Below are 144,179 nucleotides of genomic sequence, written 5' to 3' on the forward strand. Positions count from 1 at the left end.
ATCTATCATTTTTGGGCATTATTATCTCTGTAAGAAACATGTGATTAAGTCGTATTATGCCCACCAAATTATGTAAATAGTTAGTCTAAAATAAAATTATTTTAAATTAGATTAGACGCAAAGTGATTGATGGATAAACTTGACTTGATAATTCAGGTTGAGCTTAAGTTGAGGGAGAAATCAGAAGCATTACTTAAGGGATCTTTCATGAACATATATAGATTCGAGAGATGAGGGGTCCAATTGATACTTTAAAATGTTTTATCATCTTGGATAATTTTTAGAAGAGACTTTTGGATAATTTTCAATTGCACTTTAAACATTTTTACCTTTTCAAACTACCCTTATCTTTGCGGTTGAAATTCAAACATAACCTTTGATCACAACGGATTCTTACATAGTATAACGATAAGGATGTTTCATTGCACATTATTTTATTGGCTCACTATGTAACTTATGTTTTTTCTATTAAAATCACATGATAAAATCATCATACTTCAGTTCCTATACTACAAAATATTAAACAATAATTATTAATTATCTTGAATTACAACCACTAAATTCCTGCGCGTCGCGCGGGCTGTTCCGCCCTAGTGGTTTCTTGATAAAATCCGGCTGCGGATAGTGAATCGGATTGGGTCCGTCCACGGATCATTGGTGGTGGCTAGTCCTAAGTTATTGGTTTTAGTATAGGCCTTTTTAACCTATAAATTTTTCTTGTGTTTTTGTTTCCTTTTCAGTATAGGCCTTTTTAACCTATATATAGGTGTATTTAGAGTCTTTTGTAATCAATCTTTATCAATTATTATATCAAATTTAGTTGGTTTTACTAATTGTTGACAGTTTTCTCTCACTTTTATGAATTGCTTATTCATGGTTCGGTTTCGTTTGTGTAACAATTCTGTTTTGGATGGTATTTGTGTAACCCATTGCCTCTCACACTTTCATTACCACAACATTGTAAGTGCTATAATAGTAATCTCATCCCTTCCCTATTGAAAACAATAAAAAAATATGAAAAAACAACACTGTAATAGTATATATTGTTTAAAGATAAATCATAAAATGGTATGCGTATGCACAACATGTATATACTCCATATTTACACTAAGATTTGTCGATCTAGTAAAGATATTAGATGCACGACATACTTTTGTAGCACTGAATTAGATCCAATTCGCCAAAAATCTACTTTATCATTACGAGAGAGAAGGGAATGCAAGGAAAAAGGTTCAGCTTGGCGGACCTAAGCACTCTGACTCCTAATCAGTTGAAAGCTGTTTATATTAGATAACACAGTCACCTTTAGCAAAAAAACATAAAACTCCAATGTGGAGACACATTAGATAACACACTCACCTTCAACAAAAAAATGTAAAACTCCAATGTGGAGACACACTCATAGACCTTTTTTTTTTTTTGTTAAGTGCGGGATTTTGAATTCAAGACCTCCAACTTATAATCCCTCCCATTTTATAATCCAACTCAACCCTCCTCCCACTCTTATGATCTTTTGTTTATTCTAACCAATAAAATTAGTTGTTTATTTTATTTAATAGGGAGAATTGTAATTTTGGTCTCCAAAGTTTTAAATGCTGTACCAAAGTGGTCCATAAAGTCTGAACAAAACAAATCTAGATTCTAATGTTTCTAATTATGACCAAATGACTACCACTAACAATATGTAATTCCTATTGTTTTCAATTTTGGACTAGAAAAATGATAATTTACTTAAAAGGAGAAATGCATTTTTGGTCCTCAAAATTTAGCACATAAGCAATACAAGTCCCTAAAGTTTAGGTAAAACAAAGAAAAAATGTAGTTTTAGTCCCCAATTTTAAATACTTATTATTTTGTTTTTATTTGTTTAAATTTTGATAAACTTCTTTGGCTTTTGTGTCAAACTAGTCCTCAATGTTTTAGCTAAAATAAATCTAGTCCCCGAAGTTTCTAATATTAGACATATTTAGGATAATTGATAGAAATTCAACATTAATTAATGGTTAAAATATAATTGCCATTAGTCAACATATTTGACTTTACACTTTTGGGCCCAATGTTTGGAATTTGAATCACTATAGGCTCATAAAATTTAGAAAGTGGCCTTGAGACTTTTAGAATGAAGTGAGATGCAAATTAGAATAAAATTATATAAAACAGGCAATAGGTATTCCAATTGAACTTTTTTCTTCTTTTTTTATTTTTATTGCATTTATTTATGCTACTAATGTCTCATATACTTCTTCTTTTTAGCATAGCCAGTCTTAAAATTGTTATCATATAGGTATTTATTGTTTTGTGCTATTATATAGTTAGTTGATAATAATTCTTATCATTTTTTCACTTTTAGTGATAATTAAATAACTTAATTAAATATCCCTTTAGAATATGAAGAATAAATACTGTAAGTATATTAAGTTGATCCACTCTTATTTTTATATTTGTAAAGGTTCGAAGCAACTTAAGAGGGGGGTGAACTAAGTTGATTAATAACTTAATTTGGTTAATGACAAAGAAGACACAATTTGAATTTACCAAAATTTTCTAAGTGATCCATCACTTGTGTGAATGATAATCAATAAGAAGTAAATAAGATATAGCAATAAGGGTTCAAGTAAATAGGTAAGAGTGAATAAGTAAATCGAATGGACTACCAAGTTGCACCCAATTTGAAGTCCAATTCTTCAAATAAAATGCTTCTTCAATTTGATGAAATTACACCAAGATTATACAAGGAGGGATCACCTTTTGCTTAACCCAAGCACATCTTGATCAAGTCAAAAGGTTCTACTACAAGTTTTGTAAACCCACACTAAACTACTCACTTGAGAACTCACTCACAATTGAAAAGCTATAACAATCACCTTACACTAAACTACAAAATGCATGAAGAAAACGCCAATTTTTGCTATAAATTGCTCTAGAAAGCTTGAATTAAGTGTAGGCAAACGTTATTTTTCTCCTCCAGCCATTGTAGCATTTATAGGGTTCAAAAAATACTGTCTAACCATCTCTAATGGTTATGTATTAAATGCAAGAGAAACTAGTCGTTAGACGGTTTGGACGTCCGAAGCTAGTTAAGTGTCCGAAGCGAGCGTGTGATAGCTAGATGAAATGCTTTTCTCAATTTCTATCAGATGGCCGAAATGTTTCATTTGTGTCTTGTGACGGCCCCACCTCCCCTAATGCGGAGGGGCTCAAGGCTGCTCAAACTTCTAGTGCTCAAGTCATGCAAATACCCAGTGGTCCAATTACAAGAGCGCGTGCTAGGAGAATTCAAGAATCACTTCAAGCTCTTGTTTGCACGATTCAAGAACGAGTTGGTGATGACTTGAGGTCCATTGAAGGGTTACATAATGGAGAAGCTACTCTATACACTTTCCTTCAAACGGAAGACCCAAGTGAAGACTAGTCCACAAAGTTCTAGCTTGCTAAGTGCTAGATTGCTAATTAGGGTTTTCGTTACCATTATTAGTTTTTGTTAGCATTAATAATTTCGGTCAATTTCCACTTCACTTTGGCCGAATTTTAGAATGTTATTTTAGCCAATTAGTTGTTAGATATTTTACCCTTAATGAAGGGCGAGGTCGTCCATTGGACCTTCTAGGGTTTGAGTCATGTAAGGCTATATATAGCCTAGGTTTTCATTCATTAGGGACAGAATTTAGATTTTATAAAATATATGTGAGTTATTTCACTCTCTCTTGCCTCAAGAGAATTTCCTTTGAATACTTGAGAATTAATCTCAAGTTGTTCATCGAACTTATCAATCAAGTAGTCTCCTTGATTGTGGCGTTCTGCTATCTATACTTTTGGTTCACTAAATTTGCTAGTCGTGGGTTAAGGAATCTCCTTAGTTCGTGGCTCGTGATTCTAGAAGGGTCAAAGTTCCGCCAATCATCCCAACTTGGTGTTCGTCTAGATCCGTCTCACATCAGTTGGTATCCAGAGCTAGTCGACGACATCAAGTATATCCCGTAGAGGTTCTTTGTTTTTCTCCTTTTCTTTTTCTTCGTAAGTTTTCTAGTATTTGTCTTCAATTCTGGTCGTGTCTTTCTTTGTGTCAAGTCCGATTGTTATTACAAAAAAAAAAAAAAAAAAAATTCTGTCCGCCTTTGTTTGTTCTTGTTGCGTCGTTCTTTGATTTCTTTTGCTTCGCATACACTTCGTGCATTACCTGGTTGTGTGATTCTGTCTTGAAGCCTGCTTTCAAGTGTAACCGAGCTGTGTTTGAATATTGAAAAAAAAAAAAAACAAAACAAAACAATTTCTGCGACGGCTAGGGTTTCACTTGCAACTAGGGTTTTCCTTGGGCGCAAGTTTCGTGTCAAATCTGTTCCAGCTTTTAGTTGTTACCCAAGTTGTTTTCATTAATCTCCTAAACTGATTTTTGTGGTTAAACTTGTTTGGGGGTTGGAATCTTGAGGAAGGACTACAATAATCTAGGGATTCTTGAGTTTCGTGAACTAATCTTGAAGTCTCAAATTTTTTTGATAGTTATTGGGGGATTGAAGGAGAACTTTGGTTCAGCATTACATTCTGGAATTTAACCCATGAACAGCCGAGTAATTGTGTGTTCTTAGAGTCAAAAAAAAAAAGGAAAACAAAGCAAGAGGAATTGCGCGGGTGACAAAAAAAAAAGAAAAGGGAAATTGTGTTCTTTATTGCCAAGACCTGAATTGCTACACTTTGTTTCTTGAATTTAAGCCGCAAAAAAACAGAAATCTAAGGCAAAGGAAGGGTTTAAAAATTCTGACCAACTTCTTCTTGAAAATCTTCAGCGCTTTGAGTCTTGATTATTTGTGTCACCTTTTGAGTTTTTTGATCATCTTGACTCTTGAAGACCTGTACCTCTCTTCGCACAAACAGCTTCTTGTACGCTCTTGCATCCATACAGGGCCTCCTTGGTTTAGGAGTAAATTTCTGGGGAGTTTCTTGGGCAAACCGCTTGGGAAATTCTTGTGTAACATCACTTGCATTACCTTGTGACGCCATTGCCTAAGACCAATCTGTATAATCTGTCCGTGTGTGGTGCACAGGGGAGGGGCCGAATTGCTTGTTCTTTGAGGGGGAATAAGGAACGAAAATTTGGAAGCAAGGAGAGGGGAGTATAGCCGAATTTTATGAAGAGTTTTTAGAAGCAAATTCTGGAATTTTGAGAGGATAGTTTCGGGAAGAATAGGAAGCTACCAAATTCTGTTTTGCAGCCGACTTTGGAAGGTTTCAAAGGAGCAGAAATCTGGAAATTTTTTAGCTACCAAATTCTGTTTTGCACTTGGTTGACCAGCCGACTTTAGGAAAGGAACAAGGAGAAGGAAATCTGGAAAATTTTAGGAAACAATTCTGTTTTGGTATAGCTGATTTTGAGGAAGGTTAAGGGGTACAAATCTGGAATTTTGGGAACCAATCCTGTTTCCATTTTTTTTTTTTAGCCGACCTTAAGGAACTTTCCAAAAAGTACAACACCTAATTTGTTTCCAGAAAAATCAATTAGGAAAATTAAGGAAACACTTGGGAAACTCCATCATTGTATTTTCCTCGTTTCATTCCTTATCAAAGTCATTCCTCATTTCATTCCTCATTTCAGTCCGTTTCTACTTTTGTTCTTGTTCCTTTGATACAATTGGGAGCTATTTTGATTAAAGTGTGATTGAACTTCCTTGAGAAAATTTCTGATTTCTTCAAAGGAAACAAACAAGTGGTTTGAGAAGTGAATTGGTGAGATCATTAGAGTGACATAAACACTTGAGTGAAAACACGAGAGGAGTGAAACACTTCAGGGAGCAAGTGAGGCATTTTCTACTAACAATTTGTCAAGTTTTGCAGGTTTCACCATGTCTCAGGAACATGAAATTACCATTGCTCAGTTATCACTTAAAATGGATAATATGTGGAAGGAAATGCAGAGGAGATTTGACCAAAGGTTGGAAACAATCCATGAGCAAATTGATCAACTAAGTTCGTCTAGGGCTTCTTCTAGGAAATCTAGGGGAAAATCCACCCTGGGGGAATCTAGTGACTCCAATGCTGATTCGGAACATGAGGCATACGAGCAAAGAAGACCAAAGCGAAACCCAAGAGCAAACGGTGATGCCATCAAGGGGATTAAGATGCAGATTCCTCCTTTCCAAGGCAAATCTGATCCGGATACGTACCTTGAATGGGAGAGTCGAGTGGAGCTAGTATTCGGTTGTAATGACTACACCGATGCACAAAAGTTGAGACTTGCCGTAGTAGAATTCACCGACTATGCCATAGTTTGGTGGGAACAAGTGGTTACAAGCAGGAGAAGGTGTGGAGACCCACCTATAACCACTTGGACTGAGCTCAAGAGACTGATGAAGAAGCGATTTGTACCAAGTCACTACCATAGAGACTTGTACCAAAAACTTCAAACCTTGACACAAGGTCAACGCTCAGTTGAGGACTACTACAAGGACATGGAAATCTCCATGTTAAGAGCTGATATTCAAGAAGATAGAGAGGCTACAATGGCAAGATTTCTCAATGGTCTGAGGGTTGAAATAGCCGATCAACTGGAGCTTCAATACTATGTGGAGATTGAAGATATGGTGGAGAAGGCTATCAAGATTGAGCAAAGGCTCAAGAGGAGGGGTACAACCAGAAATTATAACTCTCATCCTCAACCATTTACTCGACCATTCCAGCCTAGAAGGGAAGAGAGAGGTTCGAATACTTGGACCACTCCAAAGCCGAAGCAAGATCAAGGGTCAAGCTCGCGGCCACCTTTTACTAAAACCGACTCCAAGGTTGTTTCAAAACCAACAATTGAAACTTCAAAACCTAGGAATCGTGACACCAAATGTTGGAGGTGTCAAGGAGTTGGGCATATTGCAAGTCAATGTCCAAACCCAAGGACCATGCTTGTCCTACCAAATGGAGACATTGTCACTGATGATGAAGAGGAGGATTACAAGGACATGCCTCCCTTGGTTGAAGAGGAAGATGAGATAGAGGAAGTTCCAACTCAAGACAAAGTTGGATTGGTAGCAAGAAGGGCCCTAGCTACGCAAGCTAGTAAGGATGAGCTTCAACGTGACAACATCTTTTACACTAGGTGCCATGTGACCAACAAGGTATGCAGCTTGGTGATTGACCCCGGAAGTTGCACTAATGTTGCTAGTGCATTGATGGTGGAGAAACTAAGCTTGCCAACTAGTGAGCACCCCCGTCCCTACAAGCTTCAGTGGTTAAACAACAGTGGAGAGGTACGTGTTCTTAAACAAGTTCTGGTTACTTTTCGCATTGGTAGGTATGCAGATGATGTTATGTGTGATGTAGTACCAATGCAAGCTGCACATATACTCTTAGGGCGTCCTTGGCAATTTGACAAAAGAGTCACTTTTGATGGTTTCTTGAACAAGTACTCTTTCATGCATAATTGTAAAAAGATTACACTTGCACCTCTTACACCTCAACAAGTGCATGAGGATCAAGTTAGTCTCCAAAAAGAGTATGACTTACATACTACCGCCAAGAAGGACAACACCAAAGCCAAGAAATTGGCATTGGCCGACCCTTCTTCAAGCAAATTGGATCCCTCTCATTCGGCCTTTGAGCCCACACGGGAGAGAAAATCCAGCATGCTTGCCAAGGTAAAAGATGTGAGAAAGGCCTTGCACTCTAACCAGGTTTTATTTATTTTATTTTGTAAGGGGTCTTTATTCACTAATGCTCCTGATGCTTCTTTGCCTAGTAGTATTACTAACCTTTTACAGGAGTATCAAGACGTCTTTCCTGAGGATATACCTACTGGTTTGCCTCCATTAAGGGGAATTGAACATCAAATTGATTTCATTCCTGGATCTTCCCTTCCAAACAAGGCACCATATAGAACCAATCCTGAGGAAACCAAGGAGCAACAACGACAAGTGGAGGAATTGCTTAGTAAGGGTTGGATTCAAGAGAGTCTAAGCCCTTGTGCTGTACCAGTTCTACTTGTTCCAAAGAAAGATGGAGGATGGAGAATGTGCACTGATTGTAGGGCAATTAATGCCATCACGGTAAAGTACCGCCATCCCATACCTCGTTTGGATGACATGCTTGATGAATTACATGGGGCTATCATTTTTACTAAGATTGATTTGAAAAGTGGTTACCATCAAATTCGCATGAAAGAAGGAGATGAATGGAAAACTGCATTTAAAACAAAACATGGACTTTTTGAGTGGTTGGTCATGCCTTTTGGGCTAACCAATGCACCAAGTACTTTTATGAGACTCATGAATCATGTTTTACGATCTTTCATTGGTAAATTTGTGGTTGTTTACTTTGATGACATTTTGATCTATAGTAAGACTCTAGATGAGCATGTTGTGCATTTGCAAATGGTCCTCGATGCACTTCGCAAGGCAAGCCTCTACGCTAACCTTAAGAAGTGTACATTTTGCACAAACCAATTGGTTTTTCTAGGCTATGTTGTTAGTGAGCAGGGAATTCATGTTGATCAAGAAAAGGTGAAGGCTATTAATGAATGGCCAACCCCTACCAATGTAAGTGAGGTGAGAAGTTTTTATGGCTTGGCAAGCTTCTATAGGCGTTTTGTCAAGGATTTTAGCACAATTGCTGCACCACTTACATCAATTATCAAGAAAGATGTGCAATTTCATTGGGGAGAGGAACAAGCTAAGTCTTTCCAATTACTTAAACACAAGCTCACACATGCACCTGTTCTTAGTTTACCTAATTTTGACAAAGCTTTTGAAGTAGAGTGTGATGCTTCTGGTATAGGTATTGGAGCTGTTCTACTCCAAGAGGGTCGCCCGGTTGCCTACTTTAGCGAAAAATTGAATGGAGCTGCTCTCAACTACTCCACCTATGATAAGGAGCTAATGGCCTTGGTACGGGCTCTCCAAACATGGCAACATTACCTACGCCCTCGTGAGTTTGTCTTGCACACCGACCATGAGTCGCTCAAGCATATCAAATCCCAAGACAAGTTGAGTAAGCGACATGCACGATGGATTACATTCATTGACAGTTTTACCTTTGTGATCAAATACAAGGCAGGTAAGACGAATGTAGTGGCTGATGCACTCTCGAGAAGGCATACCCTTATCATTACATTAGATGCTAAGTTGCTTGGGTTTGAATTCCTTAAAGAATTTTATGCAACTGACTCGGATTTTGGTGAGATTTTTAACTCTTTGCCACGACACTCTCGTGAGCATTATTTCATCTTTCAGGGGTTCTTATACTACAAAGACAAGCTTTGCATTCCCAGGAGCTCCATGCGCACGCTTCTAGTCAGGGAAGCTCATGGAGGTGGTTTAATGGGGCATTTTGGCATTGCCAAGACCTTGATGATTCTCCAAGAGCATTTCTTCTGGCCCCGCATGAGGAGTGACGTGGAAAGGCACATTGAAAGGTGTGTGACTTGTCACCAGGCAAAATCAAAGACGATGAGTTTGATTTGAGGACAAATCGCCTTCAAGAGGAGGGGACTAATGCGGAGGGGCTCAAGGCTGCTCAAACTTCTAGTGCTCAAGTCATGCAAATACCCAGTGGTCCAATTACAAGAGCGCGTGCTAGGAGAATTCAAGAATCACTTCAAGCTCTTGTTTGCACGATTCAAGAACGAGTTGGTGATGACTTGAGGTCCATTGAAGGGTTACATAATGGAGAAGCTACTCTATACACTTTCCTTCAAACGGAAGACCCAAGTGAAGACTAGTCCACAAAGTTCTAGCTTGCTAAGTGCTAGATTGCTAATTAGGGTTTTCGTTACCATTATTAGTTTTTGTTAGCATTAATAATTTCGGTCAATTTCCACTTCACTTTGGCCGAATTTTAGAATGTTATTTTAGCCAATTAGTTGTTAGATATTTTACCCTTAATGAAGGGCGAGGTCGTCCATTGGACCTTCTAGGGTTTGAGTCATGTAAGGCTATATATAGCCTAGGTTTTCATTCATTAGGGACAGAATTCAGATTTTATAAAATATATGTGAGTTATTTCACTCTCTCTTGCCTCAAGAGAATTTCCTTTGAATACTTGAGAATTAATCTCAAGTTGTTCATCGAACTTATCAATCAAGTAGTCTCCTTGATTGTGGCGTTCTGCTATCTATACTTTTGGTTCACTAAATTTGCTAGTCGTGGGTTAAGGAATCTCCTTAGTTCGTGGCTCGTGATTCTAGAAGGGTCAAAGTTCCGCCAATCATCCCAACTTGGTGTTCGTCTAGATCCGTCTCACATCATCCCCCTAGGGCGTACCCCAAGGTTCGGCGGGTCGCCTGCCCAGCTCTCGCCAGGACTCAGTCGATCACTTCAGTTCTCAATTAAAATCGGAATAAAACCACAAGAATAAATAGGCAACTATCCAAAACTTAAAGCGGAACTTATATACATTGCCATCCCAAAAGAGAGTGTAAACATCGAATATACAAAGGTTCTCAATCCTTCATACGTCCAGCCCGTGCCAAGCACTAGGGCGAGAACCATTACAACAGAACTAAACTGGCTAGTCTATGCTCTCATCCTGCTCGCCGTCCCCTGTTAAGGAAAACAAAACTAAAGGGATGAGCTTGAAAGCTCAGTGAGGTTCCGAACACATATACAAGTAATAAACCCAATACATTAACCCATAATTCAAGAAAACATTTACAATACAAAGCGATAAACACATTCATTAAAAGGATACGTTCGTTCATTCGTTCGTTCGTTCGTTCTCCTGTCATTCCCCTTTCCTTCATTCATTTGAAAATGCATTTTTCGTTTATACATAAAACCCTCGTTCGTTCGTTCGTTCGTTCATTTCATTCACCCACTCCTGGACATTGGCCAGGCTCCACCAACCTCCACCAACCTACAAGGTAATACTCGAGTATACCAAAACGTTCACCCAGTTCACCAAATCGCCCGATCGAGTCCGCTTCTGGCTCGAGTCGACCGGTAACAAGGGGCAGTGGCCAGTTCAGCCCAAAAGGCTTACATTCATGCACAAGTAACGTTTCAATCATTAAATCATTGAAAATTTCACGTTTCATTTAGGTCGAGCGCGATAAAGTACACGCTCGCCTAGAAAATTCGTTTTGGAACTCATTGGAAACACTTAACACATTATCAAATAATAACAACAAGTCATGAAGTCAAGGAGAATATAACAAACAAGGAACACTCACCTATACAAGCAAAATAACGTTCAATTCCTCAATCACCAATGAAACCTAAAATTAAGCAAGAGAACATCTTACAAGTTATCTAGTAAATCAACTAGGTAAAAGTAAAGGAAGTCCGACTAATTACTAGTAGGACGTATAAAGATGATTCTTAAGTGAAAAGAGGGTATTTGAATCTGTGGTCGGAAATAATTAGGGTTTCGTAATCCAAGCGAGAAACCAAATTCAAAAGAGTTATAAAATTTTCCAATGGAAATCCTTGAACTAACGACAAGTCGGAATCCAACTAGATAGGCTAAGAAATACTGTTTTCGGAATCGTTTATATGGTTCAAAATCATCTCATATTCAAGTAGATATTATAGACTAAATACCTTAATGAAATTCATGTAAAAGGGAGGACAAAATACCCAAGAAAAACCCTAAACCACTCCTCTTTATTTGGGTAAGAGTAAGTAAATATTTGGAGTTTCCAATTGAAGAAGGGTCATGTTTTAAGATGGAAAAACAGTCATAGGATTTGCCTGTAGACACCAAATTTTTGAATTAATGTTGTATGTGTGGTTTTAGTGATAATCGGTTGATTTTTGTTTAGACGGTTTTTTGCATTTTAGCTCATTTTCGTTTGTCTAGCTTTTTTAGGTTTTATTTTATTTCCCTTTTTTAGTTTTTAGTTGTTTTTGTAGTTTTTAATTTATAAGTTTTAGCGTAGATTTATTTTAGAGGTAAAAAAAAAAGAGAAAAGTGAAAATAAAAAAAGGGGGAAAAGAAATGGGAAAAATGGTTTAATGCATACTGGCCTGTTTTGAAAAAAGTGAAAAGTTTGAAATTTGAAGGAAAAGTTTTTAGTGTAATAGGCATTATTTACTTTTTGATACATTTTAATTGTTTTTCAAAGAAAAAGAAAAAGATATTATTGTTTCAGATTACAAGCATTTGTGTTTTTGGTGGCATTTTATTGTTATTTCTTTTATTGTTATGTTTATTTAAGTAAAGAAAAGAAAGAAAAGAAAAAAGAAAATGGATGAAAAATGGAAGTTGTAATTTGCTGTTCAATTTCTGTTATCATAAACTTTGTTATTATCATTTATTTCATTTTTATTGTTATTAATTTCTGTTTAAGTAGCTAGAAAAAAAAAAAAAAAAAAAAAAAGGAAAATTGTTGCCGCAGCATGAAAGCTGCGGACTTACGCAGCTTGCAAAAGAAATCTGGGACGGCTCCTTGGCTGCAATTACTGGAGAAAGGACAATGGTTTTAGGGCTCCCAATTGACCATATAAAAGGAAAAAGCCAGCCGCAAGGGGGGGGATTTTTTGAGAAGAGATTGACGAAAAAAAACCACGGCAAAAGAAAGAGGAGAACGGGGCAAAAGAGAGAGGAAAAATCTGAACCAGAGTTCAACGGAGAGGCTCACGTTTGACTGCAGAGTGTTTGAGAGAAGAACAGAGAGCGAGAGAGTAAGAATTTTGGGGAGATTAAGGGGGATACTAACTGATAAAGGTTGGAACTGCTAGGATATTGAGAGGCGAAGTCGACGGAAAACGGGAAAAACCAGCAAAGGGAATTAAGGAGACAGACGGCGGAAGAAGCTATCGAAGCAGGAAGAAAGACCAAAGCTTTCACTTTCTTTCCATCGATCAAAAACTTCAGGTATCTTCCTACAACTGATTTCTTTAGCCTCCCCAGTTTTAGCTTCTCCGATTTCCTTCGTGACTGAGTTGGACTTTTGCTTTTAGTTCTCTGTTTCGATGGTTTGTTGTTGTTGTCTCTATCTGCTTCAATCTGGCATACGGAGTGTATATCTCCAAGCTTTGTTAGGCCGTGAGTTAGAACTCTAGAGTTTTGTAGTTTTGTTGATTCATTAGGCTTATTACATCGGATAAAAACTGCTGAAAATGTCAAAAATTGGAGTCTTTTGTTTCGGATTCTCAGGGGGGGGGGGAAAGGCAGCAACTGTAGTTATGGTTTCATATCATGATTTGGTTGTTTTGATTCAAAGTGATTTGAGTGGGGTTTTATGGAACCAGTAGACAGGCTTACACGTTTTGAGTTCATGCCCATGGTAGATTTCCTGCGCATATGAAAGCTAAAACCTTTGCAGAAATGAACCCATGAATGAGTCTAAACTTGCTAGTTATCATAATTTTCTTTGCTTGCATGATAGTGTCGCGTGAGACTGCTAAATGGTAAAGTTTCAGAATTTTTTGCTAAGGCCGCATGGTTTTTCTTCTGATCTGTGCGTCAACATCTGAAGTTTTATGGGAAAGGTAGAAAAATTGTCTGCATGAGTGTTATTTTTCCTCTGCTGCAACTTCACATTTAGTCACCTTATAAACCCACTGGTGCTTGTAGTTTTTTCTGATGCATATAAAGGCCTGCACTTTTCTTTCATTTCGTTGGTTGATTGAGCAACTCAGGTTTCCAGCCTTAGTTTGCAAGCATGATAAGCTTAATAGGAATTTGAGTTTGGGTTTGTGGTTTGAGATGTTTGAGTGCATCTTGTCATGCAAAATGCTGAAGTTCAAGAACACTGCTTGTTGAAGTTTAAAAGTTTCCTGTATGCCTGAATAAAGTTGTCAAGTCTTTCTGTTTGTTTGGTCTGAATGAAGTTTATTGGAGTTGAAAACATCTAATCAAAGCTGTTTTTGAATCGAAAATCTAAGTTGAAAGCAAAGTGCAGCAGTTTTTATTTTCGGTTGTTGAAGCTTAATTAAATCAGTCGCATAAGCTGCTTGTTTTCGTTCATTGCATGAAACTTAGCATGAAAATCCTCCAAGAGTCCCATTGTTCATAGGTGTTTAGCCATGTTGGATTGGAGTAATTTCAAGGCTGTTGTACGCATTTGCTTTGCTGAAATGCAGAACTTTGCACATGAAAATTTGCAGCAGAACCAAAAAAAAGTTGTCGCATTCTCTTTGCTGTTTCCTTACCTGCATTGGCTCCCTAAAGTGTCGGCCATTCAGTTTGTTAGTTAACCTTGTTTGCAAAAAGAAGATTTGGAAGATTGGTTTGGGTTTACATGTTTGGGTTTTGGAGCATTTGAACCATGACCAGACAATTGCTAAAAAGGAATGAACTAGAATTCTGCCAAGCCATCTTCTAACATCTTGAACAATTTCCCTGCTATGTTTTTGCTTTGCTTGGATGTTGAAATCATGTTGCATGTTGCTGGGATAAGGGTTTTGGACGTCTTGGTTGAAATGTTTTGATCAAACTTGTGCTGAAGTTGGAGTTTGCTTGCAAAAAGTGTAACCTGCGGTAATATTTCTTGATTGCAGAAACACTTCTTCATTGCAGAACCTGTTTCACGTTCTTGCATGTTTTGCATGAAAAAAGCTTTTCAAAATTTGCATTTTGACCCCCCAAGTTTCCCCTAGACTCACTACGGCCCAAATAATTAGAAAATTAGTCAATTGGGTCCCTGTATTTTTTTTTCAGCAATGCTATAAAGACCCAATTAGGTTCCATTTCTTGCAATTAGGCCCTAAAATGTTTTTGAACCATTCCTCCACCTTTTCTTTGCCTTCGAACCTTTGAAGTTCTTAAAAGTGCTTGATTGAGTTTGAATGCTTGGGTAGTGTTCACAATTGAGTCTTTGGTAGCTTCAACTTCGCAACTCGATTGTTCATTTGCTTTCATTTGTTTGGGTGATACTTAGAGCATGAATTTGTGAAACTTATGTTTAAATGAGCTTATGTTTGCCCGTTTTCCTTAACTTTCCTAAGTAAATTTGCTGCTTAACTTTTTTTTTTTTCTTGCTTTTGGACCTTTAAAGTTCTTAAAACGTTTTAATTGGTTTTGGTTTGATTGTTTGATGGTTGTTTTTGGATCCTAAAATGCAAGTGAAACCACTCATTGATCCGTATTTGATCTTAGGCATTTAAGTGCTTCTAATTGTTCAATTCCATGTTTATGTGTTGGATTGTTTGACCCTTGTTTTGTTTTGGACTTTTAAAGTTCTTAAATGTTCGATTGACTCGAGTGTTTGGGTAAGGGATATGTTTGAGTCCTTAATAGATGCTTCACTTGGAAATCGAATAGGCCATGCCTTCTCCTTGATCTTTAAAGTACCATTGACTACATTTAAGTTGTGATGGAGGAAATTTTTTATGATTTGATGAATGCCATTTGGATTATTTATATTATATCATTAAAGTGGTGCCTTAACCTTTTGTTTTGATGGTCTTAGCTTAAGCCGTCTTTTTGTTATATTCTACTATTTGAGGTACCTTGACCTTTTTTTATTATTTTGGAGGGTAAGTTAGTAATTTCACTACGTTAGGGCGTCACTTCAAGGGAGGTACACTCTATCCCCCATTTTGCACTTCATTTGACTCTATGTGCTCCTACGTGTTATGTGAAATTGCATGCCTACTCCGCTTTCCTTATCTCCTTGCATGCATTTACTGGCTTTTACTTTTATTTAAGATAGGGCTCGGAGAGCCTCTGGTCCATTTTCCCTTCCCCTTTATGTTTTTATGGGGTATGTGTACACCTCTTGGCTTGTAATAGATAGGGCTCGGAGAGCCTCTGGTCCACTTTCCCTTCCCCTTTATGCTTTTATGGGGTATGTGTACACCTCTTGGCTTGTAATAGATAGTGCTCGTAGAGCATCTGGTCCATTTTCCCCTTCCCCTTGGTTGCTTGCTTTTGTTGTTACATGTTAAATTGCTTTAGTAGGCTCTTGCATCTAGTCAAGCATGCTAAGTGCTACGTGCTACGTGTTTACAAGCGTTTTGGCATGTCTACTTGCTTTCATAACCATGAATGAATGGAATGGATGAATGAACGTCACCACACTAGCCTAATGCTAGTTGTGGCTCATTTTTATTAGGAATTCATAGAAAGGGCTAGTCCAACGCTAGACCCGATAGGATTTTTCCTTTGGTTTTTCATTAATGCATTATTTGCCTGTTCACTACATATCACGCATTTTCCTTAGTTTTATCATTTGGCATGATCCTCGACCCCCTTTTCCCCTCATTTTGGGTTTTTGCATCCCATACTAGCTATAGGGTTCATTTTGCTTGAGTGTCCCCTTCCGATAAGGGAAACGAGCGAGTGTGGCTACTCGATAGCCTTAGCACGCTAGTTTCGCCTTCTAATCAAAGGGAAAATCAAGTCACGATTTAGGTCTCCCCGTACCCGTCTTGCTTGCATTCCCTAGGCTCATGCATTCTCAATCCACTCTATCATTACACTTTCACTTTTGTCTCATTTGCACACATGCACCTTTTTATCACTTTCACTTGCACACGAACACTTTTTTGTCTCCACTTGCACACGAACCCTTTTATCTTCACTTGCACACGAGTATTTTTATCTTCACTCGCACACGAGTACTTTCATCTACATTTGCACACCTTCACTCTTATCTTATTACTTTTATCATTTTTCTCACTTCACACAAACTCACACTTTCACATGGCATGCATTCCACTCATTTTTCACGTCATTTAGGTTTAGGTGTGACCTCTCCAAAAGGATCATTATTGGGCTTCACAATTAATGTGATTGGCACCACTCAACCTTTGAAGAGAAATTTCCCCCAATCCCCCTAGGTCTAGGTTTTTGCATTCATATAGACATATCCAATACGCGATACATACCTTGGGTAGAAAAATTAGGAAAAATTGGTTTGAGTCGCGCAACTAGCCTTGGCTAGGTCAAAGGGGTGCCTTGGATTCTATCCTTGCCTTCCCCTTTGTCAAACGTGACCCCCGAACCTTTTTCTTTGGCTTACGTGGACTAGGAGTCGTTTTAAAAAGGGTTTTACTACTTTGTCTTAAAAAATACTTTTTGGGTGACTTGGTACACCCCAAATCTATACCAAGTGGCGACTCCGTTTTCATATTTAAAAAACCCTTTTTAAAATCTCATTTGGCCAAATCGTCGCTTTCCAAAGTCCCATGGCCTTTTACTTTTCATTTTGCACACGTTCACACCACACTTCACACACACATCACTCACACACCACACCATACACAATTCAACTCGAATCGAAAAGTGGGGCGCGACAGTTGGCGACTCCACTGGGGATTTCCTAAGTGGGTCCAAGCATTTGATTTGGCCATTCTTTTCCCTTTTCTACCCTTTTTATGCATAGCATTTGGATATTAGGGTTGCATTTTTCCTTTTTAGGACTTTTTGCCTCTCGCACGTACCAAACTACTCCCCACTCACGTATGTATGATTGGTTGTTTGGATGTATATTTTACTTGTTTTATCTCGCGCTTTGCATTGCATTTGGGTGGGGGGATATACCCTAGAGCCTCGCGTGGGTTCTTGATCCCTCCCCTCCGAACGAGCACTAGCATACGTGCATACGCTTTAATTTTTCGTCCCTCATTTATTTTTCTTTTAGTGGCTTGTCACGCCACTCCACCCTGTTAGGATTTTTAGGCGACCCACTTGGACGTGTGATCGTGACACGACGTGTGCGTAGCACGATCCGAGGGGTCACTTAATCTTCCGCTTTAAGCTTTGGATTAATAGCCTATAGCTTTTAGTCGAAGATTGAGGATTTTTGATAGATTCACTCAGACATGTGGCCGTGACACGACGTGTGCGTAGCAATGTCTGGGGAATCGCTCGAGCCACCGACAAAGAACCTTGGGATTGATGACCCTTGGTTTCCAAGTCTGAAGGCTCGGGGACCTAAAGCCTATCGAGTCTAGCTGCATTAGTGAGCCAATACCTCATGCATCCATGATAGTTTACCTAGGGTAGAGTCTGCCTTACCCTGTTAGGGACACGATTCACGAGGGGAGGGGTCCAACCCCTTTCTCCCTTTTATTGCTTTATTTCTTTGTATTGATTTTGTTGCTACAATGTGTTATGTGTATTTATCTGCTTGAACTAACATTTCTTGGTTTTGTGTCCCCATTGCATTCACAAACCCTAACAAATAAGAGGTCTGGCATGACCTTCTTTTAGGGCCTACCCGTGTAGATAGGATATCGCACGTTTAAAAGTTTTGGTATATTTCATTCATAAGTTAATAATGTCATATCATTTTAGGCTTACCCTGGCAAATAAAGGGTCCCTTAGGTCATGTTTCATTTCGATTGCATATTTTACTGCTTTAATAAACTGGCATCGTGCATAAACCATAGAAAGGGAATGCCATTTAGGGAATCCCGCACTAGGGATAAGCCAACCCTATATTCCCGTGGGTACTTAACCCCATCTTGGGAATTGCACGTTTAAATTCATGTTTAACCAGAGAAATGGGACCCGTGGGTAAGGTATTTGACACCGGTTTTTGTTCTTAGATGGAAAGCCCTCGCCGAGTCCAACAGATGTTGGTAGTACCGTCGGAGGTACAAAGGTGGCCCACATTCCTTTCACATAGTGAAATCAACCAAGTAGCCGCTCGATTAGGACCCGTTGGGGATTTTAAAGACATTAAATCCGATGGCTACTTGGTGGAAGCCTTGGTGCATTTGTGGGATTCCACTTGTTCCGCATTTAGACTTGGGGAAAAGGAAATGACCATAACAATTGAAGAGGTTGCCGGATTTCTTAATTTGCCAATTCAGGGAGCTGCCGTGATATTTCCACTAGTATCTAACAAGGCCGAATTTTGTCGTTTCACTGGATTAAAGGAATCAGTAATTCAAGGGTCGGACCAAAATATAGAGGCAAAGTTCTTATTTGATCGATTCGCATTAAGGGATGGTTTTGAAAGGCACCGGGGAGATTTCTCGTTTACTTCCAAGGAAATATGGGAACGAAAGAGAGTTTGGGTATATGGATTGGTCATGGCTGGAACCTACTTTTTCCCTAGGAAAGACAAAAAGATAGCCTTCAAGCTCACTAAAATCTTGTATGACTTGTTTCTAGGAATAAAAGATAAACAGTGTTCTATTGTTCCAACTATTTTGGCCGACATTTTCGTAGCTTGCACTACCTGTCAGAGAGGGGAAAAGTTCTTTTGTGGTTCAAATTTGATTTTACATGTGTGGGGGATGGAGCACTTCATGAGACAACCGTCTATTCCCGGGAGTCTACCAATGGCCGGATATAACTGGGTAATCACACATCACAAGAGGATCAATAGCAGTAGTTTGCCGTGTAACGCATCCGAGTTTGTGAACTTTTTGACGAATGTGACCAATCAAAATGTGAGATGGGTATTGGATTGGACCAATTGTGTCAAGCCTGTTCTTCGCACCAAGGCATCCGAGCTTGTTCCTTTATTGGGTACTCAGGGTATCATGGCATACAATCCAAGAAGGTTCCTCCGACAATTAGGGCGAGTTCAAGATGTGCCGTCTGCAGTTGATCTGACTACATTTACCATCATCTTTGATAAAGGGATATGTCCGAGAGAAATTCCGATGAAGATCCTTCTTAATGAGGCCTGGGAGACGTTGTCCGACGACGAACGCGTCAAGTACGTTCCGGAACTCAAACAAAGGGGATTGACCACTCCGCAATACGAAGACTGGGTGAGAAGGTCCGCCACACAAGAAACACAAGATGAGCCAGCTGAGGAGGTGAAAAGGTTAAAGGCCATTGTCGAAGCAAAAGATAGGGAAATTCTGCAGTTAAGTAAGTCTGTCGAAGCATACAAAGGGATGGCCGAGCAAAGCAAGCAATTGTATGAAAATGAACGAGGAAGGCGTCAAGAGCTGAAAAGAAAATGTGCAGAATTATATGACCAAACTGAACGTGTTAGAATTCCATATGCTAGGGAAACAAAGGACTCTGTATTAGATAGGTTCAGAAGTTTTGGTAATCTTGTACGGAATCGTCTTCGTGACATGATGTAAATATTGGCAAGTTTATCAATGAAAATGATTTTTCTTTTGCTCTCATTTTGGATTATTGTCAAAAACAGGTTTGTATTACGGGTCCCATTTCGAAGGTGTTGCATCATGCTAGGCCTACCCTTGGCACAAAAAGGGTCCCCCCGTAGGACATGCATCTGAGTTGTTTGAATAATTACTAACTCATGCCTTTTTCTTTTTTCCCTTTTGAATAAATTGCAGAAAATCTAATAACGATTGGCTTATCTAAAGAAGTCTTTTGCATTCTCAGGTAAAATTTTAAACATAGCTTCTCGACGAAGCCCCATTATAACGCGATCCCGAAGTAAGGCCCAAAGGAATCGTGTAGACATGAGTACCCAACAAGAGTCATCGGAAAAGACCGTTGCAACGACCCAGCCGGAGATTGCAAGTCCCGGGGTTCAGTTGACCGAATTGCTCACTAAATTTGGGGAGATGGCATCTGAAATGGCCGCCCAAAAGAAACTGATCGATGAGCTCGTTAGTAGCGGAGTGCAACCCGAGTCTCCGCCCATCAAACAAACACAGTCCGAATCATTTGTTATTCCGCCAATTCAAACCACGTTACCATTTGTTATTCCTCCAATTCAAACCACGTTTGAGGGAACTTTTAACCCGCAATATGCTTTTACTCAAAATCCTCCTTTCTACCCTTCCTATAGTCAAGGATTTCAGCCTCAAAGTGACCCAAACATGCATCTGAACCCACCAGTTTTCTATCAAACCACCGCAGAACCCGTGATACCGGAGCACACTTTCCAAAATAAGCCTGAAATGGGTGAATCTTCTGCTCCAATCGATATGAAGTTGCTCAGACGTCTAGATCGTTTCGATGAATTTATAAGGAAGAGCCAGGGGCTGAACAAGCAGGGAGTCCTGGATTATGATGACTTGTGCCTTTTTCCGAGCGTGCAGTTGCCTGAGGGGTTCAAAACCCCTAAATTTAACAAATATGATGGGACGGGTAATCCCAAGACACATCTCCGACTATTTGCCAACAAATTGGGAAAGCCTGTGGACGATGAGAATTTGCCTTTAAGGTTGTTCCCCGAGAGTCTGGAAGGGGATGCGCTTGACTGGTATTCCAACCTGAAACTTGAAGACGTGAAAACCTGGATTGATTTGTCTAATGCATTTGTGAGACAGTACGAGTACAACTGCGAGTTGGCTCCCACCCGGACTACTCTGGAAGGAACGAAAAGGAAGCCTTCTGAGGACCACAAAACCTATGCTAAGAGATGGAGAAAAGTAGCTGCGAAGGTCGAGCCGCCCATGACCGAGGATGAAATCATACGTACTTTCATAAAAGCTCATGATCCGCCGTACTTCGAAGAGATCTTTCGTATGACCGGATGTTCGTTTGCTGCAATTGTAAACAAACTTGAGGAGTTTGATGACTTTGTGAGAGTTGGAAAGATTGTCAATGTCTCCGCCCTCAAATCTCAGTTGGATGCTTTACAAGGTCAAGGAAGCAACGTGAAAAAGCCACCGTTCAAGAAAAAGGAGGGGGATGCAACCTTTATTTGGAACCAAGACCCTTCACCCAGACCCCGATATCAACACAATCCAACTTACCAACCACCTTATCATTACTATCCGAATCCGTACCCTGTATATACTACCAACATCCACCATCCTCGACCTCGCCCAAGCTATCCCAACCCACCTGTAGCTCCTTTTCAAATTTCTCAACCAAATCCACCCCAAAACCGACCACGCCCACCATATAATCCAAGATTTCCACCACCAAATAGACCTGCTTACAACCATCCTCAACCTCCTGAACCTTACAACCGACCACCTAGCCGTACCTTCACCAATTTAGGCAGGCCTCTGGACCAATTGTACGACCAGTTGAAGGCCGCCGGGAAAATTGGTACGGTACCCCCTCCTACCTACCCATATGGCATGCCCGCGTGGTATAACCCACAAGCCGTTTGTGCTTATCATTCTGGGGCCCCCGGACATGCCACCTTTGATTGCAAGGCGCTTAAACATAAAATTCAAGATATGGTTGAAGCTGGGGAAATTGTAGTTAGGAGAAGGGAGGCACAAGGACCGAACGTAAATAGAAACCCTTTACCGGAACATGCCAATATCATTGGGGTTATTCTGGATGATACGGAGTATGTGGAACCAGTCAGAGAATTGGCAAGGGAAGCTGAAGTGTTTGGGGTCACAGACCAACCCTTTGTCATAGAGTTGCCATTTGAAGAGGATGAAAAGCCCTTTATTTTGGATCTCACGCCAGCTGAGAGGGAGGCTTTGGAGCCCGTAGTCATTGAATTCCCGAAGCAAGAGCCTGTTTTAAGTTTGCAACAAGTACCCTGGAATTATGATGAACCTGACGTACAGATTGGGGAGAAGTCAATTGCAAAGAAGGAAGTGTCAGTGGTTACCAGATCGGGGAAGATTGCAAGTCCATTTGAAGCTGCCATTCCGATTCGAGCAAATAACTCCGAGCCGCCCGTTAAACCAACAATCACTGAGAAAGAAGCCTTGGATTTCCTTAAGAGGCTTCAGAGAAGTGAGTACAATGTAGTTGAGAAGCTGAGCAAGTCACCTGCTCAGATATCCATGTTGGACCTGCTCTTTTCATCAGATATGCATAGGGACGCGTTGATCGAAGTGTTGACTAAAGCTCAAATCCCTAGGGATATTTCTGTTGATAATTTCTCGCATGTGGTTGGAAGTGTGTTATTTACCAAACAGATTACTTTTTCTGACGATGAATTGCCGACGGAGGGCATCGGACATAATAGGGCGTTGTACATAACAGTGAGGTGCAACGGAAAAATGCTGCCTAAGGTGTTAATCGATAATGGATCCGCACTGAATATTTGTCCTTGGAGTACCTTAGAGAAACTAGGATTGCAAGACGTCAAGCTGAGGCCTTCAGGGACTATCGTTCGAGGGTTTGATGGAGCTCAAAGGGAGCCGATAGGAGAGGCAGATTTAGTAATCGAGATGGGGCCCGCCCAGTTTCAAATAACTTGCCAAGTCATGAACTTCCCGAGCATTTACAATATCTTACTTGGAAGGCCATGGATTCACAAGTCGGGGGCTGTGCCGTCTTCGTTGCATCAGTTGCTCAAGTTCGTGGTAAATGACAAACTAATCACTATCTTTGCTGAAGAGGACTGCCTGGTGATCACCGATTCTGGAGTTAAAGAGGAGGGTAGTCAAAGTGTTACCATGTCCCCTCACAGCACATCCGATATAGTCTCCGTAAGTTGGATAACCACGGAGGAACAAACTCCCTCAAAAGCCAGTGTAATGATGGCCAGAGAAATGATTCGTGGAGGATACAAATTCGACAAGGGGTTGGGGCGTGAACTGCAAGGGATCCTGAAGCCAGTGAAGATAGTAGAAAAGAGAGATACCTTCGGTTTGGGTTTCAGACCAACCGCCAAGGATTTCAAGGAGATGAAAGAGCGTAAAAGAGCAGAAAAGGAGGGCCGACAAAGGGTTTTCGATATTCCACCACTGTGGTATACTTTCCCCCGGCCAACTGAAATAATCACATCAGAGGGTAATTCAACTGAAGAAATCGAGAATAGTTTGTCCCAGTTGTTCGTTGGGGCAATATTTGAAGACAATTTCCTGAGCGAGGCCGAATTTCCTGACATCCCTGAGGGGTCTATTTCTAATTGGACTGCCGAGTTCCTGCCTATTCAGAAGGAGTTTCGGTAAATCTAGGGGGTTTGTCATTCATATGGATTCATGGAAAAGTACTTTTGCATCTGTAAATAGTTAATGAAAGCATCTTTACTTTCGGCTAAAATTTGCATATGTAAATATTGTTTCCGTTTGCTTTCTTTTGTTTTGCTTTCAATCAAAGGTTTTATGAAAATGCACAAGTTGTTCTTGACATGTTGTTGTTTATTCGTTTGTTTATATTCATATTGCTTGTTTCATTTGTTTGTTGTATGTTTATTTGCTTATTATCCCACATTCGTTAATTCTTTCAGATGGCCAAAAATAAAATTATTTGATCCTTTGGATATCACAATTCTGGAATTCGATAATGGCAATCTCTATATCACTCATGACTTGGAGGTTTGTGAATCCGAACTCCAAAGCGAGAGTGATAATGAGGAAGTATCCGATTCGTTTGCAAAGGATCTTGAACAATATGAGGAAAAACCGAAACCGAACCTGGAAGAAACAGAAAAGGTTAACATTGGAACTGAGGATGAAGTTAAGGAGGTGCAGATTAGTATTCATTTGAATAAGAGCCAGAAAAAGGAGATGCTTGAGTTCTTGACTATGTTCCAGGATGTATTTGCGTGGTCCTATGATGATATGACTGGTATTTCAACTGACGTGGTAGTGCACAGGTTACCCACAGACCCTTCTTTTCCACCCGTAAAGCAAAAACCCAGAAAATTCAAACCAGATATGAGCCTCAAAATAAAAGAGCAAATTGAAAAACAACTCAAAACCAACATTATCATTGTTTCCCATTACCCAATTTGGCTTTCAAACCCAGTCCCTGTTCCAAAAAAGAGTGGAGAGGTGAGAGTTTGTGTTGACTATAGAGACCTTAATAAAGCCAGTCCTAAAGATGATTTCCCTCTACCAAATATTCACATTCTTTTAGACAATACTGCCGGACATGAGATTGAATCCTTTTGCGATTGTTTTGCTGGTTACCACCAAATTTTGATGGCAGAAGAGGATAGGGAGAAGACTGCTTTCATTACCCCTTGGGGTACCTTTTGCTACCGAGTCATGCCCTTCGGTTTAAAGAATGCTGGAGCGACGTATCAGAGGACCATGACAACCCTATTTCATGATATGATCCACCGGGAGATGGAGGTCTACGTGGATGACATCATAATCAAGTCTAAAAGGACGGAGGACCACTTGGATGATTTGAGGAAGTTATTTGAAAGGCTGCGAAAATACAATTTGAAGTTAAATCCTGCGAAATGCGCCTTTGGGGCACCAGCTGGTAAATTGTTGGGTTTCATCGTGAGCAAGAGAGGCATAGAGATAGATCCAGCAAAAATCAAAGCGATTCGAGATATGCCAGTGCCAAAGACTCAGAAAGACGTGAAAAGCTTCTTAGGAAAGATCAACTTTATTGGGAGGTTCATTGCCCAATTAACGGCCACATGTGAGCCGTTGTTCAAATTATTAAGAAAGAATGTGCCGTTGTACTGGAATGAGGAGTGTCAACAGGCTTTCGACAAGATTAAAGATTATTTGCTGCAGCCTCCGGTCCTGGTGCCACCCAAACCGGGCCGACCGCTGATCATGTACTTATCTGTGCTCGACGGAGCCGTAGGTTGCGTTCTCGGGCAACACGATGACTCTGGAAGGAAAGAACAGGCCATTTACTATCTAAGCAAGAAGTTCACGCAGTACGAGGCTAATTATTTATTCATTGAGAAAAGCTGCTGTGCATTGGCCTGGGCAGCCCAGAAGTTGAGACACTATCTGTTAAGCCATACTACTTATCTTATTTCCCGATCTGATCCTTTGAAGTATCTCCTAGAAAAGCCGATGCTAACTGGACGTCTAGCTAAGTGGCAGATAGTTCTCTCAGAGTTCGATATTGTTTTCACTTCTCAGAAGGCCGTCAAGGGGCAAGCTATAGCTGATCATTTGGCAGAAAATCCGAGGGATGATGACTATCAACCACTTCACACCTATTTCCCTGATGAAAAGATTTTATTTGTAGGCGCCACGGACGATATAAGTGAACAAAGTCCTGAATGGAGGCTTTTCTTCGACGGAGCTTCAAATTCGCTCGGAGCTGGAATTGGAGCTGTTCTGGTTTCGCCCGAAGGAAAGCACTACCCTGCCGCTGCCAAATTGCAATTTGCTTGTACCAACAACATGGCTGAATATGAAGCCTGCATTTTTGGTCTCAAAATGGCTTTAGAAATGGAGATCAAGGAGTTGGTAGTTTTCAGTGACTCAGACTTACTCGTGCACCAAACCTTGAAGCAGTGGATAACCAAAGATTCAAAAATTCTGCCCTACCATTGTAGTTTGCTCACTCTGGCCAAGCAATTTCAAAATTTGGAGTTCAGACATCTCCCGCGAGCCCGAAACGCATTTGCCGATGCTTTGGCCACTTTAGCTTCTATGATTCAGTATCCAGATGAGTTGAAGATCGAACCGATCCAGATTCAATTTCAAGACAAACCTGCCCACTGTTGGGCTGTAGACAAGTCTTCTGACAGTGTTCCTTGGTTCAATGATATTAAAGAGTTTCTCAAAACTGGGTCCTACCCTCAGCATGCTGGTACAAAAAACAAGAGTTTTCTGCGTAGAATGGCTTCAAAATTTTTCTTGAGTGGAGAAGTGTTGTACAAAAGAGCCTCGGATTTGAACCTTTTAAGGTGCGTTGATGAAGATGAAGCTCAATATATGATGAAAGAAGTGCATAGTGGCGTTTGTGGACCTCACATGAATGGCCATTTGCTAGCGAAGAAAATCATGAGAACCGGATACTTCTGGCTTACTATGGAGCATGATTGTATAGACTTTGTCCGGAGATGTATAAAATGCCAAATGCACGGTGACATTATACGCGCTCCACCCACTGAGTTGCAGAGCATGACCGCCCCGTGGCCCTGTTCAATGTGGGGTATGGACGTGATTGGTACAATCGATCCTCCTGCTTCAAATGGACATCGATTTATATTGGTGGCGATTGAGTATTTTACCAAGTGGGTTGAAGCGGAATCATTCAAACATGTGACGAAGAAGGTAGTTGCCAATTTCTTGAGAGATCACATCATCTGTCGATTTGGGGTGCCTGAAACGCTTATCACTGACAATGCAAAAAATCTGAACAATGACATGGTGGATGGACTATGTGAGCAATTCAAGATCAGACACCGCAACTCCGCCATTTATAGGCCTCAGATGAATGGAGCCGTAGAAGCCGCGAACAAGAATTTGAAAAAGATTATCCGCAAAATGACTGAAAGGCATCGCGATTGGCATGAAAAGTTGCCTTATGCACTGATGGCGTACCGGACTTCTATTCGGACATCAACTGGGGCAACACCTTATTCACTAATGTATGGAATGGAAGCTGTATTACCAGCCGAAGTTGAAATTCCTTCGTTGCGAATCCTTATGGAGGCTAAATTGGAGGAGGCTGACTGGATAAAGCAGCGCCATGAACAATTGACGTCGATCGATGAAAGGCGATTCAATGCTATTTGTCATGGTCAGTGTTATCAGAAACGGGTGGCCCGAGCTTACAACAAAAAGGTCCATCGGCGGGCATTTGAAGAAGGTGATAAGGTACTGAAGCGAATTTTGTCGATGCAAGATGAAGCTAAAGGCAAATTTGCTCCGAATTGGCAAGGGCCGTTCATTGTCCAAAAGGTATTACCTGGCGGAGCCCTTATTCTAGCAGAAATGGATGGACGGGCATTCCCTCAACCCATCAACTCAGATATGTGCAAAAAGTTTTTCATTTGATCGTGCAAATTTTCTTTAGAAATTCATGCAAAATGGCGAAATGCAAGTCAGGCCATCTTCTTTTACACTTAAAATATTTTATCCCTACTTGTCCCCTTTGAGCCAATTGACAAAATTTTTGTTTGATAACCCCTGAGGATTGCAAACCCCACACTGGGGCAAAATTTTATTTTTGAAAGAAAGATGAGCAAAAGAAAGGGAAAAGAACCCCACACTGGGGCAAATTTTTAAAGAAAAATGCAAAAGTGAGGAAAATGCAATGAAGAAAATGCAAAGAGTGAAAATCCGATTAAACTGGGGCAAATTTTCCCCGGTTTCATTCAAAATCGGAAATGATGCAATCTCAGTTTATTTTACCCCTGGCATCGAACTTGCTTTCAAGCCTTAACTTTTCTTGAGAAACACCCTACCTGACCTCATTACAAAGCCCAAAGTCCTGGCTTCCGTCATTTGTTGCATTTCTATTAGCAAAATTTGATAATCAACTGGCAAATGATGTCTGTAATGCCTTCGCCTAATCTACAAGGGAAGTGCATTCTACTGATGCCTGAAACCTTTAACTCATGTTTCTGAGTCGATCATGGTCGAGATGTGTCTTTATTCTTCAGGCGAAAACCCGAAAGGGCGCCTCGTAAAAAAAAAAAAAAAAAAAAAAAAAAAAAAGAGAAGAGACAAAAAGCAAAGAAAAACAAAAACAAAAAGAAAAGAAGAAAAGAAAAACAAAAACAAAAAACAAACAGGGTGGGGGCAACTTTGGTGAAAACCCGAAAGGGCGCCAAGGTAGGTTTTCACAACAGACGAGCGCGAGAAGGAACAGCTGGTGACCTGGTTCGTTTGGAGTTTTTCCTCATGTTTGTAATACTTTTGCCAGTATCGGATTCCGAAGCAAAATATCCAAAGTCTTGAATATGATTTTCGTTGGCTAAATTTGTATTGTTCTTTACAAATATTCTTTTGCAAAATGTATCTTTGTGAATCTTTTGGTTGTTCTCAATTATTTGTGTATGACTGCTTATGATTGTCTACATTCTTTTGCATGCTCATCTTTGCCTGACATAGGAAATAATCTTGCATATACATTGATCGTTATATGACAAATTTTCACGCATCATTCTTTTACCATTGAATTCAAATGAGTGATAAACCCAAAGGTTTGAGCAAAAATAGGGGATTCAATCATCAGATACAGGGAGTAACATGCAACAAAGCTACCACCCGGATTGGGTGACGTGGTCAATCCGTATTTTATCAGTCTTAGAATTTGCAAAGTCACAAGTTCGACCAAGACGGATGCCGCAGAACAGAGGCAAAAATAGTACAAGACTCATGTTTACACGATTCACAAGGCAAACCGGATCAAATAATGGTGGCAAATCCATTATTATTTATTATTTTCTTGCAGGAACACTGCGGTCACAAAATGAAAGCGATCATTCTTTTTTTTCAAACCTAAAGCAATGTTATTTGCAAAGTTGGATTATAAGGACCAACATCAGCCATCGCTTCAACTACAGAGATCCAATCTCCCTCTAGGTACAAAAATTTGAACTACTCTCAGGTAAAAATTCAATTCTTTGTCTCAAACTTCCCCAGTGAAGTCCGTTTAAATTTCCGTTCGGGTCAGTCCCGTTTAAATTCCTGTTCGAGGCCAGTCCCGTTTTAATTCTTGTTCGGGTCAGTCCCGTTTAAATTCCTGTTCGGGTCAGTCCCGTTTAATTTCCGTTCGGGTCAGTCCCGTTTAAATTCCTGTTCGGGTCAGTCCCGTTTAAATTCTTGTTCGGGTCAGTCCCGTTTAAATTTCTGTTCGGGTCAGTCCTGTTTAAATTCCTGTTCGGGTCAGTCCCGTTTTAAATTCTGTTCGGGTCAGTCCCGTTTAAATTTCTGTTCGGGTCAGTCCCGTTTTAAATTCTGTTCGGGTCAGTCCCGTTTAAATTTCTGTTCGGGTCAGTCCTGTTTTAAATTCTGTTCGGGTCAGTCCCGTTTAAATTTCTGTTCGGGTCAGTCCCGTTTTAAATTCTGTTCGGGTCAGTCCCGTTTAAATTTCTGTTCGGGTCAGTCCCGTTTAAATTCTGTGCGGGTCAGTCCCGTTTAAATTCATGTTCGGGTCAGTCCCGTTTAAATTCCTGTTCGGGTCAGTCCCGTTTAAATTTCTGTTCGGGTCAGTCCCGTTTAAATTCTGTTCGGGTCAGTCCCGTTTTCAATTCTGTTCGGGTCAGTCCCGTTTTTATTTTTCATGTTCGGGTCAGTCCCGTATTAGAATTCTTGTTCATCGGAATCCTTTTTGCAGCCAAATAACACAGGTAAGTATTTGGTGTCCACTTCTTTGTCCCAAGTTTTTTCAAAACTCGGACAAAGAGGGGCAAACTGTAGACACCAAATTTTTGAATTAATGTTGTATGTGTGGTTTTAGTGATAATCGGTTGATTTTTGTTTAGACGGTTTTTTGCATTTTAGCTCATTTTCGTTTGTCTAGCTTTTTTAGGTTTTATTTTATTTCCCTTTTTTAGTTTTTAGTTGTTTTTGTAGTTTTTAATTTATAAGTTTTAGCGTAGATTTATTTTAGAGGTAAAAAAAAAAGAGAAAAGTGAAAATAAAAAAAGGGGGAAAAGAAATGGGAAAAATGGTTTAATGCATACTGGCCTGTTTTGAAAAAAGTGAAAAGTTTGAAATTTGAAGGAAAAGTTTTTAGTGTAATAGGCATTATTTACTTTTTGATACATTTTAATTGTTTTTCAAAGAAAAAGAAAAATATATTATTGTTTCAGATTACAAGCATTTGTGTTTTTGGTGGCATTTTATTGTTATTTCTTTTATTGTTATGTTTATTTAAGTAAAGAAAAGAAAGAAAAGAAAAAAGAAAATGGATGAAAAATGGAAGTTGTAATTTGCTGTTCAATTTCTGTTATCATAAACTTTGTTATTATCATTTATTTCATTTTTATTGTTATTAATTTCTGTTTAAGTAGCTAGAAAAAAAAAAAAAAAAAAAAAAAAAAAGGAAAATTGTTGCCGCAGCATGAAAGCTGCGGACTTACGCAGCTTGCAAAAGAAATCTGGGACGGCTCCTTGGCTGCAATTACTGGAGAAAGGACAATGGTTTTAGGGCTCCCAATTGACCATATAAAAGGAAAAAGCCAGCCGCAAGGGGGGGGATTTTTTGAGAAGAGATTGACGAAAAAAAACCACGGCAAAAGAAAGAGGAGAACGGGGCAAAAGAGAGAGGAAAAATCTGAACCAGAGTTCAACGGAGAGGCTCACGTTTGACTGCAGAGTGTTTGAGAGAAGAACAGAGAGCGAGAGAGTAAGAATTTTGGGGAGATTAAGGGGGATACTAACTGATAAAGGTTGGAACTGCTAGGATATTGAGAGGCGAAGTCGACGGAAAACGGGAAAAACCAGCAAAGGGAATTAAGGAGACAGACGGCGGAAGAAGCTATCGAAGCAGGAAGAAAGACCAAAGCTTTCACTTTCTTTCCATCGATCAAAAACTTCAGGTATCTTCCTACAACTGATTTCTTTAGCCTCCCCAGTTTTAGCTTCTCCGATTTCCTTCGTGACTGAGTTGGACTTTTGCTTTTAGTTCTCTGTTTCGATGGTTTGTTGTTGTTGTCTCTATCTGCTTCAATCTGGCATACGGAGTGTATATCTCCAAGCTTTGTTAGGCCGTGAGTTAGAACTCTAGAGTTTTGTAGTTTTGTTGATTCATTAGGCTTATTACATCGGATAAAAACTGCTGAAAATGTCAAAAATTGGAGTCTTTTGTTTCGGATTCTCAGGGGGGGGGGGAAAGGCAGCAACTGTAGTTATGGTTTCATATCATGATTTGGTTGTTTTGATTCAAAGTGATTTGAGTGGGGTTTTATGGAACCAGTAGACAGGCTTACACGTTTTGAGTTCATGCCCATGGTAGATTTCCTGCGCATATGAAAGCTAAAACCTTTGCAGAAATGAACCCATGAATGAGTCTAAACTTGCTAGTTATCATAATTTTCTTTGCTTGCATGATAGTGTCGCGTGAGACTGCTAAATGGTAAAGTTTCAGAATTTTTTGCTAAGGCCGCATGGTTTTTCTTCTGATCTGTGCGTCAACATCTGAAGTTTTATGGGAAAGGTAGAAAAATTGTCTGCATGAGTGTTATTTTTCCTCTGCTGCAACTTCACATTTAGTCACCTTATAAACCCACTGGTGCTTGTAGTTTTTTCTGATGCATATAAAGGCCTGCACTTTTCTTTCATTTCGTTGGTTGATTGAGCAACTCAGGTTTCCAGCCTTAGTTTGCAAGCATGATAAGCTTAATAGGAATTTGAGTTTGGGTTTGTGGTTTGAGATGTTTGAGTGCATCTTGTCATGCAAAATGCTGAAGTTCAAGAACACTGCTTGTTGAAGTTTAAAAGTTTCCTGTATGCCTGAATAAAGTTGTCAAGTCTTTCTGTTTGTTTGGTCTGAATGAAGTTTATTGGAGTTGAAAACATCTAATCAAAGCTGTTTTTGAATCGAAAATCTAAGTTGAAAGCAAAGTGCAGCAGTTTTTATTTTCGGTTGTTGAAGCTTAATTAAATCAGTCGCATAAGCTGCTTGTTTTCGTTCATTGCATGAAACTTAGCATGAAAATCCTCCAAGAGTCCCATTGTTCATAGGTGTTTAGCCATGTTGGATTGGAGTAATTTCAAGGCTGTTGTACGCATTTGCTTTGCTGAAATGCAGAACTTTGCACATGAAAATTTGCAGCAGAACCAAAAAAAAGTTGTCGCATTCTCTTTGCTGTTTCCTTACCTGCATTGGCTCCCTAAAGTGTCGGCCATTCAGTTTGTTAGTTAACCTTGTTTGCAAAAAGAAGATTTGGAAGATTGGTTTGGGTTTACATGTTTGGGTTTTGGAGCATTTGAACCATGACCAGACAATTGCTAAAAAGGAATGAACTAGAATTCTGCCAAGCCATCTTCTAACATCTTGAACAATTTCCCTGCTATGTTTTTGCTTTGCTTGGATGTTGAAATCATGTTGCATGTTGCTGGGATAAGGGTTTTGGACGTCTTGGTTGAAATGTTTTGATCAAACTTGTGCTGAAGTTGGAGTTTGCTTGCAAAAAGTGTAACCTGCGGTAATATTTCTTGATTGCAGAAACACTTCTTCATTGCAGAACCTGTTTCACGTTCTTGCATGTTTTGCATGAAAAAAGCTTTTCAAAATTTGCATTTTGACCCCCCAAGTTTCCCCTAGACTCACTACGGCCCAAATAATTAGAAAATTAGTCAATTGGGTCCCTGTATTTTTTTTTCAGCAATGCTATAAAGACCCAATTAGGTTCCATTTCTTGCAATTAGGCCCTAAAATGTTTTTGAACCATTCCTCCACCTTTTCTTTGCCTTCGAACCTTTGAAGTTCTTAAAAGTGCTTGATTGAGTTTGAATGCTTGGGTAGTGTTCACAATTGAGTCTTTGGTAGCTTCAACTTCGCAACTCGATTGTTCATTTGCTTTCATTTGTTTGGGTGATACTTAGAGCATGAATTTGTGAAACTTATGTTTAAATGAGCTTATGTTTGCCCGTTTTCCTTAACTTTCCTAAGTAAATTTGCTGCTTAACTTTTTTTTTTTCTTGCTTTTGGACCTTTAAAGTTCTTAAAACGTTTTAATTGGTTTTGGTTTGATTGTTTGATGGTTGTTTTTGGATCCTAAAATGCAAGTGAAACCACTCATTGATCCGTATTTGATCTTAGGCATTTAAGTGCTTCTAATTGTTCAATTCCATGTTTATGTGTTGGATTGTTTGACCCTTGTTTTGTTTTGGACTTTTAAAGTTCTTAAATGTTCGATTGACTCGAGTGTTTGGGTAAGGGATATGTTTGAGTCCTTAATAGATGCTTCACTTGGAAATCGAATAGGCCATGCCTTCTCCTTGATCTTTAAAGTACCATTGACTACATTTAAGTTGTGATGGAGGAAATTTTTTATGATTTGATGAATGCCATTTGGATTATTTATATTATATCATTAAAGTGGTGCCTTAACCTTTTGTTTTGATGGTCTTAGCTTAAGCCGTCTTTTTGTTATATTCTACTATTTGAGGTACCTTGACCTTTTTTTATTATTTTGGAGGGTAAGTTAGTAATTTCACTACGTTAGGGCGTCACTTCAAGGGAGGTACACTCTATCCCCCATTTTGCACTTCATTTGACTCTATGTGCTCCTACGTGTTATGTGAAATTGCATGCCTACTCCGCTTTCCTTATCTCCTTGCATGCATTTACTGGCTTTTACTTTTATTTAAGATAGGGCTCGGAGAGCCTCTGGTCCATTTTCCCTTCCCCTTTATGTTTTTATGGGGTATGTGTACACCTCTTGGCTTGTAATAGATAGGGCTCGGAGAGCCTCTGGTCCACTTTCCCTTCCCCTTTATGCTTTTATGGGGTATGTGTACACCTCTTGGCTTGTAATAGATAGGGCTCGGAGAGCCTCTGGTCCACTTTCCCTTCCCCTTTATGCTTTTATGGGGTATGTGTACACCTCTTGGCTTGTAATAGATGGTGCTCGTAGAGCATCTGGTCCATTTTCCCCTTCCCCTTGGTTGCTTGCTTTTGTTGTTACATGTTAAATTGCTTTAGTAGGCTCTTGCATCTAGTCAAGCATGCTAAGTGCTACGTGCTACGTGTTTACAAGCGTTTTGGCATGTCTACTTGCTTTCATAACCATGAATGAATGGAATGGATGAATGAACGTCACCACACTAGCCTAATGCTAGTTGTGGCTCATTTTTATTAGGAATTCATAGAAAGGGCTAGTCCAACGCTAGACCCGATAGGATTTTTCCTTTGGTTTTTCATTAATGCATTATTTGCCTGTTCACTACATATCACGCATTTTCCTTAGTTTTATCATTTGGCATGATCCTCGACCCCCTTTTCCCCTCATTTTGGGTTTTTGCATCCCATACTAGCTATAGGGTTCATTTTGCTTGAGTGTCCCCTTCCGATAAGGGAAACGAGCGAGTGTGGCTACTCGATAGCCTTAGCACGCTAGTTTCGCCTTCTAATCAAAGGGAAAATCAAGTCACGATTTAGGTCTCCCCGTACCCGTCTTGCTTGCATTCCCTAGGCTCATGCATTCTCAATCCACTCTATCATTACACTTTCACTTTTGTCTCATTTGCACACATGCACCTTTTTATCACTTTCACTTGCACACGAACACTTTTTTGTCTCCACTTGCACACGAACCCTTTTATCTTCACTTGCACACGAGCATTTTTATCTTCACTCGCACACGAGTACTTTCATCTACATTTGCACACCTTCACTCTTATCTTATTACTTTTATCATTTTTCTCACTTCACACAAACTCACACTTTCACATGGCATGCATTCCACTCATTTTTCACGTCATTTAGGTTTAGGTGTGACCTCTCCAAAAGGATCATTATTGGGCTTCACAATTAATGTGATTGGCACCACTCAACCTTTGAAGAGAAATTTCCCCCAATCCCCCTAGGTCTAGGTTTTTGTATTCATATAGACATATCCAATACGCGATACATACCTTGGGTAGAAAAATTAGGAAAAATTGGTTTGAGTCGCGCAACTAGCCTTGGCTAGGTCAAAGGGGTGCCTTGGATTCTATCCTTGCCTTCCCCTTTGTCAAACGTGACCCCCGAACCTTTTTCTTTGGCTTACGTGGACTAGGAGTCGTTTTAAAAAGGGTTTTACTACTTTGTCTTAAAAAATACTTTTTGGGTGACTTGGTACACCCCAAATCTATACCAAGTGGCGACTCCGTTTTCATATTTAAAAAACCCTTTTTAAAATCTCATTTGGCCAAATCGTCGCTTTCCAAAGTCCCATGGCCTTTTACTTTTCATTTTGCACACGTTCACACCACACTTCACACACACATCACTCACACACCACACCATACACAATTCAACTCGAATCGAAAAGTGGGGCGCGACATTGCCAATCAAAAATATATAAGTTCAAATAGAAACTTAGCTCTTAAGCGAAAATTTGGGCAGCACGCCCTTTGTGTTTACCCATTTTCCAGCCATTTATGTCTTCATTATTTTTCCTCAACCAATCCCAAAGTGATACATATCATAGATTCAAGTCAATAGCCGTTCCATAGGCTCAAAACAATATAAGAACAAGAATTAAACTAATAACAAGTGCGGAAATGCAATCTAGCAAAAGACAGATTTGACGTGTGGTTGCGGAAAGAATACATCCGAGGCTACGCTTATCGGATTGGAATGAATATTATGCCGTTTCGAAGCTAAGACATAGGGCTAAAATTTTCATGAAGATCACTTAGTCCAGTTTCCAATTAAACCTAGTCAAATTTCCAATTTACAGAACCAAAATCCAACTAGTCGGCTAATTAACCGCACTACCTTTAAATGGCTATATCTCAGGTTACCAAGGTCCGATTAATGTGTTCTTGGAGGCGTTTAAAATCTAAGACAGAACACTAAAACTTTCATGTTTTGTCCATTGGCTAAATCAGTACGGATCATAGTGAACAAACATGATTAACTGGATGAATTGTCGAACACGGGTCACTGGAATGCATCCTAGGGCAGCGAGAGTATTTTGCCCTTTTCTCAGTCTACGTTATTCCGATTGGGCTGAAATTTTGTAGGCACATATAAAATACCATTATCTACAACTTTCATGTTTTAGGACAAGTCTAATTCGGCCTCTAACTATGAGTATTAAAATCGGGCAGAACTGCACTGAAATTTTCCAGAAATCTGGGATTCTTGCAATCAATTGCTAATTTCCTTATTTTTGGCTTGCTTCACTACCTTACCTTCCCATATCAGATTATAAACATCAAAGCCCCAATTTTTAAGCACTAGAAAAATTATAGGAAAGCTGTAAAAATTCCAATAAAAATGGAAAATCATGATCCAAGCCTCTATTTCACCACATACATCAATAATTCAACCATATGTGACATATTTAGCAACTAATCGCGAATTTAATCGGAGAGGCAAGGTTCTACCATGTATACCTTTCCAAGGAGACTAGAAACAATTGTTTAAGGCCTTTGTTCCTCAAGCAAATTACACCGGTAGGTAGCCCTTGTGCTAGATAACAACTTAATCGGAGTAGATTTGCACGAATAGAAGAAACTTTTCAAGATTTGGAGAAGAACAAGATGAACTCTCTTTGTCTTTCTCTCTCTCTCTTGTCTCGGCTATGGAGCAGAAAAAATGAAGAAGAAAGGCTGTTCTTAGGGAGTTAAGAAGACAAGAGATTAGGATTAATCTAAGCCACAAGTTTGGCCAACACTTGGCTTAATTACAACCACAAAAATTTCTCTTTCTTCTCCTTGCATTTTGGCCACATATTTTGGTCAAGAGATAACCATGAGAGGGAAGATATTTTGCTCAATTAGTGATAAGCTTGTATGGTAAGAAAGTGGTGGTCAAGTGGTGGTTAAATTGGTAGTACACGGTACGCGTCGGTTCGAGCCGTTTTTCCTTAAATCACACGTACTAGGGTTTTTTTTTCTTTTCACTAACTCTTTATCATTGCTTCTAATCACATATTATTTCTCACTTAAAAGTCACTCTTAAACACCAAATTTGATCGGTACTCTGTACCGGATAATTACACTGCGGATACACGAAAATTCTTATTTCACCTTGAATTGAAAACGAATAGGAAAACCCTAATTTCCTATACCTTTTGGCACTTTTCTAGGGTGATTTAACCGTAGGATGGTATGAATAATAATTACCAAATAATTTTCAAATAAAAAGAAATTTGAGAAAATATAAGAAATTTGCAGGTCCTCACAATCTTTCCCCATTAAGAAATTTCGTCCTCGAAATTTTTACCTTCAGATGGCTCAGGAGTTGGTTGGCTGTCTACAGCATATACCTTTGCCGGTACTTCTGTTTGGTTCCCTCTTTCATTCGCTTGTTTTGATTTAGTGCCCCCCAGTTACTGAGTACTACTTTCACGTGACTGTTTCCTCGGACAGTTGCTAACCTGGTGGTCACCACTTCCGCAAATCAAACACTTCCGTCCTTTCCTCCAACAATCACTCTCAGTGTGATTGGCCTTTCCACAGTAGTCACAAGTCAAGGAAGAAGCCACTTGTTGGCTTTTTTGAAAAATCTCCCCATGGCCTACTTGACTTCTTTTTGTAGATCGTTCATCTAACGCCCTTATTGTCCATGGGGGATAGGACAAAAAGTTCACTTTCTGCACTTTAGAAGGGACTATCGATTCACTTGGTTCCTCAGGCACACTACCAGGTGTACCTCTTTTTCGATTTTGGGAGGCTTTTATCTGTGCTTTTGCATTCTCGATTCGTTGGGCTTTCTCAAGGGCCTCCGTAAATGTATTCACTTGAACCGCTGCTAGTGCTTCTTGAATTTCCAGATTCAATCCCTGTATAAATTGTCTTATCCTTTTCGGTTCCGTGACCACTAATTCGAAAGCAAACTTGGATAGTTTGGTGAACTTCGTTTCATATTCGGCCACACTTAAGGTTCCCTGGCGTAGTCCAATAAACTCATCATCCCTCCTTTCTTGGACTAAAGGCGGGAGATACTTTTCATTAAATTCCCTAAGGAAGTTAACCCATGTCCATACGGTTTGTTCCCTTTCCCACTTTGCCTTAATCACGTTCCACCATGCTCGGGCCGGTCCTTCAAATTGAAATACCGCGAAGTTCACTTGCCTTTGTTCGGTATAGTTCAAAGTTGCAAAGATGTTGATCATGGCCTCCAGCCACTGTTCGGCTACATCCGGGTCAGACCCTCCAAGGAATTTCGGAGGAGCAAATTTCTGAAACCTCTCAAGAGCCCGATCTTCTCCTATTTCAGGGTTCGGAGGTTGATTCACAAGTATTTGACCTTGTTGGTCCACCAACCTTGCTAAGATGTTTGTCATTTGTTGCATTGCCGTAGCCATTTGGTCCCCGGCTTCAACCCTCGGTCCTTGGTCTTGTGCAGCTGTAGTTTCCCTTTCCTCTCTTGGCTCTTGAGCTCGTTTATTTGCACGGCCACGTCCACGTCCACGACTACGTCTCCCGTCCATATATATGTTTTTCCCTCTCTCTTTTCTTTTCTTTTCCCCCAAAAAGGTAATTTAGTAAATAAACACAGTAAATTGACCAAAGTAACAAATTCTAGCATTCCAAATACACAAATAAACATATACGCACATAACACGCCATATCAATGAGGCAGATAATCAATTACACAAATACACATCAAATTGGACAGATAACCATGTACACACACGTATACCAACGTCATGTAGTAACAATATACAGGTAAATCAAAAAGAAAAGGTGAAGTCGTCCCAGCCTCAATTAAATAACCCCGTCCGGTTTCTCACGTCACTTACTATCCAAACGAGATGTCCATTAACTTCTTATACTCATTACAGTCGGACAAAACCTGTTCATGTTCCCAAAATAAAAGTCTTAAGCACTTACCATCACCTCAACTTTGGAGTACACAGGTATGAGAATTCGAAATAAGACAATTCACATCTCGAGCTGGCCAGTCCCAAGAGTAAACCATCTACAAATCGAAATTCCTACCCGACATACCTATCTATGATCCTTGATACCATGAGAAAGATTTAAGACCTATAACACTTCAGGGTTCATAGCTTATACTCGAACGAGCACTTAGTCCTTCTTACTTATTCACCACTTAGCCCAAACTCACTCCGCGTAGAGACCCCGCGAAGCAGCTATAGATTTTATCCCTCAATTGCTTAACTTTCAAATCAAATCAAATCGCACAGTCCGGTATCCTAAACTTTAGCCTAGGATACACTACAGAGATCTGAAGCCTAAGCTCTGATACCACGTGTGACGGCCCCACCTCCCCCTAGGGCGTACCCCAAGGTTCGGCGGGTTGCCTGCCCAACTCTCGCCAGGACTCAGTCGATCACTTCTGTTCTCAATTAAAATTGGAATAAAATCACAAGAATAAATAGGCAACTATCCAAAACTTAAAGCGGAACTTATATACATTGCCATCCCAAAAGAGAGTATAAACATCGAATATACAAAGGTTCTCAATCCTTCATACGTCCAGCCCGTGCCAAGCACTAGGGCGAGAACCATTACAACAGAACTAAACTGGCTAGTCTATGCTCTCATCCTGCTCGCCGTCCCCTGTTAAGGAAAACAAAACTAAAGGGATGAGCTTAAAAGCTCAGTGAGGTTCCGAACACATATACAAGTAATAAACCCAATACATTAACCCATAATTCAAGAAAACATTTACAATACAAAGCGATAAACACATTCATTAAAAGGATACGTTCGTTCATTCGTTCGTTCGTTCGTTCTCCTGTCATTCCCCTTTCCTTCATTCATTTGAATATGCATTTTTCGTTTATACATAAAACCCTCGTTCGTTCGTTCATTTCATTCACCCACTCCTGGACATTGGCCAGGCTCCACCAACCTCCACCAACCTACAAGGTAATACTCGAGTATACCAAAACGTTCACCCAGTTCACCAAATCGCCCGATCGAGTCCGCTTCTGGCTCGAGTCGACCGGTAACAAGGGGCAGTGGCCAGTTCAGCCCAAAAGGCTTACATTCATGCACAAGTAACGTTTCAATCATTAAATCATTGAAAATTTCACGTTTCATTTAGGTCGAGCGCGATAAAGTACACGCTCGCCTAGAAAATTCGTTTTGGAACTCATTGGAAACACTTAACACATTATCAAATAATAACAACAAGTCATGAAGTCAAGGAGAATATAACAAACAAGGAACACTCACCTATACAAGCAAAATAACGTCCAATTCCTCAATCACCAATGAAACCTAAAATTAAGCAAGAGAACATCTTACAAGTTATCTAGTAAATCAACTAGGTAAAAGTAAAGGAAGTCCGACTAATTACTAGTAGGACGTATAAAGATGATTCTTAAGTGAAAAGAGGGTATTTGAATCTGTGGTCGGAAATAATTAGGGTTTCGTAATCCAAGCGAGAAACCAAATTCAAAAGAGTTATAAAATTTTCCAATGGAAATCCTTGAACTAACGACAAGTCGGAATCCAACTAGATAGGCTAAGAAATACTGTTTTCGGAATCGTTTATATGGTTCAAAATCATCTCATATTCAAGTAGATATTATAGACTAAATGCCTTAATGAAATTCATGTAAAAGGGAGGACAAAATACCCAAGAAAAACCCTAAACCACTCCTCTTTATTTGGGTAAGAGTAAGTAAATATTTGGAGTTTCCAATTGAAGAAGGGTCATGTTTTAAGATGGAAAAACAGTCATAGGATTTGCCAATCGAAAATATATAAGTTCAAATAGAAACTTAGCTCTTAAGCGAAAATTTGGGCAGCACGCCCTTTGTGTTACCTATTTTCCAGCCATTTATGGCTTCATTATTTTTCCTCAACCAATCCCAAAGTCATACATATCATAGATTCAAGTCAATAGCAGTTCCATAGGCTCAAAACAATATAAGAACAAGAATTAAACTAATAACAAGTGCGGAAATGCAATCTAGCAAAAGACAGATTTGACGTGTGGTTGCGGAAAGAACACATCCGAGGCTACGCTTATCGGATTGGAATGAATCTTATGCCGTTTCGAAGCTAAGACACAGGGATAAAATTTTCATGAAGATCACTTAGTCCAGTTTCCAATGCAACCTAGTCAAATTCCCAATTTACAGAACCAAAATCCAACTAGTCGGCTAATTAACCGCACTACCTTTAAATGGCTATATCTCAGGTTACCAAGGTCCGATTAAGGTGTTCTTGGAGGCGTTTAAAATCTAAGACAGAACACTAAAACTTTCATGTTTTTTCCATTGGCTAAATCAGTACGGATCATAGTGAACAAACACGATTAACTGGATGAATTGTCGAACACGGGTCACTGGAATGCATCCTAGGGCAGCGAGAGTATTTTGCCCTTTTCTCGGTCTACGTTATTCCGATTGGGCTGATATTTTGTAGTCTCCTATAAAATACCATTATCTACAACTTTTATGTTTTAGGATAAGTCTAATTCGGCCTCTACCTATGAGTACTAAAACCGGGCAGAACTGAACTGAAATTTTCCAGAAATCTGGGATTCTTGCAATCAATTGCTAATTTCCTTATTTTTGGCTTGCTTCACTACCTTAACTTCCCATATTAGATTATAAACATCAAAGCCCCAATTTTTAAGCACTAGAAAAATTATAGGAAAGCTGTAAAAATTCCAATAAAAATGGAAAATCATGATCCAAGCCTCTATTTCACCACATACATCAATAATTCAACCATATGTGACATATTTAGCAACTAATCGCGAATTTAAACGGAGAGTCAAGGTTCTAGCATGTATACCTTTCCAAGGAGACTAGAAACAAGTGTTTAAGGCCTTTGTTTCTCAAGAAAATTACACCGGTAGGTAGCCCTTGTGCTAGATAACAACTTAATCGGAGTAGATTTGCGCGAATAGAAGAAACTTTTCAAGATTTGGAGAAGAACAAGATGAACTCTCTTTGTCTTTCTCTCTCTCTCTTGTCTCGGCTATGGAGCAGAAAAAATGAAGAAGAAAGGCTGTTCTTAGGGAGTTAAGAAGACAAGAGATTAGGATTAATCTAAGCCACAAGTTTGGCCAACACTTGGCTTAATTACAACCACAAAAATTTCTCTTTCTTCTCCTTGCATTTTGGCCACATATTTTGGTCAAGAGATAACCATGAGAGGGAAGATATTTTGCTCAATTAGTGATAAGCTTGTATGGCAAGAAAGTGGTGGTTAAATCGGTAGTACACGGTACGCGTCGGTTCGAGCCGTTTTTCCTTAAATTACACGTATTAGGGTTTTTTTTTTTCTTTTCACTAACTCTTTATCATTGCTTCTAATCACATATTATTTCTCACTTAAAAGTCACTCTTAAACACCAAATTTGATCAGTACTCTGTACCGGATAATTACACTGCGGATACACGAAAATTCTTATTTCACCTTGAATTGAAAACGAATAGGAAAACCCTAATTTCCTATACCTTTTGGCACTTTTCTAGGGTGATTTAACCGTAGGATGGTATGAATAATAATTACCAAATAATTTTTAAATAAAAGGAAATTTGAGAAAATATAAGAAATTTGCAGGTCCTCACAATCTTTCCCCATTAAGAAATTTCGTTCTCGAAATTTTTACCTTCAGATGGCTCAGGAGTTGGTTGGCTGTCTACAGCATATACCTTTGCCGGTACTTTTGTTTGGTTCCCTCTTTCATTCGCTTGTTTTGATTTAGTGCCCCCAGTTACTGAGTACTACTTTCACGTGACTGTTTCCTCGGACAGTTGCTAACCTGGTGGTCACCACTTCCGCAAATCAAACACTTCCGTCCTTTCCTCCAACAATCACTCTCAGTGTGATTGGCCTTTCCACAGTAGTCACAAGTCAAGGAAGAAGCCACTTGTTGGCTTTTTTGAAAAATCTCCCCATGGCCTACTTGACTTCTTTTTGTAGATCGTTCATCTAACGCCCTTATTGTCCATGGTGGATAGGACAAAAAGTTCACTTTCTGCACTTTAGAAGGGACTATCGATTCACTTGGTTCCTCAGGCACACTACCAGGTGTACCTCTTTTTCGATTTTGGGAGGCTTTTATCTGTGCTTTTGCATTCTCGATTCGTTGGGCTTTCTCAAGGGCCTCCGTAAATGTATTCACTTGAACCGCTGCTAGTGCTTCTTGAATTTCCAGATTCAATCCCTGTATAAATTGTCTTATCCTTTTCGGTTCCGTGACCACTAATTCGAAAGCAAACTTTGATAGTTTGGTGAATTTCGTTTCATATTCGGCCACACTTAAGGTTCCCTGGCGTAGTCCAATAAACTCATCATCCCTCCTTTCTTGGACTAAAGGTGGGAGATACTTTTCATTAAATTCCCTTAGGAAGTTAACCCATGTCCATACGGTTTGTTCCCTTTCCCACTTTGCCTTAATCACGTTCCACCATGCTCGGGCCGGTCCTTCAAATTGAAATACCGCGAAGTTCACTTGCCTTTGTTCGGTATAGTTCAAAGTTGCAAAGATGTTGATCATGGCCTCCAGCCACTGTTCGGCTACATCCGGGTCAGACCCTCCAAGGAATTTCGGAGGAGCAAATTTCTGAAACCTCTCAAGAGCCCGATCTTCTCCTATTTCAGGGTTCGGAGGTTGATTCACAAGTATTTGACCTTGTTGGTCCACCAACCTTGCTAAGATGTTTGTCATTTGTTGCATTGCCGTCGCCATTTGGTCCCCGGCTTCAACCCTCGGTCCTTGCTCTTGTGCAGCTGTAGTTTCCCTTTCCTCTCTTGGCTCTTGAGCTCGTTTATTTCCACGGCCACGTCCACGTCCACGACTACGTCTCCCGTCCATATATATGTTTTTCCCTCTCTCTTTTCTTTTCTTTTCCCCCAAAAAGGTAATTTAGTAAATAAACACAATAAATTGACCAAAGTAACAAATTCTAGTATTCCAAATACACAAATAAACATATACGCACATAACACGCCATATCAATGAGGCAGATAATCAATTACACAAATACACATCAAATTGGACAGATAACCATGTACACACACGTATACTAACGTCATGTAGTAACAATATACGGGTAAATCAATAAGAAAAGGTGAAGTCGTCCCAGTCTCAATTAAATAACCCCGTCCGGTTTCTCACGTCACTTACTATCCAAACGAGATGTCCATTAACTTCTTATACTCCTTACAGTCGGACAAAACCTGTTCATGTTCCCAAAATACAAGTCTTAAGCACTTACCATCACCTCAACTTTGGAGTACACGGGCATGAGAATTCGAAATAAGACAATTCACATCTCGAGCTGGCCAGTCCCAAGAGTAAACCATCTACAAATCGAAATTCCTACCCGACATACCTATCTATGATCCTTAGATACCATGAGAAAGATTTAAGACCTATAACACTTCAGGGTTCATAGCTTATACTCGAACGAGCACTTAGTCCTTCTTACTTATTCACCATTTAACCCAAACTCACTCCGCGTAGAGACCCCGCGAAGCAGCTATAGATTTTATCTCTCAATTGCTTAACTTTCAAATCAAATCAAATCGCACAGTCCGGTATCCTAAACTTTAGCCTAGGATACACTACAGAGATCTGAAGCCTAAGCTCTGATACCACCTGTGACGGCCCCACCTCCCCCTGAGGCGTACCCCAAGGTTCGGCGGGTCGCCTGCCCAACTCTCGCCAGTACTCAGTCGATCACTTCAGTTCTCAATTAAAATCGGAATAAAACCACAAGAATAAATAGGCAACTATCCAAAACTTAAAGCGGAACTTATATACATTGCCATCCCAAAAGAGAGTATAAACATCGAATATACAAAGGTTCTCAATCCTTCATATGTCCAGCCCGTGCCAAGCACTAGGGCGAGAACCATTACAACAGAACTAAACTGGCTAGTCAATGCTCTCATCCTGCTCGCCGTCCCCTGTTAAGGAAAACAAAACTAAAGGGATGAGCTTGAAAGCTCAGTGAGGTTCCGAACACATATACAAGTAATAAACCCAATACATTAACCCATAATTCAAGAAAACATTTACAATACAAAGCGATAAACACATTCATTAAAAGGATACGTTCGTTCATTCGTTCGTTCGTTCGTTCTCCTGTCATTCCCCTTTCCTTCATTCATTTGAAAATGCATTTTTCGTTTATACATAAAACCCTCGTTCGTTCGTTCGTTCGTTCGTTCATTTCATTCACCCACTCCTGGACATTGGCCAGGCTCCACCAACCTCCACCAACCTACAAGGTAATACTCGAGTATACCAAAACGTTCACCCAGTTCACCAAATCGCCCGATCGAGTCCGCTTCTGGCTCGAGTCGACCGGTAACAAGGGGCAGTGGCCAGTTCAGCCCAAAAGGCTTACATTCATGCACAAGTAACGTTTCAATCATTAAATCATTGAAAATTTCACGTTTCATTTAGGTCGAGCGCGATAAAGTACACGCTCGCCTAGAAAATTCGTTTTGGAACTCATTGGAAACACTTAACACATTATCAAATAATAACAACAAGTCATGAAGTCAAGGAGAATATAACAAACAAGGAACACTCACATATACAAGCAAAATAACGTTCAATTCCTCAATCACCAATAAAACCTAAAATTAAGCAAGAGAACATCTTACAAGTTATCTAGTAAATCAACTAGGTAAAAGTAAAGGAAGTCCGACTAATTACTAGTAGGACGTATAAAGATGATTCTTAAGTGAAAAGAGGGCATTTGAATCTGTGGTCGGAAATAATTAGGGTTTCGTAATCCAAGCGAGAAACCAAATTCAAAAGAGTTATAAAATTTTTCAATGGAAATCCTTGAACTAATGACAAGTCGGAATCCAACTAGATAGGCTAAGAAATACTGTTTTCGGAATCGTTTATATGGTTCAAAATCATCTCATATTCAAGTAGATATTATAGACTAAATGCCTTAATGAAATTCATGTAAAAGGGAGGACAAAATACCCAAGAAAAACCCTAAACCACTCCTCTTTATTTGGGTAAGAGTAAGTAAATATTTGGAGTTTCCAATTGAAGAAGGGTCATGTTTTAAGATGGAAAAACAGTCATAGGATTTGCCAATCGAAAATATATAAGTTCAAATAGAAACTTAGCTCTTAAGCGAAAATTTGGGCAGCACGCCCTTTGTGTTTACCTATTTTCCAGCCATTTATGGCTTCGTTATTTTTCCTCAACCAATCCCAAAGTCATACATATCATAGATTCAAGTCAATAGCCATTCCATAGGCTCAAAACAATATAAGAACAAGAATTAAACTAATAACAAGTGCGGAAATGCAATCTAGCAAAAGACAGATTTGACGTGTGGTTGCGGAAAGAACCCATCCGAGGCTACGCTTATCGGATTGGAATGAATCTTATGCCGTTTCGAAGCTATGACATAGAGCTAAAATTTTCATGAAGATCACTTAGTCCAGTTTCCAATGCAACCTAGTCAAATTCCCAATTTACAGAACCAAAATCCAACTAGTCGGCTAATTAACCGCACTACCTTTAAATGGCTATATCTCAGGTTACCAAGGTCCGATTAAGGTGTTCTTGGAGGCGTTTAAAATCTAAGACAGAACACTAAAACTTTCATGTTTTGGCCATTGGCTAAATCAGTACGGATCATAGTGAAAAAACATGATTAACTGGATGAATTGTCGAACACGGGTCACTGGAATGCATCCTAGGGCAGCGAGAGTATTTTGCCCTTTTCTCAGTCTACGTTATTCGAATTAGGCTAAAATTTTGTAGGCTCCTATAAAATACCATTATCTACAACTTTCATGTTTTAGGCCACGCCTAATTCGGCCTCTAACTATGAGTACTAAAACCGGGCAGAACTGAACTGAAATTTTCCAGAAATCTGGGATTCTTGCAATCAATTGCTAATTTCCTTATTTTTGGCTTGCTTCACTACCTTAACTTCCCATATCAGATTATAAACATCAAAGGCCCAATTTTTAAGCACTAGAAAAATTATAGGAAAGCTGTAAAAATTCCAATAAAAATGGAAAATCATGATCCAAGCCTCTATTTCACCACATACATCAATAATTCAACCATATGTGACATATTTAGCAACTAATCGCGAATTTAGTCGGAGAGTCAAGGTTCTAGCATGTGTACCTTTCCAAGGAGACTAGAAACAAGTGTTTAAGGCCTTTGTTCCTCAAGAAAATTACACCGGTATGTAGCCCTTGTGCTAGATAACAACTTAATCGGAGTAGATTTGCGCGAATAGTAGAAACTTTTCAAGATTTGGAGAAGAACAAGATGAACTCTCTTTGTCTTTCTCTCTCTCTCTTGTCTCGGCTATGGAGCAGAAAAAATGAAGAAGAAAGGCTGTTCTTAGGGAGTTAAGAAGACGAGATTAGGATTAATCTAAGCCACAAGTTTGGCCAACACTTGGCTTAATTACAACCACAAAAATTTCTCTTTCTTCTCCTTGCATTTTGGCCACATATTTTGGTCAAGAGATAACCATGAGAGGGAAGATATTTTGCTCAATTAGTGATAAGCTTGTATGGTAAGAAAGTGGTGGTCAAGTGGTGGTTAAATTGGTAGTACACGGTACGCGTCGGTTCGAGCCGTTTTTACTTAAATCACATGTATTAGGGTTTTTTTTTTCTTTTCACTAACTCTTTATCATTGCTTTTAATCACATATTATTTCTCACTTAAAAGTCACTCTTAAACACCAAATTTGATCGGTACTCTGTACCGGATAATTACACTGCGGATACACGAAAATTCTTATTTCACCTTGAATTGAAAACGAATAGGAAAACCCTAATTTCCTATAACTTTTGGCACTTTTCTAGGGTGATTTAACCGTAGGATGGTATGAATAATAATTACCAAATAATTTTCAAATAAAAGGGAATTTGAGAAAATATAAGGAATTTGCAAGTCCTCACATGTCTGACTTTCTGCATCCAATAGCAAATAGAATATTGGCAACTTCATTTTGAATTTTTCGGATAGCCGATACTGCTGTTGTGTATTCGATCGATGCGTCCGATAGAAGCGGACGTCCGAGTGTGCAACTATCTCCTATCCAACATTTGAAGCATTCTTTTGGAAAGTGATGTCACTGTTTGTCGGATGTCCAAAGGAACAAACAGCGTCCGAAGGAGGCATCCAATCCTGTAAATCACTTTTTGGTGCACTTGATTGCATTCAAACCTTGATTGATTTGATAAAACCTATTTCCTAACAAAGCACTTGAAAAGATATTGGTAAGAATCATCACTATGGTTTTTTATGATAAAAAATAAAAGATAAAAAATCAACAATCTCCTCCTTTTTGATGATGACAAATCACGTGATGATTTTGACAAAAAAAAAAAGCATAGTTATGGGAAGTTTGAACGTAATTGAAATGAGTGAAATCCCCCTCACATAGAGCATAAGAAATCTAACTCCCCTTCAAACTAAACATAAAAGAACACAATCAACAGCATCATAAATACTCCCCCTTTGTCATCAATAAAAAAGATTTAAAAAAATTGGGTTGAATCTCCCCTTAAAAAGCATGATAATCTTCCTGCCAGCAACACAAGATAAGCGAAATATAACAGTTATAACCCAAGATAAATATCCAAAATACATCACAAGGTTCATAAGTATGACAATCAAGCATATAGAATTAAAGGTTCATCAAAAACATTAAAAATGAAAGATCTTATGAGTATGAACCTAAGGGATGCCTATATGTCCTAAAACTCTATATGAGAGGATGGCCTTTGTCTCCGCACAAAAAAATTGCTCTTCCTCCTTTTCTTTCATCCGAGTTGATGTTTTATCCTTCGTCGGATTCCTTCTCTTTTAAAGACTTGTCACCTTGATCCTTAGAGGGAGATTTAGAAGTGCTGACAACTTTCTCATGGCTGGCTTCATGAGCTACATGACCTAGTTCTTACTGATTATGAGATTGTCCGTGTTCTTCATTGCCATGGCCATGCTCTTGACTTAGTTCTTGTTGATCATGAGCTTGTCCGAGTGCTTCAGTTCCATTGCTATGCTCTTGACCCGCTTGATTCTCTTGAGCTTGTTCTTATTCTTCATTTCTAACGCCATGCTTTCGTCCCTCTTAATCCTCATTGTTCCTTTGATCCACGTCTTGTGATGGAGGAGACAAGAGAGTAGTTTTTAGTTGGTGAAATTCAGCTTGTTGCTCTGGAATCATTAACATTTGGAGGCCATGATCAAGGAGAAGGTTTCTTTGTTTAAGTTCAAGAAGAAGGGCCATAATGTAGGAAGAGAAGAAGATGAAGTTTTAATCCAATGATATTTGGGCTGAGGTTGAAGAGAAGAAGTGGAGGTAGAGGGGTCATGAACACGTTTGGTACGTGTTTCAGAAGCAGTGTCTTTGTATACCCATTCTCCTTTAACAAATTTGATGTTTTTTCTTTTAAAATAATCTTTAGTAAAAAAACAAGTTGAGTTTTCTCGAGTAGGTTGACCAACAAGAGAGATGTTGAAGTGATTGAAAATTGAAGTTAGAAATTTGGCATAAGAGAGTTTCCTACAAGTATCGGTATCAATTTTGTTCATAAAATGACATAAAATAAAACCAAATCAACTCTTATTCTTTCTATAAAATAGTAAAACAAATACAGCTCCATTTTATTGGCATCGGTTCGATGACCTGATCGAAAAATTAAAAGGTTGCCAATCATAAGAAAAAGAATTTGTTGAATAGGAATAAAATCATTCCAATCAGCTTCATTTGGAGATGTAAAGTTTGTTTTGAAATACTTCATCAATTTTGAAGGATCAAAGTGATTAATTGAAGATGGAAGTTCTTCATATGAAAAGAAATTGGCAAATTTGCTTTTACAATTTCCCTCAATTTGAGTATTAAAAATCTGGTTCACAATGTATGGATCAAATTTGAAATCAACTCCATTGACATGAGAAACAATATCAGACAGAATTTCACGTTGCCTAATATTAGTATAAAATTGTCTAACTATATCAAGATAGAAAATGTGAGAAAAGTGTAATAAGTGCTCCCATTTTTGAAACTTGAATTGGTCAATCACCCATTGAAGTTTAAAATGATGAAAATCAGAAATAGAAATAGGTGATGAAACCGTTTTGAGTAACGAGGTGATATTTTTGTTCGGCAATCTAGTCAATAAACATTGGCAGCCTTTCTTGTACTTCTCCATGATGATCATGATGTTGTTCTTGCTATTGTTGTTACTGATAAGCACGTCCACGAGCACGTGATGTTCGTCTTCCAGCAACTTGTCCAATATTTGTTCTTCTTCCAGTCCCATGAGCAGTAGTTGTTGAATTTCCTTGAGTTTTCGCCATAATGGGTGTAATGAATGCAGAAAATGATGCGGTTGAGATAGTGAAAAGTGTGTGATATTTCCAAGATGCACAAATTGTGTCGAAATTGGCTTAGAGATAGAAATTTGAAAAGTTAGGGTTTCAGGAAGAATTAGGAATTTGCAGGAAAGAGAAGTTTTTGGGAAGATTTTTATAAAAAAAAAAAAAGAAGCTTCAGAGGATGAGAAAGAGTTTGTTCGGATCAATTTTGATACGAACACAACTGAAGGTCACGAATTTGATAGAGAAAAATGAGAGAGTTTTAAGAGAAAGTGCATCCGAAAGAAGAAAATAAATAAGCAAATGACTGTCTGGCCTTCTTTAAAACTGTTATTTTATGAGTGTCGGATGACCCAACCATGGAGAGCGTCCGACACAAGCATCCCAATCAAAATGGATAAAATATTTGAAGCATTCAGATATCCGTCCTTATACATAGGACGTCCGATACTAGTTGACACAGAAAATTTCAGAAGTATACTTTCGGATGTCCGAAAAGAAAGATAGGATGTCTGATCCCTTGTTTTTCAAAAATTCTTTTTGAAAATGCCTAATTTGTTTCTCAAGTACACAAACTGATCCAAGGGCATGGCTTTTGTGAAAATGTCAGCAATTTGATCTTTTGAACAAACCTAATTAACAGAAATTTCTCCTCTTTGGATCAAATCACAAATGAAATGATGCTTTATGTCTATATGCTTAGTCTTAGAATGTTGAATAGGATATTTAGTTAAATTGATTGCATCGGTGTTGTCACAAAACATAGGTATACAATCAAATTTCAAACAAAAATCATGCAATGTATGTTTCATCTATAATAATTGAGCACATCAAGCACCTACGACAATATACTCCACTTTTGCCGTAAATAAAAAAAATATTTTTCTTTTTACTAAACCATGAAACTAAACACCTACTAAGAAAATGATAGGTACCATTAGAACTTTTTCTGTTTACTCTACAACCTACAAAATCGGCATCCGAGAAACCAATTAAGGCAAAATCATGATATTTAGGATACCATAAGTCATAGTTCAAAGTTCCTTTTAAATATCTAAAAATGCGTTTAACAGCAAATAAATGAAACTCTTTAGGACATAATTGGAAACGAGCACTAAAGGTCTCTCAACTAAAGTTCATATCTTACTTCTCTCAAATTGGTTGACTTCTTCTTACATGACCACTATCCAACTATTATCACTCAAGACCTCATTCACATTCTTGGACTCAAATTGAGAAAGAAAAACAAAATTATCTACCAAAGGTCTAGTTGAGAAAAGAGTTTTTACCCTTTCGGATGGATCACCAATCTTGGGTTGATGTTGAACAAATTTTCACGTTTTAGGAAGGTCTTTTGGAATTTCATCATCTTTCTTCTCTTCTTCTTATTCTTCCACTTCTTGAGAGTTGTCTTCTTTTGAATTTTCCTCCATTTATGTGCTTTTCACATCATTAATTGTTAGATTCTCAAGTTCTTGTTGCACACCTACATCATCATCTTCACACATACTCTTGAAAATAACATCATTAATCTCATCAAAAGTAACATATATAGTTTCTTCTATGACAAGCGTTCTTCTATTATAAACTCTATATTCATGTTTATTTTCACAATAATTCAAGAAAATGCCTTCATCAGTTTTCTTATCAAACTTTTCAAGGTGCTCTTTGATGTTCAAAATGAAAGATTTACAATAAAATATTTTAAAATATCCAACAATGACCTTTTTACCAAAAAGAATTTCATAAGAAGTTTTGTTTAAAATATGTTTCAAAAGAACTCTATATATGACATAACATGTCATATTTACCATCTCGATCCAAAAATATTTTGACAAATTACATCACTAATAATAGTTTTAGCAGTCTCTTGAAGAGTCCTATTTTTTCTTTGAGCAACACCGTTTTGTTGGGGGACTTTGAGGCTAGAAAACTCATGTGAAATTTCATTGCGATCACAAAAAATTCAAAAAATCATAAAAGTTAAATCTGTTCCACTATAACTCTTAATTTATACAATGTTCAAATTTAGCAAATTTTAAACCTTTGCAAATAAAGAAACAAAATTTTTAAAAACATCATCCTTGTGTGCAAGAAATATAATCCAAGTATATCTAAAATAATCATCAACAATCACAAAATAATATTTTTTACTACCCAAACTAACAACTTGTGTAGAACTAAATAAATCACGATATAAAAGTTCCAAAGGTCTTGAGATAGAAATACAATTTTTGAATTTAAAAGCGACTTTAGTTTGTTTTCCAAATTGGCAAGCATCACAAATTTTATCCTTTTTAAATTTAATTTTTGGTGATTCTCTAACAAGATTCTTTTTAGAAATCTCATTTAGTAAATCCATATTGAAATGACAAAACTTTCTATGCCACAATCAAGGATCATCACTTAAAACTTTAAAATGTTTGAAACTACTAGAATCGATTTTTTCAAGAAAAATAATATAAATATCATTGTACCTTTTTTCTGAAAATAACATTGAAATTAGAATCAAGAACCAAACATTCATACTTTTTGAACAACACATAAAGATTTTTATCACATAATTGGCTCACACTCAACAAATTATAATCCAAATTATCAATCAAAATTACATTATAAATGAAAGTCTCACTATTTTTACCAACGTCTCCTACTCCAAAGGTCTTAACTTTCACGTCATCTCCAAATATCACTTTTTCACTACTCTTTGGCTTGAAATTGACAAATTGAGATGGATCATTGGTCATGTGTCTCGAACATCCACTATCAATGTACTTCTTTGACTCCTTTGTGGTACTCTTAAAACAAACCTATACATGTGATCAAGAGATAATTTTTGGTATCCATTTATTTTTTACTCCACATGGGTTTCATGCCTTTTCTCATGTTTTTCTTAACATAACAATGGCTTTTCATAAGTTCATGTTGGCAATTAAAATTGCATATGACACTAGTGTCCTTTGCATAAGTAGGTTTGATAAATTTAACTCCTCTTTTTCTAAGAAGTGTATACTCATTTGCACCAAGAAGAGGTTTCTTTCTTTGATTTGAAAAGCCTTTTATTTTTCACTTTGAAGAAACTCACTTAAATCATCCATTCTATTTTTTAAATCATTTTGTTCCTTCTTAAGTTTTTTACAAAATCTTACTTTTTCATCGAACCTTTTTTGCAAATTCACATCAATCTTGGCCTTTTTTAAGTAATTATTCTCCTTTTTTAAACTTTTGTTTTCTTGAAAAAGTTTTGAGTTTTCACAAAATAAGGCATTAAGTTTGATTTTCAACTCCTTATTCTTAGAATAAGAATCTATCAAATTTTTATGCAATTTTTTAACAAAAGATTTAAGATCATCATCATATTTATCATTATTCTTAAGGATTAAGTTGTTAGTAGATATCTCATCATCACCTATGGCTATGAAAATCATTTGTGCCGATTCTTCTTTTTCTTCTATTTCTCCATTGGAGTTACATTCATTCCATGTTATTTGAAAGTTGTTGAATCTTTATCTTCTTTCTCCTCTTCCTTCTTTCTTTTTCTTCACGGGACATTTATTCATATAATGTCCTAGTTGGCCACATTCATAGCATTGCTCTCCTTACTTTTTGTTGATCTCTTGTCTCCCTTTTGCTCTTTGATTGTTGAGTTGGTTGAAATTTGAGTTGCTAGGTCCTCATTTTCTCAATCTCCTTTTGTTGAGAGTTCTTTTGATACTTTTGGTGAGAAGTGTCAAATCATTGTCATTAACTTCAATGTTTTTGCCATCCATGGATAATGAGTCATCCTTCTCTTGAGAAACTTTTAATGCAATTCTTTTCTTTATTCTTGCATTCTCTTCTTCTTAAACCTTGGACTTGAGTTTTAATTCATAAGAAATTAGAGAATTGATAAGTGATTCAATAAACATGGAACTCAAATCTTTGGTTTCCTCTATGGCAATCACCTTGCTTTCCTAATTCTTGGACAAAGCATTCAAAATTTTTCTATTTTTCTCTTCCAAGGTGTATTCCTTACCTAACACCTCTAGATCTTTGATAATATCATGGAATGTACAATACATCTTATCTATATTCTCATGAGATTCCATCTTAAAATATTCATATTTAGTGACTAAAAAGAATTTCTTTTGTTCTCTAACATTGCCACCACCTTCATGTATTTCACTTAGCTTGTCCCAAATTTTCATTACTGATTTACAACTCTTAACTCTTGTAGATTCATTTGCATCTAGGATATTATATTTGACATTCATGGTTTTGGCATTCAAGGTAAGATTTGTCTTGTCTTGGGCGGTCAACTCACGCCTAGTTTTGGTTCTAAGCCTACCGGTTGTCTCATCTTCAATGGTGGTTTCATAGGGGGTCTTCATTAACTATGTACCATAATTTAATATCTATGGATTGCAACAATATTTCCATCCCATCCTTCCAACTAACATAATTTACTCCATTAAATATAGAAGATCGAGTGATGGATTGACCTTCTAAGAACAAAACATTATTGGTTGCCATGGACAACTTCTAAGTCGATTGAACTTAGCTCTAGGAGATCAAAATTTGATACCAATTGTAAAGGTCCGAAGCAACCTAAGAGGGGGGTGAATTAGATTGATTAATAACTTAACTTGGTTAATGACAAATAAGATACAATTTAAATTTACCAAATTTTTCTAGGTGATCAATCAATTGTGTGAACGATAATCAATAAGATATAGCAATAAGGGTTCAAGTAAATAGGTAAGAGAGATAACTAAACCGAATGAACTACCAAGTTGCACCCAATTTGAAGTCCAATTCTTCAAGAAAATGCCTCTTCAATTTGATGAAATTACACTAAAATTGTACAAGGAGGGATCATCTTTTGCTTAACCCAAACATATATTGATCAAGTCAAAAGGTTCTAATACAAGCTTTGTAAACCCTCACTAACCTACTCACTTGAGAACTCACTCACAATTAAAAAGCTACAACAATCACCTTACACTTAACTACAAAATGCATGAAGAAAACACCAGTTCTTGCTATAAATTGCTCTAGAAAACTTGTATTAAATGTAGGCAAAAGTTATTTTGCCCCTCCAGCCACTGTAGCATTTATAGGGTTCAAAAAATGCTGCCTAACCATTCCAACGGTTATGTATTAAATGCAGGAGAAACTAGCTGTTAGAGGGTTCGGATGACTGAAACTTGTTTAGTGTCCGAAGCCAGCGTCCAATAGTTAGATGAAATGCTTTTCTCAGTTTCTGCCAGACGGCTGAAACATTTCATTTGTGTTTGACTTTCTGCATTCGATAGCAAATAGAATGTTGACAACTTCATTTTGAATTTTTTGGATGGCCAATTCTACTGTTGTGCATCCAATTGATGCGTTCGATAGAAGCGAATGTCCAAGTGTGCAACTGTCTCTGTCCAACGTCTGAAGTGTTCCTTTGAAAAGTGATGTCGTTGTCTGTCAGACGTCTAAAGGAACAGACAGCGTCCGAATGAGGCGTCCGATCCTGTAATTCACTTTTTGGTGCACTCGAATGCATTCAAACCTTGATTGATTGTTTACTAACAAAGCGCTTGAAAAGATATTAGTAAGAATCATCACTATGGTTTGTTGTCATAAAAAATAAAGGATCAAGAACCAACAATATTCAATAGTTTGTCAATTGAGTTTGAAATGAACTCGACATTTTGTAAAATTATTTGAATTAAATATAATTATCAAGGTACACAAATATTAAAATAAATTCTTTAAAATTGTAGGAAGTGTTTTTCAAAAATAAGTTTTTCAAATACAATAAAATTTTTTAAAAAGTACTCTAAAAGATAATCTAAAAATTAGTTTAAAATTTTTTAAAATTTTAAAAAATATCTCAAAATATATTGTAGAAACTCTTCTACTTTTAAATATCCCAAAATATTTTCTAAAAATACTCTAAAATATAATCTAAAAACTCTGCTACAGCAACATTTTTCAAAAATACCCCCAAAAATAGCTAATCCAAACGGACTAGTAGTATTAAGACATTAGATTTTAATTGGTGGGAAGATAACAAGAAATAAAAAGAAATTTTTTGAAAGTTCCTAAAAGAACTTCAAAATGGCACTTCCATTCATTATATTTTGTAATCACAGCCCCAAACTACAATAATTTGAGGTCTATGTCCTCAAGTCTCACAAGAATTTGTGTAGTAGTAATGATAATAAACTTTTATATTAAATCTAGAATTCTCCTTTTTCTTGAGTAAATTTATTTTATATATTACTCGTATATTGTAATCTAATTGGAATTTATTCAACAAAGAGATACTCTTTAGGTCAAACAAAGATTTTTTTTTTATACAAAGTGTTTTCAAAAAACTTTGTAGGGATTTATGAGTGCTATTTCAATTCAATTTATATTTTATTTCATCTTAAAACCCAAATTATGACTATTTGAAACCTAAAGAACCATATTGACCAAAAACTTCAAACATTAGGGATTAAAAATACATTATGTTTCATTTTGATTAACCCATTGAACTCCTGAATCTTATCATATTGCCCATTCCCTCTATATTCATGAGTTAAAAGAGATAGAAGTCACGGTCACGTGCGCTGCATATCACTTTAACAAGGACAAGTTTGATAGATTAAGACCTTTATAAATTAATAATCTTGGGACCAAAGAAATTCTATTAATTTAAAGAAATTTTAATAAATTAGTAAATTATTAATTTATCAAGTATACATACAATTCAAAATAACACTCATTTAATTAACTAAATTTTTATTTTATTTTATAAAAATATGAATAAATTTATTTATAAAAGGAGGCTAAAAATATAAGGAATATAAATCAATGGGAAAATGCTGGTTTTCATCCCTAAACTTTGGATCAGGGATACACTTCGTCCCTCAACTTTTGGGCATGACACATTTGGTGTCTAAATTAACAATTTTTTATCAATATCATCCTCAAATGGAAAATTGGCCAATTTTTAACGAAACTTGGTCACGTGAAAATTACAAGACCCTTAAGCAATTCACTTGGATGAAACAAAATTAGGAAAAAAGTCGTCGTCTTCACTTTCCCTTTCCCACATCCAGTATATCTCTTCTCACCCGTTTCCCTTTCCCTTGCCCTTCAAAATCGCATCCAATGAAATTTTTGAAGATCAAAGAAGTCGACCTGGTGTGATCAAGCAACAAAAGTGAAAAAATATGTCACTGCTAAAGAAAGAGTTGAACGATCGTGCACCCCCAAATTATGGTAAACTTTCTAGGGTTTAGTAATTTGTTGATTAAAGTGTTATAATGAAAACTTTGACCTTTTTTTAGCATGTTATTTAGATATGGTCCTTCGTGTCTATTTGTGGGTGTATTATTGTTAACATTGAGTCTAGAAAAAAGTTTGACCTTTTTTGAATACGATACTTAGGTGTGGTCCTTGATGTCTATTTTGTGGATGTATTCTTGTTAATGTTTGGTCTACATGGTTTGAAAAGATTAATTTTTTTAATGTCTAGAACATATATGTTTGAATAATAAACTTGTGGTCCCTATTGGATTGTTAAGCTTATAATAAAAAGTATAATTTTATCCGATACTGTTAAAATATGAAAGTAATGCTTTAGTTACTCTTTCATTATTTGATTATTCAGTATCTGATATGTACATTTTTTTATTATCAGAACAAGGTAGCCCACTAAAGGTGTCACTGCAGAGGGTTGATTTTATACACTCCTTATCCACATTATGGGGGTAGAGATGTATGTGTCTTTGACTACGTTGAGAGTATGGGCTTAAGTATTTTTGAAGTGAATAGATTCATTGAGAATGCTGGTGTCTTTGGTCACAAAGTTTGCTATGGTTGGGAAAATAATAGCTTTAAAAAGATAGACAATAGTAGAGAATTGCATGGATATATTCAGAGGATTGCTGGTTCAATTAGGAAAATTTTTTTGTACCTTGAAGACTCATTCCATGAAATTCTGGTTCACCAACTTGGATATGATCCTTATGAGGTTGATGAGAATGAAAAAGGTCCTGCTAATGGTAAAGATAGAACTGCTAATCATGACCATGAAGGGGGAGGGATTGATATTGATGCTCATGGTAATAATAATAACAATTATTCTGATTCAGGTAGTGAATCCTTCTTCTCAGCAATAGATTCTGATTATAATCAAAGTGAAGATGATGATGCTGATTTCAATGATAACATAGATAAAAATACTGAATGGTTTGGCATAGAACACTATAAGGAATTTTGCAAACTAATTCGGCAAATCTAGGATAGGCTGATGCCAATTTGGTATAGCTTGAAGATAATGATGTAGCCTCTGTGACGACCCCACCTCTCCCTAGGGCATACCTCAGGGTTTAACGGACCGTCTGCCCATCTCTGGCCAGGACTCGCTCACTTATTTCAAATAAAATAGTTCACAACCTCATGCTTAAATGGAATAACAGTTCCCAAGTTTGGAATGTACATGTACATTCATTTCTATTCCAAACATTCATACAATCCCAAATATAACAAAAGATTTAAGTTCCAGATACATTCAACCCTAATCGAGCACTAGTGCACGTACAATTGCCAAAAATTCAAAAAGTAGACTATGCTAGCCTGTACCAGCCTCACGCCCTCGCTCGTACCCCTTGTAAGGAAAACAAATTTAACGGAATATAGTGAGCCAAAACCCAGTGAGGTTCCAAAACTTCATGCAGACCCAAGTAGCAAGTTGGCCATATGTAAAACTTGAACTCTTAAAATGAGCAAGTGTAAAAGTTCATAAAAAGAAACAATAACACGACAAGTAATAATCATTTCAAAGTATAAGAATACAGATGGCTCTCAAGAGCCAAATTCCCGTTGCTTCACCATGGCTTGATCAAGTAGTAGTTGACACTCCGTCAACTTTCAAGTAAAGTAACCAGTCCAGTAGTGCCCCACTTAACGCCAATCTCCATCCACCATTCAACCCCCTTACCGGACCCGAACGTCTAGATAAACACGTGTGGTAATACTCGAGCATACCGATTAGTTGAGGAGATAACACTCCACTCGACAAAACTAGATACCCATGGTTCGTTATCTAATCGACCAAACCCTTGCTGGCTCGACTCGATTAACTAGCCAGTGGGATTTGGGTCCCCAAGAAGTGAGTATAGTCAATGAGATAACATCTCCAATCGACTCAATCAAGATAAAACTATGGAGAGGGAATGAGAGGCATCTCCCACTCGGATTGAGTGTGGTACATACTGCCGCTTAGCACTTACAAGTCAAGCACAAGTACAAACTCAAGTACAGGTTAATCAAATTCAAGCAAGTACAAGATGATTCAAGAAGGGGAGGACGAGTGTGAATAAGGGCACACTCGCCTAGCCCTGACCAAGTCACAAATAATGCCAAACATGTCACATTTCCACATATTTCGAGTATTTCAAGTCAATATACAGGTAACATGCAAATCAAGTTACTTGTACATGCATGAATGAGATATCAAATGTTTAGTTGAGTTAGGTCAAGTGCGATAAAGTACACACTCGCCTAACCAAACCAATCAAATATCAAGTATTTAAATCAAGTATCATGTTCAATCATGTACTTGGAAGCACTCACCAAAAACTTAGTGCTTTTCAAGATCACGCTCAGGTGCAACTCCTTGGTTGAAGTCCAAATCTGCCATAAAATATCATTTAAGAGTTTGAAATCAACTAGGGTTCGAAACTTAGGATTTTCGCATAAAGAAAATCAAGTAAATGAAACTCGTTTAGTAGTATTCATGTTACTTATCAAAATCTAGAAAATTCATGCTCGTTCGTTTAGTTTCGATAAAGAAGTGATTTATACTTTGAAAGTCGCACTTGGTATGAAAAATCGAGAAAATCATAGTTATAAGGGTCGCTACTTTCACCTTTTAAAAGGGTACAAGTTTTAGCAAAATTTCAGTTTATATACCTCTACTAACGGAAACTTGAACACCAAAGACAATCCAAGTTCACTTCGATCTCAAATCGTCGTTCAAGTTTCAAGTTCACTCGCTTATCCTTTGAGCTAAAATTTGGGCAGCATTTCCCCTATTTTCTTACTTTTCCCATCCAAGTACAACTTGGATTCACAAACCAACAAAGCTCCAATCCAACCACAAGTGATAACCAACAACATACATCTATTCAAGGCCTCAAAACCAACTACACAAACCAAATAATAACTTATCACCATGGATATCAAAGCTGGAAACCAGTTTAGAGAAGAAATTATAAGTGGCAGGTTTGTCATCCTTATGGCATTTCGAAGCTAAGACATAGATCTACATTTCCTATGAAGACATCGACACCCAATTCTCGCATTTTCAGGGCAAAAAATGGACAGTCAGAAGCACATGAAAAACAGGTCAGGAAAATTAGAGTTTTTTGCGCAGTCAGGAGTGCTCTGGCCAAATCATAAGCTAAAATGATCCAATTGATCTGAAATTTTGCAGGTAGAAAGTTAATTCAAATCCCTATAACTTTCATATTTTATCCAAATGCTGGAGAAATTCACAGCTCAAGTTGATTCCAAAAACAAGGCAGAACTGACATTCACCACCAAATGCTGGAATTTTGCATATCAACCCTAAAACTACTCATCAAAGCTGAAAATTGCTTGACAAAGCTGAAATTTCATCTTTTAAGGCTAAATATCACAATCAAGCCACTAATCATCTCACAAATTCCATTTCCAAGCTCAATACCAACATATTAGAGATAAACATCATAAATCAAAGCTGAAAAATGACAAACGCTAGCTGAAATTCGCTAATCTTCATCAAAACTAGAGTATCTTCTAACATAATTCAAGATTCAAGGCATCTATCCAATATTTTGCTAAAACAAGAAAGAAAAAGGAAGTTTTAGACTTATACCTTCCAAAACACTTGAACAAAGTGAAGAACCAAGCTATTTCTCTCCAAACAACTCCACAACAAGCTTTCTTAACTCCTTGGTGCTAGTTTAATCGGTTTAGATTTTGAGATTTCAACTCAAACAAGGCTAAATCAAGATGAAGTTGGAAGTTCTCATCTCTTGTTTTTCTCTCCCAATTTTCGGCCAACACAAGAAGGGAGTGAAGAAAAATAAACCAAGAAGAAAGATAAGAAGAAAGAAAACTCATTTGGTCAACCAACCCTTGGATCTTTGACACTTGTCAAAGCCAAGTTTTCTCTCTTTTTTTTTCTTTCCTTTTCCTTAGTCAACAAAGATAGTTGGATGAAAGGGTAATTTAGGGAGGATTAGGTGAAATAAAAACAAGAAAATTAGGGTAAGAAAGTAGTGGTCAAATGGTGTACTCAATCGGGGTAGCAAACAGTGCGCGTCGGTTCAAACCTATTTTTCTTAACTCTCTCGTACTTGTGTTTTAACTTGTGATTCACTAACTTATTATTTGCACTTCTAATCACACATTTCCTCTAATTTAATACTTACTCTTATCCACCAAATTTAGTACACACACCTCACCAAGTGATCACACTACCAAAACGCACCAAAAATACACCAAAAACCCTAGTATGCACCATTCCTTTAGAAAACTCATAACTTGAGTTATAATAATCAACAATTCATACAACTTGGCCTGTTAAAACTAGATTTCAAATACTAATAATCTTTAGAAAACACCTCAAAGAGATTCAGTTCATAAGTTGGTCCAAATTGAGCCGTAAGCTACTATAACATTCCTATTTTTACTTGTGCAGGGCAGAGTTTTCAGTCAACTTTGCTAATTTTCTGGAATTTATAGAGATTGAATCAAATTCTAAATTTTATACCGTAGAAAGCCCTATGAATCTAGTTTCAAATGCAACAAACGGAACTCAATTCTAACTTTTCTATATGAAGGTATAGCCAATTTCCCAAGCTGCGCAGAGCCTCCTGCAAAAATTTTCAGATTTTCTAACAACTTGAGATTATAAAAGTTTTCTTAACAAAATTCACTCCCTTGGCTCAAATTCAACCATTAAAATAATCAAGAATTTAAGGCAAGTAAATTCAAATAAGAGCTATAAAGACAAGTAAAATTTGGGGGCCTCACAGCCTCTGATTCTAAATCAGATTTTGAGAGTGTGTATGGATCTGATGATGACAATGGTAGTAATAGGTGTGTTGTATTCAATCCCAAGGACATGAACAATCCAAAATTAGAATTAAAGATATTTTTCAGTACCATGAAAGAGTGCAAGTTAGCTATTATAAATTATAGTGTGAGACAGGGTACGCCTTGTAAATTTGTGAAGCAGGATTTGGTTAATTGAGGGCAAAATGCAGAAGTGAAGGCTATGATTGACAGATTTATGCTAGAAAATGGAGTGGAGAAGGAAGTGTGCAAATTAGGACATTTAAGGACATCCACAAATGTGGCTTTACCTATCAAAATTCACTTGTAAATTTTGGATGGGTTGGTCGAAAGTACTGTGAGAAATTTAGATCCAATCCTAAGGCAGATGTAGAGTATTTTACAAAGACCGTGATAAAGGATAACAAATGCTCCTTCACAAAAAAAAAAAAAATATAGGGTTAGAAAAAATGTTTTGGACATTATTCATGATAGTGAAAGTGACCAATACAGCAAGTTAGGAGCCTACATGCATGAAATTCAGAAATCGAATCCTGGTAGCGCTATCATATTAAAGACTATGGATGGCACATCAAAAGGCCAACAAAAGTTCCAAAGACTATATTTATGTTTCATGGAGTGAAACAAGGCTTTTTAGTTAGGTGTAGGCCTTTGATTGGAGTAGATGGTACATTTTTTAAAGGAGCAGTAGGGGGTTCTATTGATTGCTGTTGGATTAGATGCTAATAATAGTATTTTTCTAGTTGCATATGCTACAATTGAGGGTGAAAACAATGAATCCTAGACATGGTTCTTCAAGTTACTTAAACAAGGTTTGAAAATTGAGAGAGATTATGAATGGACTATCATAAGTGACAAGCAAAAGGGACTAATTCAGGCCTATGATCATGTTTTTCCAAATGCAGCACATATGTTTTGTGTAAAACATTTACACAACAACCTTTCTACTACTAGATTCAAAGGGGAAGCTCCAAGGAAAGCATTGTGGGTTGCAGTAAAAGCAACTACACCAGCAGAATTTGTTAGGAAAATGGAAGAAATAGCAGCAATTGACTTGGATGCTGCCAAGTGGTTTGATGATAACCCACCAACTCAATGGAGTAGAGCTCACTTTAGCACCAATTCGAAGTATGATGTCCTATTGAACAATCTTTGTGAATGTTTCAATAGCAAAATTTTGGATGCTAGAGAGAAGCCAATCATTGAAATGATGGAATTACAAAGGCTGTATATAATGCAAAGAATGCAACAGAATAGAAACATTGCTAGATAGAGATGGAAAGACTATGTATTGTCCTAGAATCATTGAGAGAGTACAGAAAAAGAATGGATAAGGCAACACAATATTTTCCTTTCAAGTCAAATGATGACTTGTATGAAGTTTCCTATCCATATGGTGATCATTATGCAATGAACATTAAAGAGCACACTTGTTCATGTAGGAGATGAGAGCTCATAGGAATTCCTTATCCCTATGCTATTGCTGCACTTTGGTTAGCTAAAAAGGATCCCATGTTGTATGTATCTAGTTGGTATATAGTTGAGACATACCTAAAATGCTATGAAGGAGCTATTTAAGTAATGAGTGGGGAAAGAAATTGGGAGAAAACTGATGTTGATGGTCCAAAACCCCCTTTATATGGTAAAGCAGCTAGAAGACCAAAAAAATAAAAGAGAAGAAGTATTGATAAGGAACAGCAAGCAAAGAAAAAAAATACCAAGAAAATGAGTAGAGTGGGGCAGGTAATAAGGTGCAAATACTGTCTGTAAAAGGGTCACAATGTGAGATCTTGTAAGCTTAAAAGTCTAAAGACAATGCCTTAGGATCAGCAGAACTTGGCACTACACAGAGTAATGAAGTTGCCTACAATGCAAGATCTAATGAAGTTAATAGTGGAGACTGCAATGAAGCTAATTGCACTAAAATTCTAGTTACATGTACTCCCCAAATATTTGAGAAGAATTCAAATAATAAGGCTGCCAAAATACCAGTAAGTCTTTTACTTCCATTGTTTTTATGTCACAGTTTCATTTTATCTCCTCCTATTCAATAGTCTATAAAAATGAAGTCACTACAAGTTGTTTTTCTTACTTTTACAAAAAAGACCACATGCAAAAAATAGAGTTCAAGATGGGTCAATGCATGATGCAACAAAGTCTGCAAAATCAGCTGTGAGTGTGGTATATGTTCACCACAGCAAGTATAGATCATAATATGTTCTAATTATTTATTTGGATGGTGCGGGAGACTGATCATTTGAAAGATACTGTTGTTATAAGTTATGCCCCAACTTCTCCTAATTTGTATGAAGTTTTCGATCTAAAAAGAGCTCAAATGAAATATATCCAACCACTACATTCAAGAAAAGAGAAAGAGAATGTGTAGATGCATGTCAAGACCAAATCTATCCACATGCAAGTTGCTGCTGCTGCTACCAAACGAGTTGCTGGTCCTTCAAGAATGAAGGGGAAAAACAAATTGCTATAAATGTTCATATTAGATGCCTTAGATAGTTCTTTTATTTTGATGTAGTTTATGGATTGAAGTTGACAGTAAAAATGGTACTCTTTTGAAGCAGACATCTTATTTTGGTGGTGGTCACCTTTTTGTTTATGGTCAAGAAAATTAGTGGGACATTGTTGACTACTATGTTTTTGGTACTTTATTAATAGAAATCATCATTTGCCTAAATTTGTCCTGCTCGAGTTGTTGATACATTTCTTTGTCTTCAAACTGCTCTTATTGATAAATTATTTGCAGTCTAAATAAGCAAAAAGACAATTAAATTATCAAACTAAGGCTACATAAACAAAAGAGATACATAGAAGGTCAACATTCCACATAAACAAGACAGATACATAAGATACATTTACCAATCAAGACCTAAATCCTACATTCTCACTATATAAGTCAATACATGCCATTGTTTGCAAGAACCAGCCAATGCTAGTTCTACTTCTGCTAATCCAGTCAACATAATACAAAAACCAAAATGAACTAGATTTAGAAGCTTCCATTCAGTAACTCTCTCCAAGTTTAGTACTAACTTTCCCTCCATTGCATGTCCACTCTTTTTTACAACAACAAACATAATCAGCAACATAGCCAATAGTATGATGATGCCAATCAATATTCTTTCCCTTCTACGGCTTTTTGCAATTGTCTCTTCCATTTGATTCGCCCTTCTTAGCAAACCTGGTATAATCATCCTTCCTCGTGTGCAAATTGGTTCATCATGCCATTCAAAATATTTACACCTGTTAGGTCTTCACAAATATAATCCCATTTTGAAACATCAACAAAGCACAATCACAATTTAATTTGAGTTGAAATAGTAACAAAAATAAAAATTTCCTTACAGGCCATCTTGGACAACCATTGAATCGTTTCCCAAGATTATCATCCCACCAATAAGTTGCCATTTTTTGTCACAATCCACAGCCACAGAGTCGGGTGTTGCCATTTGATGAAAATGATGATTCAAGACTTCTACATCTCATTTTAGGGAAATACGCATCAAAGAGCAAGATTTTTGCTTCACCAGATCGGGTAGGCATTAGTTTCTTCTCGATTTCTTGGTAGAATTTTATTTGGAAGAGAGGGTTTAGTCTTGGAAATTTGTAGAGGGTGTTGTAGAAGCGAAAGAGAAAGGGAAAGAAGACAACAGCTTTTTTTCCTGATTTTGTTTCATCTAGGTGAATTACTTAATGGTCTAGTGATTTCCATGTAACCAAGTTTTGTTAAAAATTGGTCAATTTCCATTTGAGGATCACATTGATACAAAATTGTTAATTCAGACACCAAATGTGTCATTCCCAAAAGTTGCGGGACGAAATGTGTCTCTGACCCAAAGTTTGGGGATGAAAACCAGCATTTTTCCTAAATCAATCCATACCTATTTTATTTGCACATATACTTTAATTCTATTAATGTCTTCAATGTACGTATGTAACTGAAATCACTTTTCTATCATCAAAAGGTCAAAAGACTTGGGAATATAGTTGCAATAAGAAAAATTAGGGATGTGATTCAGGTACATTTAAATTTTAAGAAAAACGAACAACAATTAGCTTATATTTTACGAAAATATGACATGTAATATTAGTGAATTATAAATTTATGATATGAATGGAACCAAAGAGTTACGTAATAATTTAAAAAATTATTATCTTATTATTTATTGAAAGTATAATTAGCTCGTTAGACCAAGTATAATTTATTTCATTATTAAATTATCGAGTACTAATTTATGGAGATTTTACTGTATTTAACTACACACTCCCCTCGTCAAAATAATTTCATAGGTTAACAAAGATTTTAGAATAGTTTGGTGACCTCTAGCTTGCCTTATTTTAATTTAAATTTATGACTTTTTCTTTTTGAAAATTTATATAGAAAACAATTTCATCACAAAAACATTAAATTAATTTGGTGGTTTTTTCTCTGCACAACCCAATTTGGCCATTAGGAAAAATAATAATAAAGTGAGTCTTTTTTGTTTAAAAGTTTTTACACAATCCAATTCTACTATGGAAAAACTAAAAAGAAAAAGGGAAAATTAAGTGAGTTTTTTCGTTGACAAATTCGAAAATCGAAGAAATTGGATGTTAGATAAATAGAAGATAACATTAAACATAATGATTTTTCATGGTAAAAATTGGAATTTTTAAGAAGAAACTTAGTTAGGTTTAATTTTTTTTCATAGTAAAATTTTCTTGAGCAAAAAATATTAAACAAAAGGAAAAACTTAATTATTTTTGGCTTATTCATGGAAAAATCGGGAGTGAAATTTTAAACCAAAAAAATCCAAACTTTTAAAATGAAGGTAAAGTGCGCTAGAAGTCAACAAACTATTCTAAAGTTCCATTTAACCCACTAAAAAATATTTTGAGAATGCAGCAAAATATCAAAATTGTGCCTATTAAAGTGGTGTGCAATGCACACACCATGAATTTTGCCTCTATTAATTAATGCGGTAGACGAAATGGACAATATGATCAGTTTTAGGAGTTTGTTGGGAATGTAAATTGGAACGAAAAATAGTTTAGTGGGCTAAATGAGACTTCGAAATATCAATGACCTCTAACATACTTTACACCCTTTTTTTCTTTTGCGAAGAAGTTTCACATTTTGCTCGATAGAGTTAAAGTGTAATGTGATAAGTTTGATAAAATTTTGCTTCACTTAGGCTATAGAAATTTTGAAAACAACCCCAATTGTCATTAAATTGATTCGGTTGTTCAAGAGAATTTCTATTGTTCAAGAAGCTACATATTTCGAAATTGCACAAAATTAGAAGGCAACAAGAGAGTCATCTTCCTGAGGGACGAAAACTTGTGATGAATCAATAGAATTGGGTTCAAGTTGAGAATTAAGTTCACTTTCCTTTATGCTAAACTCTCTATTTATATTATGCAAAGTGCAAACCATAATGCATAAACACCTTTAGGATAATGGATAATGGATAAACCATAATGCAAAGTGTAAAAAATGATTTTTTTTACAACACTTTGCACTAGTATATGCAGACATCAAGAAGCAATGTTTGTTGCATCGCGCTTACAGGTCCGTTTGGTTTGAGGGATTTGGATTTGAATTCCTTAACCAAATCCAACAATGTTACTTGGATATATATAAATTTGGAATCACTTACAATGTATTTAGATTTGAAATCCCTGACCGTTGAAATGGATAAATTTCACATGCTCAGAAAATGGGTGTCATTTCAAATCCATTTTTCACACTTCACCATCTAGTCCTTGATCCATCCATGTCTCTGTTGAGTGAGTTTTGAGATGGCATTCAGCCAGTGATCTAACTGCCACCATTACCTTACTGTAGCTTGTGGTCAACCACTGTCTGCCATAGTCTACCTTCGTCCGCCACTTGCAGAGTTGCAATCAACAAAGTTGATCGAAATCGAGATCACAATAAACTAAGATGCTGGTCAGAATTAACCACTGAGTTAAGCTTAGTGGCCACCACCAAAGCCTTAAGGCTTGGTGGGGTGGGAGGTCAAGGTTCAAACCCTGCCTCCCACCATTTGCCACTAGTGTGGCAGGTCACTTCAAGTGGCTACCGACGAGTGCACTATGCACTCGTCTGGGCCAGTAGGTGGTTCAGTCTCCTTCGATTTCTCTTTGAACCTCTTCAGGTTCCTCTCTCTTCCATAGCATAGAATAAATGTAGGGTCTATCATTTCCGGTAAAAAAAAAAAGATGCTGGTCAGAATTAGTTTCTTTTTTTTTTCTTTGAGTTTTGCGCTTAGTTTAGGGATCCATAAGCGTGTGTTAATTTTGTGGGTGTGTGAGTTAAGTTTTGTGTGATTAGCCATGGTCTAGACAGAGAGATAATAGTCTGGTATGGCTTCTTTAAATGATGAAGAAGTTGAAAGGGAGAAATTTGATATTGACTCTCTATTTTTTGGATTTTTAATTTGTAAACCCCAATTGTATGTTAATTGCAAATACTTTGCAAGTGATAATCGTGATCTAAACAATATATTTGAATTAAAGGTGAATTTCAAATCAATTCATTTTAAATTTATCCATTTAAAATCCATTTAAAATCCAAATCCATTGATCTAACCAACCATTATAGGATTTTCTAATACTAAGGGTCCGTTTGGTTCACAGACTAGATGAGATGGAATGACTCATCTTCGGATTATTAATCCTGGGTTGTGTCATCCTCAGATAAATAATCCAAGTTATCTAGTGTTTGGTTGGTTCTCGATTAGATAGGATATGTTGGAAAATAATCATATCCTATGTTTGGTTGGAGATTGGATGAGGAACGATTACTATTTTAATGACCAAAGCGTCCCTTAATTTGTAGATTCTTTTTAATAAAATAATTTAATATTATTTAATACAATAATCTAATAAATAATTTAATATTTATAAATTTTATTAAAATAGAGTAGTTTAAAACTTTATAATTATAAAGAAAATCAAGGGTTTTGATATATAAAAATTCGCATTCATTCAAACTTAGTCCATTTGTGCCCTTAAAAATAGATTTTGACCAAGCTTTTGAACCTAAATTTGAAATTTAATTAAATAATGGGCCAAGTTTTGGCTAAATTAAGGTTAAATCGATTAAAACCTAATTCATTTAAGAGCTTTCAATGAGTTGAACTCAGGCTAATATAAAAGATTTTTCTTTGGATCGAGTTTGAACTTATTGAAGTTCTCATTCACAAAGTCCAATTAATAAGATTATATATTTATATACATTACGTTTAGAAAATAAAGTTAGTAAGGGTAATTTAGTCCAAGGGCAATATAATCCTTCTATTATAATGTTAGTATGGCAAATTAGTCAAAAATTTTAAATCAATTAATAGTGGTAAGTCAAAATTTTTAAAATAATGAATAGGAGCAAATTAGTCAAAAATTTTAATAGAATTAGTAGGGGCTAATTGGTCTGTTTATTATGATATTATTATGTGAGAGTATGATTATATAATAGCTCATTTGAATTTGAATCATTCATAAGGATAAATTAGTCCAAATATTGTTATATTGGTAGTAGCGGCAAATTAGTCAAAAAACTTTAAAATTAAATAGTAGGGGCAAATTAGTCTATTCATATTATATTATCATGTGAGAGTAGGATTATATAATTATAAGAATATAAATTTATATTTTTTGTACGAATAAATTAGTCTAAAATTTTATCATCCTATCTGTTAGTCATTCCGGGATGACTAATCCCATCTCCCCCATGGGATTATTTTATCCCATCAAAAGAGGACTAATTCGGTTAGGTAGGATGTGTCATCCATATATAAAATGCAACCAAACATGGGATGACACAGGATCCCATGAACTAAATAGACTGTGTCATCCCATGTTCGATTGCATGTTATATGTGGACGACACATCCTACCTAATCAAATTAATCCCCTATTTATGGGATAAAATAATTCTACATGGAAGTGGTATTAATCATCCTAGAATAACTAACAAATAGGATGATAAAATTTTAGACTAATTTATCTTTACAAAAATTACAAATTTATACTCTTATACTCAAATAACCCTACTTCCATACGATAATATAATATGAATAGACTAATTTGTCTACTAATTAATTTTTAAGTTTTTTGACTAATTTGTCCCTACTACCAACATAATAAAGTTGGACCAATTTGCCCTTATGAATTATTCAAATTCATACTGACTATTATATAATCCTATTCTCACATAATAATATGATAATAAACGGAATAATTAGCCCCTAATAATTATATTAAAAATTTTTTGACTAATTTTCCCCACGCAAAACTCAACCCATTATTTAATTGGATTTCAAATTTAACAAAAACTTGGGTCAAAATCTATTTTTAAGGGCCCGAATGGGCTGAGTTTGACTGAATACAAATTTTTATATATCAAAACCCTTGATTCACTTTATAATTCTAAAGTTTCAAACTACTCTATTTTAATAAAAGTTATAAATAAAACTTTTTATTAAATTATATTATTAAAAATATTAATATTTTATAAAATATTAAATTATTTTATTAAAAAGAATCTACAAACTAAGAGGTGCTTTGGTCATTAAAATAGTAATCCTACCTCACCCAATTTTCAACCAAACAGAGAATATGATTATTTTTCAACATATCCTATCCAACCCAAAATCAACCGAATACTAGATAAGTTGGGTTATGTATAGGATTAATAATCCAAGAATGAGTCATCCAATCTCATCCAGTCCATGAACCAAATGAACCCTAATAGAATGATTTTTGTAATAAATCATCCCTCAATCGGTCTTTAGTATATTAGGGACGTCAATGGTTAGTTATAATTATTTTTAATCATGTCTTTTAATCACTAGAAGTAGTTATCCTCTTATGAGAATTTAAGAATCATTCTATCACTCAAAACATGAATAATTAGTTGTGATTGACATTTTTTGAAAATATATAACAATCCCTCACTATTTACCAAACAATTGAAATTTGTTGTAGAAACTTAGTTGGAAAAAAATTGTATATATTTTCATATATTTACAAAACACAAGATCTATGTTTATAGGCTTATAGTGCAATTATCTAAAAATAATTCTAAATGAGGCTTATATATACATTCAACATAGATAATAATCCAAAAATTGTACAAATGAACGTCTAATGTAATCAACTTAATTGATTTTAACTGATGCTTTTTTTTGGCACCCCAAAGAGGAAAGTGATGCCTAATTGATATAATGAGACTATGTAAATTCATTTACATTAACAACCTCCGCAAACTTAAGATGTTTCTTAAAAAAAATATTAATTTAGCAATTGTGATCACGAAAATGACTAGAGGAGAGTGCTTTGGTGTATATATTATCAAGTTAAGGAACAAAGTGAAGAGAGATGCAAAATACCATGAAAAATATATTGATTCACAAAATGACAATCCATCTCAATGTATTTTGTGAGCCCATGAAAAACATCATTTTATGCAATTTGTCAGCACTACAATTATCAGAATGGAAAGTATTAGGAAAAGAATGAGTGACATTTATGTCTTCAAATAATTGACGAAGCCAAACCAATTACTGAGATGTGTTAGCCATATCTCAATTGGTACATCAAGAAATGTAGTAGAGTGAAACATATGCCTAGAAATGTAATTCATGAAAAAGAGTAAGCTTGACAAAGACAAAAATACAAACAACTACAACTAGTGGGCAAAATAAGGTGAACTCGTGAATTGACTAACAATATGACAATATAAGAAAAGAGAGGATGTGTGATAGTCAAATAGGCAACACTGCCAAAAGAACTGATGGTATTATATAGGAAATACCAACAATATATCCCGTAATTTTTTTTCCTTTCCTTAAAGTAATTCTTGAAATTAAGGGAAAATTTTGTTTAATTGAATTAGAAGTCCATCAAACTGTAAAGTCCGGGACTCAACTGATTTCTTTTGAAATTCATAGGAAGGGAATCCGAACCTTATTAATTAGTTACGGTATTTTGTGACTATTTGAAAATTTATTATGAACAGGATAATTTGGAATAGGTAGGAAGGAAGTATTTCATATAAATAATTTTGTGGAAAAAAAAAGAGAGGTAGATAGTCCAATAACCAAATAGGTACCTATGTTGCAATCGCAGCCGTGTGCACATATGTATGTATATATATAATAATAATATACCTACCTTGCTCCTAGTCCAAATATGGGTAGGCATCCGAGATATATGTATGGGTATAATAACTAAGGATATGGGTCAATACTAGGAATGAATCAGGACTAGTACCATAACATCAGTTCAGGTAAGGGAAAGGAAAAGCAAAAAAAAAAGAGGGGGAAGGAAACCTAGTTCAAAGGGGATTGTGATTAGGGTTTGCCTATATAAGTACACCTAGGGTAATGAGGAGCCGTCCTTCTTGCATTTTTCAACAACCAACAGAGAGAAAAAGGGAGTGAGAGCGACGGCTGGAGCTCAAGAAAACTTGGGAACAAAGGAGGTGCACGTACCAGGAGGTTACGCGAGTGCTGAAGAGGTAAAACACTTGTCTCATGAACTTAGTAAATAGTTACGTGATTTGAGTACTTTGTTGGAGGAAGAAAACGTGTGGACTATGAGTCTCATTCCAGTTAGCCGACAGGTTTTGACAGATTGTAGTGGAAAACATATGGAATTTGTTCGTGGCCTTAGAGGCTGTGGTTTTTGATGAAATTTTGGTATGTTATGGGCCTATATGTGTAGGGTTTGTGTATAAAATTTCAGACCAAAATTCAAAGTTTAGAAGGGTCTATCAATTTCTGAATCAGAACTGGTCATGTGTCAGCAGTTTTTGCATGAGGCTAGGTTGTTTGTCAATAAAATGTTTTCTTAAGCATAATTTTTGCAAGAATCTTGAACCAGAATCCTCCTAACATGTAAAGATCAAATTATAAAAGTTTGGGTAATTTTTGAAAAATGTTTCTTGAGTTTTCTCCAAGTTGGAAGAAGAAAAGAAAAGAAAAAACTGGTATCCTAATATGTCAGGTTTCTAAGCAGATTTGGAAACTTGATTCTTATGGGATTAAGCAACGAATTTAAGGCAACTTTCACCCAAGATTTGACTATAGATTTGGGATATTACTTGTAAACGAACATTCTGGATGTCGGGAATATAAAATCTAGTTCTTAAAGATCATTTTTGCAAGGGTTCAGTGGGCGAGTTCAAATCTGTCAAAAGAATCGAATTGTTAAATCTAATGGGTTATAGCTTTGGAACTTGGAAAGAGCACTAAAACTTTAACTTTTGGGAAGACTAATATCAGGTAAAGGCTAGTTTAAACATCACAAGTAATAAGGCAGAGATTTTAATTGTTTAACTTAAAGATTAGGAATTCTTCCAGGGATAGATTATGAACAGAAAATCTGTTGGGTGGAGTAACTAGAGATGATGAGCAAATTTTGCCAAGGCAAATGAGCGAATCTAGGGAAGTAGTCTTCACTGAAGTGGTAGGGTTTCAAGTCTAGTTTACGGAGGTGCCTTTAGTTTCTAGTTACAATGCGTGTACCTGAAGTTAGGACCAAGGCACTAGCAACTGGTTGAAATTGGAATTTTTGGTAAGACGAAGTAGGAGCTATAAGTATCGCGAAATGAGACCAATTCAGTCCACACGAATTAAGAGTGTTTATTTATGGATAGTTGGATGATACTTTTGTATATTATTAGGGTCACACATAAGGGGTAGTTTGTGAAGCCCCAGTCCGTTCGTAAGTTGATATTAGGGTTATTCATTATTTTGTACGGTTAAATTAAGGTTTTAGGGCTAAGGAGAAACCCTAATCTCGGCTAAGATTGAAAACCTTGCTTATGATAAAACCCTAGTTTATGTATTATTCGTAAGCTCGAGCTATAGTTTATATGCGGTATTCTAGTGTGTGTTTTGGCACAAGTAAAAATAGGATTCGTTATAGTTTACAGAGGGTTAACAAGTTTGAAAATGGTTGGCAAACTCTGGATTAGCAAACCTCTAGTGTTACAATATTAGAAAGCTTAAGTGGAGTTTTATTTATCGCCCGCCTTGTTCCACATTTTCTTTATTAGAAAATTTTCCAGATAAAGTTTATGAGCAAAGATAGTTTTAAAATGATTTTTCTAGTATCGGTTAGTTTTTGAGAAATTAAGAACGTATATCGGACGTGGGACCCACTAGTGCGGTAAGTTCGGAAAAATTCGGCCGATTACGTTAAGTTTCGGATACTGGGTTTAATTTATCAGGTGTTAAGAGATAGGTAGAGGATGAGATGTGATTGATGTGAGAGGAAACAAAAGGATTGGGATGCTTTTATGGAGTGACAAGTGTCACTTGGTGATTGGTTTCACTTGTTGGACACTATTCACCTTTTTGACTTTTCTTACCAATTGAATAAATATCTCAAAAATCACCAAAAATTCACTCTTGTCTTCTCCATTGTGGCCGGCCACCTTGAGCAAAGAAGAAAGAAAACTCTTCAAGGTTCTTGCTTCCATCTTGCTTAAGTGTAATCATCCAACCATTTGATCTTGTTTCTACTCCATAAAACCTTTCCATTTGGTGATAGTAAGTGGTTTGGTGAAGTGTTTGGGGAAGCTAAGGTGAGAAACAACTCTTCCTCTCTTGTTTACTAGGTGAGTGGTGATTGAACCTTCTCCTTCACTTAATGAAGCTTAATTTGTGCTTAGTGGTAGTTAAAATGTTGAATTTTGTGGTTTATTTCTTGATTTTGGATGAAGTGGTGAAGTTTTCCATTTATTGGTGATTTTTCTGTTTATATATGAAATTGATGGTGTGGCCTTGTATGATGATTGGCAATGGCCTAAAATGAGGCTAGTAGGTGTAAATGATTGTTAATTGCAAGCACTTTTTGGTTTGGAGGGAAATTTGGAAGACTAGGGTTTCATACCCTTCAATTCTGTCCGGTTTTGTATCTCCTGGTTAGAGGCCGAATTGGCCTTAGCGTAAAACATGAAAGTTGTAGGGAATGACATTTTAGAGGTGCCTGAAAAATTTCAGGACAATCGGAGTAGCGTAGAATGAGAAAAGTTGAAATTACCCTTGCTGTCCCGTTTCTACCCGAATCTGAGAACTGCGATTGTAATTGGTTATTTTGGTTTGGAATGTTTCAGAATTGGTTGTTGAGGCCTTCTGATAGAATTTAGCCCTGTTTCTTAGCTTTCAGCTGGTTTTGGAATTTCTAGATTTGGACTTATGTAGGCTGTTTTATGATGTTTGTACTAGATTACGGTTTGTGAACCTGTTTTGCGATTCTGGTGTAGTATGTTACATTTTTGACGTAGTTACACTCGAAATTTGACTGAGTGGCCTTCTTCAACATTGTACCCTCTTAAGTCCTGAATATGCCTGTAAAATTTCAGGTCAAACGGATTAGTGTATCATGAGTTATAGATGAAATACTCAAGCCTGTTCTGAACATCAGGTTCTGTGCGTTTTTAGTTTAGCTTCTGCCCGTGACTTTTTCGGTTTTGATACCGTACAATCTGGGTGGTGACTCATTCATAAGAAATGTAGATCTTGGTTTTGGCTTTGAAACGGTATAAAGTGCGTCGAAATCCGAGTTCTGTAGCTCCTGTTATGACCAAAACAAAATCGATCGTCAGAACTGCCTTGAATCTGGACAGTTCTGACGAGTACTTTGACACTCAAATTTCGTTCTGTTCTGAGTGGATTCAGGTCTTGGCCAAAACATCAAAGTTTTAACCTTATGTCTCAGCTTTCTAATGCCTTTAGAATTTCCGGATTTGGATTTGTGAGCTGGGAGTTATAGTCCAGCAAACATACCCTGTCCGTTACTCTGGAGTGCAAATTCCTGGAACGGTTTTCTGCACTTTCGACCTATTTCTGTTCAGATCCGGATTTAGGTGTCTTCGTGAAAATTGTAGCCCTTCCTCTTAGCTTCACAACGGTACCTCATGTACCTTGATCCGACACTCATAGCTTCTATTAGGCTCAAAACAGTTTTGACGGCAAAATGGCTAGGCCGCCATTTCCGTTTCCGTTTTGCCGTTTCCGCACTTACATGTGCCGATTTTGCCGTTTTGCTTGTTTTAGGCATATTAGTAGCCATTTACGGTATTTTGTGACGCAATCTTCTATTTCAGACGGTGGTGAGCTACGTGGAGCCGGTGGGGCCTACTAGCTACTCTTCGCGGCACAAATTTCGAATTTTGCTCTTTTGTTCGTTGTGTAAGTATTCAGGCCGCTTTTACGTGTTAGTTGTTTATGTGTTTTGATAAGTATGAAAAGGGTACCTAGGCGAGGGTGTACTTTATCGCACTTGACCTAAACCCTAGTTTGCGCACATATTTGTACTTGGCTTGTGTATATGAGCAATTTTGGAACTAAACCCCTTGAGCTTGTGGCTCGGGGTGACTTTTGAATACATTTTGTGAAGTTTGTGAGTTTGGGGCCTGATCTCAATCCTAGATGGACTATTCGAGCCGGTTAGGGCTTGGTCGAAGTCAGTCCAACCTGGTTTGAGGTCACCAAGTTTGTGAATCCGGTTCACCGATTATGTGGACCAAGTTTGTGAACCGAGCTTGTGAACCAAGCTCAATTTCGTTCGCTCGAGCAAGTTTGTGAGGTGCCTGGCCAGAGAGGGTGATAAGGTGTACGGTGGGGGTATAATTGATGTTCTACGGACCATTATTTGAGGTCGACGGAGTGTCGGCAGGAGGTCACACACGACAAACGATCTGGCTTTGGAGCCACCTGTATCCTTATTATGTGATGTTATTTTTCTGCTTTTGCTTTACTCTTACTGTGTAACTGTTGTACGTGAAATTTATGCTTTCGCCCCTGTTTACTTACTAAGCATATAGCTTACCCCTTCCCTTTTGTTTTCCTTAGCTGGGGCCGACGCGGGGACTTTTGGCACGTACCCTAGCATAGTTAGGTTTGATTGTAATAGTTGGACATAGTATGTTTGTTTTTGTTTTTGTTTTAGTGGTTTGTATAAGGACCCTCCTTAGGGTCTACATTTTGGTTTTGGTTGTAGTGATAAGGATGTAATAGTGTGAGCAGGTACTTTTGGAGAATGTAATTAGAACTTTTGGGGATTGTATATAATGTATATAGTGCTCTTTCGATTTCTCTAGTTTATTACTTTAAGTTTTGAGTCCTGGCGCGAGCTAGGCAGGCGGCCCGCCGATACCCTTGGGTTCGCCCTTGGGAGAAGTGGGGTCGTCACAGTTGGTATCAGAGCCAGGTTAGAGGACTTGGGCATGTGGGACATACGCGATAGGCACTAGGCATATTTGACCATTTTAAGTTGAATGATATCTTTTAAGATGAAATGCCGGTTGACTGACGACTTAATGTTTTGTAGGAATGTATCCGGGCGGTTCGAGTGGTGCGGGACCCAGTGGCGTAGGACCGAGATTTTCGAGTACGAGAGGCATAGAGTATCGAGTGCTGCGTAAGCGGGCGATCCGCTATCGGCAGAGACCTGGAGAGCCTTACGCTTTATACTCCCCTTTTGGTCAGGTGGCGCACCGACCTTGTGGATGTTGGTACACATACTGTTATCCCGACGAGGTCGTCCTGGCTGTGGACGACGAGCGACGCAGCCTGCTTAGACAGTTAGACGAGGCTAGAGAGGTTGGCCTTGGGCAGGTGATACGTATTAGGGATTTGGAGCAGGGTCTCCGAGAGGAGAGAGAGAGGACGGACGCTTTACATCGTCAGCTTCAGGACACACACCAGCACCTCTTCGCCATGAAGAGGCAGCTGAGGGATAGGACCCGGAGTATGTCTGTCGACTGCGAGCTCCTACTAGATCTAGCCGCAGAGGCACCGCCACGAGCCACCGGTTCAGAGAGGATGGACGAGGTGGACACATTAGGTTCCGTTGGGAACCTGGGCCCTAGGGGAGGCGATTAGGGTCGCTTTTATACTTTTGTTTAGCTAGTGTATGACTTTTGTTAGAACTAGCATGACTGCTTTCTTTTGTTATTTGGTTGGCCGACTAGATTTTGGAGCCAGTGCTCATGTGTACATTGGGTTTTGTACCGACTGGAGGTCGGTAATGTGTAAATCTTTTGGTGTGACTTTGTAAATATATGTATATATTTGAAAAGCATTTTGAACTTATCTTTTGTGTGTCTTCTGTGCATACGCTTTACGTCCGTAATTTTGCTCATAGCTTGGATAATAAGTATACGTAATGTTCCGATCTATAGACTTTTGCGCTTAAATGGCCTCCGGTACTCGAGGTGGAGGTAGAGGGCGAGCACGAAGCCCTGAAAGGGAACAAGGACAAGAACCAGATCAAGTAGCTACAGCCATTCAGCGGATGGCTGACTTGCTAGAACGTATGGTCGACCATCAGGGTCAGGGCCATGGGAATGCTGTTGGAAACCCTAGAAATAATCCGGGTAATCATGAAGGAGAGGACCGTGCTTTAGAACGGTTCCAAAAATTTGCGCCGCCTATGTTTGTAGGTGGACCCGACCCTGACCTAGCGGAGGGTTGGATGGACCGTATGCTAGATATTTTTGCCACGCTTAGGTACTCGGAGGAACGGCAGATATCCTTTGCTGCTTTTCAATTTGAAGGGGCCGCCCGAGCCTGGTGGAACGTGATTAAAACCAAGTGGGAGCGCGAACAAACCCCCTGGACCTGGATCAACTTTACACGGGAATTTAATAAAAAATATTTACCACCCATTGTGCAAGAAAAACGGGAAGATGATTTCATCCGCCTACATCAAGGGGCATCGAGTGTGGCGGAATACGAAACTCAGTTTACGAAACTTTTCCGTTTTGCTCCCGAGCTGGTGCTGACGGAGCAAAAGCGAATTCGCCGCTTTACCCAAGGCTTAAACGTGGAAATCCAGGAAGCACTGGCGGCTGCACAGCTGGACACCTTTAGCCAAGCACTAGAAAAAGCACAGCGGATTGAGACTGCCAGGGGACAGGTTAAAGCCTTCCAAGACCGGAAAAGGAGGCAACCCAGCTCGAATGACTCAACGGTTGGACAGAGTTCGCGAAACGAGCCACCAGCTAAGACGAGTAAAGGCACAGATGGTCCGCGACCTACAAGAACCCTGAATAGCTTTGGGCGAGGGCGAGGTCAGACAGTGCAAGAGCCCCAGAAGAGTGGCCAACGTGGAGGATCAAGTACGGCCACTAAACCAACCTGTGGTTTCTGTGGGGGCAATCACACCGATGAAAATTGCTGGAAAAATAGTTCGGTACGAAAATGCTTCAAATGTGGTAGCACCGAACATCTGATTGCCCGGTGCCCTAAAATGCAGAAGGAAGGACCCAAGCCACCGACTGAAGGGACCACAACTAAGCCGATGAATGCAGGGGAAAATCGACCCAAAGGGCCAGCAAGAGTGTATGCAATGGGTCAACAGGAAGTGACTAATCCCTCGGAGGGTTTCGAAGGTACGCTTTGACCACAGAATTAATTTCGAGGACGAAATTGTCCTAAGTGGGGGAGATTGTGAGGCCCCAGTCCGTTCGTAAGTTGATATTAGGGTTATTCATTATTTTGTAAGGTTAAATTAAGGTTTTAGGGCTAAGGAGAAACCCTAATCTCGGCTAAGATTGAAAACGTTGCTTATGATAAAACCATAGTTTATGTATTATTCGTAAGCTCGAGCTATAGTTTATATGCGGTATTCTAGTGTGAGTTTTGGCACAAGTAAAAATAGGATTCGTTATAGTTTACAGAGGGTTAACAAGTTTGAAAATGGTTGGCAAACTCTGGATTAGCAAACCTCTAGTGTTACAATATTAGAAAGCTTAAGTGGAGTTTTATTTATCGCCCGCTTTTTTCCACATTTTCTTTATTAGAAAATTTCCCAGATAAAGTTTATGAGCAAAGATAGTTTTAAAATGATTTTTCTAGTATCGGTTAGTTTTTGAGAAATTAAGAACGTATATCGGACGTGGGACCCACTAGTGCGGTAAGTTCGGAAAAATTCGGCCGATTACGTTAAGTTTCGGATACTGGGTTTAATTTATCAGGTGTTAAGAGATAGGTAGAGGATGAGATGTGATTGATGTGAGAGGAAACAAAAGGATTGGGATGCTTTTATGGAGTGACAAGTGTCACTTGGTGATTGGTTTCACTTGTTGGACACTATTCACCTTTTTGACTTTTCTTACCAATTGAATAAATATCTCAAAAATCACCAAAAATTCACTCTTGTCTTCTCCATTGTGGCCGGCCACCTTGAGCAAAGAAGAAAGAAAACTCTTCAAGGTTCTTGCTTCCATCTTGCTTAAGTGTAATCATCCAACCATTTGATCTTGTTTCTACTCCATAAAACCTTTCCATTTGGTGATAGTAAGTGGTTTGGTGAAGTGTTTGGGGAAGCTAAGGTGAGAAACAACTCTTCTTCTCTTGTTTACTAGGTGAGTGGTGATTGAACCTTCTCCTTCACTTAATGAAGCTTAATTTGTGCTTAGTGGTAGTTAAAATGTTGAATTTTGTGGTTTATTTCTTGATTTTGGATGAAGTGGTGAAGTTTTCCATTTATTGGTGATTTTTCTGTTTATATATGAAATTGATGGTGTGGCCTTGTATGATGATTGGCAATGGCCTAAAATGAGGCTAGTAGGTGTAAATGATTGTTAATTGCAAGCACTTTTTGGTTTGGAGGGAAATTTGGAAGACTAGGGTTTCATACCCTTCAATTCTGTCCGGTTTTGTATCTCCTGGTTAGAGGCCGAATTGGCCTTAGCGTAAAACATGAAAGTTGTAGGGAATGACATTTTAGAGGTGCCTACACAATTTCAGGACAATCGGAGTAGCGTAGAATGAGAAAAGTTGAAATTACCCTTGCTGTCCCGTTTCTACCCGAATCTGAGAACTGCGATTGTAATTGGTTATTTTGGTTTGGAATGTTTCAGAATTGGTTGTTGAGGCCTTCTGATAGAATTTAGCCCTGTTTCTTAGCTTTCAGCTGGTTTTGGAATTTCTAGATTTGGACTTATGTAGGCTGTTTTATGATGTTTGTACTAGATTACGGTTTGTGAACCTGTTTTGCGATTCTGGTGTAGTATGTTACATTTTTGACGTAGTTACACTCGAAATTTGACTGAGTGGCCTTCTTCAACATTGTACCCTCTTAAGTCCTGAATATGCCTGTAAAATTTCAGGTCAAACGGATTAGTGTATCATGAGTTATAGATGAAATACTCAAGACTGTTTTGAACATCAGGTTCTGTGCGTTTTTAGTTTAGCTTCTGCCCGTGACTTTTTCGGTTTTGATACCGTACGATCTGGGTGGTGACTCCTTCATAAGAAATGTAGATCTTGGTTTTGGCTTTGAAACGGTATAAAGTGCGTCGAAATCCGAGTTCCGTAGCTCCTGTTATGACCAAAACAAAATCGATCGTCAGAACTGCCTTGAATCTGGACAGTTCTGACGAGTACATTGACACTCAAATTTCGTTCTGTTCTGAGTGGATTCAGGTCTTGGCCAAAACATCAAAGTTTTAGCCTTATGTCTCAGCTTTCTAATGCCTTTAGAATTACCTGATTTGGATTTGTGAGCTGGGAGTTATAGTCCAGCAAACATACCCTGTCCGTTACTCTGGAGTGTAAATTCCTGGAACGGTTTTCTGCACTTTCGACCTAGTTCTGTTCAGATCCGGATTTTGGTGTCTTCGTGAAAATTGTAACCCTTCCTCTTAGCTTCGTAACGGTACCTCATGTACCTTGATCCGACACTCATGGCTTCGATTAGGCTCAAAACAGTTTTGACGGCAAAATGGCTAGGCCGCCATTTCCGTTTCCGTTTTGCCGTTTCCGCACTTACATGTGCCGATTTTGCCGTTTTGCTTGTTTTAGGCATATTAGTAGCCGTTTATGGTATTTTGTGACGTAATCTTCTATTTCAGACGGTGGTGAGCTACGTGGAGCCGGTGGGGCCTACTAGCTACTCTTCGCGGCACAAATTTCGAATTTTGCTCTTTTGTTCGTTGTGTAAGTATTCAGGCCGCTTTTACGTGTTAGTTGTTTATGTGTTTTGATAAGTATGAAAAGGGTACCTAGGCGAGGGTGTACTTTATCGCACTCGACCTAAACCCTAGTTTGCGCACATATTTGTACATGGCTTGTGTATATGAGCAATTTTGGAACTAAACCCCTTGAGCTTGTGGCTCGGGGTGACTTTTGAATACATTTTGTGAAGTTTGTGAGTTTGGGGCCCGATCTCAATCCTAGATGGACTATTCGAGCCGGTTAGGGCTTGGTCGAAGTCAGTCCAACCTGGTTTGAGGTCACCAAGTTTGTGAATCCGGTTCACCGATTATGTGGACCAAGTTTGTGAACCGAGCTTGTGAACCAAGCTCAATTTCGTTCGCTCGAGCAAGTTTGTGAGGTGCCTGGCCAGAGAGGGTGATAAGGTGTACGGTGGGGGTATAAGTGAAGTTCTACGGACCATTATTTGAGGTCGACGGAGTGTCGGCAGGAGGTCACACACGGCAAACGATCTGGCTTTGGAGCCACCTGTATCCTTATTATGTGATGTTATTTTTCTGCTTTTGCTTTACTCTTACTGTGTAACTGTTGTACGTGAAATTTATGCTTTCGCCCCTGTTTACTTACTAAGCATATAGCTTACCCCTTCCCTTTTGTTTTCCTTAGCAGGGGCCGACGCGGGGACTTTTGGCACGTACCCTTGCATAGTTAGGTTTGATTGTAATAGTTGGACATAGTATGTTTGTTTTTGTTTTAGTTTTGGTGGTTTGTATAAGGACCCTCCTTAGGGTCTACATTTTGGTTTTGGTTGTAGTGATAAGGATGTAATAGTGTGAGCAGGTACTTTTGGAGAATGTAATTAGAACTTTTGGGGATTGTATATAATGTATATAGTGCTCTTTCGATTTCTCTAGTTTATTACTTTAAGTTTTGAGTCCTGGCGCGAGATAGGCAGGCGGCCCGCCGATACCCTTGGGTTCGCCCTTGGGAGAAGTGGGGTCGTCACAGTTGGTATCAGAGCCAGGTTAGAGGACTTGGGCATGTGGGACATACGCGATAGGCACTAGGCATATTTGACCATTTTAAGTTGAATGATATCTTTTAAGCTGAAATGCCGGTTGACTGACGACTTAATGTTTTGTAGGAATGTATCCGGGCGGTTCGAGTGGTGCGGGACCCAGTGGCGTGGGACCGAGATTTCCGAGTACGAGAGGCGTAGAGGATCGAGTGCTGCGTAAGCGGGCGATCCGCTATCGGCAGAGACCTGGAGAGCGTTACGCTTTATACTCCCCTTTTGGTCAGGTGGCGCACCGACCTTGTGGATGTTGGTACACATACTGTTATCCCGACGAGGTCGTCCTGGCTGTGGACGACGAGCGACGCAGCCTGCTTAGACAGTTAGACGAGGCTAGAGAGGTTGGCCTTGGGCAGGCGATACGTATTAGGGATTTGGAGCAGGGTCTCCGAGAGGAGAGAGAGAGGACGGACGCTTTGCATCGTCAGCTTCAGGACACACACCAGCACCTCTTCGCCATGAAGAGGCAGCTGAGGGATAGGGCCCGGAGTATGTCTGTCGACTGCGAGCTCCTACTAGATCTAGCCGCAGAGGCACCGCCACGAGCCACCGGTCCAGTGAGGATGGACGAGGTGGACACGTTAGGTTCCGTTGGGAACCTGGGCCCTAGGGGAGGCGATTAGGGTCGCTTTTATACTTTTGTTTAGCTAGTGTATGACTTTTGTTAGAACTAGCATGACTGCTTTCTTTTGTTATTTGGTTGGCCGACTAGATTTTGAAGCCAGTGCTCATGTGTACATTGGGTTTTGTACCGACTGGAGGTCGGTAATGTGTAAATCTTTTGGTGTGACTTTGTAAATATATGTATATATTTGAAAAGCATTTTGAACTTATCTTTTGTGTGTCTTCTGTGCATAAGCTTTACGTCCGTATTTTTGCTCATAGCTTGGATAATAAGTATACGTAATGTTCCGATCTATAGACTTTTGCGCTTAAATGGCCTCCGGTACTCGAGGTGGAGGTAGAGTGCGAGCACGAAGCCCTGAAAGGGAACAAGGACAAGAACCAGATCAAGTAGCTACAGCCATTCAGCGGATGGCTGACTTGCTAGAACGTATGGTCGACCATCAGGGTCAGGGCCATGGGAATGCTGTTGGAAACCCTGGAAATAATCCGGGTAATCATGAAGGAGAGGACCGTGCTTTAGAACGGTTCCAAAAATTTGCGCCCCCTAAGTTTGTAGGTGGACCCGACCCTGACCTAGCGGAGGGTTGGATGGACCGTATGCTAGGTATTTTTGCCACGCTTAGGTACTCGGAGGAACGGCAGATATCCTTTGCTGCTTTTCAATTTGAAGGGGCCGCCCGAGCCTGGTGGAACGTGATTAAAACCAAGTGGGAGCGCGAACAAACCCCCTGGACCTGGATCAACTTTACACGGGAATTTAATGAAAAATATTTACCACCCATTGTGCAAGAAAAACGGGAAGATGATTTCATCCGCCTACGTCAAGGGGCATCGAGTGTGGCGGAATACGAAACTCAGTTTACGAAACTTTCCCGTTTTTCTCCCGAGCTGGTGCTGACGGAGCAAAAGCGAATTCGCCGCTTTACCCAAGGCTTAAACGTGGAAATCCAGGAAGCACTGGCGGCTGCACAGCTGGACACCTTTAGCCAACAACTAGAAAAAGCACAGCGGATTGAGACTGCCAGGGGACAGGTTAAAGCCTTCCAAGACCGGAAAAGGAGGCAACCCAGCTCGAATGACTCAACGGTTGGACAGAGTTCGCGAAACGAGCCACCAGCTAAGACGAGTAAAGGCACAGATGGTCCGCGACCTACAAGAACCCTGAATAGCTTTGGGCGAGGGCGAGGTCAGACAGTGCAAGAGCCCCAGAAGAGTGGCCAACGTGGAGGGTCAAGTACGGCCACTAAACCAACCTGTGGTTTCTGTGGGGGCAATCACACCGATGAAAATTGCTGGAAAAATAGTTCGGTACGAAAATGCTTCAAATGTGGTAGCACCGAACATCTGATTGCCCGGTGCCCTAAAATGCAGAAGGAAGGACCCAAGCCACCGACTGAAGGGACCACAACTAAGCCGATGAATGCAGGGGAAAATCGACCCAATGGGCCAGCAAGAGTGTATGCAATGGGTCAACAGGAGGTGACTAATCCCTCGGAGGGTTTCGAAGGTACGCTTTGACCACAGAATTAATTTCGAGGACGAAATTGTCCTAAGTGGGGGAGATTGTGAGGCCCCAGTCCGTTCGTAAGTTGATATTAGGGTTATTCATTATTTTGTAAGGTTAAATTAAGGTTTTAGGGCTAAGGAGAAACCCTAATCTCGGCTAAAATTGAAAACGTTGCTTATGATAAAACCATAGTTTATGTATTATTCGTAAGCTCGAGCTATAGTTTATATGCGGTATTCTAGTGTGAGTTTTGGCACAAGTAAAAATAGGATTCGTTATAGTTTACAGAGGGTTAACAAGTTTGAAAATGGTTGGCAAACTCTGGATTAGCAAACCTCTAGTGTTACAATATTAGAAAGCTTAAGTGGAGTTTTATTTATCGCCCGCCTTTTTCCACATTTTCTTTATTAGAAAATTTCCCAGATAAAGTTTATGAGCAAAGATAGTTTTAAAATGATTTTTCTAGTATCGGTTAGTTTTTGAGAAATTAAGAACGTATATCGGACATGGGACCCACTAGTGCGGTAAGTTCGGAAAAATTCGGCCGATTACGTTAAGTTTCGGATACTGGGTTTAATTTATCAGGTGTTAAGAGATAGGTAGAGGATGAGATGTGATTGATGTGAGAGGAAACAAAAGGATTGGGATGCTTTTATGGAGTGACAAGTGTCACTTGGTGATTGGTTTCACTTGTTGGACACTATTCACCTTTTTGACTTTTCTTACCAATTGAATAAATATCTCAAAAATCACCAAAAATTCACTCTTGTCTTCTCCATTGTGGCCGGCCACCTTGAGCAAAGAAGAAAGAAAACTCTTCAAGGTTCTTGCTTCCATCTTGCTTAAGTGTAATCATCCAACCATTTGATCTTGTTTCTACTCCATAAAACCTTTCCATTTGGTGATAGTAAGTGGTTTGGTGAAGTGTTTGGGGAAGCTAAGGTGACAAACAACTCTTCCTCTCTTGTTTACAAGGTGAGTGGTGATTGAACCTTCTCCTTCACTTAATGAAGCTTAATTTGTGCTTAGTGGTAGTTAAAATGTTGAATTTTGTGGTTTATTTCTTGATTTTGGATGAAGTGGTGAAGTTTTCCATTTATTGGTGATTTTTCTGTTTATATATGAAATTGATGGTGTGGCCTTGTATGATGATTGGCAATGGCCTAAAATGAGGCTAGTAGGTGTAAATGATTGTTAATTGCAAGCACTTTTTGGTTTGGAGGGAAATTTGGAAGACTAGGGTTTCATACCCTTCAATTCTGTCCGGTTTTGTATCTCCTGGTTAGAGGCCGAATTGGCCTTAGCGTAAAACATGAAAGTTGTAGGAAATGACATTTTTGAGGTTCCTGAAAAATTTCAGGACAATCGGAGTAGCGTAGAATGAGAAAAGTCAAAATTACCCTTGCTGTCCTGTTTCTACCCGAATCTGAGAACTGCGATTGTAATTGGTTATTTTGGTTTGGAATGTTTCAGAATTGGTTGTTGAGGCCTTCTGATAGAATTTATCCCTGTTTCTTAGCTTTCAGCTGGTTTTAGAATTTCTGGATTTGGACTTATGTAGGCTGTTTTATGATGTTTGTACTAGATTACGGTTTGTGAACCTGTTTTGCGATTCTGGTGTAATATGTTACATTTTTGACGTAGTTACACTCGAAATTTGACTGAGTGGCCTTCTTCAACATTGTAGCCTCTTAATTCCTGAATATGCCTGTAAAATTTCAGGTCAAACGGATTAGTGTATCATGAGTTATAGATGAAATACTCAAGCCTGTTTTGAACATCAGGTTCTGTGCGTTTTTAGTTTAGCTTCTGCCCGTGACTTTTTCGGTTTTGATACCGTACGATCTGGGTGGTGACTCCTTCATAAGAAATGTAGATCTTGGTTTTGGCTTTGAAACGGTATAAAGTGCGTCGAAATCCGAGTTCCGTAGCTCCTGTTATGACCAAAACAAAATCGATCGTCAGAACTGCCTTGAATCTGGACAGTTCTGACGAGTACATTGACACTAAAATTTCGTTCTGTTCTGAGTGGATTCAGGTCTTGGCCAAAACATCAAAGTTTTAGCCTTATGTCTCAGCTTTCTAATGCCTTTAGAATTTCATGAGATTTAGATTTGTGAGCTGGGAGTTATAGTCCAGCAAACATACCCTGTCCGTTACTCTGGAGTGCAAATTCCTGGAACGGTTTTCTGCACTTTCGACCTATTTCTGTTCAGATCCGGATTTAGGTGTCTTCGTGAAAATTGTAGCCCTTCCTCTTAGCTTCACAACGGTACCTCATGTACCTTGATCCGACACTCATGGCTTCGATTAGGCTCAAAAGAGTTTTGACGGCAAAATGGCTAGGCCGCCATTTCCGTTTCCGTTTTGCCGTTTCCGCACTTACATGTGCCGATTTTGCCGTTTTGCTTGTTTTAGGCATATTAGTAGCCATTTACGGTATTTTGTGACGCAATCTTCTATTTCAGACGGTGGTGAGCTACGTGGAGCCGGTGGGGCCTACTAGCTACTCTTCGCGGCACAAATTTTGAATTTTGCTCTTTTGTTCGTTGTGTAAGTATTCAGGCCGCTTTTACGTGTTAGTTGTTTATGTGTTTTGATAAGTATGAAAAGGGTACCTAGGCGAGGGTGTACTTTATCGCACTCGACCTAAACCCTATTTTGCGCACATATTTGTACATGGCTTGTGTATATGAGCAATTTTGGAACTAAATCCCTTGAGCTTGTGGCTCGGGGTGACTTTTGAATACATTTTGTGAAGTTTGTGAGTTTGGGACCCGATCTCAATCCTAGATGGACTATTCGAGCCGGTTAGGGCTTGGTCGAAGTCAGTCCAACCTGGTTTGAGGTCACCAAGTTTGTGAATCCGGTTCACCGATTATGTGGACCAAGTTTGTGAACCGAGCTTGTGAACCAAGCTCAATTTCGTTCGCTCGAGCAAGTTTGTGAGGTGCCTGGCCAGAGAGGGTGATAAGGTGTACGGTGGGGGTATAAGTGAAGTTCTACGGACCATTATTTGAGGTCGACGGAGTGTCGGCAGGAGGTCACACACGGCAAACGATCTGGCTTTGGAGCCACCTGTATCCTTATTATGTGATGTTATTTTTCTGCTTTTGCTTTACTCTTACTGTGTAACTGTTGTACGTGAAATTTATGCTTTCGCCCCTGTTTACTTACTAAGCATATAGCTTACCCCTTCCCTTTTGTTTTCCTTAGCAGGGGCCGACGCGGGGACTTTTGGCACGTACCCTAGTATAGTTAGGTTTGATTGTAATAGTTGGACATAGTATGTTTGTTTTTGTTTTAGTTTTGGTGGTTTGTATAAGGACCCTCCTTAGGGTCTACATTTTGATTTTGGTTGTAGTGATAAGGATGTAATAGTGTGAGCAGGTACTTTTGGAGAATGTAATTAGAACTTTTGGGGATTGTATATAATGTATATAGTGCTCTTTCGATTTCTCTAGTTTATTACTTTAAGTTTTGAGTCCTGGCGCGAGCTAGGCAGGCGGCCCGCCGATACCCTTGGGTTCGCCCTTGGGAGAAGTGGGGTCGTCACAGTTGGTATCAGAGCCAGGTTAGAGGACTTGGGCATGTGGGACATACGCGATAGGCACTAGGCATATTTGACCATTTTAAGTTGAATGATATCTTTTAAGATGAAATGCCGGTTGACTGACGACTTAATGTTTTGTAGGAATGTATCCGGGCGGTTCGAGTGGTGCGGGACCCAGTGGCGTAGGACCGAGATTTTCGAGTACGAGAGGCATAGAGTATCGAGTGCTGCGTAAGCGGGCGATCCGCTATCGGCAGAGACCTGGAGAGCCTTACGCTTTATACTCCCCTTTTGGTCAGGTGGCGCACCGACCTTGTGGATGTTGGTACACATACTGTTATCCCGACGAGGTCGTCCTGGCTGTGGACGACGAGCGACGCAGCCTGCTTAGACAGTTAGACGAGGCTAGAGAGGTTGGCCTTGGGCAGGTGATACGTATTAGGGATTTGGAGCAGGGTCTCCGAGAGGAGAGAGAGAGGACGGACGCTTTGCATCGTCAGCTTCAGGACACACACCAGCACCTCTTCGCCATGAAGAGGCAGCTGAGGGATAGGACCCGGAGTATGTCTGTCGACTGCGAGCTCCTACTAGATCTAGCCGCAGAGGCACCGCCACGAGCCACCGGTCCAGAGAGGATGGACGAGGTGGACACGTTAGGTTCCGTTGGGAACCTGGGCCCTAGGGGAGGCGATTAGGGTCGCTTTTATACTTTTGTTTAGCTAGTGTATGACTTTTGTTAGAACTAGCATGACTGCTTTCTTTTGTTATTTGGTTGGCCGACTAGATTTTGGAGGCAGTGCTCATGTGTACATTGGGTTTTGTACCGACTGGAGGTCGGTAATGTGTAAATCTTTTGGTGTGACTTTGTAAATATATGTATATATTTGAAAAGCATTTTGAACTTATCTTTTGTGTGTCTTCTGTGCATACGCTTTACGTCCGTAATTTTGCTCATAGCTTGGATAATAAGTATACGTAATGTTCCGATCTATAGACTTTTGCGCTTAAATGGCCTCCGGTACTCGAGGTGGAGGTAGAGGGCGAGCACGAAGCCCTGAAAGGGAACAAGGACAAGAACCAGATCAAGTAGCTACAGCCATTCAGCGGATGGCTGACTTGCTAGAACGTATGGTCGACCATCAGGGTCAGGGCCATGGGAATGCTGTTGGAAACCCTAGAAATAATCCGGGTAATCATGAAGGAGAGGACCGTGCTTTAGAACGGTTCCAAAAATTTGCGCCGCCTATGTTTGTAGGTGGACCCGACCCTGACCTAGCGGAGGGTTGGATGGACCGTATGCTAGATATTTTTGCCACGCTTAGGTACTCGGAGGAACGGCAGATATCCTTTGCTGCTTTTCAATTTGAAGGGGCCGCCCGAGCCTGGTGGAACGTGATTAAAACCAAGTGGGAGCGCGAACAAACCCCCTGGACCTGGATCAACTTTACACGGGAATTTAATAAAAAATATTTACCACCCATTGTGCAAGAAAAACGGGAAGATGATTTCATCCGCCTACGTCAAGGGGCATCGAGTGTGGCGGAATACGAAACTCAGTTTACGAAACTTTTCCGTTTTGCTCCCGAGCTGGTGCTGACGGAGCAAAAGCGAATTCGCCGCTTTACCCAAGGCTTAAACGTGGAAATCCAGGAAGCACTGGCGGCTGCACAGCTGGACACCTTTAGCCAAGCACTAGAAAAAGTACAGCGGATTGAGACTGCCAGGGGACAGGTTAAAGCCTTCCAAGACCGGAAAAGGAGGCAACCCAGCTCGAATGACTCAACGGTTGGACAGAGTTCGCGAAACGAGCCACCAGCTAAGACGAGTAAAGGCACAGATGGTCCGCGACCTACAAGAACCCTGAATAGCTTTGGGCGAGGGCGAGGTCAGACAGTGCAAGAGCCCCAGAAGAGTGGCCAACGTGGAGGGTCAAGTACGGCCACTAAACCAACCTGTGGTTTCTGTGGGGGCAATCACACCGATGAAAATTGCTGGAAAAATAGTTCGGTACGAAAATGCTTCAAATGTGGTAGCACCGAACATCTGATTGCCCGGTGCCCTAAAATGCAGAAGGAAGGACCCAAGCCACCGACTGAAGGGACCACAACTAAGCCGATGAATGCAGGGGAAAATCGACCCAATGGGCCAGCAAGAGTGTATGCAATGGGTCAACAGGAGGTGACTAATCCCTCGGAGGGTTTCGAAGGTACGCTTTGACCACAGAATTAATTTCGAGGACGAAATTGTCCTAAGTGGGGGAGATTGTGAGGCCCCAGTCCGTTCGTAAGTTGATATTAGGGTTATTCATTATTTTGTAAGGTTAAATTAAGGTTTTAGGGCTAAGGAGAAACCCTAATCTCGGCTAAGATTGAAAACGTTGCTTATGATAAAACCATAGTTTATGTATTATTCGTAAGCTCGAGCTATAGTTTATATGCGGTATTCTAGTGTGAGTTTTGGCACAAGTAAAAATAGGATTCGTTATAGTTTACAGAGGGTTAACAAGTTTGAAAATGGTTGGCAAACTCTGGATTAGCAAACCTCTAGTGTTACAATATTAGAAAGCTTAAGTGGAGTTTTATTTATCGCCCGCCTTTTTCCACATTTTCTTTATTAGAAAATTTCCCAGATAAAGTTTATGAGCAAAGATAGTTTTAAAATGATTTTTCTAGTATCGGTTAGTTTTTGAGAAATTAAGAACGTATATCGGACGTGGGACCCACTAGTGCGGTAAGTTCGGAAAAATTCGGCCGATTACGTTAAGTTTCGGATACTGGGTTTAATTTATCAGGTGTTAAGAGATAGGTAGAGGATGAGATGTGATTGATGTGAGAGGAAACAAAAGGATTGGGATGCTTTTATGGAGTGACAAGTGTCACTTGGTGATTGGTTTCACTTGTTGGACACTATTCACCTTTTTGACTTTTCTTACCAATTGAATAAATATCTCAAAAATCACCAAAAATTCACTCTTGTCTTCTCCATTGTGGCCGGCCACCTTGAGCAAAGAAGAAAGAAAACTCTTCAAGGTTCTTGCTTCCATCTTGCTTAAGTGTAATCATCCAACCATTTGATCTTGTTTCTACTCCATAAAACCTTTCCATTTGGTGATAGTAAGTGGTTTGGTGAAGTGTTTGGGGAAGCTAAGGTGACAAACAACTCTTCCTCTCTTGTTTACAAGGTGAGTGGTGATTGAACCTTCTCCTTCACTTAATGAAGCTTAATTTGTGCTTAGTGGTAGTTAAAATGTTGAATTTTGTGGTTTATTTCTTGATTTTGGATGAAGTGGTGAAGTTTTCCATTTATTGGTGATTTTTCTGTTTATATATGAAATTGATGGTGTGGCCTTGTATGATGATTGGCAATGGCCTAAAATGAGGCTAGTAGGTGTAAATGATTGTTAATTGCAAGCACTTTTTGGTTTGGAGGGAAATTTGGAAGACTAGGGTTTCATACCCTTCAATTCTGTCCGGTTTTGTATCTCCTGGTTAGAGGCCGAATTGGCCTTAGCGTAAAACATGAAAGTTGTAGGGAATGACATTTTAGAGGTGCCTACACAATTTCAGGACAATCGGAGTAGCGTAGAATGAGAAAAGTTGAAATTACCCTTGCTGTCCCGTTTCTACCCGAATCTGAGAACTGCGATTGTAATTGGTTATTTTGGTTTGGAATGTTTCAGAATTGGTTGTTGAGGCCTTCTGATAGAATTTAGCCCTGTTTCTTAGCTTTCAGCTGGTTTTGGAATTTCTAGATTTGGACTTATGTAGGCTGTTTTATGATGTTTGTACTAGATTACGGTTTGTGAACCTGTTTTGCGATTCTGGTGTAGTATGTTACATTTTTGACGTAGTTACACTCGAAATTTGACTGAGTGGCCTTCTTCAACATTGTACCCTCTTAAGTCCTGAATATGCCTGTAAAATTTCAGGTCAAACGGATTAGTGTATCATGAGTTATAGATGAAATACTCAAGCCTGTTTTGAACATCAGGTTCTGTGCGTTTTTAGTTTAGCTTCTGCCCGTGACTTTTTCGGTTTTGATACCGTACGATCTGGGTGGTGACTCCTTCATAAGAAATGTAGATCTTGGTTTTGGGTTTGAAACGGTATAAAGTGCGTCGAAATCCGAGTTCCGTAGCTCCTGTTATGACCAAAACAAAATCGATCGTCAGAACTGCCTTGAATCTGGACAGTTCTGACGAGTACATTGACACTCAAATTTCGTTCTGTTCTGAGTGGATTCAGGTCTTGGCCAAAACATCAAAGTTTTAGCCTTATGTCTCAGCTTTCTAATGCCTTTAGAATTACCTGATTTGGATTTGTGAGCTGGGAGTTATAGTCCAGCAAACATACCCTGTCCGTTACTCTGGAGTGTAAATTCCTGGAACGGTTTTCTGCACTTTCGACCTAGTTCTGTTCAGATCCGGATTTTGGTGTCTTCGTGAAAATTGTAACCCTTCCTCTTAGCTTCGTAACGGTACCTCATGTACCTTGATCCGACACTCATGGCTTCGATTAGGCTCAAAACAGTTTTGACGGCAAAATGGCTAGGCCGCCATTTCCGTTTCCGTTTTGCCGTTTCCGCACTTACATGTGCCGATTTTGCCGTTTTGCTTGTTTTAGGCATATTAGTAGCCGTTTATGGTATTTTGTGACGTAATCTTCTATTTCAGACGGTGGTGAGCTACGTGGAGCCGGTGGGGCCTACTAGCTACTCTTCGCGGCACAAATTTCGAATTTTGCTCTTTTGTTCGTTGTGTAAGTATTCAGGCCGCTTTTACGTGTTAGTTGTTTATGTGTTTTGATAAGTATGAAAAGGGTACCTAGGCGAGGGTGTACTTTATCGCACTCGACCTAAACCCTAGTTTGCGCACATATTTGTACATGGCTTGTGTATATGAGCAATTTTGGAACTAAACCCCTTGAGCTTGTGGCTCGGGGTGACTTTTGAATACATTTTGTGAAGTTTGTGAGTTTGGGGCCCGATCTCAATCCTAGATGGACTATTCGAGCCGGTTAGGGCTTGGTCGAAGTCAGTCCAACCTGGTTTGAGGTCACCAAGTTTGTGAATCCGGTTCACCGATTATGTGGACCAAGTTTGTGAACCGAGCTTGTGAACCAAGCTCAATTTCGTTCGCTCGAGCAAGTTTGTGAGGTGCCTGGCCAGAGAGGGTGATAAGGTGTACGGTGGGGGTATAAGTGAAGTTCTACGGACCATTATTTGAGGTCGACGGAGTGTCGGCAGGAGGTCACACACGGCAAACGATCTGGCTTTGGAGCCACCTGTATCCTTATTATGTGATGTTATTTTTCTGCTTTTGCTTTACTCTTACTGTGTAACTGTTGTACGTGAAATTTATGCTTTCGCCCCTGTTTACTTACTAAGCATATAGCTTACCCCTTCCCTTTTGTTTTCCTTAGCAGGGGCCGACGCGGGGACTTTTGGCACGTACCCTTGCATAGTTAGGTTTGATTGTAATAGTTGGACATAGTATGTTTGTTTTTGTTTTAGTTTTGGTGGTTTGTATAAGGACCCTCCTTAGGGTCTACATTTTGGTTTTGGTTGTAGTGATAAGGATGTAATAGTGTGAGCAGGTACTTTTGGAGAATGTAATTAGAACTTTTGGGGATTGTATATAATGTATATAGTGCTCTTTCGATTTCTCTAGTTTATTACTTTAAGTTTTGAGTCCTGGCGCGAGATAGGCAGGCGGCCCGCCGATACCCTTGGGTTCGCCCTTGGGAGAAGTGGGGTCGTCACAGTTGGTATCAGAGCCAGGTTAGAGGACTTGGGCATGTGGGACATACGCGATAGGCACTAGGCATATTTGACCATTTTAAGTTGAATGATATCTTTTAAGCTGAAATGCCGGTTGACTGACGACTTAATGTTTTGTAGGAATGTATCCGGGCGGTTCGAGTGGTGCGGGACCCAGTGGCGTGGGACCGAGATTTCCGAGTACGAGAGGCGTAGAGGATCGAGTGCTGCGTAAGCGGGCGATCCGCTATCGGCAGAGACCTGGAGAGCGTTACGCTTTATACTCCCCTTTTGGTCAGGTGGCGCACCGACCTTGTGGATGTTGGTACACATACTGTTATCCCGACGAGGTCGTCCTGGCTGTGGACGACGAGCGACGCAGCCTGCTTAGACAGTTAGACGAGGCTAGAGAGGTTGGCCTTGGGCAGGCGATACGTATTAGGGATTTGGAGCAGGGTCTCCGAGAGGAGAGAGAGAGGACGGACGCTTTGCATCGTCAGCTTCAGGACACACACCAGCACCTCTTCGCCATGAAGAGGCAGCTGAGGGATAGGGCCCGGAGTATGTCTGTCGACTGCGAGCTCCTACTAGATCTAGCCGCAGAGGCACCGCCACGAGCCACCGGTCCAGTGAGGATGGACGAGGTGGACACGTTAGGTTCCGTTGGGAACCTGGGCCCTAGGGGAGGCGATTAGGGTCGCTTTTATACTTTTGTTTAGCTAGTGTATGACTTTTGTTAGAACTAGCATGACTGCTTTCTTTTGTTATTTGGTTGGCCGACTAGATTTTGGAGCCAGTGCTCATGTGTACATTGGGTTTTGTACCGACTGGAGGTCGGTAATGTGTAAATCTTTTGGTGTGACTTTGTAAATATATGTATATATTTGAAAAGCATTTTGAACTTATCTTTTGTGTGTCTTCTGTGCATAAGCTTTACGTCCGTATTTTTGCTCATAGCTTGGATAATAAGTATACGTAATGTTCCGATCTATAGACTTTTGCGCTTAAATGGCCTCCGGTACTCGAGGTGGAGGTAGAGTGCGAGCACGAAGCCCTGAAAGGGAACAAGGACAAGAACCAGATCAAGTAGCTACAGCCATTCAGCGGATGGCTGACTTGCTAGAACGTATGGTCGACCATCAGGGTCAGGGCCATGGGAATGCTGTTGGAAACCCTGGAAATAATCCGGGTAATCATGAAGGAGAGGACCGTGCTTTAGAACGGTTCCAAAAATTTGCGCCCCCTAAGTTTGTAGGTGGACCCGACCCTGACCTAGCGGAGGGTTGGATGGACCGTATGCTAGGTATTTTTGCCACGCTTAGGTACTCGGAGGAACGGCAGATATCCTTTGCTGCTTTTCAATTTGAAGGGGCCGCCCGAGCCTGGTGGAACGTGATTAAAACCAAGTGGGAGCGCGAACAAACCCCCTGGACCTGGATCAACTTTACACGGGAATTTAATGAAAAATATTTACCACCCATTGTGCAAGAAAAACGGGAAGATGATTTCATCCGCCTACGTCAAGGGGCATCGAGTGTGGCGGAATACGAAACTCAGTTTACGAAACTTTCCCGTTTTTCTCCCGAGCTGGTGCTGACGGAGCAAAAGCGAATTCGCCGCTTTACCCAAGGCTTAAACGTGGAAATCCAGGAAGCACTGGCGGCTGCACAGCTGGACACCTTTAGCCAAGCACTAGAAAAAGCACAGCGGATTGAGACTGCCAGGGGACAGGTTAAAGCCTTCCAAGACCGGAAAAGGAGGCAACCCAGCTCGAATGACTCAACGGTTGGACAGAGTTCGCGAAACGAGCCACCAGCTAAGACGAGTAAAGGCACAGATGGTCCGCGACCTACAAGAACCCTGAATAGCTTTGGGCGAGGGCGAGGTCAGACAGTGCAAGAGCCCCAGAAGAGTGGCCAACGTGGAGGGTCAAGTACGGCCACTAAACCAACCTGTGGTTTCTGTGGGGGCAATCACACCGATGAAAATTGCTGGAAAAATAGTTCGGTACGAAAATGCTTCAAATGTGGTAGCACCGAACATCTGATTGTCCGGTGCCCTAAAATGCAGAAGGAAGGACCCAAGCCACCGACTGAAGGGACCACAACTAAGCCGATGAATGCAGGTGAAAATCGACCCAAAGGGCCAGCAAGAGTGTATGCAATGGGTCAACAAGAGGTGACTGATCCCTCGGAGGGTTTCGAAGGTACGCTTTGACCACAGAATTAATTTCGAGGACGAAATTGTCCTAAGTGGGGGAGATTGTGAGGCCCCAGTCCGTTCGTAAGTTGATATTAGGGTTATTCATTATTTTGTACGGTTAAATTAAGGTTTTAGGGCTAAGGAGAAACCCTAATCTCGGCTAAGATTGAAAACCTTGCTTATGATAAAACCCTAGTTTATGTATTATTCGTAAGCTCGAGCTATAGTTTATATGCGGTATTGTAGTGTGTGTTTTGGCACAAGTAAAAATAGGATTCGTTATAGTTTACAGAGGGTTAACAAGTTTGAAAATGGTTGGCAAACTCTGGATTAGCAAACCTCTAGTGTTACAATATTAGAAAGCTTAAGTGGAGTTTTATTTATCGCCCGCCTTTTTCCACATTTTCTTTATTAGAAAATTTCCCAGATAAAGTTTATGAGCAAAGATAGTTTTAAAATGATTTTTCTAGTATCGGTTAGTTTTTGAGAAATTAAGAACGTATATCGGACGTGGGACCCACTAGTGCGGTAAGTTCGGAAAAATTCGGCCGATTACGTTAAGTTTCGGATACTGGGTTTAATTTATCAGGTGTTAAGAGATAGGTAGAGGATGAGATGTGATTGATGTGAGAGGAAACAAAAGGATTGGGATGCTTTTATGGAGTGACAAGTGTCACTTGGTGATTGGTTTCACTTGTTGGACACTATTCACCTTTTTGACTTTTCTTACCAATTGAATAAATATCTCAAAAATCACCAAAAATTCACTCTTGTCTTCTCCATTGTGGCCGGCCACCTTGAGCAAAGAAGAAAGAAAACTCTTCAAGGTTCTTGCTTCCATCTTGCTTAAGTGTAATCATCCAACCATTTGATCTTGTTTCTACTCCATAAAACCTTTCCATTTGGTGATAGTAAGTGGTTTGGTGAAGTGTTTGGGGAAGCTAAGGTGACAAACAACTCTTCCTCTCTTGTTTACAAGGTGAGTGGTGATTGAACCTTCTCCTTCACTTAATGAAGCTTAATTTGTGCTTAGTGGTAGTTAAAATGTTGAATTTTGTGGTTTATTTCTTGATTTTGGATGAAGTGGTGAAGTTTTCCATTTATTGGTGATTTTTCTGTTTATATATGAAATTGATGGTGTGGCCTTGTATGATGATTGGCAATGGCCTAAAATGAGGCTAGTAGGTGTAAATGATTGTTAATTGCAAGCACTTTTTGGTTTGGAGGGAAATTTGGAAGACTAGGGTTTCATACCCTTCAATTCTGTCCGGTTTTGTATCTCCTGGTTAGAGGCCGAATTGGCCTTAGCGTAAAACATGAAAGTTGTAGGAAATGACATTTTTGAGGTGCCTGAAAAATTTCAGGACAATCGGAGTAGCGTAGAATGAGAAAAGTCAAAATTACCCTTGCTGTCCTGTTTCTACCCGAATCTGAGAACTGCGATTGTAATTGGTTATTTTGGTTTGGAATGTTTCAGAATTGGTTGTTGAGGCCTTCTGATAGAATTTATCCCTGTTTCTTAGCTTTCAGCTGGTTTTGGAATTTCTGGATTTGGACTTATGTAGGCTGTTTTATGATGTTTGTACTAGATTACGGTTTGTGAACCTGTTTTGCGATTCTGGTGTAGTATGTTACATTTTTGACGTAGTTACACTCGAAATTTGACTGAGTGGCCTTCTTCAACATTGTAGCCTCTTAAGTCCTGAATATGCCTGTAAAATTTCAGGTCAAACGGATTAGTGTATCATGAGTTATAGATGAAATACTCAAGCCTGTTTTGAACATCAGGTTCTGTGCGTTTTTAGTTTAGCTTCTGCCCGTGACTTTTTCGGTTTTGATACCGTACGATCTGGGTGGTGACTCCTTCATAAGAAATGTAGATCTTGGTTTTGGGTTTGAAACGGTATAAAGTGCGTCGAAATCCGAGTTCCGTAGCTCCTGTTATGACCAAAACAAAATCGATCGTCAGAACTGCCTTGAATCTGGACAGTTCTGACGAGTACATTGACACTCAAATTTCGTTCTGTTCTGAGTGGATTCAGGTCTTGGCCAAAACATCAAAGTTTTAGCCTTATGTCTCAGCTTTCTAATGCCTTTAGAATTTCCTGATTTGGATTTGTGAGCTGGGAGTTATAGTCCAGCAAACATACCCTGTCCGTTACTCTGGAGTGCAAATTCCTGGAACGGTTTTCTGCACTTTCGACCTATTTCTGTTCAGATCCGGATTTAGGTGTCTTCGTGAAAATTGTAGCCCTTCCTCTTAGCTTCGCAACGGTACCTCAGTACCTTGATCCGACACTCATAGCTTCGATTAGGCTCAAAACAGTTTTGACGGCAAAATGGCTAGGCCGCCATTTCCGTTTCCGTTTTGCCGTTTCCGCACTTACATGTGCCGATTTTGCCGTTTTGCTTGTTTTAGGCATATTAGTAGCCGTTTATGGTATTTTGTGACGCAATCTTCTATTTCAGACGGTGGTGAGCTACGTGGAGCCGGTGGGGCCTACTAGCTACTCTTCGCGGCACAAATTTCGAATTTTGCTCTTTTGTTCGTTGTGTAAGTATTCAGGCCGCTTTTACGTGTTAGTTGTTTATGTGTTTTGATAAGTATGAAAAGGGTACCTAGGCGAGGGTGTACTTTATCGCACTCGACCTAAACCCTAGTTTGCGCACATATTTGTACATGGCTTGTGTATATGAGCAATTTTGGAACTAAACCCCTTGAGCTTGTGGCTCGGGGTGACTTTTGAATACATTTTGTGAAGTTTGTGAGTTTGGGGCCCGATCTCAATCCTAGATGGACTATTCGAGCCGGTTAGGGCTTGGTCGAAGTCAGTCCAACCTGGTTTGAGGTCACCAAGTTTGTGAATCCGGTTCACCGATTATGTGGACCAAGTTTGTGAACCGAGCTTGTGAACCAAGCTCAATTTCGTTCGCTCGAGCAAGTTTGTGAGGTGCCTGGCCAGAGAGGGTGATAAGGTGTACGGTGGGGGTATAAGTGAAGTTCTACGGACCATTATTTGAGGTCGACGGAGTGTCGGCAGGAGGTCACACACGGCAAACGATCTGGCTTTGGAGCCACCTGTATCCTTATTATGTGATGTTATTTTTCTGCTTTTGCTTTACTCTTACTGTGTAACTGTTGTACGTGAAATTTATGCTTTCGCCCCTGTTTACTTACTAAGCATATAGCTTACCCCTTCCCTTTTGTTTTCCTTAGCAGGGGCCGACGCGGGGACTTTTGGCACGTACCCTTGCATAGTTAGGTTTGATTGTAATAGTTGGACATAGTATGTTTGTTTTTGTTTTAGTTTTGGTGGTTTGTATAAGGACCCTCCTTAGGGTCTACATTTTGGTTTTGGTTGTAGTGATAAGGATGTAATAGTGTGAGCAGGTACTTTTGGAGAATGTAATTAGAACTTTTGGGGATTGTATATAATGTATATAGTGCTCTTTCGATTTCTCTAGTTTATTACTTTAAGTTTTGAGTCCTGGCGCGAGATAGGCAGGCGGCCCGCCGATACCCTTGGGTTCGCCCTTGGGAGAAGTGGGGTCGTCACAGTTGGTATCAGAGCCAGGTTAGAGGACTTGGGCATGTGGGACATACGCGATAGGCACTAGGCATATTTGACCATTTTAAGTTGAATGATATCTTTTAAGCTGAAATGCCGGTTGACTGACGACTTAATGTTTTGTAGGAATGTATCCGGGCGGTTCGAGTGGTGCGGGACCCAGTGGCGTGGGACCGAGATTTCCGAGTACGAGAGGCGTAGAGGATCGAGTGCTGCGTAAGCGGGCGATCCGCTATCGGCAGAGACCTGGAGAGCGTTACGCTTTATACTCCCCTTTTGGTCAGGTGGCGCACCGACCTTGTGGATGTTGGTACACATACTGTTATCCCGACGAGGTCGTCCTGGCTGTGGACGACGAGCGACGCAGCCTGCTTAGACAGTTAGACGAGGCTAGAGAGGTTGGCCTTGGGCAGGCGATACGTATTAGGGATTTGGAGCAGGGTCTCCGAGAGGAGAGAGAGAGGACGGACGCTTTGCATCGTCAGCTTCAGGACACACACCAGCACCTCTTCGCCATGAAGAGGCAGCTGAGGGATAGGGCCCGGAGTATGTCTGTCGACTGCGAGCTCCTACTAGATCTAGCCGCAGAGGCACCGCCACGAGCCACCGGTCCAGTGAGGATGGACGAGGTGGACACGTTAGGTTCCGTTGGGAACCTGGGCCCTAGGGGAGGCGATTAGGGTCGCTTTTATACTTTTGTTTAGCTAGTGTATGACTTTTGTTAGAACTAGCATGACTGCTTTCTTTTGTTATTTGGTTGGCCGACTAGATTTTGGAGCCAGTGCTCATGTGTACATTGGGTTTTGTACCGACTGGAGGTCGGTAATGTGTAAATCTTTTGGTGTGACTTTGTAAATATATGTATATATTTGAAAAGCATTTTGAACTTATCTTTTGTGTGTCTTCTGTGCATAAGCTTTACGTCCGTATTTTTGCTCATAGCTTGGATAATAAGTATACGTAATGTTCCGATCTATAGACTTTTGCGCTTAAATGGCCTCCGGTACTCGAGGTGGAGGTAGAGTGCGAGCACGAAGCCCTGAAAGGGAACAAGGACAAGAACCAGATCAAGTAGCTACAGCCATTCAGCGGATGGCTGACTTGCTAGAACGTATGGTCGACCATCAGGGTCAGGGCCATGGGAATGCTGTTGGAAACCCTGGAAATAATCCGGGTAATCATGAAGGAGAGGACCGTGCTTTAGAACGGTTCCAAAAATTTGCGCCCCCTAAGTTTGTAGGTGGACCCGACCCTGACCTAGCGGAGGGTTGGATGGACCGTATGCTAGGTATTTTTGCCACGCTTAGGTACTCGGAGGAACGGCAGATATCCTTTGCTGCTTTTCAATTTGAAGGGGCCGCCCGAGCCTGGTGGAACGTGATTAAAACCAAGTGGGAGCGCGAACAAACCCCCTGGACCTGGATCAACTTTACACGGGAATTTAATGAAAAATATTTACCACCCATTGTGCAAGAAAAACGGGAAGATGATTTCATCCGCCTACGTCAAGGGGCATCGAGTGTGGCGGAATACGAAACTCAGTTTACGAAACTTTCCCGTTTTTCTCCCGAGCTGGTGCTGACGGAGCAAAAGCGAATTCGCCGCTTTACCCAAGGCTTAAACGTGGAAATCCAGGAAGCACTGGCGGCTGCACAGCTGGACACCTTTAGCCAAGCACTAGAAAAAGCACAGCGGATTGAGACTGCCAGGGGACAGGTTAAAGCCTTCCAAGACCGGAAAAGGAGGCAACCCAGCTCGAATGACTCAACGGTTGGACAGAGTTCGCGAAACGAGCCACCAGCTAAGACGAGTAAAGGCACAGATGGTCCGCGACCTACAAGAACCCTGAATAGCTTTGGGCGAGGGCGAGGTCAGACAGTGCAAGAGCCCCAGAAGAGTGGCCAACGTGGAGGGTCAAGTACGGCCACTAAACCAACCTGTGGTTTCTGTGGGGGCAATCACACCGATGAAAATTGCTGGAAAAATAGTTCGGTACGAAAATGCTTCAAATGTGGTAGCACCGAACATCTGATTGTCCGGTGCCCTAAAATGCAGAAGGAAGGACCCAAGCCACCGACTGAAGGGACCACAACTAAGCCGATGAATGCAGGTGAAAATCGACCCAAAGGGCCAGCAAGAGTGTATGCAATGGGTCAACAAGAGGTGACTGATCCCTCGGAGGGTTTCGAAGGTACGCTTTGACCACAGAATTAATTTCGAGGACGAAATTGTCCTAAGTGGGGGAGATTGTGAGGCCCCAGTCCGTTCGTAAGTTGATATTAGGGTTATTCATTATTTTGTACGGTTAAATTAAGGTTTTAGGGCTAAGGAGAAACCCTAATCTCGGCTAAGATTGAAAACCTTGCTTATGATAAAACCCTAGTTTATGTATTATTCGTAAGCTCGAGCTATAGTTTATATGCGGTATTGTAGTGTGTGTTTTGGCACAAGTAAAAATAGGATTCGTTATAGTTTACAGAGGGTTAACAAGTTTGAAAATGGTTGGCAAACTCTGGATTAGCAAACCTCTAGTGTTACAATATTAGAAAGCTTAAGTGGAGTTTTATTTATCGCCCGCCTTTTTCCACATTTTCTTTATTAGAAAATTTCCCAGATAAAGTTTATGAGCAAAGATAGTTTTAAAATGATTTTTCTAGTATCGGTTAGTTTTTGAGAAATTAAGAACGTATATCGGACGTGGGACCCACTAGTGCGGTAAGTTCGGAAAAATTCGGCCGATTACGTTAAGTTTCGGATACTGGGTTTAATTTATCAGGTGTTAAGAGATAGGTAGAGGATGAGATGTGATTGATGTGAGAGGAAACAAAAGGATTGGGATGCTTTTATGGAGTGACAAGTGTCACTTGGTGATTGGTTTCACTTGTTGGACACTATTCACCTTTTTGACTTTTCTTACCAATTGAATAAATATCTCAAAAATCACCAAAAATTCACTCTTGTCTTCTCCATTGTGGCCGGCCACCTTGAGCAAAGAAGAAAGAAAACTCTTCAAGGTTCTTGCTTCCATCTTGCTTAAGTGTAATCATCCAACCATTTGATCTTGTTTCTACTCCATAAAACCTTTCCATTTGGTGATAGTAAGTGGTTTGGTGAAGTGTTTGGGGAAGCTAAGGTGACAAACAACTCTTCCTCTCTTGTTTACAAGGTGAGTGGTGATTGAACCTTCTCCTTCACTTAATGAAGCTTAATTTGTGCTTAGTGGTAGTTAAAATGTTGAATTTTGTGGTTTATTTCTTGATTTTGGATGAAGTGGTGAAGTTTTCCATTTATTGGTGATTTTTCTGTTTATATATGAAATTGATGGTGTGGCCTTGTATGATGATTGGCAATGGCCTAAAATGAGGCTAGTAGGTGTAAATGATTGTTAATTGCAAGCACTTTTTGGTTTGGAGGGAAATTTGGAAGACTAGGGTTTCATACCCTTCAATTCTGTCCGGTTTTGTATCTCCTGGTTAGAGGCCGAATTGGCCTTAGCGTAAAACATGAAAGTTGTAGGAAATGACATTTTTGAGGTGCCTGAAAAATTTCAGGACAATCGGAGTAGCGTAGAATGAGAAAAGTCAAAATTACCCTTGCTGTCCTGTTTCTACCCGAATCTGAGAACTGCGATTGTAATTGGTTATTTTGGTTTGGAATGTTTCAGAATTGGTTGTTGAGGCCTTCTGATAGAATTTATCCCTGTTTCTTAGCTTTCAGCTGGTTTTGGAATTTCTGGATTTGGACTTATGTAGGCTGTTTTATGATGTTTGTACTAGATTACGGTTTGTGAACCTGTTTTGCGATTCTGGTGTAGTATGTTACATTTTTGACGTAGTTACACTCGAAATTTGACTGAGTGGCCTTCTTCAACATTGTAGCCTCTTAAGTCCTGAATATGCCTGTAAAATTTCAGGTCAAACGGATTAGTGTATCATGAGTTATAGATGAAATACTCAAGCCTGTTTTGAACATCAGGTTCTGTGCGTTTTTAGTTTAGCTTCTGCCCGTGACTTTTTCGGTTTTGATACCGTACGATCTGGGTGGTGACTCCTTCATAAGAAATGTAGATCTTGGTTTTGGGTTTGAAACGGTATAAAGTGCGTCGAAATCCGAGTTCCGTAGCTCCTGTTATGACCAAAACAAAATCGATCGTCAGAACTGCCTTGAATCTGGACAGTTCTGACGAGTACATTGACACTCAAATTTCGTTCTGTTCTGAGTGGATTCAGGTCTTGGCCAAAACATCAAAGTTTTAGCCTTATGTCTCAGCTTTCTAATGCCTTTAGAATTTCCTGATTTGGATTTGTGAGCTGGGAGTTATAGTCCAGCAAACATACCCTGTCCGTTACTCTGGAGTGCAAATTCCTGGAACGGTTTTCTGCACTTTCGACCTATTTCTGTTCAGATCCGGATTTAGGTGTCTTCGTGAAAATTGTAGCCCTTCCTCTTAGCTTCGCAACGGTACCTCAGTACCTTGATCCGACACTCATAGCTTCGATTAGGCTCAAAACAGTTTTGACGGCAAAATGGCTAGGCCGCCATTTCCGTTTCCGTTTTGCCGTTTCCGCACTTACATGTGCCGATTTTGCCGTTTTGCTTGTTTTAGGCATATTAGTAGCCGTTTATGGTATTTTGTGACGCAATCTTCTATTTCAGACGGTGGTGAGCTACGTGGAGCCGGTGGGGCCTACTAGCTACTCTTCGCGGCACAAATTTCGAATTTTGCTCTTTTGTTCGTTGTGTAAGTATTCAGGCCGCTTTTACGTGTTAGTTGTTTATGTGTTTTGATAAGTATGAAAAGGGTACCTAGGCGAGGGTGTACTTTATCGCACTCGACCTAAACCCTAGTTTGCGCACATATTTGTACATGGCTTGTGTATATGAGCAATTTTGGAACTAAACCCCTTGAGCTTGTGGCTCGGGGTGACTTTTGAATACATTTTGTGAAGTTTGTGAGTTTGGGGCCCGATCTCAATCCTAGATGGACTATTCGAGCCGGTTAGGGCTTGGTCGAAGTCAGTCCAACCTGGTTTGAGGTCACCAAGTTTGTGAATCCGGTTCACCGATTATGTGGACCAAGTTTGTGAACCGAGCTTGTGAACCAAGCTCAATTTCGTTCGCTCGAGCAAGTTTGTGAGGTGCCTGGCCAGAGAGGGTGATAAGGTGTACGGTGGGGGTATAAGTGAAGTTCTACGGACCATTATTTGAGGTCGACGGAGTGTCGGCAGGAGGTCACACACGGCAAACGATCTGGCTTTGGAGCCACCTGTATCCTTATTATGTGATGTTATTTTTCTGCTTTTGCTTTACTCTTACTGTGTAACTGTTGTACGTGAAATTTATGCTTTCGCCCCTGTTTACTTACTAAGCATATAGCTTACCCCTTCCCTTTTGTTTTCCTTAGCAGGGGCCGACGCGGGGACTTTTGGCACGTACCCTTGCATAGTTAGGTTTGATTGTAATAGTTGGACATAGTATGTTTGTTTTTGTTTTAGTTTTGGTGGTTTGTATAAGGACCCTCCTTAGGGTCTACATTTTGGTTTTGGTTGTAGTGATAAGGATGTAATAGTGTGAGCAGGTACTTTTGGAGAATGTAATTAGAACTTTTGGGGATTGTATATAATGTATATAGTGCTCTTTCGATTTCTCTAGTTTATTACTTTAAGTTTTGAGTCCTGGCGCGAGATAGGCAGGCGGCCCGCCGATACCCTTGGGTTCGCCCTTGGGAGAAGTGGGGTCGTCACAGTTGGTATCAGAGCCAGGTTAGAGGACTTGGGCATGTGGGACATACGCGATAGGCACTAGGCATATTTGACCATTTTAAGTTGAATGATATCTTTTAAGCTGAAATGCCGGTTGACTGACGACTTAATGTTTTGTAGGAATGTATCCGGGCGGTTCGAGTGGTGCGGGACCCAGTGGCGTGGGACCGAGATTTCCGAGTACGAGAGGCGTAGAGGATCGAGTGCTGCGTAAGCGGGCGATCCGCTATCGGCAGAGACCTGGAGAGCGTTACGCTTTATACTCCCCTTTTGGTCAGGTGGCGCACCGACCTTGTGGATGTTGGTACACATACTGTTATCCCGACGAGGTCGTCCTGGCTGTGGACGACGAGCGACGCAGCCTGCTTAGACAGTTAGACGAGGCTAGAGAGGTTGGCCTTGGGCAGGCGATACGTATTAGGGATTTGGAGCAGGGTCTCCGAGAGGAGAGAGAGAGGACGGACGCTTTGCATCGTCAGCTTCAGGACACACACCAGCACCTCTTCGCCATGAAGAGGCAGCTGAGGGATAGGGCCCGGAGTATGTCTGTCGACTGCGAGCTCCTACTAGATCTAGCCGCAGAGGCACCGCCACGAGCCACCGGTCCAGTGAGGATGGACGAGGTGGACACGTTAGGTTCCGTTGGGAACCTGGGCCCTAGGGGAGGCGATTAGGGTCGCTTTTATACTTTTGTTTAGCTAGTGTATGACTTTTGTTAGAACTAGCATGACTGCTTTCTTTTGTTATTTGGTTGGCCGACTAGATTTTGGAGCCAGTGCTCATGTGTACATTGGGTTTTGTACCGACTGGAGGTCGGTAATGTGTAAATCTTTTGGTGTGACTTTGTAAATATATGTATATATTTGAAAAGCATTTTGAACTTATCTTTTGTGTGTCTTCTGTGCATAAGCTTTACGTCCGTATTTTTGCTCATAGCTTGGATAATAAGTATACGTAATGTTCCGATCTATAGACTTTTGCGCTTAAATGGCCTCCGGTACTCGAGGTGGAGGTAGAGTGCGAGCACGAAGCCCTGAAAGGGAACAAGGACAAGAACCAGATCAAGTAGCTACAGCCATTCAGCGGATGGCTGACTTGCTAGAACGTATGGTCGACCATCAGGGTCAGGGCCATGGGAATGCTGTTGGAAACCCTGGAAATAATCCGGGTAATCATGAAGGAGAGGACCGTGCTTTAGAACGGTTCCAAAAATTTGCGCCCCCTAAGTTTGTAGGTGGACCCGACCCTGACCTAGCGGAGGGTTGGATGGACCGTATGCTAGGTATTTTTGCCACGCTTAGGTACTCGGAGGAACGGCAGATATCCTTTGCTGCTTTTCAATTTGAAGGGGCCGCCCGAGCCTGGTGGAACGTGATTAAAACCAAGTGGGAGCGCGAACAAACCCCCTGGACCTGGATCAACTTTACACGGGAATTTAATGAAAAATATTTACCACCCATTGTGCAAGAAAAACGGGAAGATGATTTCATCCGCCTACGTCAAGGGGCATCGAGTGTGGCGGAATACGAAACTCAGTTTACGAAACTTTCCCGTTTTTCTCCCGAGCTGGTGCTGACGGAGCAAAAGCGAATTCGCCGCTTTACCCAAGGCTTAAACGTGGAAATCCAGGAAGCACTGGCGGCTGCACAGCTGGACACCTTTAGCCAAGCACTAGAAAAAGCACAGCGGATTGAGACTGCCAGGGGACAGGTTAAAGCCTTCCAAGACCGGAAAAGGAGGCAACCCAGCTCGAATGACTCAACGGTTGGACAGAGTTCGCGAAACGAGCCACCAGCTAAGACGAGTAAAGGCACAGATGGTCCGCGACCTACAAGAACCCTGAATAGCTTTGGGCGAGGGCGAGGTCAGACAGTGCAAGAGCCCCAGAAGAGTGGCCAACGTGGAGGGTCAAGTACGGCCACTAAACCAACCTGTGGTTTCTGTGGGGGCAATCACACCGATGAAAATTGCTGGAAAAATAGTTCGGTACGAAAATGCTTCAAATGTGGTAGCACCGAACATCTGATTGTCCGGTGCCCTAAAATGCAGAAGGAAGGACCCAAGCCACCGACTGAAGGGACCACAACTAAGCCGATGAATGCAGGTGAAAATCGACCCAAAGGGCCAGCAAGAGTGTATGCAATGGGTCAACAAGAGGTGACTGATCCCTCGGAGGGTTTCGAAGGTACGCTTTGACCACAGAATTAATTTCGAGGACGAAATTGTCCTAAGTGGGGGAGATTGTGAGGCCCCAGTCCGTTCGTAAGTTGATATTAGGGTTATTCATTATTTTGTACGGTTAAATTAAGGTTTTAGGGCTAAGGAGAAACCCTAATCTCGGCTAAGATTGAAAACCTTGCTTATGATAAAACCCTAGTTTATGTATTATTCGTAAGCTCGAGCTATAGTTTATATGCGGTATTGTAGTGTGTGTTTTGGCACAAGTAAAAATAGGATTCGTTATAGTTTACAGAGGGTTAACAAGTTTGAAAATGGTTGGCAAACTCTGGATTAGCAAACCTCTAGTGTTACAATATTAGAAAGCTTAAGTGGAGTTTTATTTATCGCCCGCCTTTTTCCACATTTTCTTTATTAGAAAATTTCCCAGATAAAGTTTATGAGCAAAGATAGTTTTAAAATGATTTTTCTAGTATCGGTTAGTTTTTGAGAAATTAAGAACGTATATCGGACGTGGGACCCACTAGTGCGGTAAGTTCGGAAAAATTCGGCCGATTACGTTAAGTTTCGGATACTGGGTTTAATTTATCAGGTGTTAAGAGATAGGTAGAGGATGAGATGTGATTGATGTGAGAGGAAACAAAAGGATTGGGATGCTTTTATGGAGTGACAAGTGTCACTTGGTGATTGGTTTCACTTGTTGGACACTATTCACCTTTTTGACTTTTCTTACCAATTGAATAAATATCTCAAAAATCACCAAAAATTCACTCTTGTCTTCTCCATTGTGGCCGGCCACCTTGAGCAAAGAAGAAAGAAAACTCTTCAAGGTTCTTGCTTCCATCTTGCTTAAGTGTAATCATCCAACCATTTGATCTTGTTTCTACTCCATAAAACCTTTCCATTTGGTGATAGTAAGTGGTTTGGTGAAGTGTTTGGGGAAGCTAAGGTGACAAACAACTCTTCCTCTCTTGTTTACAAGGTGAGTGGTGATTGAACCTTCTCCTTCACTTAATGAAGCTTAATTTGTGCTTAGTGGTAGTTAAAATGTTGAATTTTGTGGTTTATTTCTTGATTTTGGATGAAGTGGTGAAGTTTTCCATTTATTGGTGATTTTTCTGTTTATATATGAAATTGATGGTGTGGCCTTGTATGATGATTGGCAATGGCCTAAAATGAGGCTAGTAGGTGTAAATGATTGTTAATTGCAAGCACTTTTTGGTTTGGAGGGAAATTTGGAAGACTAGGGTTTCATACCCTTCAATTCTGTCCGGTTTTGTATCTCCTGGTTAGAGGCCGAATTGGCCTTAGCGTAAAACATGAAAGTTGTAGGAAATGACATTTTTGAGGTGCCTGAAAAATTTCAGGACAATCGGAGTAGCGTAGAATGAGAAAAGTCAAAATTACCCTTGCTGTCCTGTTTCTACCCGAATCTGAGAACTGCGATTGTAATTGGTTATTTTGGTTTGGAATGTTTCAGAATTGGTTGTTGAGGCCTTCTGATAGAATTTATCCCTGTTTCTTAGCTTTCAGCTGGTTTTGGAATTTCTGGATTTGGACTTATGTAGGCTGTTTTATGATGTTTGTACTAGATTACGGTTTGTGAACCTGTTTTGCGATTCTGGTGTAGTATGTTACATTTTTGACGTAGTTACACTCGAAATTTGACTGAGTGGCCTTCTTCAACATTGTAGCCTCTTAAGTCCTGAATATGCCTGTAAAATTTCAGGTCAAACGGATTAGTGTATCATGAGTTATAGATGAAATACTCAAGCCTGTTTTGAACATCAGGTTCTGTGCGTTTTTAGTTTAGCTTCTGCCCGTGACTTTTTCGGTTTTGATACCGTACGATCTGGGTGGTGACTCCTTCATAAGAAATGTAGATCTTGGTTTTGGGTTTGAAACGGTATAAAGTGCGTCGAAATCCGAGTTCCGTAGCTCCTGTTATGACCAAAACAAAATCGATCGTCAGAACTGCCTTGAATCTGGACAGTTCTGACGAGTACATTGACACTCAAATTTCGTTCTGTTCTGAGTGGATTCAGGTCTTGGCCAAAACATCAAAGTTTTAGCCTTATGTCTCAGCTTTCTAATGCCTTTAGAATTTCCTGATTTGGATTTGTGAGCTGGGAGTTATAGTCCAGCAAACATACCCTGTCCGTTACTCTGGAGTGCAAATTCCTGGAACGGTTTTCTGCACTTTCGACCTATTTCTGTTCAGATCCGGATTTAGGTGTCTTCGTGAAAATTGTAGCCCTTCCTCTTAGCTTCGCAACGGTACCTCAGTACCTTGATCCGACACTCATAGCTTCGATTAGGCTCAAAACAGTTTTGACGGCAAAATGGCTAGGCCGCCATTTCCGTTTCCGTTTTGCCGTTTCCGCACTTACATGTGCCGATTTTGCCGTTTTGCTTGTTTTAGGCATATTAGTAGCCGTTTATGGTATTTTGTGACGCAATCTTCTATTTCAGACGGTGGTGAGCTACGTGGAGCCGGTGGGGCCTACTAGCTACTCTTCGCGGCACAAATTTCGAATTTTGCTCTTTTGTTCGTTGTGTAAGTATTCAGGCCGCTTTTACGTGTTAGTTGTTTATGTGTTTTGATAAGTATGAAAAGGGTACCTAGGCGAGGGTGTACTTTATCGCACTCGACCTAAACCCTAGTTTGCGCACATATTTGTACATGGCTTGTGTATATGAGCAATTTTGGAACTAAACCCCTTGAGCTTGTGGCTCGGGGTGACTTTTGAATACATTTTGTGAAGTTTGTGAGTTTGGGGCCCGATCTCAATCCTAGATGGACTATTCGAGCCGGTTAGGGCTTGGTCGAAGTCAGTCCAACCTGGTTTGAGGTCACCAAGTTTGTGAATCCGGTTCACCGATTATGTGGACCAAGTTTGTGAACCGAGCTTGTGAACCAAGCTCAATTTCGTTCGCTCGAGCAAGTTTGTGAGGTGCCTGGCCAGAGAGGGTGATAAGGTGTACGGTGGGGGTATAAGTGAAGTTCTACGGACCATTATTTGAGGTCGACGGAGTGTCGGCAGGAGGTCACACACGGCAAACGATCTGGCTTTGGAGCCACCTGTATCCTTATTATGTGATGTTATTTTTCTGCTTTTGCTTTACTCTTACTGTGTAACTGTTGTACGTGAAATTTATGCTTTCGCCCCTGTTTACTTACTAAGCATATAGCTTACCCCTTCCCTTTTGTTTTCCTTAGCAGGGGCCGACGCGGGGACTTTTGGCACGTACCCTTGCATAGTTAGGTTTGATTGTAATAGTTGGACATAGTATGTTTGTTTTTGTTTTAGTTTTGGTGGTTTGTATAAGGACCCTCCTTAGGGTCTACATTTTGGTTTTGGTTGTAGTGATAAGGATGTAATAGTGTGAGCAGGTACTTTTGGAGAATGTAATTAGAACTTTTGGGGATTGTATATAATGTATATAGTGCTCTTTCGATTTCTCTAGTTTATTACTTTAAGTTTTGAGTCCTGGCGCGAGATAGGCAGGCGGCCCGCCGATACCCTTGGGTTCGCCCTTGGGAGAAGTGGGGTCGTCACAGTTGGTATCAGAGCCAGGTTAGAGGACTTGGGCATGTGGGACATACGCGATAGGCACTAGGCATATTTGACCATTTTAAGTTGAATGATATCTTTTAAGCTGAAATGCCGGTTGACTGACGACTTAATGTTTTGTAGGAATGTATCCGGGCGGTTCGAGTGGTGCGGGACCCAGTGGCGTGGGACCGAGATTTCCGAGTACGAGAGGCGTAGAGGATCGAGTGCTGCGTAAGCGGGCGATCCGCTATCGGCAGAGACCTGGAGAGCGTTACGCTTTATACTCCCCTTTTGGTCAGGTGGCGCACCGACCTTGTGGATGTTGGTACACATACTGTTATCCCGACGAGGTCGTCCTGGCTGTGGACGACGAGCGACGCAGCCTGCTTAGACAGTTAGACGATGCTAGAGAGGTTGGCCTTGGGCAGGCGATACGTATTAGGGATTTGGAGCAGGGTCTCCGAGAGGAGAGAGAGAGGACGGACGCTTTGCATCGTCAGCTTCAGGACACACACCAGCACCTCTTCGCCATGAAGAGGCAGCTGAGGGATAGGGCCCGGAGTATGTCTGTCGACTGCGAGCTCCTACTAGATCTAGCCGCAGAGGCACCGCCACGAGCCACCGGTCCAGTGAGGATGGACGAGGTGGACACGTTAGGTTCCGTTGGGAACCTGGGCCCTAGGGGAGGCGATTAGGGTCGCTTTTATACTTTTGTTTAGCTAGTGTATGACTTTTGTTAGAACTAGCATGACTGCTTTCTTTTGTTATTTGGTTGGCCGACTAGATTTTGGAGCCAGTGCTCATGTGTACATTGGGTTTTGTACCGACTGGAGGTCGGTAATGTGTAAATCTTTTGGTGTGACTTTGTAAATATATGTATATATTTGAAAAGCATTTTGAACTTATCTTTTGTGTGTCTTCTGTGCATAAGCTTTACGTCCGTATTTTTGCTCATAGCTTGGATAATAAGTATACGTAATGTTCCGATCTATAGACTTTTGCGCTTAAATGGCCTCCGGTACTCGAGGTGGAGGTAGAGTGCGAGCACGAAGCCCTGAAAGGGAACAAGGACAAGAACCAGATCAAGTAGCTACAGCCATTCAGCGGATGGCTGACTTGCTAGAACGTATGGTCGACCATCAGGGTCAGGGCCATGGGAATGCTGTTGGAAACCCTGGAAATAATCCGGGTAATCATGAAGGAGAGGACCGTGCTTTAGAACGGTTCCAAAAATTTGCGCCCCCTAAGTTTGTAGGTGGACCCGACCCTGACCTAGCGGAGGGTTGGATGGACCGTATGCTAGGTATTTTTGCCACGCTTAGGTACTCGGAGGAACGGCAGATATCCTTTGCTGCTTTTCAATTTGAAGGGGCCGCCCGAGCCTGGTGGAACGTGATTAAAACCAAGTGGGAGCGCGAACAAACCCCCTGGACCTGGATCAACTTTACACGGGAATTTAATGAAAAATATTTACCACCCATTGTGCAAGAAAAACGGGAAGATGATTTCATCCGCCTACGTCAAGGGGCATCGAGTGTGGCGGAATACGAAACTCAGTTTACGAAACTTTCCCGTTTTTCTCCCGAGCTGGTGCTGACGGAGCAAAAGCGAATTCGCCGCTTTACCCAAGGCTTAAACGTGGAAATCCAGGAAGCACTGGCGGCTGCACAGCTGGACACCTTTAGCCAAGCACTAGAAAAAGCACAGCGGATTGAGACTGCCAGGGGACAGGTTAAAGCCTTCCAAGACCGGAAAAGGAGGCAACCCAGCTCGAATGACTCAACGGTTGGACAGAGTTCGCGAAACGAGCCACCAGCTAAGACGAGTAAAGGCACAGATGGTCCGCGACCTACAAGAACCCTGAATAGCTTTGGGCGAGGGCGAGGTCAGACAGTGCAAGAGCCCCAGAAGAGTGGCCAACGTGGAGGGTCAAGTACGGCCACTAAACCAACCTGTGGTTTCTGTGGGGGCAATCACACCGATGAAAATTGCTGGAAAAATAGTTCGGTACGAAAATGCTTCAAATGTGGTAGCACCGAACATCTGATTGTCCGGTGCCCTAAAATGCAGAAGGAAGGACCCAAGCCACCGACTGAAGGGACCACAACTAAGCCGATGAATGCAGGTGAAAATCGACCCAAAGGGCCAGCAAGAGTGTATGCAATGGGTCAACAAGAGGTGACTGATCCCTCGGAGGGTTTCGAAGGTACGCTTTGACCACAGAATTAATTTCGAGGACGAAATTGTCCTAAGTGGGGGAGATTGTGAGGCCCCAGTCCGTTCGTAAGTTGATATTAGGGTTATTCATTATTTTGTACGGTTAAATTAAGGTTTTAGGGCTAAGGAGAAACCCTAATCTCGGCTAAGATTGAAAACCTTGCTTATGATAAAACCCTAGTTTATGTATTATTCGTAAGCTCGAGCTATAGTTTATATGCGGTATTGTAGTGTGTGTTTTGGCACAAGTAAAAATAGGATTCGTTATAGTTTACAGAGGGTTAACAAGTTTGAAAATGGTTGGCAAACTCTGGATTAGCAAACCTCTAGTGTTACAATATTAGAAAGCTTAAGTGGAGTTTTATTTATCGCCCGCCTTTTTCCACATTTTCTTTATTAGAAAATTTCCCAGATAAAGTTTATGAGCAAAGATAGTTTTAAAATGATTTTTCTAGTATCGGTTAGTTTTTGAGAAATTAAGAACGTATATCGGACGTGGGACCCACTAGTGCGGTAAGTTCGGAAAAATTCGGCCGATTACGTTAAGTTTCGGATACTGGGTTTAATTTATCAGGTGTTAAGAGATAGGTAGAGGATGAGATGTGATTGATGTGAGAGGAAACAAAAGGATTGGGATGCTTTTATGGAGTGACAAGTGTCACTTGGTGATTGGTTTCACTTGTTGGACACTATTCACCTTTTTGACTTTTCTTACCAATTGAATAAATATCTCAAAAATCACCAAAAATTCACTCTTGTCTTCTCCATTGTGGCCGGCCACCTTGAGCAAAGAAGAAAGAAAACTCTTCAAGGTTCTTGCTTCCATCTTGCTTAAGTGTAATCATCCAACCATTTGATCTTGTTTCTACTCCATAAAACCTTTCCATTTGGTGATAGTAAGTGGTTTGGTGAAGTGTTTGGGGAAGCTAAGGTGACAAACAACTCTTCCTCTCTTGTTTACAAGGTGAGTGGTGATTGAACCTTCTCCTTCACTTAATGAAGCTTAATTTGTGCTTAGTGGTAGTTAAAATGTTGAATTTTGTGGTTTATTTCTTGATTTTGGATGAAGTGGTGAAGTTTTCCATTTATTGGTGATTTTTCTGTTTATATATGAAATTGATGGTGTGGCCTTGTATGATGATTGGCAATGGCCTAAAATGAGGCTAGTAGGTGTAAATGATTGTTAATTGCAAGCACTTTTTGGTTTGGAGGGAAATTTGGAAGACTAGGGTTTCATACCCTTCAATTCTGTCCGGTTTTGTATCTCCTGGTTAGAGGCCGAATTGGCCTTAGCGTAAAACATGAAAGTTGTAGGAAATGACATTTTTGAGGTGCCTGAAAAATTTCAGGACAATCGGAGTAGCGTAGAATGAGAAAAGTCAAAATTACCCTTGCTGTCCTGTTTCTACCCGAATCTGAGAACTGCGATTGTAATTGGTTATTTTGGTTTGGAATGTTTCAGAATTGGTTGTTGAGGCCTTCTGATAGAATTTATCCCTGTTTCTTAGCTTTCAGCTGGTTTTGGAATTTCTGGATTTGGACTTATGTAGGCTGTTTTATGATGTTTGTACTAGATTACGGTTTGTGAACCTGTTTTGCGATTCTGGTGTAGTATGTTACATTTTTGACGTAGTTACACTCGAAATTTGACTGAGTGGCCTTCTTCAACATTGTAGCCTCTTAAGTCCTGAATATGCCTGTAAAATTTCAGGTCAAACGGATTAGTGTATCATGAGTTATAGATGAAATACTCAAGCCTGTTTTGAACATCAGGTTCTGTGCGTTTTTAGTTTAGCTTCTGCCCGTGACTTTTTCGGTTTTGATACCGTACGATCTGGGTGGTGACTCCTTCATAAGAAATGTAGATCTTGGTTTTGGGTTTGAAACGGTATAAAGTGCGTCGAAATCCGAGTTCCGTAGCTCCTGTTATGACCAAAACAAAATCGATCGTCAGAACTGCCTTGAATCTGGACAGTTCTGACGAGTACATTGACACTCAAATTTCGTTCTGTTCTGAGTGGATTCAGGTCTTGGCCAAAACATCAAAGTTTTAGCCTTATGTCTCAGCTTTCTAATGCCTTTAGAATTTCCTGATTTGGATTTGTGAGCTGGGAGTTATAGTCCAGCAAACATACCCTGTCCGTTACTCTGGAGTGCAAATTCCTGGAACGGTTTTCTGCACTTTCGACCTATTTCTGTTCAGATCCGGATTTAGGTGTCTTCGTGAAAATTGTAGCCCTTCCTCTTAGCTTCGCAACGGTACCTCAGTACCTTGATCCGACACTCATAGCTTCGATTAGGCTCAAAACAGTTTTGACGGCAAAATGGCTAGGCCGCCATTTCCGTTTCCGTTTTGCCGTTTCCGCACTTACATGTGCCGATTTTGCCGTTTTGCTTGTTTTAGGCATATTAGTAGCCGTTTATGGTATTTTGTGACGCAATCTTCTATTTCAGACGGTGGTGAGCTACGTGGAGCCGGTGGGGCCTACTAGCTACTCTTCGCGGCACAAATTTCGAATTTTGCTCTTTTGTTCGTTGTGTAAGTATTCAGGCCGCTTTTACGTGTTAGTTGTTTATGTGTTTTGATAAGTATGAAAAGGGTACCTAGGCGAGGGTGTACTTTATCGCACTCGACCTAAACCCTAGTTTGCGCACATATTTGTACATGGCTTGTGTATATGAGCAATTTTGGAACTAAACCCCTTGAGCTTGTGGCTCGGGGTGACTTTTGAATACATTTTGTGAAGTTTGTGAGTTTGGGGCCCGATCTCAATCCTAGATGGACTATTCGAGCCGGTTAGGGCTTGGTCGAAGTCAGTCCAACCTGGTTTGAGGTCACCAAGTTTGTGAATCCGGTTCACCGATTATGTGGACCAAGTTTGTGAACCGAGCTTGTGAACCAAGCTCAATTTCGTTCGCTCGAGCAAGTTTGTGAGGTGCCTGGCCAGAGAGGGTGATAAGGTGTACGGTGGGGGTATAAGTGAAGTTCTACGGACCATTATTTGAGGTCGACGGAGTGTCGGCAGGAGGTCACACACGGCAAACGATCTGGCTTTGGAGCCACCTGTATCCTTATTATGTGATGTTATTTTTCTGCTTTTGCTTTACTCTTACTGTGTAACTGTTGTACGTGAAATTTATGCTTTCGCCCCTGTTTACTTACTAAGCATATAGCTTACCCCTTCCCTTTTGTTTTCCTTAGCAGGGGCCGACGCGGGGACTTTTGGCACGTACCCTTGCATAGTTAGGTTTGATTGTAATAGTTGGACATAGTATGTTTGTTTTTGTTTTAGTTTTGGTGGTTTGTATAAGGACCCTCCTTAGGGTCTACATTTTGGTTTTGGTTGTAGTGATAAGGATGTAATAGTGTGAGCAGGTACTTTTGGAGAATGTAATTAGAACTTTTGGGGATTGTATATAATGTATATAGTGCTCTTTCGATTTCTCTAGTTTATTACTTTAAGTTTTGAGTCCTGGCGCGAGATAGGCAGGCGGCCCGCCGATACCCTTGGGTTCGCCCTTGGGAGAAGTGGGGTCGTCACAGTTGGTATCAGAGCCAGGTTAGAGGACTTGGGCATGTGGGACATACGCGATAGGCACTAGGCATATTTGACCATTTTAAGTTGAATGATATCTTTTAAGCTGAAATGCCGGTTGACTGACGACTTAATGTTTTGTAGGAATGTATCCGGGCGGTTCGAGTGGTGCGGGACCCAGTGGCGTGGGACCGAGATTTCCGAGTACGAGAGGCGTAGAGGATCGAGTGCTGCGTAAGCGGGCGATCCGCTATCGGCAGAGACCTGGAGAGCGTTACGCTTTATACTCCCCTTTTGGTCAGGTGGCGCACCGACCTTGTGGATGTTGGTACACATACTGTTATCCCGACGAGGTCGTCCTGGCTGTGGACGACGAGCGACGCAGCCTGCTTAGACAGTTAGACGATGCTAGAGAGGTTGGCCTTGGGCAGGCGATACGTATTAGGGATTTGGAGCAGGGTCTCCGAGAGGAGAGAGAGAGGACGGACGCTTTGCATCGTCAGCTTCAGGACACACACCAGCACCTCTTCGCCATGAAGAGGCAGCTGAGGGATAGGGCCCGGAGTATGTCTGTCGACTGCGAGCTCCTACTAGATCTAGCCGCAGAGGCACCGCCACGAGCCACCGGTCCAGTGAGGATGGACGAGGTGGACACGTTAGGTTCCGTTGGGAACCTGGGCCCTAGGGGAGGCGATTAGGGTCGCTTTTATACTTTTGTTTAGCTAGTGTATGACTTTTGTTAGAACTAGCATGACTGCTTTCTTTTGTTATTTGGTTGGCCGACTAGATTTTGGAGCCAGTGCTCATGTGTACATTGGGTTTTGTACCGACTGGAGGTCGGTAATGTGTAAATCTTTTGGTGTGACTTTGTAAATATATGTATATATTTGAAAAGCATTTTGAACTTATCTTTTGTGTGTCTTCTGTGCATAAGCTTTACGTCCGTATTTTTGCTCATAGCTTGGATAATAAGTATACGTAATGTTCCGATCTATAGACTTTTGCGCTTAAATGGCCTCCGGTACTCGAGGTGGAGGTAGAGTGCGAGCACGAAGCCCTGAAAGGGAACAAGGACAAGAACCAGATCAAGTAGCTACAGCCATTCAGCGGATGGCTGACTTGCTAGAACGTATGGTCGACCATCAGGGTCAGGGCCATGGGAATGCTGTTGGAAACCCTGGAAATAATCCGGGTAATCATGAAGGAGAGGACCGTGCTTTAGAACGGTTCCAAAAATTTGCGCCCCCTAAGTTTGTAGGTGGACCCGACCCTGACCTAGCGGAGGGTTGGATGGACCGTATGCTAGGTATTTTTGCCACGCTTAGGTACTCGGAGGAACGGCAGATATCCTTTGCTGCTTTTCAATTTGAAGGGGCCGCCCGAGCCTGGTGGAACGTGATTAAAACCAAGTGGGAGCGCGAACAAACCCCCTGGACCTGGATCAACTTTACACGGGAATTTAATGAAAAATATTTACCACCCATTGTGCAAGAAAAACGGGAAGATGATTTCATCCGCCTACGTCAAGGGGCATCGAGTGTGGCGGAATACGAAACTCAGTTTACGAAACTTTCCCGTTTTTCTCCCGAGCTGGTGCTGACGGAGCAAAAGCGAATTCGCCGCTTTACCCAAGGCTTAAACGTGGAAATCCAGGAAGCACTGGCGGCTGCACAGCTGGACACCTTTAGCCAAGCACTAGAAAAAGCACAGCGGATTGAGACTGCCAGGGGACAGGTTAAAGCCTTCCAAGACCGGAAAAGGAGGCAACCCAGCTCGAATGACTCAACGGTTGGACAGAGTTCGCGAAACGAGCCACCAGCTAAGACGAGTAAAGGCACAGATGGTCCGCGACCTACAAGAACCCTGAATAGCTTTGGGCGAGGGCGAGGTCAGACAGTGCAAGAGCCCCAGAAGAGTGGCCAACGTGGAGGGTCAAGTACGGCCACTAAACCAACCTGTGGTTTCTGTGGGGGCAATCACACCGATGAAAATTGCTGGAAAAATAGTTCGGTACGAAAATGCTTCAAATGTGGTAGCACCGAACATCTGATTGTCCGGTGCCCTAAAATGCAGAAGGAAGGACCCAAGCCACCGACTGAAGGGACCACAACTAAGCCGATGAATGCAGGTGAAAATCGACCCAAAGGGCCAGCAAGAGTGTATGCAATGGGTCAACAAGAGGTGACTGATCCCTCGGAGGGTTTCGAAGGTACGCTTTGACCACAGAATTAATTTCGAGGACGAAATTGTCCTAAGTGGGGGAGATTGTGAGGCCCCAGTCCGTTCGTAAGTTGATATTAGGGTTATTCATTATTTTGTACGGTTAAATTAAGGTTTTAGGGCTAAGGAGAAACCCTAATCTCGGCTAAGATTGAAAACCTTGCTTATGATAAAACCCTAGTTTATGTATTATTCGTAAGCTCGAGCTATAGTTTATATGCGGTATTGTAGTGTGTGTTTTGGCACAAGTAAAAATAGGATTCGTTATAGTTTACAGAGGGTTAACAAGTTTGAAAATGGTTGGCAAACTCTGGATTAGCAAACCTCTAGTGTTACAATATTAGAAAGCTTAAGTGGAGTTTTATTTATCGCCCGCCTTTTTCCACATTTTCTTTATTAGAAAATTTCCCAGATAAAGTTTATGAGCAAAGATAGTTTTAAAATGATTTTTCTAGTATCGGTTAGTTTTTGAGAAATTAAGAACGTATATCGGACGTGGGACCCACTAGTGCGGTAAGTTCGGAAAAATTCGGCCGATTACGTTAAGTTTCGGATACTGGGTTTAATTTATCAGGTGTTAAGAGATAGGTAGAGGATGAGATGTGATTGATGTGAGAGGAAACAAAAGGATTGGGATGCTTTTATGGAGTGACAAGTGTCACTTGGTGATTGGTTTCACTTGTTGGACACTATTCACCTTTTTGACTTTTCTTACCAATTGAATAAATATCTCAAAAATCACCAAAAATTCACTCTTGTCTTCTCCATTGTGGCCGGCCACCTTGAGCAAAGAAGAAAGAAAACTCTTCAAGGTTCTTGCTTCCATCTTGCTTAAGTGTAATCATCCAACCATTTGATCTTGTTTCTACTCCATAAAACCTTTCCATTTGGTGATAGTAAGTGGTTTGGTGAAGTGTTTGGGGAAGCTAAGGTGACAAACAACTCTTCCTCTCTTGTTTACAAGGTGAGTGGTGATTGAACCTTCTCCTTCACTTAATGAAGCTTAATTTGTGCTTAGTGGTAGTTAAAATGTTGAATTTTGTGGTTTATTTCTTGATTTTGGATGAAGTGGTGAAGTTTTCCATTTATTGGTGATTTTTCTGTTTATATATGAAATTGATGGTGTGGCCTTGTATGATGATTGGCAATGGCCTAAAATGAGGCTAGTAGGTGTAAATGATTGTTAATTGCAAGCACTTTTTGGTTTGGAGGGAAATTTGGAAGACTAGGGTTTCATACCCTTCAATTCTGTCCGGTTTTGTATCTCCTGGTTAGAGGCCGAATTGGCCTTAGCGTAAAACATGAAAGTTGTAGGAAATGACATTTTTGAGGTGCCTGAAAAATTTCAGGACAATCGGAGTAGCGTAGAATGAGAAAAGTCAAAATTACCCTTGCTGTCCTGTTTCTACCCGAATCTGAGAACTGCGATTGTAATTGGTTATTTTGGTTTGGAATGTTTCAGAATTGGTTGTTGAGGCCTTCTGATAGAATTTATCCCTGTTTCTTAGCTTTCAGCTGGTTTTGGAATTTCTGGATTTGGACTTATGTAGGCTGTTTTATGATGTTTGTACTAGATTACGGTTTGTGAACCTGTTTTGCGATTCTGGTGTAGTATGTTACATTTTTGACGTAGTTACACTCGAAATTTGACTGAGTGGCCTTCTTCAACATTGTAGCCTCTTAAGTCCTGAATATGCCTGTAAAATTTCAGGTCAAACGGATTAGTGTATCATGAGTTATAGATGAAATACTCAAGCCTGTTTTGAACATCAGGTTCTGTGCGTTTTTAGTTTAGCTTCTGCCCGTGACTTTTTCGGTTTTGATACCGTACGATCTGGGTGGTGACTCCTTCATAAGAAATGTAGATCTTGGTTTTGGGTTTGAAACGGTATAAAGTGCGTCGAAATCCGAGTTCCGTAGCTCCTGTTATGACCAAAACAAAATCGATCGTCAGAACTGCCTTGAATCTGGACAGTTCTGACGAGTACATTGACACTCAAATTTCGTTCTGTTCTGAGTGGATTCAGGTCTTGGCCAAAACATCAAAGTTTTAGCCTTATGTCTCAGCTTTCTAATGCCTTTAGAATTTCCTGATTTGGATTTGTGAGCTGGGAGTTATAGTCCAGCAAACATACCCTGTCCGTTACTCTGGAGTGCAAATTCCTGGAACGGTTTTCTGCACTTTCGACCTATTTCTGTTCAGATCCGGATTTAGGTGTCTTCGTGAAAATTGTAGCCCTTCCTCTTAGCTTCGCAACGGTACCTCAGTACCTTGATCCGACACTCATAGCTTCGATTAGGCTCAAAACAGTTTTGACGGCAAAATGGCTAGGCCGCCATTTCCGTTTCCGTTTTGCCGTTTCCGCACTTACATGTGCCGATTTTGCCGTTTTGCTTGTTTTAGGCATATTAGTAGCCGTTTATGGTATTTTGTGACGCAATCTTCTATTTCAGACGGTGGTGAGCTACGTGGAGCCGGTGGGGCCTACTAGCTACTCTTCGCGGCACAAATTTCGAATTTTGCTCTTTTGTTCGTTGTGTAAGTATTCAGGCCGCTTTTACGTGTTAGTTGTTTATGTGTTTTGATAAGTATGAAAAGGGTACCTAGGCGAGGGTGTACTTTATCGCACTCGACCTAAACCCTAGTTTGCGCACATATTTGTACATGGCTTGTGTATATGAGCAATTTTGGAACTAAACCCCTTGAGCTTGTGGCTCGGGGTGACTTTTGAATACATTTTGTGAAGTTTGTGAGTTTGGGGCCCGATCTCAATCCTAGATGGACTATTCGAGCCGGTTAGGGCTTGGTCGAAGTCAGTCCAACCTGGTTTGAGGTCACCAAGTTTGTGAATCCGGTTCACCGATTATGTGGACCAAGTTTGTGAACCGAGCTTGTGAACCAAGCTCAATTTCGTTCGCTCGAGCAAGTTTGTGAGGTGCCTGGCCAGAGAGGGTGATAAGGTGTACGGTGGGGGTATAAGTGAAGTTCTACGGACCATTATTTGAGGTCGACGGAGTGTCGGCAGGAGGTCACACACGGCAAACGATCTGGCTTTGGAGCCACCTGTATCCTTATTATGTGATGTTATTTTTCTGCTTTTGCTTTACTCTTACTGTGTAACTGTTGTACGTGAAATTTATGCTTTCGCCCCTGTTTACTTACTAAGCATATAGCTTACCCCTTCCCTTTTGTTTTCCTTAGCAGGGGCCGACGCGGGGACTTTTGGCACGTACCCTTGCATAGTTAGGTTTGATTGTAATAGTTGGACATAGTATGTTTGTTTTTGTTTTAGTTTTGGTGGTTTGTATAAGGACCCTCCTTAGGGTCTACATTTTGGTTTTGGTTGTAGTGATAAGGATGTAATAGTGTGAGCAGGTACTTTTGGAGAATGTAATTAGAACTTTTGGGGATTGTATATAATGTATATAGTGCTCTTTCGATTTCTCTAGTTTATTACTTTAAGTTTTGAGTCCTGGCGCGAGATAGGCAGGCGGCCCGCCGATACCCTTGGGTTCGCCCTTGGGAGAAGTGGGGTCGTCACAGTTGGTATCAGAGCCAGGTTAGAGGACTTGGGCATGTGGGACATACGCGATAGGCACTAGGCATATTTGACCATTTTAAGTTGAATGATATCTTTTAAGCTGAAATGCCGGTTGACTGACGACTTAATGTTTTGTAGGAATGTATCCGGGCGGTTCGAGTGGTGCGGGACCCAGTGGCGTGGGACCGAGATTTCCGAGTACGAGAGGCGTAGAGGATCGAGTGCTGCGTAAGCGGGCGATCCGCTATCGGCAGAGACCTGGAGAGCGTTACGCTTTATACTCCCCTTTTGGTCAGGTGGCGCACCGACCTTGTGGATGTTGGTACACATACTGTTATCCCGACGAGGTCGTCCTGGCTGTGGACGACGAGCGACGCAGCCTGCTTAGACAGTTAGACGAGGCTAGAGAGGTTGGCCTTGGGCAGGCGATACGTATTAGGGATTTGGAGCAGGGTCTCCGAGAGGAGAGAGAGAGGACGGACGCTTTGCATCGTCAGCTTCAGGACACACACCAGCACCTCTTCGCCATGAAGAGGCAGCTGAGGGATAGGGCCCGGAGTATGTCTGTCGACTGCGAGCTCCTACTAGATCTAGCCGCAGAGGCACCGCCACGAGCCACCGGTCCAGTGAGGATGGACGAGGTGGACACGTTAGGTTCCGTTGGGAACCTGGGCCCTAGGGGAGGCGATTAGGGTCGCTTTTATACTTTTGTTTAGCTAGTGTATGACTTTTGTTAGAACTAGCATGACTGCTTTCTTTTGTTATTTGGTTGGCCGACTAGATTTTGGAGCCAGTGCTCATGTGTACATTGGGTTTTGTACCGACTGGAGGTCGGTAATGTGTAAATCTTTTGGTGTGACTTTGTAAATATATGTATATATTTGAAAAGCATTTTGAACTTATCTTTTGTGTGTCTTCTGTGCATAAGCTTTACGTCCGTATTTTTGCTCATAGCTTGGATAATAAGTATACGTAATGTTCCGATCTATAGACTTTTGCGCTTAAATGGCCTCCGGTACTCGAGGTGGAGGTAGAGTGCGAGCACGAAGCCCTGAAAGGGAACAAGGACAAGAACCAGATCAAGTAGCTACAGCCATTCAGCGGATGGCTGACTTGCTAGAACGTATGGTCGACCATCAGGGTCAGGGCCATGGGAATGCTGTTGGAAACCCTGGAAATAATCCGGGTAATCATGAAGGAGAGGACCGTGCTTTAGAACGGTTCCAAAAATTTGCGCCCCCTAAGTTTGTAGGTGGACCCGACCCTGACCTAGCGGAGGGTTGGATGGACCGTATGCTAGGTATTTTTGCCACGCTTAGGTACTCGGAGGAACGGCAGATATCCTTTGCTGCTTTTCAATTTGAAGGGGCCGCCCGAGCCTGGTGGAACGTGATTAAAACCAAGTGGGAGCGCGAACAAACCCCCTGGACCTGGATCAACTTTACACGGGAATTTAATGAAAAATATTTACCACCCATTGTGCAAGAAAAACGGGAAGATGATTTCATCCGCCTACGTCAAGGGGCATCGAGTGTGGCGGAATACGAAACTCAGTTTACGAAACTTTCCCGTTTTTCTCCCGAGCTGGTGCTGACGGAGCAAAAGCGAATTCGCCGCTTTACCCAAGGCTTAAACGTGGAAATCCAGGAAGCACTGGCGGCTGCACAGCTGGACACCTTTAGCCAAGCACTAGAAAAAGCACAGCGGATTGAGACTGCCAGGGGACAGGTTAAAGCCTTCCAAGACCGGAAAAGGAGGCAACCCAGCTCGAATGACTCAACGGTTGGACAGAGTTCGCGAAACGAGCCACCAGCTAAGACGAGTAAAGGCACAGATGGTCCGCGACCTACAAGAACCCTGAATAGCTTTGGGCGAGGGCGAGGTCAGACAGTGCAAGAGCCCCAGAAGAGTGGCCAACGTGGAGGGTCAAGTACGGCCACTAAACCAACCTGTGGTTTCTGTGGGGGCAATCACACCGATGAAAATTGCTGGAAAAATAGTTCGGTACGAAAATGCTTCAAATGTGGTAGCACCGAACATCTGATTGTCCGGTGCCCTAAAATGCAGAAGGAAGGACCCAAGCCACCGACTGAAGGGACCACAACTAAGCCGATGAATGCAGGTGAAAATCGACCCAAAGGGCCAGCAAGAGTGTATGCAATGGGTCAACAAGAGGTGACTGATCCCTCGGAGGGTTTCGAAGGTACGCTTTGACCACAGAATTAATTTCGAGGACGAAATTGTCCTAAGTGGGGGAGATTGTGAGGCCCCAGTCCGTTCGTAAGTTGATATTAGGGTTATTCATTATTTTGTACGGTTAAATTAAGGTTTTAGGGCTAAGGAGAAACCCTAATCTCGGCTAAGATTGAAAACCTTGCTTATGATAAAACCCTAGTTTATGTATTATTCGTAAGCTCGAGCTATAGTTTATATGCGGTATTGTAGTGTGTGTTTTGGCACAAGTAAAAATAGGATTCGTTATAGTTTACAGAGGGTTAACAAGTTTGAAAATGGTTGGCAAACTCTGGATTAGCAAACCTCTAGTGTTACAATATTAGAAAGCTTAAGTGGAGTTTTATTTATCGCCCGCCTTTTTCCACATTTTCTTTATTAGAAAATTTCCCAGATAAAGTTTATGAGCAAAGATAGTTTTAAAATGATTTTTCTAGTATCGGTTAGTTTTTGAGAAATTAAGAACGTATATCGGACGTGGGACCCACTAGTGCGGTAAGTTCGGAAAAATTCGGCCGATTACGTTAAGTTTCGGATACTGGGTTTAATTTATCAGGTGTTAAGAGATAGGTAGAGGATGAGATGTGATTGATGTGAGAGGAAACAAAAGGATTGGGATGCTTTTATGGAGTGACAAGTGTCACTTGGTGATTGGTTTCACTTGTTGGACACTATTCACCTTTTTGACTTTTCTTACCAATTGAATAAATATCTCAAAAATCACCAAAAATTCACTCTTGTCTTCTCCATTGTGGCCGGCCACCTTGAGCAAAGAAGAAAGAAAACTCTTCAAGGTTCTTGCTTCCATCTTGCTTAAGTGTAATCATCCAACCATTTGATCTTGTTTCTACTCCATAAAACCTTTCCATTTGGTGATAGTAAGTGGTTTGGTGAAGTGTTTGGGGAAGCTAAGGTGACAAACAACTCTTCCTCTCTTGTTTACAAGGTGAGTGGTGATTGAACCTTCTCCTTCACTTAATGAAGCTTAATTTGTGCTTAGTGGTAGTTAAAATGTTGAATTTTGTGGTTTATTTCTTGATTTTGGATGAAGTGGTGAAGTTTTCCATTTATTGGTGATTTTTCTGTTTATATATGAAATTGATGGTGTGGCCTTGTATGATGATTGGCAATGGCCTAAAATGAGGCTAGTAGGTGTAAATGATTGTTAATTGCAAGCACTTTTTGGTTTGGAGGGAAATTTGGAAGACTAGGGTTTCATACCCTTCAATTCTGTCCGGTTTTGTATCTCCTGGTTAGAGGCCGAATTGGCCTTAGCGTAAAACATGAAAGTTGTAGGAAATGACATTTTTGAGGTGCCTGAAAAATTTCAGGACAATCGGAGTAGCGTAGAATGAGAAAAGTCAAAATTACCCTTGCTGTCCTGTTTCTACCCGAATCTGAGAACTGCGATTGTAATTGGTTATTTTGGTTTGGAATGTTTCAGAATTGGTTGTTGAGGCCTTCTGATAGAATTTATCCCTGTTTCTTAGCTTTCAGCTGGTTTTGGAATTTCTGGATTTGGACTTATGTAGGCTGTTTTATGATGTTTGTACTAGATTACGGTTTGTGAACCTGTTTTGCGATTCTGGTGTAGTATGTTACATTTTTGACGTAGTTACACTCGAAATTTGACTGAGTGGCCTTCTTCAACATTGTAGCCTCTTAAGTCCTGAATATGCCTGTAAAATTTCAGGTCAAACGGATTAGTGTATCATGAGTTATAGATGAAATACTCAAGCCTGTTTTGAACATCAGGTTCTGTGCGTTTTTAGTTTAGCTTCTGCCCGTGACTTTTTCGGTTTTGATACCGTACGATCTGGGTGGTGACTCCTTCATAAGAAATGTAGATCTTGGTTTTGGGTTTGAAACGGTATAAAGTGCGTCGAAATCCGAGTTCCGTAGCTCCTGTTATGACCAAAACAAAATCGATCGTCAGAACTGCCTTGAATCTGGACAGTTCTGACGAGTACATTGACACTCAAATTTCGTTCTGTTCTGAGTGGATTCAGGTCTTGGCCAAAACATCAAAGTTTTAGCCTTATGTCTCAGCTTTCTAATGCCTTTAGAATTTCCTGATTTGGATTTGTGAGCTGGGAGTTATAGTCCAGCAAACATACCCTGTCCGTTACTCTGGAGTGCAAATTCCTGGAACGGTTTTCTGCACTTTCGACCTATTTCTGTTCAGATCCGGATTTAGGTGTCTTCGTGAAAATTGTAGCCCTTCCTCTTAGCTTCGCAACGGTACCTCAGTACCTTGATCCGACACTCATAGCTTCGATTAGGCTCAAAACAGTTTTGACGGCAAAATGGCTAGGCCGCCATTTCCGTTTCCGTTTTGCCGTTTCCGCACTTACATGTGCCGATTTTGCCGTTTTGCTTGTTTTAGGCATATTAGTAGCCGTTTATGGTATTTTGTGACGCAATCTTCTATTTCAGACGGTGGTGAGCTACGTGGAGCCGGTGGGGCCTACTAGCTACTCTTCGCGGCACAAATTTCGAATTTTGCTCTTTTGTTCGTTGTGTAAGTATTCAGGCCGCTTTTACGTGTTAGTTGTTTATGTGTTTTGATAAGTATGAAAAGGGTACCTAGGCGAGGGTGTACTTTATCGCACTCGACCTAAACCCTAGTTTGCGCACATATTTGTACATGGCTTGTGTATATGAGCAATTTTGGAACTAAACCCCTTGAGCTTGTGGCTCGGGGTGACTTTTGAATACATTTTGTGAAGTTTGTGAGTTTGGGGCCCGATCTCAATCCTAGATGGACTATTCGAGCCGGTTAGGGCTTGGTCGAAGTCAGTCCAACCTGGTTTGAGGTCACCAAGTTTGTGAATCCGGTTCACCGATTATGTGGACCAAGTTTGTGAACCGAGCTTGTGAACCAAGCTCAATTTCGTTCGCTCGAGCAAGTTTGTGAGGTGCCTGGCCAGAGAGGGTGATAAGGTGTACGGTGGGGGTATAAGTGAAGTTCTACGGACCATTATTTGAGGTCGACGGAGTGTCGGCAGGAGGTCACACACGGCAAACGATCTGGCTTTGGAGCCACCTGTATCCTTATTATGTGATGTTATTTTTCTGCTTTTGCTTTACTCTTACTGTGTAACTGTTGTACGTGAAATTTATGCTTTCGCCCCTGTTTACTTACTAAGCATATAGCTTACCCCTTCCCTTTTGTTTTCCTTAGCAGGGGCCGACGCGGGGACTTTTGGCACGTACCCTTGCATAGTTAGGTTTGATTGTAATAGTTGGACATAGTATGTTTGTTTTTGTTTTAGTTTTGGTGGTTTGTATAAGGACCCTCCTTAGGGTCTACATTTTGGTTTTGGTTGTAGTGATAAGGATGTAATAGTGTGAGCAGGTACTTTTGGAGAATGTAATTAGAACTTTTGGGGATTGTATATAATGTATATAGTGCTCTTTCGATTTCTCTAGTTTATTACTTTAAGTTTTGAGTCCTGGCGCGAGATAGGCAGGCGGCCCGCCGATACCCTTGGGTTCGCCCTTGGGAGAAGTGGGGTCGTCACAGTTGGTATCAGAGCCAGGTTAGAGGACTTGGGCATGTGGGACATACGCGATAGGCACTAGGCATATTTGACCATTTTAAGTTGAATGATATCTTTTAAGCTGAAATGCCGGTTGACTGACGACTTAATGTTTTGTAGGAATGTATCCGGGCGGTTCGAGTGGTGCGGGACCCAGTGGCGTGGGACCGAGATTTCCGAGTACGAGAGGCGTAGAGGATCGAGTGCTGCGTAAGCGGGCGATCCGCTATCGGCAGAGACCTGGAGAGCGTTACGCTTTATACTCCCCTTTTGGTCAGGTGGCGCACCGACCTTGTGGATGTTGGTACACATACTGTTATCCCGACGAGGTCGTCCTGGCTGTGGACGACGAGCGACGCAGCCTGCTTAGACAGTTAGACGAGGCTAGAGAGGTTGGCCTTGGGCAGGCGATACGTATTAGGGATTTGGAGCAGGGTCTCCGAGAGGAGAGAGAGAGGACGGACGCTTTGCATCGTCAGCTTCAGGACACACACCAGCACCTCTTCGCCATGAAGAGGCAGCTGAGGGATAGGGCCCGGAGTATGTCTGTCGACTGCGAGCTCCTACTAGATCTAGCCGCAGAGGCACCGCCACGAGCCACCGGTCCAGTGAGGATGGACGAGGTGGACACGTTAGGTTCCGTTGGGAACCTGGGCCCTAGGGGAGGCGATTAGGGTCGCTTTTATACTTTTGTTTAGCTAGTGTATGACTTTTGTTAGAACTAGCATGACTGCTTTCTTTTGTTATTTGGTTGGCCGACTAGATTTTGGAGCCAGTGCTCATGTGTACATTGGGTTTTGTACCGACTGGAGGTCGGTAATGTGTAAATCTTTTGGTGTGACTTTGTAAATATATGTATATATTTGAAAAGCATTTTGAACTTATCTTTTGTGTGTCTTCTGTGCATAAGCTTTACGTCCGTATTTTTGCTCATAGCTTGGATAATAAGTATACGTAATGTTCCGATCTATAGACTTTTGCGCTTAAATGGCCTCCGGTACTCGAGGTGGAGGTAGAGTGCGAGCACGAAGCCCTGAAAGGGAACAAGGACAAGAACCAGATCAAGTAGCTACAGCCATTCAGCGGATGGCTGACTTGCTAGAACGTATGGTCGACCATCAGGGTCAGGGCCATGGGAATGCTGTTGGAAACCCTGGAAATAATCCGGGTAATCATGAAGGAGAGGACCGTGCTTTAGAACGGTTCCAAAAATTTGCGCCCCCTAAGTTTGTAGGTGGACCCGACCCTGACCTAGCGGAGGGTTGGATGGACCGTATGCTAGGTATTTTTGCCACGCTTAGGTACTCGGAGGAACGGCAGATATCCTTTGCTGCTTTTCAATTTGAAGGGGCCGCCCGAGCCTGGTGGAACGTGATTAAAACCAAGTGGGAGCGCGAACAAACCCCCTGGACCTGGATCAACTTTACACGGGAATTTAATGAAAAATATTTACCACCCATTGTGCAAGAAAAACGGGAAGATGATTTCATCCGCCTACGTCAAGGGGCATCGAGTGTGGCGGAATACGAAACTCAGTTTACGAAACTTTCCCGTTTTTCTCCCGAGCTGGTGCTGACGGAGCAAAAGCGAATTCGCCGCTTTACCCAAGGCTTAAACGTGGAAATCCAGGAAGCACTGGCGGCTGCACAGCTGGACACCTTTAGCCAAGCACTAGAAAAAGCACAGCGGATTGAGACTGCCAGGGGACAGGTTAAAGCCTTCCAAGACCGGAAAAGGAGGCAACCCAGCTCGAATGACTCAACGGTTGGACAGAGTTCGCGAAACGAGCCACCAGCTAAGACGAGTAAAGGCACAGATGGTCCGCGACCTACAAGAACCCTGAATAGCTTTGGGCGAGGGCGAGGTCAGACAGTGCAAGAGCCCCAGAAGAGTGGCCAACGTGGAGGGTCAAGTACGGCCACTAAACCAACCTGTGGTTTCTGTGGGGGCAATCACACCGATGAAAATTGCTGGAAAAATAGTTCGGTACGAAAATGCTTCAAATGTGGTAGCACCGAACATCTGATTGTCCGGTGCCCTAAAATGCAGAAGGAAGGACCCAAGCCACCGACTGAAGGGACCACAACTAAGCCGATGAATGCAGGTGAAAATCGACCCAAAGGGCCAGCAAGAGTGTATGCAATGGGTCAACAAGAGGTGACTGATCCCTCGGAGGGTTTCGAAGGTACGCTTTGACCACAGAATTAATTTCGAGGACGAAATTGTCCTAAGTGGGGGAGATTGTGAGGCCCCAGTCCGTTCGTAAGTTGATATTAGGGTTATTCATTATTTTGTACGGTTAAATTAAGGTTTTAGGGCTAAGGAGAAACCCTAATCTCGGCTAAGATTGAAAACCTTGCTTATGATAAAACCCTAGTTTATGTATTATTCGTAAGCTCGAGCTATAGTTTATATGCGGTATTGTAGTGTGTGTTTTGGCACAAGTAAAAATAGGATTCGTTATAGTTTACAGAGGGTTAACAAGTTTGAAAATGGTTGGCAAACTCTGGATTAGCAAACCTCTAGTGTTACAATATTAGAAAGCTTAAGTGGAGTTTTATTTATCGCCCGCCTTTTTCCACATTTTCTTTATTAGAAAATTTCCCAGATAAAGTTTATGAGCAAAGATAGTTTTAAAATGATTTTTCTAGTATCGGTTAGTTTTTGAGAAATTAAGAACGTATATCGGACGTGGGACCCACTAGTGCGGTAAGTTCGGAAAAATTCGGCCGATTACGTTAAGTTTCGGATACTGGGTTTAATTTATCAGGTGTTAAGAGATAGGTAGAGGATGAGATGTGATTGATGTGAGAGGAAACAAAAGGATTGGGATGCTTTTATGGAGTGACAAGTGTCACTTGGTGATTGGTTTCACTTGTTGGACACTATTCACCTTTTTGACTTTTCTTACCAATTGAATAAATATCTCAAAAATCACCAAAAATTCACTCTTGTCTTCTCCATTGTGGCCGGCCACCTTGAGCAAAGAAGAAAGAAAACTCTTCAAGGTTCTTGCTTCCATCTTGCTTAAGTGTAATCATCCAACCATTTGATCTTGTTTCTACTCCATAAAACCTTTCCATTTGGTGATAGTAAGTGGTTTGGTGAAGTGTTTGGGGAAGCTAAGGTGACAAACAACTCTTCCTCTCTTGTTTACAAGGTGAGTGGTGATTGAACCTTCTCCTTCACTTAATGAAGCTTAATTTGTGCTTAGTGGTAGTTAAAATGTTGAATTTTGTGGTTTATTTCTTGATTTTGGATGAAGTGGTGAAGTTTTCCATTTATTGGTGATTTTTCTGTTTATATATGAAATTGATGGTGTGGCCTTGTATGATGATTGGCAATGGCCTAAAATGAGGCTAGTAGGTGTAAATGATTGTTAATTGCAAGCACTTTTTGGTTTGGAGGGAAATTTGGAAGACTAGGGTTTCATACCCTTCAATTCTGTCCGGTTTTGTATCTCCTGGTTAGAGGCCGAATTGGCCTTAGCGTAAAACATGAAAGTTGTAGGAAATGACATTTTTGAGGTGCCTGAAAAATTTCAGGACAATCGGAGTAGCGTAGAATGAGAAAAGTCAAAATTACCCTTGCTGTCCTGTTTCTACCCGAATCTGAGAACTGCGATTGTAATTGGTTATTTTGGTTTGGAATGTTTCAGAATTGGTTGTTGAGGCCTTCTGATAGAATTTATCCCTGTTTCTTAGCTTTCAGCTGGTTTTGGAATTTCTGGATTTGGACTTATGTAGGCTGTTTTATGATGTTTGTACTAGATTACGGTTTGTGAACCTGTTTTGCGATTCTGGTGTAGTATGTTACATTTTTGACGTAGTTACACTCGAAATTTGACTGAGTGGCCTTCTTCAACATTGTAGCCTCTTAAGTCCTGAATATGCCTGTAAAATTTCAGGTCAAACGGATTAGTGTATCATGAGTTATAGATGAAATACTCAAGCCTGTTTTGAACATCAGGTTCTGTGCGTTTTTAGTTTAGCTTCTGCCCGTGACTTTTTCGGTTTTGATACCGTACGATCTGGGTGGTGACTCCTTCATAAGAAATGTAGATCTTGGTTTTGGGTTTGAAACGGTATAAAGTGCGTCGAAATCCGAGTTCCGTAGCTCCTGTTATGACCAAAACAAAATCGATCGTCAGAACTGCCTTGAATCTGGACAGTTCTGACGAGTACATTGACACTCAAATTTCGTTCTGTTCTGAGTGGATTCAGGTCTTGGCCAAAACATCAAAGTTTTAGCCTTATGTCTCAGCTTTCTAATGCCTTTAGAATTTCCTGATTTGGATTTGTGAGCTGGGAGTTATAGTCCAGCAAACATACCCTGTCCGTTACTCTGGAGTGCAAATTCCTGGAACGGTTTTCTGCACTTTCGACCTATTTCTGTTCAGATCCGGATTTAGGTGTTTTCGTGAAAATTGTAGCCCTTCCTCTTAGCTTCGCAACGGTACCTCAGTACCTTGATCCGACACTCATAGCTTCGATTAGGCTCAAAACAGTTTTGACGGCAAAATGGCTAGGCCGCCATTTCCGTTTCCGTTTTGCCGTTTCCGCACTTACATGTGCCGATTTTGCCGTTTTGCTTGTTTTAGGCATATTAGTAGCCGTTTATGGTATTTTGTGATGCAATCTTCTATTTCAGACGGTGGTGAGCTACGTGGAGCCGGTGGGGCCTACTAGCTACTCTTCGCGGCACAAATTTCGAATTTTACTCTTTTGTTCGTTGTGTAAGTATTCAGGCCGCTTTTACGTGTTAGTTGTTTATGTGTTTTGATAAGTATGAAAAGGGTACCTAGGCGAGGGTGTACTTTATCGCACTCGACCTAAACCCTAGTTTGCGCACATATTTGTACATGGCTTGTGTATGTGAGCAATTTTGGAACTAAACCCCTTGAGCTTGTGGCTCGGGGTGACTTTTGAAAACATTTTGTGAAGTTTGTGAGTTTGGGGCCCGATCTCAATCCTAGATGGACTATTCGAGCCGGTTAGGGCTTGGTCGAAGTCAGTCCAACCTGGTTTGAGGTCACCAAGTTTGTGAATCCGGTTCACCGATTATGTGGACCAAGTTTGTGAACCGAGCTTGTGAACCAAGCTCAATTTCGTTCGCTCGAGCAAGTTTGTGAGGTGCCTGGCCAGAGAGGGTGATAAGGTGTACGGTGGGGGTATAAGTGAAGTTCTACGGACCATTATTTGAGGTCGACGGAGTGTCGGCAGGAGGTCACACACGGCAAACGATCTGGCTTTGGAGCCACCTGTATCCTTATTATGTGATGTTATTTTTCTGCTTTTGCTTTACTCTTACTGTGTAACTGTTGTACGTGAAATTTATGCTTTCGCCCCTGTTTACTTACTAAGCATATAGCTTACCCCTTCCCTTTTGTTTTCCTTAGCAGGGGCCGACGCGGGGACTTTTGGCACGTACCCTTGCATAGTTAGGTTTGATTGTAATAGTTGGACATAGTATGTTTGTTTTTGTTTTAGTTTTGGTGGTTTGTATAAGGACCCTCCTTAGGGTCTACATTTTGGTTTTGGTTGTAGTGATAAGGATGTAATAGTGTGAGCAGGTACTTTTGGAGAATGTAATTAGAACTTTTGGGGATTGTATATAATGTATATAGTGCTCTTTCGATTTCTCTAGTTTATTACTTTAAGTTTTGAGTCCTGGCGCGAGATAGGCAGGCGGCCCGCCGATACCCTTGGGTTCGCCCTTGGGAGAAGTGGGGTCGTCACAGTTGGTATCAGAGCCAGGTTAGAGGACTTGGGCATGTGGGACATACGCGATAGGCACTAGGCATATTTGACCATTTTAAGTTGAATGATATCTTTTAAGCTGAAATGCCGGTTGACTGACGACTTAATGTTTTGTAGGAATGTATCCGGGCGGTTCGAGTGGTGCGGGACCCAGTGGCGTGGGACCGAGATTTCCGAGTACGAGAGGCGTAGAGGATCGAGTGCTGCGTAAGCGGGCGATCCGCTATCGGCAGAGACCTGGAGAGCGTTACGCTTTATACTCCCCTTTTGGTCAGGTGGCGCACCGACCTTGTGGATGTTGGTACACATACTGTTATCCCGACGAGGTCGTCCTGGCTGTGGACGACGAGCGACGCAGCCTGCTTAGACAGTTAGACGAGGCTAGAGAGGTTGGCCTTGGGCAGGCGATACGTATTAGGGATTTGGAGCAGGGTCTCCGAGAGGAGAGAGAGAGGACGGACGCTTTGCATCGTCAGCTTCAGGACACACACCAGCACCTCTTCGCCATGAAGAGGCAGCTGAGGGATAGGGCCCGGAGTATGTCTGTCGACTGCGAGCTCCTACTAGATCTAGCCGCAGAGGCACCGCCACGAGCCACCGGTCCAGAGAGGATGGACGAGGTGGACACGTTAGGTTCCGTTGGGAACCTGGGCCCTAGGGGAGGCGATTAGGGTCGCTTTTATACTTTTGTTTAGCTAGTGTATGACTTTTGTTAGAACTAGCATGACTGCTTTCTTTTGTTATTTGGTTGGCCGACTAGATTTTGGAGCCAGTGCTCATGTGTACATTGGGTTTTGTACCGACTGGAGGTCGGTAATGTGTAAATCTTTTGGTGTGACTTTGTAAATATATGTATATATTTGAAAAGCATTTTGAACTTATCTTTTGTGTGTCTTCTGTGCATAAGCTTTACGTCCGTATTTTTGCTCATAGCTTGGATAATAAGTATACGTAATGTTCCGATCTATAGACTTTTGCGCTTAAATGGCCTCCGGTACTCGAGGTGGAGGTAGAGTGCGAGCACGAAGCCCTGAAAGGGAACAAGGACAAGAACCAGATCAAGTAGCTACAGCCATTCAGCGGATGGCTGACTTGCTAGAACGTATGGTCGACCATCAGGGTCAGGGCCATGGGAATGCTGTTGGAAACCCTGGAAATAATCCGGGTAATCATGAAGGAGAGGACCGTGCTTTAGAACGGTTCCAAAAATTTGCGCCCCCTAAGTTTGTAGGTGGACCCGACCCTGACCTAGCGGAGGGTTGGATGGACCGTATGCTAGGTATTTTTGCCACGCTTAGGTACTCGGAGGAACGGCAGATATCCTTTGCTGCTTTTCAATTTGAAGGGGCCGCCCGAGCCTGGTGGAACGTGATTAAAACCAAGTGGGAGCGCGAACAAACCCCCTGGACCTGGATCAACTTTACACGGGAATTTAATGAAAAATATTTACCACCCATTGTGCAAGAAAAACGGGAAGATGATTTCATCCGCCTACGTCAAGGGGCATCGAGTGTGGCGGAATACGAAACTCAGTTTACGAAACTTTCCCGTTTTTCTCCCGAGCTGGTGCTGACGGAGCAAAAGCGAATTCGCCGCTTTACCCAAGGCTTAAACGTGGAAATCCAGGAAGCACTGGCGGCTGCACAGCTGGACACCTTTAGCCAAGCACTAGAAAAAGCACAGCGGATTGAGACTGCCAGGGGACAGGTTAAAGCCTTCCAAGACCGGAAAAGGAGGCAACCCAGCTCGAATGACTCAACGGTTGGACAGAGTTCGCGAAACGAGCCACCAGCTAAGACGAGTAAAGGCACAGATGGTCCGCGACCTACAAGAACCCTGAATAGCTTTGGGCGAGGGCGAGGTCAGACAGTGCAAGAGCCCCAGAAGAGTGGCCAACGTGGAGGGTCAAGTACGGCCACTAAACCAACCTGTGGTTTCTGTGGGGGCAATCACACCGATGAAAATTGCTGGAAAAATAGTTCGGTACGAAAATGCTTCAAATGTGGTAGCACCGAACATCTGATTGCCCGGTGCCCTAAAATGCAGAAGGAAGGACCCAAGCCACCGACTGAAGGGACCACAACTAAGCCGATGAATGCAGGTGAAAATCGACCCAAAGGGCCAGCAAGAGTGTATGCAATGGGTCAACAAGAGGTGACTGATCCCTCGGAGGGTTTCGAAGGTACGCTTTGACCACAGAATTAATTTCGAGGACGAAATTGTCCTAAGTGGGGGAGATTGTGAGGCCCCAGTCCGTTCGTAAGTTGATATTAGGGTTATTCATTATTTTGTACGGTTAAATTAAGGTTTTAGGGCTAAGGAGAAACCCTAATCTCGGCTAAGATTGAAAACCTTGCTTATGATAAAACCCTAGTTTATGTATTATTCGTAAGCTCGAGCTATAGTTTATATGCGGTATTCTAGTGTGTGTTTTGGCACAAGTAAAAATAGGATTCGTTATAGTTTACAGAGGGTTAACAAGTTTGAAAATGGTTGGCAAACTCTGGATTAGCAAACCTCTAGTGTTACAATATTAGAAAGCTTAAGTGGAGTTTTATTTATCGCCCGCCTTTTTCCACATTTTCTTTATTAGAAAATTTCCCAGATAAAGTTTATGAGCAAAGATAGTTTTAAAATGATTTTTCTAGTATCGGTTAGTTTTTGAGAAATTAAGAACGTATATCGGACGTGGGACCCACTAGTGCGGTAAGTTCGGAAAAATTCGGCCGATTACGTTAAGTTTCGGATACTGGGTTTAATTTATCAGGTGTTAAGAGATAGGTAGAGGATGAGATGTGATTGATGTGAGAGGAAACAAAAGGATTGGGATGCTTTTATGGAGTGACAAGTGTCACTTGGTGATTGGTTTCACTTGTTGGACACTATTCACCTTTTTGACTTTTCTTACCAATTGAATAAATATCTCAAAAATCACCAAAAATTCACTCTTGTCTTCTCCATTGTGGCCGGCCACCTTGAGCAAAGAAGAAAGAAAACTCTTCAAGGTTCTTGCTTCCATCTTGCTTAAGTGTAATCATCCAACCATTTGATCTTGTTTCTACTCCATAAAACCTTTCCATTTGGTGATAGTAAGTGGTTTGGTGAAGTGTTTGGGGAAGCTAAGGTGAGAAACAACTCTTCCTCTCTTGTTTACTAGGTGAGTGGTGATTGAACCTTCTCCTTCACTTAATGAAGCTTAATTTGTGCTTAGTGGTAGTTAAAATGTTGAATTTTGTGGTTTATTTCTTGATTTTGGATGAAGTGGTGAAGTTTTCCATTTATTGGTGATTTTTCTGTTTATATATGAAATTGATGGTGTGGCCTTGTATGATGATTGGCAATGGCCTAAAATGAGGCTAGTAGGTGTAAATGATTGTTAATTGCAAGCACTTTTTGGTTTGGAGGGAAATTTGGAAGACTAGGGTTTCATACCCTTCAATTCTGTCCGGTTTTGTATCTCCTGGTTAGAGGCCGAATTGGCCTTAGCGTAAAACATGAAAGTTGTAGGGAATGACATTTTAGAGGTGCCTCCAAAATTTCAGGACAATCGGAGTAGCGTAGAATGAGAAAAGTCAAAATTACCCTTGCTGTCCTGTTTCTACCCGAATCTGAGAACTGCGATTGTAATTGGTTATTTTGGTTTGGAATGTTTCAGAATTGGTTGTTGAGGCCTTCTGATAGAATTTATCCCTGTTTCTTAGCTTTCAGCTGGTTTTGGAATTTCTGGATTTGGACTTATGTAGGCTGTTTTATGATGTTTGTACTAGATTACGGTTTGTGAACCTGTTTTGCGATTCTGGTGTAGTGTGTTACATTTTTGACGTAGTTACACTCGAAATTTGACTGAGTGGCCTTCTTCAACATTGTACCCTCTTAAGTCCTGAATATGTCTGTAAAATTTCAGGTCAAACGGATTAGTGTATCATGAGTTATAGATGAAATACTCAAGCCTGTTTTGAACATCAGGTTCTGTGCGTTTTTAGTTTAGCTTCTGCCCGTGACTTTTTCGGTTTTGATACCGTACGATCTGAGTGGTGACTCCTTCATAAGAAATGTAGATCTTGGTTTTAGCTTTGAAACGGTATAAAGTGCGTCGAAATCCGAGTTCCGTAACTCCTGTTATGACCAAAACAAAATCGATCGTCAGAACTGCCTTGAATCTGGACAGTTCTGACGAGTACTTTGACACTCAAATTTCGTTCTGTTCTGAGTGGATTCAGGTCTTGGCCAAAACATCAAAGTTTTAGCCTTATGTCTCAGCTTTCTAATGCCTTTAGAATTTCCTGATTTGGATTTGTGAGCTGGGAGTTATAGTCCAGCAAACATACCCTGTCCGTTACTCTGGAGTGCAAATTCCTGGAACGGTTTTCTGCACTTTCGACCTATTTCTGTTCAGATCCGGATTTAGGTGTTTTCGTGAAAATTGTAGCCCTTCCTCTTAGCTTCGCAACGGTACCTCAGTACCTTGATCCGACACTCATAGCTTCGATTAGGCTCAAAACAGTTTTGACGGCAAAATGGCTAGGCCGCCATTTCCGTTTCCGTTTTGCCGTTTCCGCACTTACATGTGCCGATTTTGCCGTTTTGCTTGTTTTAGGCATATTAGTAGCCGTTTATGGTATTTTGTGATGCAATCTTCTATTTCAGACGGTGGTGAGATACGTGGAGCCGGTGGGGCCTACTAGCTACTCTTCGCGGCACAAATTTCGAATTTTACTCTTTTGTTCGTTGTGTAAGTATTCAGGCCGCTTTTACGTGTTAGTTGTTTATGTGTTTTGATAAGTATGAAAAGGGTACCTAGGCGAGGGTGTACTTTATCGCACTCGACCTAAACCCTAGTTTGCGCACATATTTGTACATGGCTTGTGTATGTGAGCAATTTTGGAACTAAACCCCTTGAGCTTGTGGCTCGGGGTGACTTTTGAAAACATTTTGTGAAGTTTGTGAGTTTGGGGCCCGATCTCAATCCTAGATGGACTATTCGAGCCGGTTAGGGCTTGGTCGAAGTCAGTCCAACCTGGTTTGAGGTCACCAAGTTTGTGAATCCGGTTCACCGATTATGTGGACCAAGTTTGTGAACCGAGCTTGTGAACCAAGCTCAATTTCGTTCGCTCGAGCAAGTTTGTGAGGTGCCTGGCCAGAGAGGGTGATAAGGTGTACGGTGGGGGTATAAGTGAAGTTCTACGGACCATTATTTGAGGTCGACGGAGTGTCGGCAGGAGGTCACACACGGCAAACGATCTGGCTTTGGAGCCACCTGTATCCTTATTATGTGATGTTATTTTTCTGCTTTTGCTTTACTCTTACTGTGTAACTGTTGTACGTGAAATTTATGCTTTCGCCCCTGTTTACTTACTAAGCATATAGCTTACCCCTTCCCTTTTGTTTTCCTTAGCAGGGGCCGACGCGGGGACTTTTGGCACGTACCCTAGCATAGTTAGGTTTGATTGTAATAGTTGGACATAGTATGTTTGTTTTTGTTTTAGTTTTGGTGGTTTGTATAAGGACCCTCCTTAGGGTCTACATTTTGGTTTTGGTTGTAGTGATAAGGATGTAATAGTGTGAGCAGGTACTTTTGGAGAATGTAATTAGAACTTTTGGGGATTGTATATAATGTATATAGTGCTCTTTCGATTTCTCTAGTTTATTACTTTAAGTTTTGAGTCCTGGCGCGAGATAGGCAGGCGGCCCGCCGATACCCTTGGGTTCGCCCTTGGGAGAAGTGGGGTCGTCACAGTTGGTATCAGAGCCAGGTTAGAGGACTTGGGCATGTGGGACATACGCGATAGGCACTAGGCATATTTGACCATTTTAAGTTGAATGATATCTTTTAAGCTGAAATGCCGGTTGACTGACGACTTAATGTTTTGTAGGAATGTATCCGGGCGGTTCGAGTGGTGCGGGACCCAGTGGCGTGGGACCGAGATTTCCGAGTACGAGAGGCGTAGAGGATCGAGTGCTGCGTAAGCGGGCGATCCGCTATCGGCAGAGACCTGGAGAGCGTTACGCTTTATACTCCCCTTTTGGTCAGGTGGCGCACCGACCTTGTGGATGTTGGTACACATACTGTTATCCCGACGAGGTCGTCCTGGCTGTGGACGACGAGCGACGCAGCCTGCTTAGACAGTTAGACGAGGCTAGAGAGGTTGGCCTTGGGCAGGCGATACGTATTAGGGATTTGGAGCAGGGTCTCCGAGAGGAGAGAGAGAGGACAGACGCTTTGCATCGTCAGCTTCAGGACACACACCAGCACCTCTTCGCCATGAAGAGGCAGCTGAGGGATAGGGCCCGGAGTATGTCTGTCGACTGCGAGCTCCTACTAGATCTAGCCGCAGAGGCACCGCCACGAGCCACCGGTCCAGAGAGGATGGACGAGGTGGACACGTTAGGTTCCGTTGGGAACCTGGGCCCTAGGGGAGGCGATTAGGGTCGCTTTTATACTTTTGTTTAGCTAGTGTATGACTTTTGTTAGAACTAGCATGACTGCTTTCTTTTGTTATTTGGTTGGCCGACTAGATTTTGGAGCCAGTGCTCATGTGTACATTGGGTTTTGTACCGACTGGAGGTCGGTAATGTGTAAATCTTTTGGTGTGACTTTGTAAATATATGTATATATTTGAAAAGCATTTTGAACTTATCTTTTGTGTGTTTTCTGTGCATAAGCTTTACGTCCGTATTTTTGCTCATAACTTGGATAATAAGTATACGTAATGTTCCGATCTATAGACTTTTGCGCTTAAATGGCCTCCGGTACTCGAGGTGGAGGTAGAGGGCGAGCACGAAGCCCTGAAAGGGAACAAGGACAAGAACCATATCAAGTAGCTACAGCCATTCAGCGGATGGCTGACTTGCTAGAACGTATGGTCGACCATCAGGGTCAGGGCCATGGGAATGCTGTTGGAAACCCTGGAAATAATCCGGGTAATCATGAAGGAGAGGACCGTGCTTTAGAACGGTTCCAAAAATTTGCGCCCCCTAAGTTTGTAGGTGGACCCGACCCTGACCTAGCGGAGGGTTGGATGGACCGTATGCTAGGTATTTTTGCCACGCTTAGGTACTCGGAGGAACGGCAGATATCCTTTGCTGCTTTTCAATTTGAAGGGGCCGCCCGAGCCTGGTGGAACGTGATTAAAACCAAGTGGGAGCGCGAACAAACCCCCTGGACCTGGATCAACTTTACACGGGAATTTAATGAAAAATATTTACCACCCATTGTGCAAGAAAAACGGGAAGATGATTTCATCCGCCTACGTCAAGGGGCATCGAGTGTGGCGGAATACGAAACTCAGTTTACGAAACTTTCTCGTTTTGCTCCCGAGCTGGTGCTGACGGAGCAAAAGCGAATTCGCCGCTTTACCCAAGGCTTAAACGTGGAAATCCAGGAAGCACTGGCGGCTGCACAGCTGGACACATTTAGCCAAGCACTAGAAAAAGCACAGCGGATTGAGACTGCCAGGGGACAGGTTAAAGCCTTCCAAGACCGGAAAAGGAGGCAACCCAGCTCGAATGACTCAACGGTTGGACAGAGTTCGCGAAACGAGCCACCAGCTAAGACGAGTAAAGGCACAGATGGTCCGCGACCTACAAGAACCCTGAATAGCTTTGGGCGAGGGCGAGGTCAGACAGTGCAAGAGCCCCAGAAGAGTGGCCAACGTGGAGGGTCAAGTACGGCCACTAAACCAACCTGTGGTTTCTGTGGGGGCAATCACACCGATGAAAATTGCTGGAAAAATAGTTCGGTACGAAAATGCTTCAAATGTGGTAGCACCGAACATCTGATTGCCCGGTGCCCTAAAATGCAGAAGGAAGGACCCAAGCCACCGACTGAAGGGACCACAACTAAGCCGATGAATGCAGGAGAAAATCGACCCAAAGGGCCAGCAAGAGTGTATGCAATGGGTCAACAAGAGGTGACTGATCCCTCGGAGGGTTTCGAAGGTACGCTTTGACCACAGAATTAATTTCGAGGACGAAATTGTCCTAAGTGGGGGAGATTGTGAGGCCCCAGTCCGTTCGTAAGTTGATATTAGGGTTATTCATTATTTTGTACGGTTAAATTAAGGTTTTAGGGCTAAGGAGAAACCCTAATCTCGGCTAAGATTGAAAACCTTGCTTATGATAAAACCCTAGTTTATGTATTATTCGTAAGCTCGAGCTATAGTTTATATGCGGTATTCTAGTGTGTGTTTTGGCACAAGTAAAAATAGGATTCGTTATAGTTTACAGAGGGTTAACAAGTTTGAAAATGGTTGGCAAACTCTGGATTAGCAAACCTCTAGTGTTACAATATTAGAAAGCTTAAGTGGAGTTTTATTTATCGCCCGCCTTTTTCCACATTTTCTTTATTAGAAAATTTCCCAGATAAAGTTTATGAGCAAAGATAGTTTTAAAATGATTTTTCTAGTATCGGTTAGTTTTTGAGAAATTAAGAACGTATATCGGACGTGGGACCCACTAGTGCGGTAAGTTCGGAAAAATTCGGCCGATTACGTTAAGTTTCGGATACTGGGTTTAATTTATCAGGTGTTAAGAGATAGGTAGAGGATGAGATGTGATTGATGTGAGAGGAAACAAAAGGATTGGGATGCTTTTATGGAGTGACAAGTGTCACTTGGTGATTGGTTTCACTTGTTGGACACTATTCACCTTTTTGACTTTTCTTACCAATTGAATAAATATCTCAAAAATCACCAAAAATTCACTCTTGTCTTCTCCATTGTGGCCGGCCACCTTGAGCAAAGAAGAAAGAAAACTCTTCAAGGTTCTTGCTTCCATCTTGCTTAAGTGTAATCATCCAACCATTTGATCTTGTTTCTACTCCATAAAACCTTTCCATTTGGTGATAGTAAGTGGTTTGGTGAAGTGTTTGGGGAAGCTAAGGTGAGAAACAACTCTTCCTCTCTTGTTTACTAGGTGAGTGGTGATTGAACCTTCTCCTTCACTTAATGAAGCTTAATTTGTGCTTAGTGGTAGTTAAAATGTTGAATTTTGTGGTTTATTTCTTGATTTTGGATGAAGTGGTGA

This window comes from Coffea arabica, chromosome 10e (genome assembly GCF_036785885.1).
Source record: "Coffea arabica cultivar ET-39 chromosome 10e, Coffea Arabica ET-39 HiFi, whole genome shotgun sequence".
Taxonomy (NCBI): domain Eukaryota; kingdom Viridiplantae; phylum Streptophyta; class Magnoliopsida; order Gentianales; family Rubiaceae; genus Coffea; species Coffea arabica.